This window comes from Salmo salar, chromosome ssa11, assembly GCF_905237065.1.
Source record: "Salmo salar chromosome ssa11, Ssal_v3.1, whole genome shotgun sequence".
Taxonomy (NCBI): Eukaryota; Metazoa; Chordata; class Actinopteri; order Salmoniformes; family Salmonidae; genus Salmo; species Salmo salar.
In genome coordinates this window covers 26,962,501-27,080,071 of record NC_059452.1, presented here as the reverse complement: position 1 = coordinate 27,080,071, position 117,571 = coordinate 26,962,501, and the positions used below count along the sequence as shown (strand labels likewise).

Below are 117,571 nucleotides of genomic sequence, written 5' to 3'. Positions count from 1 at the left end.
TTATTTGAGCTGTTCTTTCCATAACATGAACTTGGTCTTTTACCAAACAGGGCTATCTTCTCTATGCCCCCCTACCTTGTCACAAAACAACTGATTGACTCAAATGCATTAAGAAGTAAATAAATTCCACAAATGAACTTTTAACAAGGCACACCTGTTAATTGAAATGTATTCCTGGTGACTACCTCATGAAGCTGGTTGAGATAATGCCAAAAGTGTGCAAAGCTGTCATCAAGGAAAAGGGTGGCTATTTGAAAAATCTCAAATCTCAAATATATTTTGATTTGTTTAAAACTTTTTTGTTTACTACATGGTTCCATATGTGTTATTTCATAGTTTTGATGTCTTCACTATTATTCTGCAATGTAGAAAATAATAAAAAATAAAGAAACACTCTTGAATGAGTGGGTGTTCTAAAACTTTTGACCGGTAGATATTAGAGGTAGCTGCATCTCAGATTCCAGAACAAATAAATGTTTCATATAAAAATGTCAACACCATCATGCTTCACTGTTGGGATGGTGCCAGGTTTCCTCCAGACGTGACGCATGGCATTCAGGCCAAATAGTTCAATATTGGTTTCATCAGACCAGAGAATTGTGTTTCTCATGTTCTGATGGTACCCTTCTCCAGATCTGTGCCTCGACAGCTCTATGGAGCTCTACGGACAATTCCTTCAACCTCATGGCTTGGTTTTTGCTCTGACATGCACTGTCAACTGTGGGACCTTATATAGACAGGAGTGTGTCTTTCCAAATCATGTCCAATCAATTGAATTTACCACAGGAGGACTCCAATCAAGTTGTAGAAACATCTCAATGTATATATTGTTCTGATGATTAGGTTGAAATTAGACTGATGTAACAATCTGTTAGTTAGTATAAGTCAATGTCTGTAAGATTATGTTTTACCCTAATGTCAATGTTTACAACAATGCTGGTTGAAATGAGATGAAAACAGTACTGGTTGATGACTTTTTTGAAATCCAATGTATTTTCCACGTTGATTCCATGTCACAATACGTTGAGAAATTATATTGAAACAACACTGATTCAACCAGTGTGTGCCAGTGGGTGGTACCCAGGGAATCATTGCTGTTTGGAATAACAGTGCCCTCAGGGAGTTTGAGTCCACATGGTCTCATTAGACTTGATCAAAATGCTGACACATGGACATTTGTTTGAGTAGGGGTCAGGGTAAGATGTTTTTCCATAGTGAGCCTCGCAAACATTAAATTAGTTCTCTCTAATCCATCATCCCCTAAAATGAGGGTTAAAGTTGTATGGTTTTTATATTGCTCACAGCATGTTTATAAATTGTTGGATGCGGAACATCATCCTCAGATTTTGTGTCATTAATCAGAGTCTTCTTTCAGGGCTCATTAATTCCAAATAAAAAGTCACGCTACATGTTTTTCTGCTGTATTTGTTACGGGTGTGAAGCATGATAAAGTAGATCCTTCAACTAAACTCAATAAACACTTCCCTCACTTACTGCTTGATTTCAGCTGTTACATCACTCAGATATACAGTATGTATATCTGTATATTTCCTAAACAAACTTTTATAATATTATGTGGGGTGGTAGATAAAAAAAATAACCACTTACCCAGCTGGTAGCTTGGTTAAATGTTTTACTTTATCACTTTACTTTATCACAGTATAGTGTCAGAGACATTACTGATGTTATTAAAACTAATAGTTCTCCAACTCAGTGGCTGCTTGTTATGTTTTCTTATGTGGTTGTGTATCCTCTGTGAAAATCAATGGTAGTTCTCTACATTTATTAATGTTCTCTATAAACATTATCAAGTCAGGGCCATGTTTCCTGTTTGCAGAGGAGTAATAAACTGTGTTTAGCTCGTTTGAGAGTTGCCATTTAATGTGTTTAGTACCAGGGGAGCCATAGTACCACATCACTGCTTATGAGAGAGACCTTCCTGTCAGCAGTTCAGGACAATAAGAAAACATGAGCTTTTGTTTCTCCCAATTAGATGGTTGATCATCACAGTGATCCTTCATCAATTCTCCTCATCCTTTCTGCTCTCATATAGATTGCTGATAATATATGCCATTTCGATGCTTTTATCCAAAGTGACTTACAATAATGCATGCTTATAATTTTTTTAACGTATGGGTGGTACCAGGAATCAAACCCTCTATACAGACATTGCAAGAGCCATGCTCTACCAACTGAGCTACAGAGGACCTTTGATGCCATTTCCAACATAAAGCTGGGAGTTCTACTAACTTTGGTAACACTCAATGCAACACTTGATACTTCACTTCTGTTGACACTGTGTTAGATATGTAAGGTGGCGATGCATAGCAGTAGTTAAATTATATGATTTTGGTTATTATACACACAGTCATTGTCATCATTTGCAACATAATGTTGTGCCTTGGTATGCCTCCACCATCAGCTAATCCCTTTGTAACATGTAGATGCTGTGAATTCAATCAATGTGGGTCAGTTAGATCAGAAACGGCCACAGAGTTAACTGTCATCATGCTGTATCTCTTACCAACATGCTGCACACGTTCACTTTTTCAATATACTGGGTGTGTCATTCAGTATTAACATACAAATAGCTTTGTCTTAATGAACTGCAGGTCCAACATGTAAGACCCATATTTTGTTGTTTAAACACTTGTTCTCTACAATCTGCATCAATGTTGTGCTATTGGCGTTTCTCTCTAAGCTTGTTGTCATGATTTGGGATGAGTTGATTTTCCTTTTAGACCCAGACAGACAGTAATCGTTCACACAGTGTTCTACTCCTGCAATAGACTGAGACGGGAAAGTGGGCCTGGTAAGTATATTATGTTTCTTCCAGCGTGGACAGAAAACAGATAGTAGGAGTATCTGCCGCAAAGCCTCCTTTGAAGGAATCAGCCAGTACGTTTAATTGGCATCAATTATTCATTAGTGTAATTGTACATTGTTCAGCGAGGTCGACAGAGTTTTATTACCGGCATGCAGTGAATGCTCCTGCATACAGATTGGTTGGTGATTCATTTAATTCTGGAACTAATTCGGTTGACACTGAGATCTTGCTCCTTGCTTGTGAGTTATTAATTCATGGCAGCAACATTATTTTCTGTTTTGTTGGCATTAAATTTTTTTCTTCTGTTCTTTTCATATTTGCAAAATGTCCTCTGTCTGCATATGCACACACACTTTTATCCACAACATAACCAATAAACTCTTGACATCTTCATTAATGTAAGCCAAATAGAAGTGTGGCACTTAACAGTCAACTGTTAATGCTGTTAGCACAGTTGTGATAATATCTGCAAGTTTGGATAGAAGCCTCATTTTAATATAAGAGGCCTTTGGTGTTAATGTCTACATCCAAGAGAATATTAAATACTCTAACTTTTACCCTTAAGCTATACATTCTTAAGATAATCTATATAATGCACAGTGAGCTTGGAAGCATATTCCTGCACGTCTCGAAATCTGTCTTAAAAACTTCACACGCATTTCTGTGGTATTTCTGATTGTAGTTGTGGTTGTGTACCTTGATCAACAACACAACCTTGCGTCTGATATTTCAGACTCCCAGTGAACAACATTCTTCTGCATCCAGTCATTGTGAAATGGTAAGTTGCAACTTGTTTCTGTTTGCTGCACTTTCACTCTCTGAGATTCTGCAGTGTTAACTATGTGATTTGTTTTGTCAAATTGAAGATTGAAACACTTCTGAAATGACAGACATGCTCATTATCTCTGATCAATCAATTAAGGTCTGATTGTTTTACAGAAATTAAATAAAAAAATGGTCCATCAAACTCGAAACTAAGTCAAATCAAAATATTGCTTTCATAAAATACTGAAATGCTGCTTTGATAAAAGATTAAATGAACAATAATGAATCCTTGTTAATTGAAACTTCATAGAGAAGTTGAATCTCTTTGGACCCTCGGTGTAATTCTGGAAAGAGTGGGAGGTTCTGTATTCTGATGTAATAAAGTATAACAGAGTAACTGCATCATTCAACTCTCTTTCAGCTTACATGTTACCTTTCTCACTGATTTGACATAATAATGTTTTGCAGAAGGTAGTTTTCCATCAGAACACATCCATCCTGTTATAGATAATATTTTATATTGGCTACGAAGTTTTCTTTGAAAAAAGTATTTGTGAAAGACGTTCAAGACCTATTTCTGAACTGTTGGGGGTCAATTGAAAAGCTTTCATCTCTCAGACTTCCAGATTCCAGACAATCAGGAGGAGCAGCTGCATTTTGGAGACGTTTAGATTTTTTTTTGCTAAATTTGATCAGTAAAGTAGTTTGAATCTGCAGGCGCCCAGCACCCTTTCATGTTTATTTTCATGGCGTGTTAGATACAGTAGGTTGTGTGTGATCAAAGGCCAGGCAAATTATAAGGAAGAGTTAATGGTCAAGCTATGAAACATCTCCATCCTCAATTTTCCTCTTAAGCTTCACTGCCATTTCAAATGACTTTCTACATCCCATTTGGTGCATGTTATTTTATTCCATATACTGTAGAAAGATCTCAGTCCATACGCCTCTTGATTGCACCCCTTGAACTGTAAAAACGGGTTCCGGTCATTTGTGTCGGTGCTCCTTCTATGAATTTAGATGGCCCAAAACTGAAGCTCTGATTTTAAAGTGTCAGACTTTCTCCCCATTCCCTCTAAAACATGTTATTTTGTAGCCAATGCTTTGATATCTATGCATAGTCACTTTACCCCTACCTAAATGTACAAATTACCTCGACTAACGTCCACCCCTGTACAATGACTCGTTATTGTTATGTAATTTTATTGTGTTACTTTTGGTTGAATTTTTTACTTCAGTTTATTTAGTAAGTATTTTTTTAACTCTATTTCTTGAACTGCTTCTTTGGTTAAGAGCTTGTAAGTACACATTTCACGGTAACCTGTTGTGTTCGGCGCATTTGACAAATACAATTTCATTTGATTTAGCAGTTTTACCAAAATGTCTCTCTGTTGTACAGGAAATTAACCGAAATGACATTTAAATGTCACCATTTTTTATAACCACTATAGTTTAAGTCAATAAAAACATAGTGTTAGTTCTAGAGCATCTTTACTCTCAGACCCACCAGTGAGACAGCAGCTATTGCAGCATCAGCCTCCTGAGGTAATTGTGTCTATGCTGTCAGAACCAGTGCTTTTCCCTGGGCTGTTTATGGCCTCCCAGGCATAGCCCTAAGCCAGCCTTCTCAGCTGTAATAGTCTTCGTGCTTGCCTGGCTGCCCCTGGCATTAGGCTCAGACCTTTACCTCTATAGGAAGACGGTTCATTATGGCTACACTCCTCTCTGCTGCAAACTTTCCATTTCTTTCTCTCCTTACTTATTACCAAAGAGAGTTCAAGGACCTTAATGTCCTGATGAACTGACATTTTCTCAAATTAGCTAAATCACCATTCAGGCACGTTTCCTAGTGGGGAAAGATAAAATCATATTTTTAGGCATGAGAGTTTTGTAACCAGGCCTTTTTGAGGTAATTCATATTTACCAGTATGATGTGTGTTAGTTTGAGGGGTTGATTAAGGACATGAAATGTACAAAAAAAATGCATGAAATGAAATGTATGCATTCACTACTGTAAGTCGCTCTGGATAAGAGCGTCTGCTAAATGACTAAAATGTAAAAAATGAAATGTAACACCCCATTAGAATAGTTCTGTCACAGTACTCTGTAGAATATCCACCCGTAACCATTGGTTACTACTTATTTTCTTATTTGGAACTATTTTTGTAAAGTCTTATTAGTCTACTGTGGCTGTTTCACACTGAGTCATCTGAGGTGGTGACTGCATCTCTAATGTGAAGAGAACCATTAAGACATAAATGGTGGTAGAAACCATAACCAAGAATAGAATCAGAAAAACACCTCACTAACAAGTTGGTAAGAAGCTGATTTCCCTGTGTGCATGTTTGTGTGTGTGTGTGTGTGTGTGTGTGTGTGTGTGTGTGTGTGTGTGTGTGTGTGTGTGTGTGTGTGTGTGTGTGTGTGTGTGTGTGTGTGTGTGTGTGTGTGTGTGTGTGTGTGTGTGTCAGCAGTGAGGAAAGGATGAGTAATGTGAGTGTTAGCTGAATTCATTATACACCTGTTTATTGAAGTTTCACCTCAACATCGACATAGATTTACTTCCAATGCTATGAACAGATGAGCTTTCGTATCACTTTTTCTATCACAGCCCCCCACTCTAACACACACACACACACACACACACACACACACACACACACACACACACACACACACACACACACACACACACACACACACACACACACACACACACACACACAGCTTTGGCTTTCTTGGTGGTACTGCTGCCTCTGGCTGGGTGCTATACTGTAGACCTAGATAATGTGTGTTTGTGCATGATAAAATATAGTAATCTACACCTGGCATGCTAACGTTAAGCAGTTGATCTAATCTAATGAACATAGAGAAGAGGCCCTTGACTCCTTGTTCCTTCTCTTCCTGCAGCCGACTGACTAAGACTGACATGGAGCTGGAGGTTCTGCGATACACTAACCTGATTTCCAGTGAAGCCCATAAAGAAGTAAAATCCTGCAGGACAGACAGATAGACATACCTGCCACAGGGGGAGAAGGAGCTCCAGGTTCTGACTCATCTCATTTTTAAAGGGAGGTATCTGTGCATTTTGGAAATGGGATGTCAGGATCTTCTGAGGTGCAGCATTCAGCCTATGAATATGTTCTAAATGCAGAAGAAAGTTTACAGCCTGCTAGCAATGTAACAGACGTGAACCCACTATAGCGTCTTGATGCTACTCTATACAGATTACATTGATTCTATGTATTAGGACTGTAAACATGAAGTACTGTAAACTACTAAGATAGCCTACATAGCTTATGCATCAATTCCATTTTTTTTTTTTTTTACATTTTAGTCATTTAGCAGACACTCTTATCCAGAGTGACTTACAGTAGTGAATGTATACATTTCATTTCATGCATTGTTTTTTTTTACTGGCCCCCCGTGGGAATCGAACCCACAACCCTGGCGTTGCACACACCATGCTGGCGTTGCAAACACCATGCTCTACCAACTGAGCCACCTTGCAACTACTGGGAACATCAACCACCAGGCACTATAGTGTTGACCTAAAAGGCTTAGCCATCCCATATCCATGCAACATGGCAGGATCATGGTATTATCTCCCATTCTACACAGGCTCGTAGTAATAAAAGCAAACACTACGATGGGGACAATTCATACAGTCCCTCCTGACAGTCAAGCTGGGCCAACCCTGGTCCCATTAAGAAAAAGGTGCCTGAATGGTTGGGGTTCAAAGCTCTACCCTCCATACACTCTCTCCTGTTATCCATACTTAAAAGTCTTGTCTTAAAATGTTTTCTCAGAGAAGAGCAGGGCAGTCAAGGAGCAGAAGTGAAATGTGCCTTTGGAAGCTTTAGAGTAATGGATTAATCCAGATTGATGGTCACATTCTGTAATGGAAATAAAATAATTGCTAGCAGTGAATTAAAATATGAAAGGAAATGCAATATTAATGCACTTGCTGGCTTTTTATTGGCAAAATAAATTACGAATGTGATGACAAATAGATATTGAGTTGGGTTGTCATCTTGGCTCCAAAATAACAAATACAAATTGAGCCTGACGACTCCTCTTGATCAATGGAAAACAATTTGATGTTGAAATCTCTAGGTAGTATTTCCCACAATGGATGAAATACTTGAAGAATATTTCATTAATTATCTCAATTATATCAGAATACAATATCCATAGTATATTCTAAAAATAATAACAAGGGGAAAAAATGCCATATTTAGACAGTTAAAGTTAAAGTTACATTTTCTTCCAGTCTCCATGTCCTAATACATGCTGGATATACCCCAAAAGTATTCCCCTGCACTGCAGGAAATGATTCCACTGCCCCATCACGTGTAGGGGTGTCCTTGACAGACAAGGCCAATCGCTGCTCCAGGTTTGCCCGACCTTGAGCAGCCTGAGGCACTGAACCTGCTTGTGGTCTCATGTTCTGCAATAAAGCCGTTGATGTACGTATATTAACCGACATTGGTCTTCATAAGTGCCAGTATCACGAAGGACTTATAAAGACAAATACCTCTGCTTTTCTGCAGGCCGCTGTTCTCTCCTTTATTGCTGCATATCCTCTGAGAGAGGTACAGGACTCTGGAGGCAACAATGAAGTGAAAACAAATGGATCCTGAATGCAGAAATGAATTTAAAAATCCAATAGTGTTATGGGTTCAATACAGGGGCATGGCATACCGAGCGCCGGTGATATTAGGTTCGTATAATTTCAGCAGAACTGGTCATGCAAGAAAACTGCTCTAGAGAATTAGCACTAAATCCAGCAGGGGAAATCTGAGTGAAACTAAAAACCTGACAGAGCTTTGTTAAGATGCAGCATGTCAATGGGTAAAGGCCAGGTCTTAGGCATTAGTTCATGCAGTCATATTAAGTCATTAACATCATACCTATTGGTCTCTCTCGTTGCATCTTACTTACGTCTTACTTACATACATACATGCATCTTACATACATACAGTTGAAGTCGGAAGTTTACATACACCTTAGCCAAATACATTTAAACTCAGTTTTTCACAATTCCTGACATTTAATCCTAGTAAAAATCCCCTGTCTTAGGTCAGTTAGGATCACCACTTTATTTTAAGAATGTGAAATGTCAGAATAATAGTAGAGAGAATGATTTATTTCAGTTTTTATTTCTTTCATCACATTCCCAGTGGGTCGGAAGTTAACATACACTCAATTAGTGTTTGGTAGCATTGCCTTTAAATTGTTTAACTTGGGTCAAACGTTTAGGGTAGCCTTCCACAAGCTTCCCACAATAAGTTAGGTGAATTTTGGCCCATTCCTCCTGACAGAGCTGGTGTAACTGAGTCAGGTTTGTAGGCCTCCTTGCTCGCACACACTTTTTCAGTTCTGCCCACAAATTTTCTATAGGACTGAGGTCAGGGCTTTGTGATGGCCACTCCAATACCTTGACTTTGTTGTCCTTAAGCCATTTTTCCACAACTTTGGAAGTATGCTTGGGGTCATTGTCCATTTGGAAGACCCATTTACGACCAAGCTTTAACTTCCTGACTGATTTCTTGAGATGTTGCTTCAATATATCCACATCATTTTCCTACCTCATGATATCATCTATTTTGTGAAGTGCACCAGTCCCTCCTGTAGCAACGCACCCCCACAACATGATGCTGCCACCCCCGTGCTTCACGGTTGGGATGGTGTTCTTCGGCTTGCAAGCGTCCCCCTTTTTCCTCCAAACATAATGATGGTCATTGTGACCAAACAGTTCTATTTTTGTTTCACCAGACCAGAGGACATTTCCATCGTACCAGAGTACGATCTTTGTCCCCATATGCAGTTGCAAACCGTAGTCTGGCTTTTTTATGGCGGTTTTGGAGCAGTGGCTTCATCCTTGCTGAGCGGCCTTTCAGGTTATGTCGATAAAGGACTCGTTTTACTGTGGATGTGGATACTTTTGTACCTGTTTCCTCCAGCATCTTCACAAGGTCCTTTGCTGTTGTTCTGGGATTGATTTTCACTTTTCGCACCAAAGTACGTTCATCTCTAGGAGACAGAAAGCGTCTCCTTCCTGAGCGGTATGACGGCTGCGTGGTCCCATGGTGTTTATACTTGCGTACTATTGTTTGTACAGATGAACGTGGTACCTTCAGGCGTTTGGAAATTGCTCCCAAGGATGAACCAGACTTGTGGTTGTCTACAATTTTATTCTGAGGTCTTGGCTGATTTCTTTTGATTTTCCCATGATGTCTAGCAAAGAGGCACTGAGTTTGAAGGTAGGCTTTGAAATACATCCACAGGTACACCTCCAATTGACTCAAGTGATGTAAATTAGCCAATCAGAAGCTTCTAAAGCCATGACATCATTTTCTGGAATTTTCCAAGCTGTTTAAAGGCACAGTCAACTTAGTGTATGTAAACTTCTGACCCACTGGAATTGTGATACAGTGAATTATAAGTGAAATAATCTGTCTGTAAACAATTGTTGGAAAAATTACTTGTGTCATGCACAAAGTAGATGTCCTAACCGTCTTGCCAAAACAATAGTTTGTTAACAAGACATTTGTGGAGTGGTTGAAAAAGGAGTTTTAATGACTCCAACCGAAGTGTATGTATTATACAACTTCTGACTTCAACTGTACATATACACACTTTTTTTAGAATATACCTTTATTATTCTCCGCAAACCCTACCTCCCCTCCCCCAATTGGAGTAAACTAATAAACAATAACACTTAGGCTTCTATCTTCATTTTATGCATATTATACACATTTTACAGACACAATCTATTTTACAATAGTTATATTTTGTTTGTTTTTAGTCCTTCCTCTATTTCTGATGTCCATCCAGTTTGATTTCTATTTGTAACTGTGCTATTTCACAACATTTCTGAACCTACTGTATTACATTTTACAGACCCTGTATGTTTTACATTGGTTATCTTGTTGTTATTAGTCCCACCCTTCAGCTCCATTCAACCCCTCCCATCTATCTCTTAACACCATCCATTTTGGATTTCTATTTGCCATATATTTTTCAACTGTGCTGTGATGCTTCACAAAAGTACTGAACCTTTATATTCTCATAGCTTCTACAGATATTAAATTAAAGATAAACATTTTTGCTAAAATAATTATTATATTATTGATCGATTGACTATGACTTTTCAAATCACCCAGTGTTGCTATCTGCAGCGTTAGTTCTAGGTAAATGTTGCAGTTCTTCAGCCATTCCTGGACCTGTGACCAAAAACCAGCTACATATGGACAATACCAAAATAAATTATCTAATGACTCTGCCTCCTCACAGCAGAATCTGCAGAGCTGGGAAGATTGTATCCCCCATATATATGACATTCTATTGGTTGCAAGAATTTTGTATAATAATTCGAAATAGAAAAATTCAAAGTTTTGAATCCGGCATTGTTTTGCGTATCAGGTCATAATCTATGTGCCATGGAATCGGTACATCGAAAATCTCTTCCCAACTATTTTGCAATTTATATGGCACAGCTGTCAATTGTTTGGTCCTTAAATGAAATTGGTATATGTTTTTATTCATCACAATTTTCTTTAACCATTTATAGTCTTTAATACAGGGCCGACAGACAAGTTCCTTACTTTTTCCTCCTTCTACTTGTCTCTTCCATTTTTGTGGTAATGCTGCAGTTAGTTGGTTGTAATTTTGGATAGAGAAGACATTTCCATATGTCTGTGTTAGCTGCATGTGTGACATAACTCCACCAGTCCTATTAATGACATAATTTCAAAAAATTATACCTTTAAAAAAAAACTAATAGAAAAATATATATTTTTTTTAATCAATTAGTATATTTGAGTTTAACCGCAATATTTGTTAAGTGTGAATCTCTGTGCAGTCAGACCTTTGATTTTGTGCCACCAGGGCCACAATAATATGCCCCCTCTCTGAATTGGTCTCTCTCTCGTTGCATCTTACTTAACTAAATAACCATATTAGAAATGTGTAATATTTCCACTTAATTACTTAGTTAGCCTAAATCTGCCTGTCTGTTTAATTGAACATTAAGTTTCACAGAGAACAAACGCGATAGGGCATTCTGGGTAAACAACTAAATATAACTAACTGGAAGCAGTTAATCAGCTTCCTTGCTGTAATATTCATTTTACTGTTATAGTCTTGGAATGCGATGTGACTTATTGTATACTACTCTTCTAGTCATGAATGTTAAAACAATGTGTAACAGGGCAATATGATTTTTTTAAAGAAGGAAAGTCACAGGTCTTCTTTTACTATTCACATGACATACAGCATTTGGACATTCAGTGTGTCTACCATGCAGGTTATTCAGGTGAAACCAAGATACCACTGTTGAAATTGAACAATGTAACAAAATGCACTGATGTCCCATCTATTGGCCAACAGGGAGGATGTTTTACTCTGGAGCCCCTATATTCTGTCTCCAGCTGAGGGATGAAGATGTGCTCTGTCCCAAGGCCTCCCCAGTCTTATCAATCTGACTAGAGGAGGACTGTGCAGACGTTTGATCCTTGGTCCTGCTTGGGAGAAGGCGGTGTGCAGAAAGATGTTAAAGGCTCTGGGCTGGGGAATACTGACACTGTATTAACTTGATGTAGTGTATTATAACAGGATCCAGATGTGACATTGTCCCACTTCCACTTGGAGCTCTTGCACTAATTCAGTATGGATGGAGCTAGGAGGATTCAGTGACACGTTTGGCTGCAGTGTCCTTCACTGTTGTTTTCCCATTCCACTGCTCGCTCTGATGATGTAATTTGTCATCATAGAAGAAGCTACTACAGCTCAATGATAAGAGCGCTGCCGCATGTCAACATAATTTTCTTTTATAAAAAGTTATAGTTTTCTTTGTATAATCGTCCCTGTCTTTTGTCCTTTTGGACACCTGAAGGCAGCCAAAATGTTTGTGCATAATTAAGCAATAAACTTCCTTCCTTCACTGGCATAACTGTTTAATGAGGCAAATTATTTCCTGGGATGAAAATGTCAAAGTGTGAGTAGAGTGGAAGAAAACACATTTGCATGTACTAGTATGCTGCTCTGCTCTGCCTGCTCTGCCAAGGTGACTGGCTTCAGTTGGACTTGACAGGGTCAGCCTTCCTGAGCACTGTCTTCCTCCTGGGACGTCATTACATTTCTGTTTCCAGCACCTGAGCCTCTTTGACGCCTCCGGTCACGTCCCTCCCGACTCCCTGTTCTATGATGTGATGTCCTCGTTCCGTGGCCCCGGCTCAAATTGAAATCAAAAGTTTCTCCAGAGGCTGGTCCGTCAGTGTTGTGGAGTCTATGGAGAGATCTGGCTGGCTGTGTCAGACAGCCAAATACAACTGGCCCTTTCCAGGTCATTGCAGCGCTTGCCCTAGATTATTATAGTACCATATCACAGATAGGTTGTGTTCAGTAGGCACGAAATGGAAGAAAACGGAGTGAAGCAGGGAGGTACTATATGAAAATGTCTAGTAAGAAACATATTGTAATGACGTGGCTAGATCATAAAGGAACAATTGTCCAGAAAGAGGGTTGAGTTTACGAATTCACGGTTTATTAACCCAACTTCACACAGGCTACTATTTGGCCGTAGCCCACGCCAAATAAATGAAGGATACCCGTATAAAACAACCGTGACCTTCTCTTGTGAAGACCAGACGTAAGAGAGAGAGAACAATGGCTAAACATGGCATTCTGTGGTTGGCAGATAGCAGGTTGACTGGCACGTCGGACCCCGCGAACACTGGGTACTGGTAAGTACAACAAAGCCAACGAACAACAAACAGCATAACACACAGCTGTCTGTGCAGGTCGCTACAATGTGTTATAGTTTTCTTAAGCATGGCCCTGATTACGTGGACTGCAGATTTGTTCTCTTGTTCTATGCATGTGCATGGCAAGTGTTTCTTTCTGCTACCCGGCTGAGGCATTTAGTGAAATGTGTTCCTATTGAACTGAAACACTGTAACCTTTTAGCTGTGTTACACTGCAGACTATAGCAGAGGGGACAACACAGCATTTCAAACTTTCAAATGAAACAAAACAATTGAGCTGATATTGAATTTCGTGTCTACTGAGACTACAAGTACACATCGGTAATTTGTGTTTGTCTTCATTCCTCATGATGTCTTGAGGGCTTGAGTTAGAGTGGCACACATAGTATTGGTCTTGACAGTCTCTACGGTATAGGCCTGTAGCATTTTGTCTAGTCCCTGGCAAATAGAGTATACAGAGTCACATTTATTTCTCCCATTTGGAAGGTAAAATGCCTGAGAACTATCTATACCAGTTGTACAGCAGTACACATTGCACTGCCTCATCATACCAAGTGTTATCTTGACCCATAGTTCTTATTATAACTTGCTATTATCTTGGCTAAGATGCTTACTCCATGAGTTTGAATAAGTGGCTCTTAACTGTTGGAATCGCCTTCAATTGTGAATAATCCCCCTTGTCCCTGAAGCATAATTTTCCTTTCTGTCAGACAGTGAGTTTGTTTGGACTTGAGTAGATGACACTTATCTTATCACATGGACTTAATAGCATGTCATTTGCAGGCTATTGCACCTCATTTTCCAATCCAGAATGAAACACTCCCACAACCGCCCTCACCTCCCACAGTGTAGGATGGATGAATTACAACAGTGATTACAAAATGTGCACGATTAGCCATAAACCACAACAGCAATTACTTTAAAGAGAACAACAAGTAGTTCTCTACAATTTTTCACAAACAGACACAATAAAGTGCTGTTGTCATTTCTCTTCAGATAATGAAGCATGTGAGACGGACAGAAAGAATATGAAATGGAGAGGTGAGAATACATGTTGTCTGTATATGTCACTGTGTGTACAGTACCATGTACTGTGAAATGCAATACTTTAAACACATCTTAGTGTGACAATACACTGTTAAGAAATTCAATTGTTTGACCAGAGAGTTTGGCCTTTGCACTGTACTGTACTGTCTGCCCTCAAAGGTGATGGTAAACCAGTATGTTCCTGATCTATCAAGGGGTGTTCCTCTGGCTGAATTACATTCACAGCACTGCTGATAAGACATCCTACTTCCCTCCCTACTGCCCATCACAACACCAGTTCACTGAAATCTATTTGGCCCCTAAAAACAAACTGAGATAAGCCGTGGTGCTTTGTGTTCCATCTTGATGGGATTCTTCAGACTCTTGACACTGTCAAAGGAAGAGAGATAGAAATGCCAGGTCTGTGTCCAAAATGGCACCCTATTCCCTATATAGTGTTATGGACCCTTGTCAAATGTAGTACACTATATAAGGAACAATGTACCATTTTGGACGCAACCCTGGGTTGAGTTTGAGCTGCTGCAGAACACAAATTGGAATTTATAGTACATAGTTGTATAAGTATCCTATCTGACTGCACTGCTGACCAGACCACTCAGTCTCATCTCACTGCTGTGAGACTGACCTGCTTTTCTTTCTGACATTATTCTTGGAGATTCCAGTCAGTCTAGAGTAAGGAATGCTTGGGCTGTGTGTGTGTGGGTGTGTGTTGTGTGTTGGAGTATGTAAAAATATGATTGTTCCTGTGACCAAATCCCTTTCCTAGCACTATGCCCATCTACCTGTCCACTGTTTGGTCTGGCTGGGGACAGCGACAGCTTCTCCTGAGTACTTTAGCTTGAGGGTCTGTGATGTTTATATGAGACACTGGCTCTGCTGACCGTACTCCTAGCATCCTAGTCCTCTCATCAGTCTCACTCTCAGCCTCCATGACATCATCATATTAGCTTTAGATGGGCGATGCTTCTCTAATGCCTGTGCACTAATCAGTACGGAGAGAGGATCTGACAGAACAGGTGCAGGTAGTGGAGAAGGAGGAGGTATTGTGTCTGAACACATCAAGGCAAGGCTGCTTTGGCTGCAGGGCTGGCAGAGAGGTCACACAAGGCTCTATCACTGAGGAATGCTCAGTGACAGAGGGAAAGAGCCAGTGACCCAACACTCACAGTGTCCACACACCATCACCCACTCTCACATACCTCCGACCCCACCCCATCTGGCCTCCACCTTCTACACGAAAACCTCTGGAGTTGTTGCAGAGTCCACCGCTGTATTCACAGGCTACTGTGACAGAAGTAGCCTCTAGAATCCTCCACAAGGATAATGATTGCAATATTTCTGCATCATTGACAAACAAACAGCACTCTCTGCAATTTTGAAAACCTTTTATATTGAGGCCTAGATACTGTAATCAATTAATTAACAAGATAATAAAGTATTCATTGTAAGTAATGAATGAATATGTTTTAATATAGTTTTTGCATGGTGGGGAGTGGCGGGAGGTGTATTATCCATTGGGATTCAATCTGTCAGGATTAGTGAGCAATTTTATTAATTGAGTTTTGTTGCAGTGAGTGATCACAGCCAGAGGCTCTTAACAGCCAACAACGCTGCAAATGTAATTATTTTGAAAGTAATTATTTATTTCAGTACTGTTATGAAGGATGGTTTTGAATAACTATTACCCCTAAATTGGATTCCCCCCTGTGCAGACAGTGCTGGTGTCTTTGCCTGAAGTTTGAGTTTGATTAGTGACATGTTATCCATCTTCAAATCAAACCCGTCTTTCAGTATCTATGCAGTGGCGTTGTAATGGCTGGAATGGAATTGATGGAATGGTATAAAACACATCAAACATATGGAAACCACATGTTTGACTCAGTGCCATTTATTCTATCCATTACAATGAGTTTGTACTCCTATAGCTCCTCCCACCAGCCTCCTCTGGTGTATTTATCTCTCCACAGAACAGTGATTTAGGAAGAGGTGAATGGCGTGTAGGGGACACAGTAATAGAGCACAGCTCCTCTGTGGTGTGTGTGTGGTGGCAGTAGGGTGATGATGCGTGTCAGGGTCTAGCTCAGGGAGGGATGTCGTGAGGTTGGTGATCACGGTCAGGAGGCAGCCCAGGGGCTTAGGAAGAGATGCATGATGGGAGGTGAAGGGCAGAAGAGCTGGAGCTGAAAGACAATGAAGATAGGATAAGAGTTGAGCACTCTGTCACGACTTCTGCCGAAGTCGATGCCCCTCCTTGTTCGGGTGGTGCTCGGCGGTCGACGTCACCGGTCTTCTAGCCATCACTGATCCATTTTTCATTATCCATTGGTTTTGTCTTGTTTTCACACACACCTGGTTCCAATCCCATTCATTACCTGTTGTGTACCCTCTGTTTCCCCTCATGTCCTTGTCCGAGATTGTTTGTATGTTATTTTGTGGTGTGTATTTTGTAGTAGTGAGCTACGGGTATTGTTTCCCATGTTATTTTATGTACATTTTGGTTTTGGAGTTCGTTGTTTGTTTATTATTTTATTAAAACAACTCCAGTGATACCAAGTTGGTTTCTCCTGCGCCTGACTTCCCTGCCACCAACACACACGACGATGACACACTCTCATTGCAGTACAAACTACGGGGGAAGATTCTGTTGCTTTTTGTCAGCTAGCTAAGCATTTTAGTTTTGTTTTTTACAAAAGATTAGTTAGTGATGTTGTAATTGTGAGGTTGATTAACTTTTAAGATGACTTTATCTACTTTTTTCATTTAATTAATTGTGTCATTCACTGTGTCATTCACTTTTTGTCAGGTACTCACAGTGCTAGCAGATGGTATGCAAAGCCAATAAGACGACTTGATTTACTCAATGTTGGGACTTAGTGTCCATCACAATATTTTCAAACTAAGAAAAGTTTCAGTTATATGTTTTGTATCATAGAACTATACTAACAAATACTGGTATACAGACAAATATCTGGGTTTTAAGCTTAGAGTTGAAAAAACTAATATTTCAGGGTATTGATTCTCTCAGGGGAAAAGAACCCTGCTTTTCTGGGCTTTTATTACTAAAATCTACACTTAATAGATTTTGGTCTTGCTTTCACTGAGAAGCTAAACTGCGGCATAAGTATCCCTGTGCTTATTCATACCAGTGATAAATACTTCTAGAATGAAAGAAAAAGGGGAGAAAGAGGCAGAGCTTTTTTTTAAGTAGAATAGGTCTCTCTCTCATACTGCTGCTGTTAGACCACTTCTGTCTCAAAGAAAGGACAGGTGTCAGATCTCCAGTTAAGGAGGCAGCCATGAGCCTGGAGGTAGAGAGAGAGAGAGGCTAACCTACCATAGAGCTATCCTCTCTACTTTCTCTATGCCTAAAGGTAGAGGCTAACCCACCATAGAGCTATCCTCTCTACTTTCTCCATGCCTAAAGGTAGAGAGGCTAACCCACCATAGAGCTATCCTCTCTACCTTCTCCATGCCTAAAGGTAGAGAGGCTAACCCACCATAGAGCTATCCTCTCTTCTCTTCCCCTCGACTGGACAGCCCAGGTGGCCTTGAAGGGATTTTTGCTCTTATTAAATAAAGGCCTTGTGAATTTAGTGAAAGTTGTCCATTGCTGTTTAGATCACCAGGGAGATGGAAGGACAAAGCGTGTGTACGTTAATGAATAACTCACATTGGTCTCTCCTTCCTAGGCAATAGCTTTTGGAAATGCACTATACAAATAAATATCCATTTGACATTGCATGCTAATTCATTATTAAGGAGGAAAACAGGATGTTTAGTCACACAACCTTGGAAAGCCATTGAAAGGGATTGGAAAGTTATTTTCAGGACATCTTCCTCATGTCCTTCACTCTCAATGGACCATTATGCTCTACCATGTCTTTCTACTAAGCACTCGTATGTGACTCATCTCGTCATAATCTTTTAAGGCGCTCCAAATTGCATTTTAACAAGGTCAAGAGAAAATTTATAAATAATAGGATTCTGATAATCATTTTTAATCCCGCTCTGTTGTAACACAAAACAAATATATACTGTATTTGTTAATTTAGTTTTGATCAATCTCATTGGCTGGAGAATAAATTGTTTTGGTCCCTAAACTCCCCACAGAAGGATTATCACTCCTTCTGCGTTGTGCAAAAATCAGATCAGAACCAAGTCAGAATGAGGCTGTGTGATCTCTTGTGAAGACCAGACGTAAGAGAGAGAACAATGGCTAAACATGGCCTTAAACTTGCGATGCTTCACCCCCATGCCTGACCCCCCCCCCCTTTTTTTTGACAGCACCCCATTCAATTTGAACAAAACCTTTCTACAATGTATGTAATGCTCAGAAAGGGACTTTTTGGACCTGAATGGCATTATATTTAAAAGAGAAAGGTGCTCAGTGTTGACCTGTTCTGCATACTTCACCATACCCTGAGACATCCATGTCTTCAATACTGGAAAACATTAATGGTTGAGATTTATATAATTTAAAGCTTACAAACAGGGTTGTCAAACTATTTTCGAATTTCTTGAAATAAATGTTTTTTTAGTAGAAATTGAAATGTTTTATCCTCAAACGTCAATTATCTAAAAACGTGTTCTCAGATTATTTTCATATTCTCATATGTTATAGTTTAGACCCTGTTCTTCTGAGGTTTTTGTGTTTTGCCCGCCATCGGTTGAGACACAACATGCTCTTGAACATTACAACAAAATAAAAAACACCTTGGTACGTAATCTGTCCATGCGAACTACAAGGTTTAGATAGCTAGTTAACTTACACATGTAGGATCTTAATTTGAGCCAGTTTGCTACAGCAGGAAAATAATCCTGGTGCAACAGGAAATGTGAATTATTATGTGGATAATAACTCATTGACATTTTTGTAGGCATTGGTACATTCAAGTCTGAAATTTCAAAGTGGAAATTACAAACTTCAGAAGCCTTTTTAAACATCAAATACACTACAAGTTTTACATTTCCTGCATCCTGCAACAAGGCGATCAAATTAAGATCCTACATCTGTACTTACCTAGCTAAAAAAAACGTTGTCTGACATAATAGGATAGTTGATCTACAGGAAATTGTATGACAGGTTATTAATAGCTCAAACTCAGGTATTTCAGTGACTGACATAAGAAGAGGAAAACTGCACATGCACTACAAATGTAAACATTTCAAATTGTGCATTCTACTATTATTTTCCCATCCACCCTATAGCCCTGTCGTTTTATTCATCATGCAGAATAAAAACCGTTCTACCGAAGGTTTGTACACGTGATTTCAGCCTCTTGATAACAAATATTACATCTTGTGGAATCCTGCTAAGAGTTTCTCTTGTGTAAAGTATAATTATATTTAAAATGTTTCCTTCCTTCTCGTTGTCTCTTTGACAACGCTGAAGAACGCTCTGTAAACATGTAACAAGGTGAGCTTGTTCCCCCAGGAACAAAAGACACATAGTGACAGGAATTCTCTCAGATTAACTAAGGAATACAGCAGTTGTTATGGTTACAAGTTATAAATAGAGTGGCTGGGAGACGGTGCAGGTGACAGGGGAACTGAGATAGTTTCGGGATGAAAGGCTTTGCTCAGTTCCATACCAGAATTCATTGCTGTAACTCACCAAACTTGTTGGGAAGCATTCAGTCAGCCGTGGTTCTGACATCAGGCAAGTAAAATCACTCTCTTGCATTAATTAGATAGACTACTGTGTGTATAGTGGCCCACCTAGCAGCAGTCCTGAATATTAACTTGAATGGTCTGAAAAGCAATTTATGTAATCCAACCTTCAAGAATCTCCATGAGCTCTATAGCTATGAGATGCCAATTTTTCTAATGAAGGTTGATCATGCACTAAAGATTATCTTGTGAATTTGATTGAAATGTAGCACATTCTATATCTTCTGTGGTCACTGGTCGGTGTGCCCATCTTCATGGTGTTTGGCATTTGTGTCATGCACATTGTTCTCTACCCAGCCAGGCGCCTCCATCGCACTGAGTAATTAGAAGCAGCTCGAGGATTTAATGAAGAGGCGCTCGCTTGATGGCAGCAGCGCTTGAGACATTGCCAGTGGGTCCGACTTCAAAGCTCAGGGAGATATGGCTCCAACAGCAAAGGCCGGGAAAAGCTGCAAGAAGATAACAAGTCGTGGCTTTTCTTTTGATTTGTGGCATGCCACGGCACTTACTGATACAGATGTAGGACCTTAATTTGACCTAGGTGTATATATATATATATATATATATATATATATATATATATATATATATAATCCTGCAGCAACAGGATTTTAAGGTTTAGTCCATAATATAGTTGGTCAGTGGTTAGGCTGTTAGCTGGCCAAAAGTTGGCTACATAAAAAATGCAATACTGTTATTTTTAACTGTGTGTTAGTGTAGGTTTTCAGTGAATTTATGTAAATCACAAAGCAACTAAAGTGATCAAATTAAGATCCTGCATCTGGAGGTCCGCAGGAAAGTAAAATCATGCCAGCCAGCAAGGGCATTCAAAAGGCTGATCAGTGTGGCATTGCGTTGCGCCCTTGGGTGGTGGGTGTCATCAGAAATGGAGCCTCTGTAATGATGGTGAGGGTGGGTGGTGAGATAAGACGGGCCACATGACTTCCCAGTCAGAAGCCATACTACTCCCCTCACCCCTTCCTCCCCCGTTCTCTCGCTTTGAGTCTGCACTGCAGCCTTCCAGAAACAGGCTTGTTTGTGATCAGTGTGTTTCAAAGTGTTTTAGAAGTGTTTAAGTCATGTATTAGATTGCTGTAAACCTGAAAACATGTTTTTACAGGATAAGTTATGCACTCCATGTGCATCCATGCATAGAAGTCACATTTCACTTTTTTATAGGTTACAATGTTCTTCCTTACATGCAGGTATGGACCATCACTAGAGTTGTTGGTTCTTAGAAGTACTTGTCTTGTGGGGTCACATAGAGGGGTCACTAACCCTAACCCTAACCCATAGCGAGCTAAAATCAGTGTGCCAGGCTTTGCCCAGAGGTTATAGGCTCCTATGAGATAGCAAGCTATAGTGTGTGCCTATGTGATGGTAGTGGAAATGTACCGTAAGCTCACGCCACAGCTAGCTTGAAATGTCGTGGATGGAGCCATCCAATTGGTATCTTTTGGGTGGCTCAGCACGTTGGAACGTTGTCAAGGAGGGCGGTCAAATGTGTTGCGAAGCTGGTTCCAGCCTAGTATGGGGCAGTCGGACAGTGGGGGAAGCTTAGCTGTTAGCAGCACACTGATCTCGTTACACCTATACACTGAATACCTGTCATGCAGAGTCACATAGATAGCAATGTGCTGGGCTTCACTAAGAAGTTATCCTTTGAGAACTTGTCATATGGGGCCATATACTGTATTAAATAGCGAGCTGAACGGAGTGTGTTGGGCTTTGATGATTAATGGGAAAGTCTGAGGGTTTCTGTTCTGTTCTGTGCTAGGCTGTAGTACTGAAGGGGTTCCGCCCCCACACTCATTCCACATTAACTACATCTATATTCCTCTGGCTTTACCCCTGAGATAAGATTCTCCCTCTCTTCTGTTCACTTTGAGTTGCCCTCAAATTGTATTTAGCTGATTTATAATTAGTTGTATTACATAAGTTGTATAATAAGATCTATCCATGCTTGGGCTTTACTTTTATGTAATACTGCTGAATGGAAATGGTTATGTAGAAATATTGAGCTCATAAAACAGATTTTTTTTAAAAACAAGATTTGGAAGATAATACTTTTTTAAAACAATATTTGGAAGACAATACTTTTTTAAAAACAATATTTGGAAGACAATACTTTTTTTTTAGCTCTGTGTAAATGATCTATGAAACTGATTATAAGCCTTGTTTCTTAATCTGTAATTGAAAGCAGAAAGAAATGACAGAGTTTCGTATTCTCCTCTGAAGTATAGCTCAAGGAGTACTGGAGATGCACTTTCAAGTTTCAAGTGATTCTATTTCTCATACCCTCATAACTGGTGACTAAAAAGACCATTTTGTGTTTTCCACAAACTTTGAAGTATTTAGTTGTGTGAAATAGATTATACATTCTGAAAATCCTAATCGGCCTCGCAATATCTCCTAATAGGATTAGTTGAGGGATGTGAGGGATTTTCTCTCTCTCTCTCTCTCTCTCTCTCTCTCTCTCTCTCTCTCTCTCTCTCTCTCTCTCTCTCTCTCTCTCTCTCTGTGTGTTCTGTCGCCTCATCATAGATTTTCCTTGGGTTTTATGATATCTACAAGAAGTGTAAGGATTGTATTGTTACAATTCTGACCTTTTCAAAGCGAGTCACCTGTCAAATGACAAAACCTTCATCCATTCTCATCCTGACATTCAGAAGCACCCCACTGATCCTGTATAGAAAAAGTAGATGACATGGTACTACCCAGTGGGCAAAGCTGATGTCATAACAACCAGTTTAATACCGTTGTAATCTGATTGTAATTACATAATTTCCACCAGTCTTGTCCACTGGGTAGCTACATGTGTTCCATGTGGCTTTTCCTAGTGATGTCACATTGATGTAATTACAATTCTGACTGTAGAAATAAGAGGCCCATAGAAAAGCGACAGTTTCAAACATCAGAGCCTGTGAATGGGTTATAAACGAGTTGTTAGCATCATAGGAGCAGCTAGCTATCGATCAGGGAATAAGGCTCACCTAGTAATGATGCCCTCCAGATGAAATAAAAGGCACAATTAGATCTGAGGCTTTAATATAGTACATTCTAAGAAATGCACAGACCTAAGGATGAACTGATCATTATTTTAATATCATAGTGTTATTGGAGCACATTGTAGACACATTGTAGGTATTTACTTCCACATAGCACAGCAGTAACTCCACAACCAGGTACACACACAGCATTTACAGCCAATATCTATTGATGGGCCTTTCTCTGCATTAAAGGCCCTATTAAAACCAAACTTGTTTTTATGGCTGATACGTAGGGTTCTTTATTCACATTAATCTGCCTGTCTAACCTCATTCTCTACATGTTCACCTTATGGTAATTTATGACCCAGCATCACTCTCTAGCCTTCTTGAGTAATCGTTCCAATTTCTTTGGCTGTAAACAATACCTCTGATACTCTCAGCTCAACTTTTCAACCAATTGCTCTCAGTCATTAGAGTAAAAGGAGTGGGTGACCAGCTCCCTTTCTTTTAATCTTCTATCCTTTACTGGGTTTAATTGCTGTGTGTGTGAACATGAGGATGTCTGGTAAAAGGGCCCTTTAGAGTGAATATTTGTGTGTAATTAGAGTTGGGAGCAGGCCTGTGAAATACAGATGAAGGTGCTGGATGGCCTCCGGTTCACTAATTGGAATGATCTCCCTGTGTATTTGCAATGTTCATAAAAAAATAGAGAGAGAGAGAGAGAGAGAGAGAGAGAGAGAGAGAGAGAGAGAGAGAGAGAGAGAGAGAGAGAGAGAGAGAGAGAGAGAGAGACTAGAATAAATATGCACAATTTCCCACCAGTGTGTTTCCACCAAATGGACTTGTTGCAGATAAAAATCAGTGCGTGATAGTGCAGTGCACACTAAATGTACTTTTTCGCTTAAGAGAGCATATTTCTTTCTGAGATTACTGGTCTACATTTTTTGGGGGGGGGATTTAAAGCAATCAATACTGAAACTTTCAGACGTTTGTGAGTTAATTAAACATGTTCAATAGCTTTCATGAGCTTATTTTCTCACTTCCATGAGTTTAAGACAAGGGTCTTGAAATCCAATAACTTTATTTTCAAGAATGTAATTTCTTCTTTAATTAACTATTTTCTTAGGCAGAAACATAGGAAGAAACTTAAAGCTGCAATATGTTACTTTTTGGGCGACCCGACAAAATTCACATAGAAATGTAGTTATAGATCTGTCATGCTCATTGAACGCAAGACTAAGAAGCGGTATATCTGTTCTATGTGCGTAAATTCTATGCTTCCAGTGTTTAAGTTTAGTTTTTGTGTCTTTTACTTTCGGTTCTGTACACCAGCTTCAAACAGCTGAAAAAACAATATTTTTGGTTATGTAAAATATATTTCACAATGGTTTAGATGGTACAATGATTCTCTACACTATATTTCCTTGTTTTGTCACATAAACTGAAATTAGGCGAACTATTAAAATTTTAGCAACCAGGACATGGCGGAGTGTATTGAGGAATAGCAACTTTTCGTAAGTTTCTTTTTAAGTATACAGTTAAGGAAAAAAGGGCACTTAAAATGAATTTCTTCTCAAGAAGGTTTTCTGAATCTGGGACCTGGAGTCCAGTCTGTCTGTCTGGCCCCCTGTGGGTTGGTCCATGGGGTAGATAGTAGACCAGACCAGTCTGCTGGAGATGCACAGAGAAAGCCAAACTAGTCAACTAGAGTGATCTGTTGGATATTTCTGCTCCCAGACAAAGATAAGGTTCCCCCTGCAGCCAAATACCAAGTGATAGAAGATGAGAGGATCCTGAGTTGGTAGTGCTGTAGTTACTTAGACTAACGACGAAATGTGTGATTTCTATAACTGTTACAAAACATTGGAAATAGCAGCAATCCTCTGTAATCGATTTAGATAAAATGTCTCCATGCCAATAGAATTGTGGCTGACACAGTGTCAATGAAAGGCAATACTGTACTGTATTCTTTACCTGCCTGAAGTATTAAATCTGAAGGTCGGTTGAAGGTGTGGTTGTTAATAATGATAGATCTGTCTGAACACTCAGAATACCTCCGTCACAAGCGACCTCTGCTGAGAAGTAGTTGCAGAATAATTGTAATGATTTAGCAGCTAAACTGAGTGGATTTAGCACAATCCATTTTTTTTAACTGACAAGGAATAAATCCAGATGAAATATGAGTGCTTGTCCCATAAACCAAATCCCCTCCGTAATAAACAGCTGTCCCGGGTTATGGATGTGACTGTTGCTTAACCTGACGTTGCAAAGAGGGCTTTGATCAGGATTTCTGCTCTGCCCAGATTGCACTGACTATCTTGATCTTTTTCCAAACCATCTGCCATATTTGCACCACTTTGGCCGGTTTTTCTTTTTTTAAGTACATGTGTGCGTCCAAACAGAGTATTAGAAAATGGACAAACATTTGGTCCCCTCATGTTTCCTTTAGTCACTTTTCAGGGCATAAATTATGTCCATTCTGGTCACCAGATCAGTAGATTAATTGGTTTAGCCTGTATTATATTCCTGGTACTTGTGATGCATACTAATGACTGTATGTGATTCCGAGTGTAATGGATGAAGGTCAAGGTCTTTCTGTAGCATTCCAATGAGTCACGCTGTCACTAAAGACTTCAGAACAGCTTTGGAATGGATAGCATTTACATTCTAGAATCGGAAGCATTCTTATACATGCAGTAGAGATTAATCAGACTTGACCAAAACAATGGAAACGCCACACATGCGTTCCTCGTGGGGGATGGATCAAGAATCTCCTCATTTGGGGTCAAAATCTGAGTATAATGCTGGTACGGATGTCAACCCCAATACATGTTCATATCATCGTCTTTTTCTATGCCCCATGGTCTGTGTTCCATTGATCTCTTTACCACATGTAATGTAGTTTACGAAAGCTCAATGTCAGGGGTCAGTGTGCAGCGGTAGGACGGAGTCAGGCGCAGGACACAGAACTGAGTAAAAGACGTACTTTACGCGAAAAGAAACAACAATAATTTCCACGCAGGGAAAAACACACCAGCGCACAGAAGTCTAGAACACTAAACAAAGAACAAACACGAACAAAACCACGTGGGAACCAGAGGGTTAAATAGGGTATAAATGATAACGTAATGGGAACCAGGTGTGTACAATCAAAACTAAACAAATGGAAAAAGAAACGTAGATCGGTGGTAGCTAGAAAGCCGGGGACGTCGACCGCTGAACGCTGCCTGAACAAGGAGAGGCACCAACTTCGGCAGAAGTCGTGACACTCAATTAGTAAGGCTGGTCTGAATGCTCACTTTAAATAAATACAGGAATTCAAAATTCAAGTTGTGTGTCACTGGACTACACACAATATCCCATCTTGTCAAAGGGTTTAAATTTTTTTACTAATTAATAAAAAATGAAAAGCTGAAATGTCTTGAGTCAATCAATATTTAACCCCTTTATTATGGCAAGCCTAAATACGTTCAGCAGTAAACATGTGTTTAACAAATCACATAATAAGTTGCAGGGACTCACTCTGTGTGCAATAATAGTGCTTAACATGATTTCTGAATGACTACCTCATCTGTGTAACCCACACATGCAATTATCTGTTAGGCCCCTCAGTCGAGCAGTGAATTTCAAACACAGATTCAACCACAAAGATCAGGGAGGTATTCCAATGCATTGCAAAGAAGGGCACCTATTGGTAGATGGGTATAATAAAAAAAGAGCGTGGTGAAGTTATTAATTACACTTTGGATGGTGTATCAATACACCCAGTCACTACAAAGATAAAGGCGTCCTTCCAAACTCAGTTGCTGGAGAGGGAGGGAACCGCTCACGGATTTTACCATGGTGGTGACTTTGGTGACTTTAAAACAGTTACAGAGTAGAATGGCTGTGATAGGAGAAAACTGAGGATGGATCAACAACACTGTAGTTACTCCACAGCAATAAGCTAATAGGCAGAGTGAAAAGAAGGAAGCCTGTACAGAATATAAAATATTCCAAAACATGAATCCTGTTTGCAATAAGGCACTAGTGAAACTGCAAAAAATGTGGAAAAGAAATTAACTTTAAGTCCTGAATACAAAGCGTTACGTTTGGGGCAAATCCAACACAACACATCACTGAGTATCACTGAATCAACCTTACCCATGTTCTAAAAAGTTACAGACACCTCTCCCTCCCCACCAGCTATAATAACCTTAAAAGGCTCGTAACTGGAACTTTTTTCTCCCAGCAGGAGGGTTTTGATGCCAGCAGCCCCGCATCGGGCTACCTGTCATCACACCATCTGGCTCAAAGGATCTTCCCTCGGAGACAAGGCCATTCCCCAACATATTTAATAAACTGTCATATTGTATTCCATCCCCTTGGTCCATTCATTGAATTGAGGGTATTAGCTACTTAATTTAAATTGCGTCCCATTAGGTTACTGAACCTGCTCTAGCAAGGTCAAATGTTTCATTATATTTGCGTCAACGGTATAGTTTGTTACATTCAGCAGGAAAGAATAACACATCATGAATAATACTGAAAGCCTCTGACTGAAATATTGAGAGAGAAATCTGAATAGGCCTATGTTGATATATCCCTATAAATCCCTGTTGTCTGTGTTGACTATACCCATCAATGAAAAGGTGTTATAATACTCTTAGCCACAAAACTGAGTCAGGATCTCCTCCTATAATTTTGTGCAGATTTTCTTAATTTTAGGCTCGAAAGAAGCGAGCTGTCCTTTTACATGCCAATGGCCCCTTTATATTCCGTTATGTTTATTTTCCCAGCTTTTGTGTTTTGGAGTGTCGGTATCCCTGGTAATATTGTGCTGTCACAATGCATATAATATATTCATTTTTGCATAGAGATGCTATTAAATTAGTATTCCAATTCCTAATTCTATGCATTTGTAGGCCAATTTGGAACCTGTAGAATCACTAAATTACCCATCATTCTGTCTGCTTTTATTTCATTATGTGATGTCATGTAAATGCCTCATAATGTATGCATCATAATGCTTTTGGTAAAAACCATAGAGATCCTATTAAATGACAAAATCTTAAGTCTAAGCTAAAAACATTGATGACCAACGTGTATGGATCTCACATATGAACAACTACATATCTCATGGCCTGCTGGCATGTTTTTCCCTACTTTTAAACTAACCCTCAAATCCTTTCAAATAAAGCAAGGTTCATACTGACTCAAATAAGCACTAGGTCTAAAACATAGGCAACAAATGTGAGCTGGTAGATTAGTCAACCCAGACTGGAGAGGATGACATTTGATCTCAACAATTGAATTTCCAAGAGAATGCAAGTGCAATGATCCCACAGGAAATATGGAGTTAGCTGGGTGCTACACACTATAGTAGCCTGGCTCTCTGCGTGGATCTGTAAAAACACCTAGGGGTGTTCAAGTACTATGATCAGTGATTGAACCAGGTAAGATTCCAGGTAATTTTCAAGACATATTTCCCAGAAACTTTCCAGGTAATTTACAAGGATTTTTTTCTAATTGGCACAAATTAACTGCCAGATATCATACATTTAGTTCAAATAAACACATTTCTGAAGTGGGAATTGCATTGAATCAAATGATTAATTTACAATGATTTGCTGCCCGTAAGGACAGGGTGCTGCTAGTAACTATTTGCAGTAGTGGAATTATAAAGTCAATCCAAGCATCCTGGCACTCTCCTGCTAATGGCTTGGAGTAAAGATTGTTCACCGGACGTGCTACCTGTCCCAGACCTGCTGTTTTTAACTCTCTAGAGACAGCAGGAGCGGTAGAGATACTCTCAAAGATCGGCTATGAAAAAGCCAACTGACACTTACTCTTGTGTTGCTGACTTGTTGCACCCTCGACAACAACTATGATTATTATTATTTGACCATGTTGGTCATTTATGAACATTTGAACATCTTGGCCATGTGCTGTTATAATCTCCACCCGGCACAGCCAGAAGAGGACTGGCCACCCCTCATAGCCTGGTTCCTCTCTAGGTTTCATCCTAGGTTCTGGCCTTTCTAGGGAGTTTTTCCTAGCCACCGTGCTTCTACACCTGCATTGCTTGCTGTTTGGGGTTTTAGGCTGGGTTTCTGTACAGCACTTTGAGATATCAGCTGATGTAAGAAGGGCTATATAAATACATTTGATTTGATTTTGATTTGATTGTCACTCTGAAATGGTACTGAAATGGCACTGTCAGTAGTCTCTTTACAAAAGGACATCACTGCTGCCAAAACTATTGATCATGTTCAAGCAGCGGTCGTTATAAAGTGTTTATAACATTCTTTCTTACATTTATACACCTCATCCATCAAATGTTGAGTAGGGAGATGTTGATGTTTTACAAAAGGAACTGCACTGAATGGTAATTATTGATCCAGAATGAGCACAGGCAACACCGGCAAATGGTGACCTATGATCAACAAAGTCAGTCGACGATCCTAGGGCTGGTTTCACGGACACAGATTAAGCCTAGTCCTGGACTGAGAATCTACCATGAACATGCCTTTTAGTCAAAGGCTAAATACGTATCCAGGAAACTGGCCCTCATTGTGCTACATTATGTACTGTAGCCTACAGTAGCGTTGCAGCTGTAGAGACCGCCGAGCAGGACAGTACTGGTCTGGGCATTAATCAGCAGCAGTCTGTCTGATGGCAGATAGTTACCAAGGCAGCCACTGTGCCCAACCCCAGCCCCAGACTCTCTTCAAGAAGATGCAAGGTTATTTCGCTAGCTCCGAAGGTCCCCCTGCCTTCCACAAAGCATGTTTATCTTGTCCAAGTCTCCAGAGCTAGCCCCCAGAGTGCATCTTGGCTCGCCTCGGCCTCTCACAGGGATATTAACAAGACGGAAACAAGCAGAACCGGCTCTGGGTGGAAAATCCATCTCCTAGCCTACCATCTGTGGAAGAGGGAGGAATTGGCACATGGTGTTTGTGCCAACAGCAGAGTGCCCTGGGGGCACCCCAGAGGACAGATGGATCGACTTGGTTTAACTCAACGATGAAAGTGTTGTTTAAAGCAAAGACAGCGTTAAAGAAGAAGTTCACTTTATTTTAACCATATCTGTATTTTGGATGTAAATGGCATGTTATAGAAGAGTCCAGACAATTTTTTACTTGGTTTTGAGAAACTTACCCCAACCAGCGACACACTTCCTCATGATCATTCTCCAGTGCCAGGGCTTAGATAAAACACCAAAATACATCCTGTTAGAAATTGCAACACTCTCAGTATAGTGATGCGGGTCTTTAGATGTTGAAAACATGAATTTGTGTCATTCTGAATTTTATCTGAAATGTTATATTCCATTTTGTGCGACTCGGGCCACACTTTTCCATGTCTATGTACACATAGAAATATCACAGCTGGATAGGGGAATCCGCTCGAGTCGCACAAAATGGAATATAACATTGTTTTTATCTAAGCCCTGGCACTGCAAAACGAGTATGGGGAAGTGTATCGCTGGTTGGGGTAAGTAAAAAAAAAAAAGTGTCTGGACTCTTCTATCACATGCCATTTACATCCAAAATACAGATTTGGTTCAAATAAAGTGAACTTCTTCTTTGAGTTAAGTTTCGTTTTGTGAAGTTCAAGACTTTATTTTCCACCTCAGCCTTTTCCTTTGTGTGCATGTGTGTGTGAACGTGTGTGTCTCTGTGAACATGCATGTACTGTATGTGTACATTTTGTGCCATGTACAATGTGACAGGTGTGCATTATGGTGAATATGACCACAGGATAGCTGACCCATGTATGTCTCAGTGGAACTATTCAAACAGCAGCAATAGGATGGATTCAGAGTGATATTCGTCTCTCTGCCTTCGCCAGAACAGCAATAGCTTTATTCATTACAAGAATGCAGTGGGAGGTATAAGGTAATAATTATTAGCCTCCTAGTCTGCATTATGCATAACTAATCAGACAAACATCGCCTCAAATAGATCTTGTGCTGAGTTACTTCAGTCAGAGCTTTCCTTTCAGTGTGAGAAACTCTGAGTTTGCTAGTAAATGTTTTGACAAGTTTGCAAGCAGGTCGGGACTGCATTATGTTGATCAAACCAAGCGGAGTGGCTCGGATCAGTGTTTTGGATCAGCCCTTTGATGTAGATGATAGGGTTTGTAGAGAACTTTAGTCTTATGATAAAACATGAACATGGGCAATCACTCCAACAACACTAATGACTGTTGTACCCACCCTATTAGCTATGATTGTGTTTGTTTCTTTCACAAACATACTTGTTGGTTCTCATCAATTATGAATCATCTGTGTGATTCTCTGTTGCCACTGTGAGGGGAGACAGCTATGGAGTTTCTCCCCATCGCCTTGGATACCGTTCATTCTGATGTTAATATAGAGCGGATAGAGATGCAGAGCTGTTTGATCTGTCTCCTGGTATGATGATTAGAGGAACACATGAGGACTTCTTAAAACAGCAGGTCTGGAAGAGGACAGAAGTGTTTGAACTGCTGTTTGGAAAACCATTTTGAGCTGACCAGCATTTGTCTGATCTCTGATGAGTTTTTGTTTGAAATGTCCGGACGCCGGCCAACTTTAGTTTGTCATAAAAGTATTCTAGACACATTTTATTCAGATAAAAACACTGTTGGTTGACGCTAGTGAGGTTTGAGGCCAAATAAGAACCAGGCTATCTCACTGAAGGAGGCAGGTGTAGGCCTGATATTTAGTTATTTATTTTATTTCACCTTTATTTAACCAGGTAGGCCAGTTGAGAATAGGTACTCCTTTACGACTGCGACCTGGCCAAGATAAAGCAAAGCAGTGCGACACAAACAACACAGAGTTACACATGGGATAAGCAAACGTACAGTCAATAACACAATAGAAAGGTCTATACACAGTGTGTGCAAAATATTTATATACAGTATATTATAGTAGTACAGTCAGAATGTTTTAAAGTATAGTAAATAGAAAACGGACATTTGTGTTCCGTTTTGGGGTACAAATCATTCTTCTCAAACCACCCACTTATTTCTATGCTTTCTTCCACTGCATCTCCTTGAAAGCTTCTGGTGCTGTGATCATCTGGAGATGTATCACCTGAAGGTGTCGCAGCAGCCGCCACCCACTCAGCAGCATCTATTTCCTGTTTCTCTCTCGCTGGAAGCTTTTTCTGTTTTAATTACATTTTCATCTGGGTGGCTAAATTGTGTAAATAATCTGAGTTATGATAGCAGCGCCGCTCGCCACCCAACTATCTGCCTAATTGACTGCACAGCGTCTCCATGAGCGACGCCTCCCCTGGTTTGCTTTGGGAGGAGAGACTGAGCTTTCTGCCTTTCTTATCTCTCTCCTTTCTCTCACTTTCTCCTCTCCCTCTCTCCTACTGTAGCTGGAGGCGGCTGGCTTTCTGTAGAACTCTCCATGTTGCTCTTAAATGTCCAACAAATTAACACTGCTCTCTGCTGATATTTTTATCAAGCTGGAGAGGAGGAAATCCAACAGCTCAGGTTTACAGTATGATGTACAGGTTACTTCCTAAATAAAGGAAATGCTGACAAAAAGTGTGCAAATAGGGCGTTGGGCCACCACGAGCCTCCAGAACAGCTTCAATGTGCCTTGGCATAGATTCTACAAGTGTCTGAAACTCAATTGGAAAGATGTGCCACCATTCTTCCATGAGAAATTCCATAATTTGGTGTTTTGTTGATGGTGTTGGAAAACGCTGTCTCAGGCGCCGCTCTATTGGGTTGAGATCTGGTGACTGAGACACCCCCTATGCTCCTTTGAGACCCCTCTTTTCAAAGTCACTGAGATGTCTTCTTCTAGCCATGTTAGCCAAAATACTGGGCATACTTATACATGACCCTAAGTATGATGGGATGTTCATGCTTAATTACCACACCTCAAGAATCTGCTTTCAATATACTTTATATCCCTAATTTACTGAAGTGTTTCCTTTATTTTGGCAGATACATTATCTGTAGTTGTTGGCTCAGGTTTAGTTACTGCCGAGACAACAGATGACCTGCTGTGAAAACGTTTACTCTTCTGTTTACATCAACTTGAATTTCAGCCAGTTGATTGGTGAATAATTACTTTTTCAGTCTCAAGATAAAAACATAAATATAGATGAAGATTTTCAAGGTGGGAGGTTTATGTTTTCATCTCCTTTCTAAGAAGATTCTTCTGTTCTGTATGTAAAGGGCTAAAGAGGATAATGTCCTACCAATGGGTTCATTGCTAAATCTGTAGTTGTGTGTGATCCTCACATCAGTACTTTTCTGTTGCAGCCTGTTCCAGCACTACTGCTACTCTAGTGGGGCAATGTGTCACACCTCCTACACCTGTATCTGTGGAACGTAAGGCACTTCCCCCTCACTTCACAGAATTGAATTTATGGTGAACATAATCTATAATTCATGAAATTCATCTTCTTTTACCACTTCAATGGGCCATTGGCAATGGTATTAGCTATGACCAGTATTCCGTTTTGAAGTCGCCTCAGCTTTCTTTACAAAGCGACATCCCAACTAGTGTGTTTTATGTCTTTCTCCATTTTGTTTACTGCAAGGCACAGCATTGCTTTCTTCTAGAACATCCTTCAAGCCACTGTAATGGTCCCAAGCCCTCAGGTTTTCAGTTCAAAGCTCTACAGTTCAACTGTATCATCAGAACATGCAGCTGGCAGTAGAGATAACATTTAGGATGCAGGGGAACTGGCACTGTATGCAGGGACCGGGATGTCTTGACATTTTGGAGCCCAAGCTTTACTGTACTGTTTGTGCTACTGGCAAATACAGTTCCTCTCTGCTAGTCCAGGACTGCTACTGCTGGTGGTGAACAACATCAGTCTATTTTGGATTAAATGTTAAGTAAATATGATGATTACAGTTTGGCTTGTAAACTGTTGTTATAATGTGCTTCTCTTTTTCTTCATTTATGAAAAAAGTATGAGAGCGATTTTGCAATTTTGCACAAATGTGGTTCTATTTTATTATTTGACCCGCATGCCCACTGTTTTGATGATGATAAATGTTTTTATATATATTCAGAGGACACAACTCAGCTCTGTACTATGGTCATCTAGGAGCTCCCAATGACAAGTCTATAGCGGATGATACATGGTGAATCAGCAATCACTGTAAATACTGTACCTCAGTTGTTTCCAACCAGGGGTACTAGAACCACTGGGGGTACTTGGCCTATCCACAGGGGGTACTTGAAAGACTCATGAGACCATAGGCCTACAGGTAAAATGCACGAGGGGGTACTTCAGTGGTACTTTTGGCCCTTCTTTGGACTCTGTGTTAACAAACCTCCAGACGAGCTTTAATGCCATACAACACTGCTTTTAAACGCTAGTAAAACTAAGTGCATGCTCTTCAACCGATTGCTGCCCACACCCGCCCGCCCAACTAGCATCACCACTCTGGATGGTTCTGACTTAGAATATGTGGACAACTACAAATACCTAGGTGTCTGGATAGACTGTAAACTCTCCTTCCAGACTCACATTAAGCATCTCCAGTCCAAAATTAAATCTAGAACCGGCTTCCTATTTCGCAACAAAGCCTCCTTCACTCATGCCGCCAAACATACCCTCGTAAAACTGAAAATCCTACCGATCCTTGACTTTGGCGATGTCATTTACAAAATAGCTTCCAACACTCTACTCAACAAATTGGATGTAGTCTATCACAGTGCTGTCCATTTTGTCACCAAAGCCCCATATACTACCCACCACTGCGACCTGTATGCTCTCGTTGGCTGGCCCTCGCTTCATATTCGGCGCCAAACCCACTGGCTCCAGGTCATCTATAAGTCTTTGTTAGGTAAAGCCCCGCCTTATCTCAGCTCACTGGTCACCATAGCAGCACCTACCTGTAGCACGTGCTCCAGCAGGTATATTTCACTGGTCACCCCCAAAGCCAATTCCTCCCTTGGCTGCCTTTCCTTCCAGTTCTCTGCTGCCAATGACTGGAACGAATTGCAAAAATCACTGAAGCTAGAGACTTATATCTCCCTCACTAACTTTAAGCATCAGCTGTCAGAGCAGCTTACCGATCACTGCACCTGTACACAGCCCATCTGTAAATAGCCCACCCAACTACCTCATCCCCATATTGTTATTTATATTTTGCTCTTTTGCACCCCAGTATATCTACTTGCACATCATCATCTGCACATCTATCACTCCAGTGTTTATGCTAAATTGTAATTATTTTGCCACTATGGCCTATTTATTGCCTTACTACCTTCCTAATGTTACTACATTTGCACACACTGTATATAGATTTTTCTATTGTGTTATTGACTGTAGGCTTGTTTATGTGTAACTCTGTGTTGTTGTTTTTGTCACACTGCTTTTCTTTATCTTGGCCAGGTCGCAGTTGTAAATGAGAACTTGTTCTCAACTGGCCTACCTGGTTAAATAAAGGTGAAATAAAATAATAAAGAGTCAAATTCAGTTGGTGGTACAGTAACAGAAAAAGGTTGGGACCACTGCTGTACCCACAAGGCAATCCAAATATTCTGTGGTTTTCATGTAGTTTAGCTACCTATCAAGAAATACTCTGAGATCCATTGTTTCTTAGTTTTAGATTGGTTACAGTACTGTACAGTCAAAGAGAGGCACACCTCCCCCTGCTGTCCATACTATAGTGGTGTCTTACTGTAGTTTTTTCCCTGTTATTTTAGGAAACATGATGGATGCAATGCTGTCCCTGATGTGATCTTACCCTGGATTCAGTCATCATATAGCCTAACCCTAGAGTGTGATTGAAGCTGTAAGATGTTTCATTATATATTTATTATGAGCTATTATTACATATACAGTATTGGTTTTATGTGGCAAAGTGGCAGCTTTAATACCAGTTGAATGATAGGGCAACATTTAGATTTTTGCCCAAATAGACATACACAAACATAATTATTTTACATAAGATGGCCATAAACAATAACTGGTAATGTTGCATAGTTTTAGAAATGTCTGGAACTCACCTTTATGGTAAAATAGTTATAAATGGCTGAGGTGTACTCACTTTTGAGAACATAAGCTCAAGTACATATATTATGAAAATATGAAAATGTGATTTTATATTGAACAAAAATATAAACCCAACATGTAAGTGTTGGTCCCATATTTCATGAGCTGAAGTAAAGGATCCTAGAAATGGCAGGTGTGGCATATGAAGGAGCTGATTAAACAGCATGATCATTACACAGGTGCATTGGGAGAATAAAAGGCCACTCTAAAATGTGTAGTTCTGTCACACAACACGCAGGAATGCCCACCAGAGCTATTGCCAGATAATGTAATGTTAATTTCTTTATCATAAGCTGCCTCCAACGTAGTTTTAGAGAATTTGGTAATACGTCCAACCGGCCTCACAACCGCAGGCCACGTGTAACCACACCAGCCCAGGACCTCCACATCCGGCTTCTTCACCTGCGGGATCATCTGAGACCAGTCACCCAGACAGTGGACGAAACTGTGGGTTTGCACATCCGAAGGATTTCTGCACAAATTGTCAGAAACCTCAGGTAAGCTCATCTGAGTGCTCACCGTCCTCACCAGGGTCTTGACCTGACTGCAGTTCGGTATCATAACCTACTTCAGTGGTAAAATGCTCACCTTCGATGGCCACTGGCACGATGGAGAAGTGTGCTCTTCACGGATGAATCTCAGTTTCAACTGTACCGGGCAGATGGCAGACAGCGTGTATGGCTTTGCGAGGGTGAGCGGTTTGCTGATGTCAACATTGTGAACAGAGTGTCCCATCATGGCGGTGGGGTTATGGCATGGGCAGGCGTAAGCTACGGACATCGAACACAATTGCATTTTATCAATGGCAATTTGAGTGCACAGATATAAATTGATGAGATCCTGAGGCCCATTGTCGCGCCATCACCTCATGTTTCAGCATGATAATGCACAGCCCCATGTCGCAAGGATCTGTACACAATTCCTGGAAGCTGAAAATGTCTCAGTTCTTCAATGGCCTGCATACTCACCAGACATGTCACCCATTGAGCATGTTTGGGATGCTCTGGATCAACGTGTACGACAATGGGTTCCAGTTCCTGACAATATCCAGCAACTTCGCACAGCCACTGAAGAGGAGTGGGACAACATTCCACAGGCCACAATCAACAGCCTGATCAACTCTATGTGAATGAGATGTGTCTCGCAGCACGAGGGAAATGTTGGTCCCACCAGATACTGACTGATTTTCGTAACCACGCCCCTACCTTTCTTTAAGGTATCTGTGACCAACAGATACATATCTGTATTCCCAGTCATGTGAAATCCATATATTAGAGCCTGATTAATTTATTTCAATTGACTGATTTCCTTATATGAACAGTAACTCTGTAAAATCTTTGAAATTGTTGGATGTTGTGTTTATATTTTTGTTCAGTGTATATGGTTTTATTTTTTCCTATTCAACAAAAGTGGGGCAATAGGACTTGAAATGACTGAAATTCTTTCTACATATGGTACCAATCAAATGATTTAATAGTGAATACTAGATCCAGTCCACAAGTCAGCTCTGATTAGAGAGTGGAAACAGAGAGCAGACAGATGGGGCTTTTTGGCATTATTTGTCAGTCAGAACTGGTCCAGAACCACTGAAAAACTAAACATCTAAGAGGGTATTAAAAAGATGATGGTGTTTGAAAGGGGACCTCTTGGACAGCCTCTTTAACATGCCCACTGGATTCTTCTTGAACATTTGTCTTAGAGGTTGAAAGTTGAGCAGGTTTTAAATATTGATACACAGAAGATGGATCCTTTAGAGTCTTATATCGCTGAGTGGCTCTCCCATGGGTTTACTCATAAACATAGCACAGCTTGACTGTATTTGAACTTGAGGCAGGCTGCTGTGTGTATAGGGATACTGATGGAGATTTAAAGTGGCTGTGTGGAGCGCCCATGGTGACACAACATGAGCACCTTTAAAAGGCAAACCGCCTCTGCTCAAAACTTTTATTCATTCTGATGTGCATGCTGGGAACAATTTATTTTCTGTTTGACATGGGTGGAGAAAGCACTCTATGAGGCTTTGCTGAACTCATCATGGACCATCATGGCTCTCATTAAACCAGGTCATTAAACACATGCACACTTACAAATATGTCTAAATCAAGTGTCAGCTCTCTTCATTCATATATGCTAGTGAGCAAATCAAATGGGCTATGCCTTTAATAGTGAATACTAGATCCAGTCCACAAAACGTGACTGGATGAGTCTTGTGTTTCAGAGGTCAAGTAGACAGAGATGCACCTTCTGGCTGACCGGGTTTGGCAGGAGCTGGTGAAGATTGGGATCCTGCGTGGGAGTGTGGAGTTCATGCTGAATGTCCACATGGGCTCTGTCTTCATGTCCCATGGCCTGGGACACCTGCTGGGCATCGACGTGCATGAAGTGGGCAGCTACCCAGATGTCAGTACTTCCTGAACCATCCAGGGTGACACTGACTGCGGTCCAAATACTTAAGACACACTCTCGTCCACTTACCCTTGCCTTATGCCCTTGGGGGAATCCCCGTCGCCATCTTGGAGGGCGGTCCAAATGATTAGCCAAGCAAGGGAAGTTTGCAACGTAAACCCCTCAACCCTCGTTTTTAGTTGGCTTTGCAAGTGTACAATTATGTTCACTCTGGGGCCTGAAACTCCGCATACAGTGGCTTGCGAAAGTATTCATCCCCCTTCGCATTTTTCTTATTTTGTTGCCTTACAACCTGGAATTAAAATGGATTTTGGGGGGGTTGGTATCATTTGATTTACACAGATGCAAAAAATAAAAATATTTTTTATTGTGAAACAAACAAGAAAAAATACAAAAAAACAGAAAACTTGAGAGTGCATAACTATTCACCCCCCAAAGTCAATACTTTGTAGAGCCACCTTTTGCAGCAATTACAGCTGCAAGTCTCTTGGGGTATGTCTCTATAAGCTTGGCACATCTAGCCACTGGGATTTTTGCCCATTCTTCAAGGCAAAACTGCTCCAGCTCCTTCAAGTTGGATGGGTTCTGTCACGTCCTGACCATAGAGAGCTCGTATTTTTCTATGGTAGAGTAGGTCAGGGCATGACTGGGGGGTTTTGTCTAGTTTATTTATTTCTATGTTTGGTTCTAGGTTCTGTTTTCTATGTTGGGTTTTATGTCTAGTTTACATTTTCTATGTTGTGTTCTAGGTTCTTTTTTCTAGGTTGGAGTTTTCGTATGATTCCTAATTAGAGGCAGCTGGTCATCATTGTCTCTAATTGGGGATCATATTTAAGTTGTTGTTTTTCCCACTAGTGTTTGTGGGAGATTATTTTGAGTTTATGCATGTAGCACCTCTTCGTCACAGTTTGTTGTTTTTGTTTATTGTCTGTCTTGCTTAGTTTCGCATAGAAATAAAGATGTGGAACGATACGCACGCTGCGCCTTGGTCTCTTTCATACGATAGCCTTGACAGGTTCTGCTGGTGTACAGCAGTATTTAAGTCATACCACAGATTATCAATTGGATTGAGGTCTGGGCTTTGACTAGGCCATTCAGAGACATTAAATGTTTCCCCTTAAACCAATCAAGTGTTGCTTTAGCAATATGCTCAGGGTCATTGTCCTGCTGGAAGGTGAACCTCCGCCCCAGTCTCAAATCTCTGGAAGACTGAAACAGGTTTTCCTCAAGAATTTCCCTGTATTTAGCGGCATCCATTATTTCTTCAATTCTGATCAGTTTCGCAGTCCCTGCCGATGAAAAACATCCCCACAGCATGATCCTGCCACCAGCATTCTTCCCTGTGTGGATGGTGTTCTCGGGGTGATGAGAGGTGTTGGGTTTGTGCCAGACATAGCTTTTCCTTGATGGCCAAAAAGCTACATTTTAGTCTCATCTGACCAGAGTACCTTCTTCCATATGTTTGGGGAGTCTCCCACATGCCTTTTGGAAAACACCAAACGTGTTTGCTTATTTTTTTCTTTAAGCAATGGCTTTTTTCTGGCCACTCTTCCGTAAAGTCCAGCTCTGTGGAGTGTATGGGTTAGTGGTCCTATGGACAGATACTCCAATTTCCGCTGTGGAGCTTTGCAGCTCCTTCAGGGTTATTTTTGGTCTCTTTGTTGCCTCTCTGATTAATGCCCTCCTTGCCTGGTCCCTGAGTTTTGGTGGGCGGTCCTCTCTTGGCAGGTTTGTTGTGGTGCCATGTTCTTTCCATTTTTTTTATAATAAATGTAATGGTGCTACGTGGGATGTTCAAAGTTTTGGATATTTTTTATAACCCAACCCTGATCTGTACTTCTCCACAACTTTGTCCCTGACCTGTTTGGAGAGCTCCTTGGTCTTCATGGTGCCTCTTGCTTAGTGGTGTTGCAGACTCTGGGACCTTTCAGAACAGGTGTATATATATACTGAGATCATGTGACACTTACATTGCACACAGGTGGACTTTATTTAACTAATTATGTGACTTCTGAAGGTAATTGGTTGCACCAGATCTTATTTAGGGGCTTCATAGCAAAGGGGGTGAACACATATGCACTCGCCACTTTTTTGTTTTTTATTTTTTATAATTTTTTGAAACAAGTAATTTTTTAATTTCACTTCACCAAGTTGGACTATTTTGTGTATGTCCATTACATGACATTCAAATAAAAATCAATTTAAATTACAGGTTGTAATGCAACAAAATAGGAAAAACGCCAAGGTGGATGAATACTTTTGCAAGGCACTGTAATTCAATTCGCAACGATTGTACATCTGCTAAGAAAAGTTCAATTATGCTACTAATGCCCTTGACGGCACAACCACGTCTCGTAAAAAGTAAATATGTTTTTGTTTGGTTATCTTTTGGAAATTGTAGAAATAAAAAAATGTGCCTTCTTCAGAAGTTCCAGCTAGGCAGGCTAATGTTAGTAAGCAAATTCATTTGTTAGCTATCATACAGCAGGCGTTAATTAATAATTATATATTTAATATAAGTAGACATGCACTCATAATTGACTGTAGCCCATATAAAGCTACCAGTGGCTGAAAACACAATCACCAGGGGATGAACGAGTGACATATTTCCGGCCAAGGGTGGTTCATTTAAAAATCATTCCTTCCTCCCTCGCCCCTTGCCCTGCAAGTGTATACTCCTCAAACGTCATGATGCGTCATCAGAAGTGTCCACTTAATTTGAGGGCTGAGGGGATAGGGTGTGTCTTAAGTGTTTGGACCGCTGGCACTGATTAATTAGAGTCTCAATTAAAGGCGCAGTCTGTCATTTCTCTGTACTCCGTAGCATTCAGGCAGAGTACAAGCACAAGCAACTCATTGATATGTTAATTATATTTCTAAATTATAGCAGTAGTTCTAATGGTGTATGTCTGGTGTTGGTCAGGATGTGGAGCAGGGTCCTTGTCAGGAGAATAATATATGCATTTACACTGGCTAGGAAGTACATGCTGTGCGGAGTACAGTACTGAATTTAGCGGTGGAAAGTACAACTTTACTGCCTGTACTTATCTACCTAGTACACATTAACATGGGTTATTGCATTATAATTACACTGTAATAAGGTCTCTGAAATGGGTTACATTAATCTGTGCAGTTGAGACAAATTCACCCCACTGCCCTCCTAATCCAAGTGGGGCATGTCAGTCATAGTCAATACTGATAGGGCTGGGATGCATTTTCAATTTATGACAGTCAGACAGCCCAATTCAGATCTTTTTGCCATTAATGGGTATTTTGACCAATCAGATCAGATCTTTTGGCAAAGATCAGAATTGGGCTGCCTGTGTAAATGCAGCCTGAGTCACACAGTATCTGCAAATGCTTTCTTGAACCTTGAACTAAGTGTTGAAATAATTGCTGCTTCAGATAAAATAAAGGCCATAATAAGTTACATAACTTGTGTGGGATGGGCACTAGAACAGACTTCTGTAGAAGTTCTCAGTGAGAAAATATGTCAAAAATATTCACTGAAGAGTGACAATAAAATTGAGAATGAAATAACACCTCAAAAGTTGGTTCATAATAAAAACTAAAAGCTGAACACTAGGTATATATCCAACACAAAAATATATTGTGTGATGTTTACTGATTAAAAAAAAAGTGGATTTGAAACTGAAACAACTCCCTGGGGGGGTTCTGAAAGACAGTTATAAAGACCATACTATAATGGCCATACTATTTCAAGCATCATTCAGGTTCGCAGCTTGATATCACATAATGCCGACATACATTTTGAAACATTTTGTTCAGCACTCACTCACTTCAGCCAAAATCAGCTGATCGGCTTCACAAGCGTAGCCAGGTGTCACATGACACCTCCAGTCTTGAGAAACATGGCTGCACGACAGGAGTGAGTATATTCTGTTTTGTATTATTTCTGTGATTTCTCTTTGTGTTAAGCGTACTTGGCCACTGATTCTGAATTGAACAAATTATAATGCCAGAATTGTTAGCTCGCTAGCTATCTGCATAAACCTGATCAATTAAGGTAACTCTCGTTACCGGAGCTAGCTGTCAAGCACAAGAAAATAGCGGCGTACTTTTTGCAGGCTGGCAGTCAGGCATCAATGAGCAAAGTTGCCATTAACTAACTAACTATGCCTGTCTAACTTGACATTTATTCGCATAATAGGGAAAAAAACAGGTGGTTACAGCTCCAGTTTGTGGATAATATTAGCTAGTATCTCTACAGACGGATTGTTTCCGGAATAATTGCCAGGGACCTCACGATACGATATTATCACGATTGGTAGTGGCACATATTCAAACGAGAACTTTGAAGGGCGAAGTGGAGAAGGGTTCAATGTGAACAGCAGTTAAACATGGGTCAGTCGTTCGGAAGGGAGGGTCGGTACCGATCCCGGAGAAGCTGGCGGGAGCCCCGGGGAGAGTTCTCTTTTCTTTGTGAAGGGCAGGGCGCCCTGGGATGGGCTGAGCAGTAAGGGAGTGTGGATAAGAAGTGCGCAGATGCAGAAGGGCCACAATAGTGAAAGGGTCCAGAACATAGAATGGTGATGGGAATACAAGAAAAGGGTAAAGCATTGATTGATAACCAAGATGCACACAACACTGAAATGGGCTGTATATACAGCAGCTGAACATGGGTTAAGGGCATAAAAGATCAAATAAACAAGAAAGATAAAGATAAGATGGAGGCCATGTAATAATGGAGGGCCGTCAAACTACACAGGTCTAAGCCAAGGGACCTTACCTTCTAGTGCACGAGAGGTTAAAGGAGAGCTCAGGATGCAGTTCCTGATTATAGAAAAAAGTTGCCGCCAGTGGGTTGGGTTCAACTGGTGAAATCTTCTAATCTTGACTCGGCACAGCCACAGAGGAGTGGTCACTCCGAGGTGCCCGGTCCTCCCAGGTTTTCTCTATTGGGCACGACTAATAGGGAGTTTTTGTTCCTGGCCGCCGTATACTGACTCAAACGCGGTTAGCTCCAAGGAGTACAAGCTGGGTCAAGGGAAGCATTTGAAGTACAATTGTACCCTTCCGTCCAGCCCCGATATGGAGCGAACCAAATCAAAGTTTTTGTCTCGTCCGCCAAATACAACAGGTGTAGACCTTACAGTGAAATGCTTACTTACAGGCTCTAACCAATAGTGCAAAAAAGGTATTAGGTGAACAATGGGTAAGTAAAGAAATAAAAACAACAGTGAAAAATAACAGTAGCGAGGCTATATACAGTAGCAAGGCTATAAAAGTAGCGAGGCTACATACAGACACCGGTTAGTCGGGCTGATTGAGGTAGTACATGTAGATATGGTTAAAGTGACTATGCATATATGATGAACAGAGAGTAGCAGTAGCGTAAAAGAGGGGTTGGCGGGTGGCGGGACACAATTCAGATAGCCCTGTAAGCCAATGTGCGGGAGCACTAGTTGGTCGGGCCAATTGAGGTAGTATGTACATGAATGTATAGTTAAAGTGATATGATAAACGGAGTAGCAGCAGTGTAAAAAGGGGGGGGGCAGATAGTCCGGGTAGCCATTTGATTACCTGTTCAGGGGTCTTATGGCTTGGGGGTAAAAACTGTTGAAAAGCCTTTTTGTCCTAGACTTGGCACTCTGGTACCACTTGCCATGCGATAGTAGAGAGAACCGTCTATGAGGGCCCATTAGTAAGGAATTCCGCTTGGTTACGTCAAACCACCGCTCGTTCAACTAACACGGAACCCAAACCGGCTGCGTGCGTGCACCATCGTGCATACATTTATTTTGTCCCCCCACACCAAACGCGATCACGACACGCAGGTTAAAATATGAAAACAAACTATGAATCAATTATATTAATTTGGGGACAGGTCGAAAAGCATTAAACATTTATGGCAATTTAACTAGTTAGCTTGCACTTGCTAGCTAATTTGTCCTATTTAGCTAGCTTGCTGTTGCTAGCTAATTTGTCCTGGGATATAAACATTGAGTTGTTATTTTCCCTGAAATGCACAAGGTCCTCTACTCCGCCAATTAATCCACACACAAAACGGTCAACCGAATCGTTTCTAGTCATCTCTCTTCCTTCCAGGCTTTTTCTTCTCTTGACTTTTATATTGCGATTCGCAACTTTCATAAATTAGGTGTATTACCGCCACGTGGGTATAACCAGTGAGGAGATGGCACATGGGTACCTGCTTCTATAAACCAATGAGGAGATGGGAGAGGCAGGACTTGCAGCGCGATCTGCGTCAGAAATAGAACTGATTTCTATTTTAGCCCATGACAACGCAGACGATCGTTGGCGCAATAATTGAATAACATAGATTTCAAAATGTATTTTGCGACGCGAGCGGTGTGGTCAGCCTGTAAGGCTGGGTTAAAGCTAGATAGGAGGAGTGAAAAGAGAACTCCAAACCCCACAAGTGTGTTGCATTGTGGGGAGTAAGTAAGGCCTCAGGTCTGAAGGAATGCAGTTGATGCACAACTAACAACGCAGAATTGTCAAGCTCGTCGGGTTTGGCGCAAGCGGATGTCAAAGTGAAGAAATCCAACCAGCGGAACTCCTATCACGGTGCTGTGCTCCTCATATCAATATGTAAATATCAGCAACACGCATGTTACGGCGAGAGCAACTATGACTCTGTTAAGGTAGCCACTTAGCTAGGTGCCGATACAATATGTACTGCGATTCTATATGTATCACAATTTATCACATTTCGATGTTAAATAAATAGTGCTCACTATATGTCTGCGGCAGAGGGACAGGAGAGAAGCATAATAATAAAAATTCATTTTGATCAGTCAAGTGCTGAAAACATGTTGGCTCACCATTTAAAAGTAAGATTGAAGCTAAATTAATGTTATAGAAAAAAGATACGTTTTTGCGTAGGTACAGCCACTAGCAGGTAAAAATAAAGGGAATCAATACTTGGAGTCATAGAATTGATATATTGTCAAAAATAGTATTGCAATACTCTACTGCAATGGTCACCAACCTTTTCTGAGTCAAGATCACTTTTGCAGTCAAAAAACAAGCGGAGATCTACCACTCAGATTCTTTTAAAAACATGTAAGCCTATTCAACATTAATAAAAACAGTTCTGTAGGAATTAAGTTTGTGCAGTAGGTCAAAAACGTTATCACATCATATTGGCTACAGTATATGTGCTTGGCCTGGCAATATTATTCTTCTAAAACCATATTATATTTAAAAACTCGAGCTTTGATAACAAAATAGATCAGTTGTACCACTTGCGAGGCATAGCTGAGCATAAATTGAAGTAATTTGCTTTTTTATTTTACTGGACTGACAGTACCTGCATCTGATGGTCAGTCTCAGTGGAGGGAGGGAGAGAGCAGCAGAGGGTCCGCCTCTCACTGTCCCTACTCTCTCCTTTCCTCCGGTGAGACTGGCCAGAGAGAGGACACCATCCTACCACTGATGGTCAATACACTTAGCTACTAATTCATTGCAGCTGTGGCACGAGAGGAAGTAGGGAGAAGTGTGTTTTGTAAAAGTGTTGACAGTGCTGCATAAAAACTTAATTAAACAAACTCACTCATGAAAACAGCAGGGCTTTTCTGTATTCTGACAGTTTATCCCTGGTCATGGTTTTAGAAGTTATGAAATCTCACATAGGCTAGTATCAAACTTTGCTGTGGGGTTGTGGAAGCGTTACTAGGCATGGTGATAAAATGTTGAGCTATCTATTTGGCCAGTGCACTTGATTTAACGACAGCTCTTCTGGTCCGCCCGTAGTGGGTTTGAAATTGTTCAGAACACTTTGCCTACCTGGCATGCAGGGCTTCTGAATCAAGTGCACCTTCCGCCAAAAGTGCAAAGTCAAATAAATAAAGGAGCGCAAGCCTTTATCGTTGGCTTTTCTACAGATATGTTTGGTGATCAACTAGGAATGCCTAGAAGACCGACTGGTTGGTGACCACTGCTCTACTGTATCGATTTCCCCCATCCCTACAATATGTCAATGCTCCAATTGTTATTAATTAATATAGAGGATATATGATGCATTATACTCTATCCTCCTATAATAGCTCATGTTTCTTGTTTAAATGTTCTACATCTCTAAAACAGGAAGTGCACATTGAAACCTACTCACATGATCACAGAAGTGTTTAGACATCTTATTGTCGAGTTGACAAAATCTGAGGCAGGTTGGTGATCAACAACTCTACGTTTAGTGACCTTTGATCATGTACATCGGACTTTGTTGTTACTAAATCACCCAAGGAAGGGAGCACTCTCCAGAGATCAAGTGTTATCTTTACCACACACTGGGGATCATTGAAACCAGATCCATTTAGGGCAATGCTGTTCTACAGTTTGTGCAAAATCATCTTTTTTGTTGAGTGTAAAACTCTTGAGTCCTAAAAATGGTCAACGTCTATGTCCTCACCACTTCTGCTAAAGTTTCACTAAAAATGTAACTTTCATAACTGTGTGCAGTATAATGATGAACAATGATTTTTTTTTTACATTGTATATTTACTAAAGGGTTTGTAAGTATTTTTTATTGATTATTGTTTTAGATAGAATCAGTTCGAACTGAAACAAAGGCAGGCAATTGGGTTAGCTAACTGAAAATAGAAAACTACTAGACAGTAATGTACAACATATTAACCCATTTCCCAATGCTGTCTTTCTGTAGACCTGTGTATTGGCTGGGTAAAGACACCCTGAGAGTGTCAGCAGCCCTGTTTGCTGAGAACCGGCGGCGGCTGTGCCAAGGCCTGAAGGCCAAGGATGGGGTGGCCCCCAAGTCTGTAGTCGTGCTGCAGGGAGGGGAGCAGAAGCAGAGATACTGCACCGATACAGACATGCTCTTCAGACAGGTACATGTAAGGATCGGTGTCCCACTAGCGGGACAACTTCCTGTGAAACTGGAGGGCGTGCAATTCAAATAAATAATCATAAATATTATGGATTTTAAACATTTATGTACATATAAGTGTCTTATATTGGCTGAAAGCTTAAATTCTTGTTAATCTAACTGCAATGTCCGATTTACAGTAGCTATTATGGCGAAAACATGCCATGCGATTGTTTGAGGATGGCGCCCCAGATCAAAATATTTTTCCACCGGCACAGGTTTCATAAATTCACATATAACGATTAAATATTCACATAGTTTTTGAAAATCTTCCTCTGATTTGCAATCCCAAGGGTCCCAGCTATAACATGTAGTGTCATTTTGTTAGATAAAATCCTTCTTTATATCCCAAAAAGTCTGTTTAGTTGGCGCCATCGATTTGAGTAATCCACTCGTTCAACTTGCAGAGAAATGAATCTGAAAATCTACCCCTAAACTTTGTTTCAACAAGTCAAAATACATTTCTATTTACTCCTCAGATACCCTAAAATGTAATCAAACTATAATATTTATTTCGGAAAGAAGTATGTTCAATAGGAAACCGATTTTAGCAGGTGCGTAATGTCTCCATGGCGCACGCAAACACGAATTTCCAAGACTGTGTCCCTCTACTATAACTGTTATTTCTTATTCGTTTCTAAAGTTACAAGCCTGAAACCTTGAACATAGACTGCTGACACCCTGTGGAAGCCATAGGAATTGCATGCAGGGAGCTAATTTTCAATATGACCTTTCTCTTGCATTTCTAAGAGGATGTTCTCCAAACAAAAACAAAAAATTCCAGTTGGTTTTTCTTTGGATTTTCTCCTACCATATCTATTGTTATATTCTCCTACATTATTTTAAAATGTTTACACAAACTTCAAAGTGTTTTCTTTCCAATGGTACCAATTATATGCATATCCTGGCTTTAGGGCCTGAGCTACAGGCAGTTTACTTTGGGCACGTGATTCAGGCAGGAAGTGGAGAAAAAAGGGGCCTAGCCCTAACAGTCAGTTACAGATATGCCATTGTTTATCCTAAAGCGACGTACAGTAATAAGTGCATACATTTTCATATTCAGCGACAATTGAATTCACTATCCTTGCGTTGCTCTACCAGCTGAGCAACATAGGATCACACATTGATGAGATGGATGGAGGTGTGACTGAGCGGACCCTGGCTGACTCTTTTGACTCATGTGGTTCTGTTCTGTAGGAGTCCTTCTTCCATTGGGCTTTTGGAGTGACTGAAGCCGACTGCTACGGAGCCATCGATGTGGACACAGGAAAATCCATCCTCTTTGTCCCCAAGCTGCCTGAGAGCTATGCAACCTGGATGGGAGAGTGAGTCAGTGACGTAACTCAAACTATATGTGAAAGTGATCAGCCTCAGGAGACAGCCTACCACTTTCAGCATCATGGACTCACAAAGACACTAAGAATACTCCTTAGGCCTGCTCATTAAAACCGATTGTGTCATTGTCTGTTGACAGGATCCATCCGCGGGAATACTTCAAGGAGAAATACGCAGTCGATGAGGTGCAATACACCTGTGATGTAAGTTAGTGTGTCACGTTTGCATGCACATACTGTACACCTTACCCATCTTTGTAGTGTTGTAGCTTAGCTTGTGATCTTGTAGCTTCACTCGTTTCCCTCTATTTGATAGTGTCAGTTCTCTGATCCCTCAACAATTCTGCCTTTCTGTCTGAACTCTTACAGATTGCTGATGTCTTCTCCAAGATGAAGCTTGGAGCTCTTCTCACTTTGGTATGCTCTTAATATATCATGTTGATGCTATGATAGTGGTTTACAGTAGCAATTCATTAGATAAAGTATAATTTTAAGAGACATGAAAGTGGGCCTGGTAATTGTATTATGTTTCTTCCAGCGTGGACAGAACACAGACAGTGGGAGTATCTGCCGCGAAGCCTCCTTTGAAGGAATCAGTCAGTACGTTTAATTGGCATCAATTAATGTCCATTTGAAAGTTGGTATTTCTAATTTATTTGGTTGAATGTTTTACCTTGATAAATATGATCTTGTGTCTTATATTTCAGATTCCAAGTGAACAACACTCTTCTGCATCCAGTCATTGTGGAATGGTAAGTACTGTATGATACTATATCCAGCTCGTAACCATTGGATGCTGCTTCTTTTCTGTTATGTGGAACTATTTTTGTAAAACCTTATTAGTCTACTGTGGCTGTTTCACACTGAGTCATCTGAGGTGGTGACTGCATCTCTAATGTGAAGAGAACCATTAAGACATAAATGGTGGTAGAAACCATAACCAAGAATAGAATCAGAAAAACACCTCACTAACAAGATGGTAAGAAGCTGATTTTCCTGAAAGATAAAGAGGGGAATGTAAGGCTCCTCCAGCAGTGAGGAATGGATGAGTAATACAGGTATTATTTCTGCATTCATTATGAGATAGCAAATATAAAGCACACACATAAACACAGAGCTTTAGCTTTGATCATCATTCTTTTGTTTCTGGCTTGGTGCTATAAGCCAGGCCTAGTATGTGTTTGTGCATGATAGAATTAAGCAAAAATGCCTGAGGGGGTGCGGTATATGACCAATATACCACGGTTAAGGGCTGTTCTTATGCACGCCACAATGTGGAGTGCCTGAATACAGCCCTCAGCTGTGGTATATTGGCCATACCACAAACCCTGAGGTGCCTTATTACTATTATAAGCTGGTTACCAACATTATTGAACAGTAAAAAGTAATGTTATGTCATACCGGTGGTATACGGTCTGATATACCACGGCTTTCAGCCAATCAGCATTCAGGGCTCGAACCACCCAGTTTATAATATAGAAATATACACCTGGCCTATTGATCTAAGAGGCCCTTGACTCCTTGTTCCTTCTCTTCCTGCAGCCGGCTGACTAAGACTGACATGGAGCTGGAGGTTCTGCGATACACTAACCGGATTTCCAGTGAAGCCCATAAAGAGGTAAAATCCTGCAGGACAGACAGATAGACATACCTGCCACAGGGGGAGAAGGAGCTCCAGGTTCTGACTCATCTCATTTGATCTGTGCATTTTGGATATTAGGGGATCAAAAGTATTGGGACAAATTCACTTATGTGTATTAAAGTAGTCCACAGTTTAGTATTTGGTCCCATATTCCTAGCACGCAATAACTACATCAAGCTTGTGAATCTTCAAACTTGTTGGATGCATTTGCTGTTTGTTTTGGTTGTGTTTCAGATTATTTTGTGCCCAATAGAAATGAATGGTAAATAATGTATTGTGTCATTTTGGAGTCACTTTTATTGTAAATAAGAATAGAATGTTTCTAAACACTATTACATTAATGTGGGTTCTACCATGATTCTGAGTAGTCCTGAATCAATTGTGAATAAAGGTGAGTGAGAAAGTTGGACACACAAATATCATACCCCCAAAAAAGGCTAACCTCCGTTATTATAATGTTGAGAGGTTAGCATGTCTTGGGGGAATGATATAAAAGGCTAACCTCCGTTATTATAATGTTGAGAGGTTAGCATGTCTTGGGGGTATGATATAAAAGGCTAACCTCCGTTATTATAATGTTGAGAGGTTAGCATGTCTTGGGGGTATGATATAAAAGGCTAACCTCCGTTATTATAATGTTGAGAGGTTAGCATGTCTTGGGGGTATGATATAAAAGGCTAATCTCCGTTATTATAATGTTGAGAGGTTAGCATGTCTTGGGGGTATGATATAAAAGGCTAACCTCCGTTATTATAATGTTGAGAGGTTAGCATGTCTTGGGGGTATGATATAAAAGGCTAACCTCCGTTATTATAATGTTGAGAGGTTAGCATGTCTTGGGGGAATGATATAAAAGCCTAACCTCCGTTATTATAATGTTGAGAGGTTAGCATGTCTTGGGGGTATGATATAAAAGGCTAACCTCCGTTATTATAATGTTGAGAGGTTAGCATGTCTTGGGGGTATGATATAAAAGGCTAATCTCCGTTATTATAATGTTGAGAGGTTAGCATGTCTTGGGGGTATGATATTTGTGTGTCTAACTTTCTTACACATCATTATTCACAATTCATTCAGGACTATCTGTAGTCATGGTAGCATCCAGATGAATGTAGAAGTGTTTAGAAACATATTCTGTTCTTATTTACAATAAAAGTGACTCCAAAAGAACACTACTTTACTTACCATTAATTTCTATTGGGCACAAAATAATCTGAAACACAACCAAAACAAACAGCAAATGCATCCAACAAGTTTCTAGAGACACAAGCTTCATGTAATCATTGCATGCTAGGAATATGAGACCAAATACTGAACTTTTGACTTCTTTAGAACACATGTACAGTATATATGACTTCATTTGTCCCAATACGTTTGGTCCCCTAAAATGGGGGGACTATGTACAAAAAGTGCTGTAATTTCTAAACGGTTCACCTGATATGGATGGAAATACCCTCAAATTAAAGCAGGGAGTCTGAACTTTAACCAAAGTGCTGGAGTACAGAGCCAAAACAACCAAAAATGTGTCAATGTCCCAAAACCTTTGGAGATCACCATGTTGTTATATCATGATTAATAAATGAATATAATCAAAGCTAAAAGAATACATCTCAGAGGCATCATTGCCCACTTGCAACCTTGTATATCACAGGTACGGCCAACCTGAAGTGCTGTTGTCTTTCTCCTCAGATCATGAAGCATGTGAGACCTGGACAGAAAGAATATGAAATGGAGAGGTGAGTGGAGCTTTTTATCATGAAGGGTATGCCAGCTATATTGAACTGTTTGTACCATATAAAGGTATATTGTGTGACGAAAGGCTATGTGGTGTACTATGTCCTGTCTGACCATAAAGGTGACGGTAAAACGGTATGTTCCTTATCTATGAAGGTGTGTTCCTCTGGATAAACTACATTCACAGCAAGTATTTGGACAAATTCACTTAGTGTTTTCAAGTAGTCAAAAGTGTAGTATTTGGTCCCATATTCCTTGCATGCAATGACGACATCAAGCTTGTGACTAAAAACGTGTTGGATACATTTATTATAAGTAAGAATAGAAGATGCTTCTGAAAACTTCTATATTCATGTGAATGCTACCATGATAATCGACTATCATGAATGAATCGGGAAAAAGGAAAAGGTTAGAGGCACAAATATCACCCCCCCGCCCTTTTTAACCTGGTTATTGGTAATGGTGAAGGGTTAGCATGTTGTTTTGTAGCCTCTGAACAGCATCTCACTGATCATTATTCATGATTCATTCATGATTTTTCTTAATCATGGCATTATGAGGATTTATTTAGAAGTGTTATTTAGAAGAAATATCTTTATCTACTCACGATGAATGATGACTAATCATTTTCTTTCTGTTACTATTTGGCAAAACATAATCCAAAACAAGCTACAAATGTATCCAATGAATTTGTAGAGTCACAAGTTTGATGTAGTCATTGCATGCAAGGAATATGGGACCAAATACTTAACCTTTGACTACTTTGATACACTATAAGCACATTCGTCCGAATACTTATGACTTCTTCACATGGGGGGGACAATACATGAACTGCTTTCATTTGTAAATGGTTAAACAGATACAATATGCATGGAAATACCCTCAAATAAAAGGTGACATTCTGTACTGTCACCTCATGTGAAACATTTGATCTCAAACCTAAAATGCTGGAGTATAGAGCCAAATGGAAAAAATGGCTTCACTGTCCAAATACGTATGGAGGGGAGTGTATTTTACAATGTAGTAACAGCCACCCACTGAGCTGAATCAATTTCCTGTTTCTAGCTGGCAGCTTTTTGTGTTTTTAATGAAACCTTCATCTGGGTGGCTGAAGAATGTAAATAATCTGAGCTACTATAGCAGCGCCCCTCACCAGCCCACTATCTGACTAATTGACTGCAGAAAGAACGTGCAGCAGAGAATATGTAATCACTGACTCAAGTCTCCAGTGGATAGACCAATAATCAAGTGAAGATGAGTCCAAATGCTTTTATCATACTATCCTCCAGTTAAGTATCAGGCGATGGAGATCTTCAAGGTGGGAGGTTTAGATGACTCCCTTCTTGTATTCTAGGCTAATCAATATCAAAAAGGAGGTTAACCCTTGATTACACTTCGTTGTTAGAGCTGTGGAGCTTCTTGTGTATGGTTGTTCATGTCAGTGCTTTTCTGTTGCAGCCTGTTCCAGCACTACTGCTACTCTCATGGGGGAATGCGTCACACCTCCTACACCTGTATCTGTGGAACGTAAGGCACTTCCCTTTGCTACACAGAAATGGGTTCATTTAATGGAGAACATATCTGAAATGCGTGACATCATCTGTTACATTTTGACGTACAGAATTGAGGTGCTATTGTTCGATCTGACGTGTGTTCAGTGCCTCTATAATGACCTACTCGTATGCTTAAATCTTCAACAGTGGAAACAACGGCTCAGTCCTGCACTACGGCCATGCAGGAGCTCCCAATGACAAGACCATCGATGACGGAGACATGTGGTAAGTCGGCGATCATTTCACATGATGTGAAGTTATTCCACTCCTCAATTGTCCTTTTTGGGTTGTTTGCTTGATTTTATTAGATTCTGTGTTCATTTTGTCTTGGATTTGTATATCAAAAACACTTGCAGTGATCTGTTGTTTTGTTTAATGGAATACTGTACATCTCAGAGAGCTACACCTCCCCTGCTGTCATTAGTATAGTAGGGTGTTGTGTTGTTTAATAGAATACTGTACATCTCAGAGAGCTACACCTCCCCTGCTGTCATTAGTATAGTAGGGTGTTGTTTTGTTTAATGGAATACTGTACATCTGAGAGCTACACCTCCCCTGCTGTCATTAGTATAGTAGGGTGTTGTTTTGTTTAATGGAATACTGTACATCTGAGAGCTACACCTCCCCTGCTGTCATTAGTATAGTAGGGTGATGTTTAATAGAATACTGTACATCTCAGAGAGCTACACCTCCCCTGCTGTCATTAGTATAGTAGGGTGTTGTTTAATGGAATACTGTACATCTCAAAGAGCTACACCTCCCCTGCTGTCATTAGTATAGTAGGGTGTTGTTTAATGGAATACTGTACATCTCAGAGAGCTACACCTCCCCTGCTGTCATTAGTATAGTAGGGTGTTGTTTTGTTTAATGGAATACTGTACATCTCAGAGAGCTACACCTCCCCTGCTGTCATTAGTATAGTAGGGTGTTGTTTAATGGAATACTGTACATCTCAGAGAGCTACACCTCCCCTGCTGTCATTAGTATAGTAGGGTGTTGTTTAATGGAATACTGTACATCTCAGAGAGCTACACCTCCCCTGCTGTCATTAGTATAGTAGGGTGTTGTTTAATGGAATACTGTACATCTCAGAGAGCTACACCTCCCCTGCTGTCATTAGTATAGTAGGGTGTTGTTTTGTTTAATGGAATACTGTACATCTCAGAGAGCTACACCTCCCCTGCTGTCATTAGTATAGTAGGGTGTTGTTTTGTTTAATGGAATACTGTACATCTCAGAGAGCTACACCTCCCCTGCTGTCATTAGTATAGTAGGGTGTTGTTTTGTTTAATGGAATACTGTACATCTCAGAGAGCTACACCTCCCCTGCTGTCATTAGTATAGTAGGGTGTTGTTTTGTTTAATGGAATACTGTACATCTCAGAGAGCTACACCTCCCCTGCTGTCATTAGTATAGTAGGGTGTTGTTTTGTTTAATGGAATACTGTACATCTCAGAGAGCTACACCTCCCCTGCTGTCATTAGTATAGTAGGGTGATGTTTTGTTCTCCCTGTCAGCTGGATCCACTGAGTGGCTCTCCCATGGGTTTACTCAGACAGAGCACAGCTTGGACTGGGTTTGAACATAAGTCAGGCTGTGTGTATAGGGATACTGATGGAGATTTAAAGTGGCTGTGTGGAGCGCCCATGGTGACACAACATGAGCACCTTTGAAAGGCAAAACTTGTATTCATTCTGATGTACATGCTGTGAACAATTTCTCTGATTTATGTTTGGAAATAATGATGCCGGAATGGCTGTAGAGCCCTGTGGGTGAGCAGTAACACTGGTCTAACTGTGACGTGTGGTTTTTCCCTTGCAGTCTGTTTGACATGGGTGGAGAATACTACTGCTACTCCTCTGACATCACCTGCTCCTTCCCAGCCAATGGAAAGTTCACTCCAGACCAGAAGGCCATCTATGAGGCTGTGCTCAAGTCATCACGGGCTGTCATGGCTGCCATTAAACCAGGTATGATCCTACTGTACACAGGCAGGATAGAGGAAGCATTCACTAAACAGTACATACTTAGCTTGGGCACAAGGAAGGATTATACATTTAATAAATTCATTTGTTCCATGGTTTGAGTAATAGTGAGTTGTTGCAGACTGAAGACTACCACAGAACATGCCATATCCTCACCACTAGTCATTATCACCTGCATACTAGGCTGCTTTGAAACTTTTAACCTCTGATTTAAAAACCTGACTGAAGGTGGTCTTGTGTTTCAGAGGTCAAGTGGACAGAGATGCACCGTCTGGCTGACCAGGTTCACCTAGAGGAGCTGGTGAAGATTGGGATCCTGCATGGGAGTGTGGAGGACATGCTGAAGGTCCACATGGGCTCTGTCTTCATGCCCCACGGCCTGGGACACCTGCTGGGCATCGACGTGCACGACGTGGGCGGATACCCAGAGGTCAGTACCAGAGAGATGGATACAGTATTCTATTTATCAATGATCAGTGCTACAGAAAGTTCTAAATACACTTCCAAAAAGACACGTATCTTTCCTTCTAGACAAAGCTAACGTCCGTGTCATGCCGCTTGTTCTTGGTTACACAGGGTATTGAGCGGGTCAACGAGCCCGGTCTGAAGAGCTTGAGGATGGGCCGTCTGGTGCAGGAACGCATGGTCCTGACTGTGGAGCCTGGTATCTACTTCATCAACCACCTGCTTGACCAGGCCTTGGCCAACCCAGCCCAGAGCTGCTTCATCAACAATGAAGTGCTGGCTCGCTTCCGTGGATTTGGAGGGGTACGTTTACCTAGCCACAGACAGTTTGTACTTATTAGTTTATGTGCTGGTTTTACTGTCAATGTCAACCACCCAAAGCTTGCACATAGTAACTCCTTTGTCTCAATCTACTCCATGGCAGCAAATAATATACACATTATGCTGTTCTGTTAAGTCTTCTGCTATAACTGCTTCCCCTGATTTATTATCTGCTGTTGATTATTAACCTTGGCTCTGACCCTCAAATGTGTCTCACTGGATGTTTCCCCCTCTGTCCAGGTGCGTATTGAGGACGACATTGCCGTGACTGCCAGCGGAATGGAGCTGCTCACCTGTGTCCCTCGTACAGTGGAGGAGATTGAGGATTTCATGGCCGACCGTGGAAAATCCTTCTAAATAATTTCACTCACATCCAAGCTGATCTAACCAAATGGTATTTTCACTCCTAAATCTGGAGAATATCTGTCTTCTCATGTAAGGGATGCAGTTTCTCTAATGATATCTTGCCAGTCTACATTATGCCATATATAATCAATAATGGATGCATTAGATGCAGAACTTTTCAATCTTAAAAGGTGTCTGTTTAATCTCAGTGAATGCAGTATCAGTAGCATAACACACTAGTACACAAATGCAGGTTAAACTACCTATACTATTGGAAGCTCTTAGTGATAAAGATGATTATTGTGAAAATGAAGAGAAATGCAGTGAATTAAACTGCTGTGGCCATCTTGCCACGTAAAAACAGTGTTGACGGTTGATAATATTTCAGTGCCTGGTTAATTGCTTTATGACTGTGCGTAATAGAGACTTTATTTTCTTGGACGTTTATACAATTCTCATAAAATACAGTTTAATTGAAGTAAATAAACCCCTCAATTTGCAGTTTTGCGTCCTGTGACATTTGTAGACTGTGCTTCCATTTGTAGATGCCAGGGAACATAAAGTGTCGTGGAACAGAGGGTTGGTTTACTACAACTTTGTAGTAATACTGCCAGTCTTCACTAGATGGGGTCCTTAAGTCATTCTGAAGTTCATGTAGCTCCGGTAAGAGTTGCCTTGTATCGATGCCCTTATTTGTTACAGATTTGATTCACAACACCAGTGAACTGGTGTTCAGATAAATGGAATGACTACAAATATGCACTAAATAAGTATAAACAGACATTTATTTACCTATTCTCTCCAAAACGGTGTCAATCAAACCTTTCCCATTTCAATAATGAAGTAGTGTAGAGTACATTGCAGATGTTTGCATTAGAATTCCAAATACTAAAGTATAGCATTTCAGTCATACACCATGTCTCTGATTTAAAAAAGAGAAAGATGGTGTTAAATCATAAACTTAAATACTTGGCAGTTGGCAAATTCAGTTAATTCCCTTTAACTCAAAGTTGCATTGAATACATTGTATTATCATGTCTTTAGCTATTGAGTCCATCTGAGACGTAGCATCTCATTACACATACAGTACATACAGGATGAGAACACATCAACCATGATAAATATGTCCTCAAAACCTTTTTTTACAGTGAATGTTACTAGGATGGATGCAATCAAAAGGGAACTCCTTGCTCTTGAGGTACAATACAGGATAAAGGACAAAATAATGGGGCATAATACTTTACTGGCGTGATCAATTTATCACCTTTGTTTAGATGTTTACCAGGCCTACGTGAGTAAAAGTTTCAATTTACTCAAATGTACTTTTTTTTAAATGATTTGGGAAAATTGTGGTACATTACTGCAGTTATAAAGTGTCATGAATAATCCAGTATCCTTTTAGTGAATTAATGTTTACATTTTCACATGAGCATAAAAATGTATAATGGTGTAATCTTTTTATCTCACGCAAATGTAGTAGCTCTTTTACCTTCTCTTTAAGAAGTATAGTGTTCTAGAACTTGTAACCATCTGCTTTAACCATCCAGTGGGCTCTGGAATGCCTACATCCTTTTCCTAGGCAGCGATTGGTAGAGAGGTAACAGACGTTTTAACCCTGCAGCCAAAAGGGGCCACTGGTGCCGATAAACCAGCACCCTCCCTGGGGACCCCAACAAATAAATAAAGAGGGCTTTCTGCTCTGTTCAGTCACTGGGAGAATTGCCTTCAGTTCAGCAACTTCACTCAATTATATATATATATATATAAGTACCAGTCAAACGTTTGTACACACCTACTCATTCCAGGGTTTTTCTTTGTTTTTACTATTTTCTACATTGTAGAATAATAGTGAAGACATCAAAACTATGAAATAACACATATCAACTCATGCAGTAACCAGAAAAGTGTTAAACAAATCAAAATATATTTATATTATACAAAGTAGCCACCCTTTGCCTTGACAGATTTGCACACATTTGGCATTCTCTCAAAGAGCTTCATAGCTTCACCTGGAATGCATTTCAATTAACAGGTGTGCCTTGTTAACCTGTGGAATGTCTCTCTTTCTTAATGCGTTTAAGCCAATCAGTTGTGTTGTGACAAGGTACATGTACAGTAGGGGTGGTATACAGAAGATAGCCCTATTTGGTAAAAGACCAAGTCCATATTATTGCAAGAACAGCTCAAATAAGGAAAGAGAAATGACAGTCCATCATTACTTTAAGACACGAAGGTCTGTCAATCTGGAACATATCAAGAACTTTGAAAGTTTCTTCAAGTACATTCGCAAAAACCATCAAGCGCTATGATGAGACTGACTCTCATGAGGACCGCCACAGGAAAGGAAGACCCAGTGTTACCTCTGCTGCAGAGGATAAGTTCATTAGAGTTACCAGCTTCAGAAATTGCAGCCCAAATAAATGCTTCACAGAGTTCAAGTAACAGACACATCTCAACATCAGCTGTTCAGAGGAGACTGCATGAATCAGGCCTTCATGGTCGAATTGCTGCAAAGAAACCACTACTAAAGGACACCAATAGAAGAGACTTGCTTCGGCCAAGAAACACAAGCAATGGACATTAGACCGGTGGAAATCTGTGCTTTGATCTGATGAGTCAATGTGAAACGCAGAGTAGGTGAACGGATGATCTCCGCATGTGTGGTTCCCACCGTGAAGCATGGAGGAGGTGTGATGGTGTGGGGGTGCTTTGCTGGTGACACTGTCTGTGATTTATTTAGAATTCAAGGCACACTTAACCAGCATGGCTACCACAACATTCTGCAGCGATACGCTATCCCATCTGGTTTGCGCTTAATGGAACTATATTTTTTACAACAGGACAATGACCCAACACACCTCCAGGCTGTGTAAGGGCTATTTGACCAAGAAGGAGAGTGATGGAGTGCAGCATCAGATGACCTGGCCTCCACAATCAACCCAATTGAGATAGTTTGGGATGAGTTGGACCGCAGAGTGAAGGAAAAGCAACCAACAAGTGCTCAGCATATGTGGGAACTCCTTCAGGACTGTTGGAAAAGCATTCCAGGTGAAGCTGGTTGAGAGAATGCCAAGAGAAGAGTGTGCAAAGCTGTCATCAAGGCAAAGGGTGGCTACTTTGAAGAATCTAAAATATTTTGATTTGTTTAACCTTTTTTTGGTCACTACAGATTCCTTGTGTTATTTCATAGTTATGATATCTTCCCTATTATTCTACAGTGTGGAAAATAGTAAAAATGAAAAACCCTTGAATGAGTAGGTGTGTCCAAACTTTTGACTGGTTCTGTATATACACAGTACATACACACAGTGATGCAAAATATATGATACACTACAACAACACATGAACATTTTGGAGCTTCATTTGTTAGAGGGTTGCAGTGTAAAACTGGTGAGCTGTCACTTAAAAACACTTTACAACTTAAGTTGTCTTAGCACCATAACTTGGGTCTCTATTCAATCCGTATCGCAGACGTTCAGCGTTACAGCGTGTTTGAAATTTAAAGGCAATGTTCCGTATTAGCGGAGATTGCATCACGGTAAACACCGCATATGTTGGCTCAATCAGAAATTACCTTAACATTTATATTGCGCCATCTGTAACGCTTCACCGGTACAGATAAAATAGAGCCATAGATCTGGACAGATTGAGCAATTACTGTTTGACACGTCCTCCTGTGAAATAGTGAAATCTTTGGTCAACTAAACTGCTATGTAGGAGAGTATTGAATAGAGCCCTCATGATACGTAATTGGGGATGATTTAAGAGCAAGCTTGGGCAACTTAATACTACATGTAGTTAATTAGATCATAAATATTGTGGATTTTAGAGCGTAAAGAAGCTTATTAAAATGTGTACAGTCTATACATTATGCAAAACAAACAATCTTGCTTTCCTTTCATACTGTATCTTCCTCTCCTTTAATGTAATCCAAGAGAGCCATGGTAGTCAAGAGTCTCATCACAGATGCGGTAGCAGTCCTTAGTTATAAGAAAGATAACTCCCTCACACAATATTACCTCTGCACCTTGTTTATTTTGTCAACGTTTCAGCCAAAGACCTTTTTCAAGACCTTAATCCATTCAGGTGAATGGCAGCGGCAAACTGCTTCCCACGAAACACAAAAACCCAGACGGGAACTTTTATTGGAGGGGATTCTGGTTACAGTCCATAAAGTGGTTCCAGATTCTTCGGTTTGGTGTTCTGTCTATCATCTCGCCTCACCAGAGCTCCTCCACTCATAGCCCTGTTAAACGTGTCCTTCACAACCATCCTCCATGAACCATTCAGTTTCCCGTATTGCCCATTGGCAATCTCCTCACAAGCCAAAAACAAGTTGGGCTTTCACTTCCTTTCTTTGCAGTCTTTCAGTTTTTCAGTCTGTATTTTCAGCACTCTATTAGTGTCCAGTCAGTGTTCACCCAGAGTCAGGTTCTAGGCTGTCCTCTCCACTGTGGGTCAGTGTGTTTGGCCCAGGGACTGAGGGCCTGCTCTGGGCACTGTGTCAGGCCCCCTAGAGGTCTGAGGCCTGGGGAGAGGGGGCTAGCTGAGTGCCCTGTGTTGTGACTGTCTGTGGGCCACTCGTGTGCAGGAGGCACAGCAGGTTGTCTTGTAGTAGTCGTACACACAGAGACGTGCCTGGACCACCACATTGCAGTTGAAATACTTGTCTCGACAGTTCTCGTCTGAAAAACAATCATATCGAAAGTCAGTGATGATAAGTTTTAGAAATCTTTAAGTATTTTCACATGTTTTCTGTATGGAATAAGATCTTCATAAATGTTGAACCATTTTAGACTAAAATCCCCTCTAACCCTCATTAAAACTGTCTGACAGTAGTTAGGACCAGACCAGCCATCATTAAACAATCCAACTGTATGACATTCCAGAGTTGGTGCCTTGGCCACAGATCCATGTTTACTATACAGTAGTAACTGACCTATGTGTGGGACGCAGGGCTCTGGGTTGCACTCCTCTCTCTCCACTGGTTTCAGCTCCTCCTTACAGCCTTCACTGGAAAGCATGTCATCAGACAGACAGCGCACCTCCCTCACACGGAAGCCCCCCTCACACGTCTTAGAACACTACAGGGACAGAGAATACAGTGCAAACCTCATTCTCCCTTTCAAGAGAGTATTTCACAACTCCACATAAAAGCGTGTGTGTCTGTTTTCTCATGTGTGAGTGCGTGCATGTGTGGGCATGTGCGTGTATAGTTACTCACAGCACTCCAGTCTGTGTGGTACCACATGGCCCCGCAGGGCTTGAGGTGGCAGCTCTGCTGATTAAGAGGCTTGTCTAGAGAAGAACATTCGTAGGGCGGCATTACATTGAACCCCTCGTCAGACTTCATCAGACACACCACTGCCCTCTGTTGGCTGCCCGAGCCACACTCCGTTGAGCACTGGGGGAAGGAGAAAAGACCATAGGTAATACTACACATGGGCATGACATGAGACATCGGAACTGTTTCAACATGTTGTTTTTTTATTAAGAAAAATAAAGACTTGATTGGCTCAGTTGATTGGCCGACCTGAGTTATAGAAGGTACACCTTACTTACAGGGCCGGCTTCCGGACAGAGATTAAGCCTAGTCTTGAACTAAAAAGCTATTTCAAATGGAAATAATGGACAATGGCTTTGTAACATCTGAGTGTTCCTCTTTACAACACTAACATGAGACATCAGCAAAAATGTAAGTAATGGATAAGAGACATCTGTAAAATCAGCAGCAAATCCTCATCCTAATCTTTCCCCAGATGTGTCCCTACAAGCCCAGTTTGACCCGGCGTTGTCCTGTCTTACCTGACTCCAGGGGGCTGTAAACCACTCGATGCGACTCTCACAGGGGCCGTGATTACAGACCTGAGAGTCAGTGGGGCGCTCATGGCCACACCCCTCCAGAGGCAAGCTGCTGATGTGATTGGTCAGGCACAGTACGCCGCGGGTCCGGATGCCCATCCCACACTCAGCAGAACACTGCAGAGAGCAAAGACATGGTAAGTGACAATACAAACAGTTGACCTATGCCGTGATTCAATCCGATCAGCGGCAGATCCGTGTATAGTGCACTTGACATTCAAAGGTAATTTCCAATTGAGCCGACATATGCAGCGTTTACTGTGAATGTGGAACATTGCCTTTAAAAGGTGCAAAGCTGACAAAATGCTAACTGATTGAATCCCGGCCCTAGTATCACCCCCATTTTTAACAGTAGTATCAAGTCAATTTGTATTCAATTATAATCTTGCATCTACCATACTGTAGTGGATGCAATCCAATCAATGTCAACAATTACTACAGTATTAGGTTAGAAAAGTGTTAGACTGTGATCTTGAGAGCCCATGTCCTCAGTCCTACACATACATGCCTTATTCCCCCACTCAGTGAAGAACCAACTTTTAGCACAGGGCCCCATGTCACAGTTCTCATTGTCACTGGGTCGCAGCTTCATGTTGCACTCCTCGTCCGACACAAAGTCTCCCACGTTGCTGACACAGTGCACCTCCCTGGTCCTCTGGCCCACGCCACAGGGAACAGAGCACTGGGGAAACACAGGATGGACAGTAAAATACTATAGGGGTAGTTTTCAGTTCATCTCAAAGTGTAAACATGGGTCTCTCTGATGAATGTAACCTGTTGTCTGTGAAAACAACTGGGAAAATGCTCCATAGAATACTTGCTTGGGTTTCATTTATGATAAGGAATGCTAGCAACTTTAGAGGAATGATAACATTTATCTAATTGCGGTTCATGTACTTTCTTATACTCCATACTGTATTAGAAGAATGTATGTTAAATCTTGTCTGTGGACTTAGAACTTTTGATTGAGCCTGCCTCAGATGGGTGGGGTAGGTTTACACTTTTAAGACTGTTCCATGCGCAGAGCAAGCGCAAACAAGTGCAGCTAAAGTATTTGAAACAAATACTATTTGAAGCATATTGATTGACAGCTGTCACTCACTGCGCTCCACTCGGTTCGTATCTGCCACTCGCTGCAGATTTTCAGCTGGCAGGTGCTGGTGGTCTCGGGCTGCTCCAGGTGGCGGCAGCGGCTGGTGTGGACGTTGAGGGTCCGGTTGGCATACACCTGCCTGCACAAGACCTGCCGGTGCTGCATACCCAGGCCACATGTCTTACTGCACTCCGACCACTCACCAATATCCCAACTGCACAGTAGGACACACAAGGCCCCATGTTCAGAGGGACACAATAGCTATGTGGTACCAACGTAGCTAATAAAACATGTGGTCAATTGTCCAATTAGATTCTAATTATGATCTAATTATTAGACTATAAAGAGGATGGGTCAGGAACCTTTCATGAAGAATATAGAAATCTGGGTCCTATGACTTCTGCTAAAGCTCTGTGTATGTATTGAACCGGTGTGTGTAGTGTCTAAGAGCCCTGTATGTAATGTACGTGTGGTTGAGACAGAGGGTTCTCTCACAAGGCAGGGCAGGACTGAAGGTTGCAGGGCTCCTCCTGTGAACTGGGCCTGGTGCTGCTGTCACACTGGTTCTCTGGTACATGCTCATGGCTCAGTCTGTGGACACAGCGGAAGATGGTGTACCTGCTACCTGAAAACCAATACACAGGAGAGCGTTAGATGTTCATGCCTCAATACTGCATCGTCACTACTCACTGTGGGAATCTGTTAAACCTAGTTGATCAACTAGTATTAATTAGAGCATCAGAGGTTGAGACCTTTTGGGGCTTCAGTTCAGACAAAGATACATGCCATGTCTTACCTCTGCCACAGGAGGCGCTACATTCTGTTGCCCCAGACAGTTTCCAGTTGTATTCTCTCTGACGTCTGGGTGGCTGGACTGCTGGCACCTGGTTGTTGGGTACCTGAGGAGGGTACTTGCCCCCTCCTGCTGGATCGTACCCATCCTGGTTGGGGTTGCCCCGGTGATCATTCCCACTTTGCCCATGCAGAGTGTTCCCTGGGAGATCGAACATGGTATTTCAGCCAACAAAACCAGGGGAAAACTCAGTCATTGAGATGCTTGTGACCCCCTCCCTTTGTGGACTAATAGTTCATTTAGGCCATACAGTCCCAGTCAGATGCATCAGTAACTATGGGGAGCCTCACCTCCAGGTCTGTGGTCGGGGTGCTGTGGAGGGTTGTCAGAGGGAAGGATGAATTCATAGCTCACTCCTGGGTTGGGCTGCTGGTAGATCACCTGAGGACAAAGCAAAAATTCTTCAGTGAACAAGTTAATTACAACGTAATGTGCCAGTGTAAACTGCCAGAGAAATATGTGCCAATATGAGCTACATTTTACTGTACATACAAGTTGACTGATTACATACATAAACATCCAGGATCTCATTGGTTGGCCCCTCAGCCAGGAAGGACTCCCCGGCAGTGCTGGTGACCTCATTGGGTCGTCGGTAGGTGAACATGGTGCCCACCCCCTCATACTTCCCCGGCCGGTCAATGGCCCAGTTCCCATTGATGATGGAGCGACCTGAGCGGCTTTTCAGAGCTGCAGACAGACCATGAGTTGATGGTTGACCGTTAATAAAACTCCACCCTAAAACTATCTTTTGGTATTTGTTTCATTAGTCCATTGTTGACATGGTCACAAAATGTTTTGCTTGCCAGCACTCAAGTTTTCAAGATATGTAACTTTTCTGTAATGTTTTTCAGATGGCCTGTTGCCCTAACCATGGAATTCTCCAATGTGGCTGTAGAGTTGGGAGATTCAGCTACACGATTAACATAAAGCTTTTCCAGCTCTTTACTAACAGGTTTGCTCATTTACAAAAGACACTGCTTTTTTTTCCCTGAGGATTTCTGTATTTTGAAAGGAGTGAGCTATTTTTCTTTAAATGCTGAACATTAGACAAGTAACATTAAGACTACTGAATATAAGAGTGTTTGGACAATTTAAAGCACATATTAGGCATGCAGAAATAAACTAGAACAGAAGTCTGTTGAGGAGAGTGGGGCAAACATCAGGGGATAATGGTAACGATAAGTAGGTCCATGGAAGAATCCTGTTTATACCCAGGATGTTGCATCACAGCACGCTTTTACCCACTGATATATGAACTCTTCCAACAACAACGCCAAACGACGCAGGAACAGCAGTCACAGAAAGGAGCCATTGTTCACGCATACTCTACATTTCCGGCTTAGGTGCTTACTCACTGAGTAAGTATTGTGTAGGGGTTGAGTGGGGACTCATATTAAAAAAGCAATGCATAACTACTACCCCCAGTTAGTAGTTTTGACTTAGAAAGGTCGTTTCAAAGTAGGTTTCATCGCTGGGCTCAGTCAGTAGTGGTGGTTTTCTAGGCAGCAGTGAAATTCCTCACCTTAATTAAAAAGGATGGGAAGGCTGGAGGATAAGGTCCTCTAATGAAAGCTTGTTTATATACTTTCCCCTGAGGGGAGTGGCCAGGCCAGGGGAAGTGGGGGCCACTCTCTCACTCTCACACTAAAACACTGACATTCCAGAAGTCATTCCTGACAATAGACCCACTTCTGTGTCACACTGTTATGCTCCTATAAAGACAAGATTTTATTAATTAAATAAAAGATTGTAACCAGAAGTGCACTGTGTGGTTACTGACAACATAGAAATGCTCACATCCAAAATTCCGGAAAAATCCCTCCTGCTCTGTATTTGAGCTGCCTTTTAATTAAATGAATCAAATCAATTTAACAAGCAGCTGTTCCCTGCTGCCTGATACCAGGCTCACAGCACGGATGTAGCAAGACATGACCTAAATTATATTGAAAAAAATAGCTACTGCTGTCAGATGTTTTATAACCTGAAGCTTATCTTTAAATGGTGACTTTTTATTAGTACCGTTAATGTAATATAAAACATAATCTAACGTGGTCGAAGGGAAAACCTAAAATTGCTATTGCATGTGTCATAGCTCATGGGCCTGATTCAGGCAGAGATGTATGGAGCCTTAAGGGGCAGCGGATAAAGAGCTGGTAACTCTGTAGTTAAACAGAGGTGGTTTGGAACCATGCTTGTGTGTTGAGTAACCTTGCCTCAGACATGAAGACTTGCCTTCCAAGCTACCCACTGGGCACACACTGGTCGAATCAACGTTGTTTCCTCATCATTTCAATGAAATTACATTGAACCAACGTGGAATAGACGTTGAATTGACGTCTGTACCCAGTGGGTAATGTCTAGGCTTTAGTTCAGCGGGCTAACACATTCTGACCCGGGTTAAAACACTGGTCAGTCACAGTCCTACTCACCCAGGTAATTCCTGCTCTTCACCGTCTCGGTGACGTTGATCTTGGTGGCTCCCTCTGGGATCTCCACTATCTTGTGGTAGCCCACCTTGTTCAGGCTGTGCTGCTGGAAGAGCCCTGACACCAGCTTACAGGCCGTGTTATCCCCGCCACACACCCCACACTTGTCCATCACCTTGCCTGAGCCCAGGTACTCATCGCAGCCCAGACTCTGTCAGAGAGGGAGAAGGAGGTTAAAGGAGGGGACAGAAGACATGTATTGCATCTCACTAATCAATACCGGTACATTACAAACAGTACAGTACGCTTTTTGTTGTAAGCAGAGGATTTTTGAGGTGAAGCAATTTTCAACTGTTGAGCTACTGAGACATCTGTTTTAACAGGCAACTGTTTTACCACTGAAGTGCATGGAAAAGTAAATAACATGAGCAACCTCATTAATCAAGTAAAGAGGGGAGAATGAGAGATAATAAACCAAAGCCTATCCCAGCATATTCATAAACAAACCCATGTTATTTCACCTCTCTAATTCGATGACCTGCTGCACATAATTAACTACCATAACACAACAACCAATTAGCCTGAGCCGGCTTCATTCCAACAACAGGCATATTCTTGGCACGATGCTAGAGTAGTAATGGCTCCCAAAGCAAATCCTCAGGGGTGTTAGCTTTCTCTGTCAAATTGGCACTCATAAATTACAGGAAGCATGGATAAGGTTAGTATAGAACACTCAAATCAGCAGTCGATAAATCCAGCCAATTCTGACATAAAAGTAGCTCGCTGTGTGAACAGGTGCTGCAGGCAGGGGCCTGGTTGGGACTGATCCCAGCAGGCCACCGTATTTCTATAATTGCAGACCCCTGGGCAGTAGAGAGTAGACACTGGTGTGCCAGAATCAGGATACGCCCTCAGGATACGCCCTCCGTCACCACTTGAACCTGAACCGAAGGAACGACCGAGGGAGGGGTCAGCAGGGGACAAAAAAAACTGTTTAGTTTTAATGACACAAAGCTCCTCTGTGATTGGACGGCTGCCAACGTTAGTCTCTAGTCAGTCAGTATCTCTCAGGGAACGTTACGTTCAGCAGTCCAGTCAATAATCCCCCCCGTCCTGCCAAACCAGGACTAATGGGGATCTTGCCTTGCTAAACCGGCATATTTTCTCAGACCAACTGTATATATTTTGTCCCAACATTCATAAAAAATATTACACAACATTTTATGTGTGGTCCTTAAGCATGGGACATAGGCTTACATAGAATAATCACACAAACAAATGAAGAGCAGACTACAGTGGTAATTAAAAAGGGTTTTGCTGTAGATTCATGCTCTCTCAGCGGACTTAGATCTTCCTGGAGCTGCAGTAAGACAGTCAGCTGCAGGCTGGATGCAGGCTGGGACATGGGGCTGGAACAGGGGAGATGGTAGCCAGGCCAGGGCTAGGGGTGGACTGAGGAGATTGGGGTAGGCTCAGGAGACAGAAGCCTGGCTCTCACCCACCCATTGCAGCGAGGTCTGCATTGGGCCAACACTCCACCCAGGCCAAAACAAATACACACCACCTCCTTCTACACAGGAAATAAGCGATGAGAGAGGGAATAGCAAACTAAGAGCCCTGAGAAATGACCAAACAGGGCAAATGTTATATTGGCCAATGTGGAATTATGGATACATACTGTAGCCTATAGGCACTCAAATGTAAGAATGGTACATGATGAAAACCAGATTGTTCCATATGAGTTTACACATTATATTTTAATACATCACATATACAGTATGCAAGGCTATCACAAACAATTGGGATACCAAGTGAGTGGTATCGGCCTTCTCAATTTTCACCATAAAACACCCTGAATTTAAGCAACAACATTATCACAGATATCATTTCAATGTTTAGCCTTAATCCCAGGAGAAAGAAAACGGTTCCTTCCTTCCCCTCATAAACTACAGCTTGACAAGCTTGGCGAGTAATGGCTATCAGTGGCCATTTGCCAGAGAAAAGCTCTGAATCACTGTGTGTTAACGTGTGAATGGAGAGTCACATCATTTATTACCCGTAATCTGAGTAATCCGTCAATGTATAAAATATCATGTGACTAAGAGGCGTCCGTAGTGTTTTTAGAAAAATTGTGCAATAAGGTTTTCCAAGCCTTTTAATATGGTAAAATGACTTAGGGCATGGGACCTATACACGAAGTATTGAAGTGTGTGGGTATTATTTGATATCAAATAGATTCACTGTTAATGTACAGTATATCTTTCAAATCATAAACTGTCAAAACAGACTTTGGAGAACAGATGATAGCCCATGCAAAACAGTGAAGCCAGCAGTCATTTGTCTCCCAAACCTGAAAACAGTCATCCAGGCTGTCCTTGATATATCATATATAAATGGTCCTGCATCACGAATCCATCCAAATGAGGTGTCTCACTGAACCAAGTTTGGAGGGATCCTAGTTTTTCCCTTTCAAGGGGATCCACAGTGTTTAAGTGCTCAATTTATTAAGAGACCACATCATTGCTTTTTTCTAATCTGCTCTCTGTGGGTGGTTTATAATTCTGCTTGGCGCTGGACGACATCCCCTTTCAGGAGAACTATAATGGGCCTTTAAATGTCACTAAAATCCACCTCATCTGGAAATGGTTAGACGTGTCAGGATGGTGGTCAACTACCAGTCAAAGTGAGGAACGTCGGATGAAAACATTAGACTTCCAATAAACCCCAGCAGTACTTTTCCAGATACAATAGATGTAAGGTCTTGTGCTTTTAGGAATTGGCTTGTCATGATAGGGATAATAATCCCTTGTTGAGTTCAATTAAATTGAATTTATGAAATTATACACAACTGAACCAGCAGACTATTGGTATCTTTCCATCATACAAGTAACCACTTTATAACAAATGTTTGAGTTTGCATTTATAAGGTTATTAGATACCCTTAAACTACTGTCTCACTATGATGGCTATCCCAATTCCAAGGCTGTCCTCAGCTGTGCACAGAGGCGCCTCTTCTCAGAAATCAAGGTTTGGGAGCTTTAAAATAAGTGCCTAATGCACTTTAACTGAGTGGGTAAAGAAGGAATGAAAAACCAACATTTATTTCATTACAAACATGCACAAACTGTCAATAAACAGTTGCAAAGACACTCCATGTCACTTGATCCTTTTCCCACAGGCGTAGGTTACACTTGCCTTGCAATAATGTTGCTTTTAACTGTGTGGGGGACTTGGTTTGTGGTTTCCCACAAGGAATGCAAATATGAATATAAAAATGAGTGGTCACAGTGATTTATGCTGGAGTCAACAGGAATGTTGTAAACATTTTACAGTCCTTAAGTCGACCAGCCCCCATCTTTCTTTGACTGTAAAGACTTCGGGCTAGATTCTATTAGATCTGCGCTAGTCAACACCTGCATAGCAATTGTTTTGGCGGTGTTGTTGGTGGAAATACGTTAGAGCTGTCAGATCCACAAGCGGCTCCTTGCATTACCTTATCGTGGCAACGAAATCACCCAATTTTATAATCCGACAAATCCCATGCAGCCACATTACAAGTTCAAACACTCAAATGTGTTATGTTCTATTGTCTACACCTCGATTAGACTGATAAATCCCCCCCATTCAAATTAAAATGAAAACATGCATTAGAAGCGTACACTTTCTATCGCCATTTTGAACTTCTAACGCAGTGGGGATAATAAGGAAGGGAGTGGTTTGTGACACAAGAGCAGCCACTCATCTATTTGTCAGCTCACACCACAGTTAAACCTCCAACACCGCCAAAACATCTGCTATGCGTATGTCTGCCAACGCCGGTTAACACTAGTTCTGACTGAATCGAGGCCTTCATATACCCCATCTTCTGTAAATGAAGTTATAGATGTGGTGAAAAAAGTAGTCAGTGGACTGATTGCTACGGTTTCTCACAGGCGTGGGACTGGGATCCTGGGTTTAAATGGAGAGTGTTTGTGAGTGGATGTTTAGACAGAGGAATCCACTAATGACAACGAGATATAAGCTAACGAGTGATTGACATTAACATGTGCAGACGGCTGTACTGTATAGGCCTACCAGGGAGCACTATGGTGCACAAATACATCCAGATTCATGCAGCTGTTTCAGGAGCCCCATCTACACAAATTATCCATTATCAACCACACACTCTGCATATCACAGACTCCAGACACTTTTAATCAGTCATTGCTGTAACTGATCCTAGACCATAACTCTTCGGATCTCTGATCTCTGCCATGTCCATGGCTTGAGGTCAGAACATACTTGGGTCTTGTCAGAGCTTAGACTAGGGGTTCCCATGATATTATACTCTGGGTGCCATGCCAGACCCACCAGCCTAGAAACCACCAAGGAGTCAGGAAGGTAGATCGATAATGAGTCCCTGAGAGAGCACCAAGACTGCTCACTGTATACATGATCCTAAACTCAGCAACAAAAAGAAACGTCCCTTTTTCAGGACCCTGTCTTTCAAAGATAATTCGTAAAAATCCAAATAACTTCACAGATCTTCATTGTATAGGGTTTAAACACTGTTTCCCATGCTTGTTCAATGAACCATAAACAATTAATGAACCTGCGCCAGTGGAATGGTCATTAAGACACTAACAGCTTACAGATGGTAGGCAAATAAGGTCACAGTTATGAAAGCTTAGGACACTAAAGAGGCCTTTCTACTGACTCTGAAAAACACCAAAAGAAAGATGCCCAGGGTCCCTGCTTATCTGAGTGAACGTGCCTTAGGCATGCTGCAAGGAGGCATGAGGACTGCAGATGTGGCCAGAGCAATGAAATGCTATGTCCATACTGTGAGACGCCTAAGACAGCGCTACAGGGAGACAGGACGGACAGCTGATCATCCTCGCAGTGGCAGACCACGTGTAACAACACCTGCACAGGATCGGTACATCCGAACATCACACCTGCGGGACAGGTGCAGGATGGCAACAACAACTGCCCGAGTTACACCATGAACGCACAAACCCTCCATCAGTGCTCAGACAGTCCGCAATAGGCTGAGAGAGGCTGGACTGAGGGCTTGTAGGCCTGTTGTAAGGCAGGTCCTCACCAGACATCACCGGCAACAACGTCGCCTATGGGCACAAACCCACCATCGCTGGACCAGACAGGACTGGCAAAAAGTGCTCTTCACTGAGGAGTCACGGTTCTGTCTCACCAGGGGTGATGGTCGGATTCGCATTTATCGTCGCAGCAATGAGCATTACACCGAGGCCTGTACTCTGGAGCGGGATAGATTTGGAGGTGGAGGGTCCGTCATGGTCTGGGGTGGTGTGTCACAGCATCATCGGACCGAGCTTGTTGTCATTGCAGGCAATCTCAACGCTGTGCGTTACAGGGAAGACATCCTCCTCCCTCATGTGGTACCCTTCCTGCAGGCTCATCCTGATATGACCCTCCAGCATGACAATGCCACCAGCCATACTGCTCGTTCTGTGCGTGATTTCCTGCAAGACAGGAATGTCAGTGTTCTGCCATGGCCAGCGAAGAGCCCGGATCTCAATCCCAATGAGCACGTCTGGGACCTGTTAGATCAGAGGGTGAGGGCTAGGGCCATTCCCCACAGAAATGTCTGGGAACTTGCAGGTGCCTTGGTGGAAGAGTGGGGTAACATCTCACAGCAAATCTGGTGCAGTCCATGAGGAGGAGATGCACTGCATTACTTAATGAAACTGGTGGCCACAACAGATACTGACTGTTCCTTTTGATTTTGACCCCCCCCCCTTGTTCAGGGACACATTATTCCATTTCTGTTAGTCACATGTCTGTGGAACTTGTTCAGCTTATGTCTCAGTTGTTGAATCTTGTTATGGTCATACAAATATTTACACATGTTGAGTTTGCTGAAAATAAACGCAGTTAACAGTGAGAGGACGTTTCTTTTTTTTCTGAGTTTATAAGGTTTGAATTTGAATATATTAACACACTTGGACACTTAACACTATTACAGGGTACATACATTTTGAGTGCACAAACTTAGATATGCATCCAGCTGTATCTGGTCACCGATACTAAAAAGTTTTGGTTTAATGTTCCAAGGTTGAAATCTTGCATATTATTTAACATGACATCTAATATTTTAACACCTAACATGTTGTCACAACATATTAATCAAATAACAACAAACTAAATGAATGCTGCATTAATGGAATAAATATTAATAACAATAACAGTCTCTAGAATGAAGTGTCAGCTCAATGGTTTGGCCTCGCTTCACCAATGACATTTGATTCAACTTAAATTCTTATGAGAATATCTTCAGATTAAAGGAATTGTCACGTCCTGACCAGTAAAAGGGGTTATTTGTTATAGTAGTTTGGTCAAGGCGTGGCAGGGGGTGTTTGTTTTGTGTGTTTCGATGTGTGTTCAATATTTTCTATTTCTATGTTCATTCTATGTTCCCTATCTATGTTTTGTATTTCTGTGTTTTGGCTTGGTATGGCTCTCAATCAGGGACAGCTGTACATCATTGTCGCTGATTGGGAGCCATACTTAGGTAGCCCTTTTTCCACCTGTCTGGTGTGGGAAGTTGTTTTTGCATTGCTGTGAGTAGCCTGCGAAACTGTTCGTTCGTTGTGTCTTGTTTTGGTTTTTGCTGGTTCACCGTTTATATTAAAGTATGATGAACCCAACCCACGCTGCGTCTTGGTCTCATTCCAACAACAGACGTTACAGGAATTCTCAATTTATTTTCAAATGATAACACTCCACTTTGTTTTATGTCAAACACACACAAACCCTGTCGACCAAATGTACGACCAAAGAGTAACAGAGGTTGTTTTGTGAACATTATGAGAACATTTTCAACTCTTCACTTGCTGTACAGCCAGCAGAGAGTTCTGCTGGAGCGTTGCCATTGCTGTTATCAAGACTTGGCTTGCAATGATACGCCAGCTCATCTGGAAATGTAATATTTACATTACTGGGCTTCCAAGCTGAGAATTCTGGGGCAATGTCATACCTGATAATAATTCATAGCAGAGGTGACCTTACAGCAAGATGACCACCGAATGGAAATGACATTATGCTGAAATCTATAGAAAACTCAATGACTGACAACAATCTCAACATTAAAAAAGATGAGTGGGGATCATTGTCTGTTTTATAAAAAAATGTGACTCATTGCTCTAGAAGAAATTGTAGTCGTAAATAGTAAACTGGGTCATACTGTATATTAGAAGTGCAGGCAATGAGAAATATGTGGGTTCTAAGCATTTAAAATCAAACCGAACGCAAGATATTATGTCTACATAATCCTACATCAGTTGGGCCAACTTAAACTCTTTCAGTTTGACTCCCCAACGTACAAAATAATACTTATATTCAATAAACATAGTTTACTACTGACTGGGTTGGAAAGACAGGTATAGATCTATAGAAATGCCAAAATAACATCCCCTCTGAGACTCATTATGGTTTTCTATCTACCTACCCACTCACTGAGGATGCCTTTACTGTCTGCCTGGTTTGAAATCGCAGAGCACTTTGGCACTGTGGTCAAGGAAATTAACGAGACCTTCCTCTAACCTTCCTTGACTGTGATGTGAACGGCTAGAAGTGCTCTCACCCTGACATCCTGTCAGTCTCCCAAGCTAGACTTGCGATAGTGGTACAGTATCATAAGGGCTTGGTGTAGACTTGAAGTTAGACATGCCATAGTGGTATCATCTGGGGTTGGTGTACGTATGGTACGCCAGCCAGCTACCGCTGAGTCTCCCAGGCAGGCAGCCCTGGGAGTTGGTGTCAGGATGTCAGGAAGCGGTGTGGCTTGGCTTTGGAGCGGGCAGCAAACCTCAGCTATGCGTCAGTCATTCCATTCATTTAATTTAATCTCCATCCATGTATGCTTTCCTTCCTGTCTGTTTTAACACTACAGCACAATGAGGTGGAGGTGCTCTCTGCCACGGCAGGCAGGCAGGCAGGCAGGCAGGCAGGCAGGCAGGCAGGCAGGCAGGCAGGCAGGCAGGCAGGCAGGCAGGCAGGCAGAGGCGAGGCAGGCAGGCAGGCAGGCAGGCAGGCAGAGGCAGGCAGGCAGGCAGGCAGGCAGGCAGGCGAGGCAGGCGAGGCAGGCAGGCAGGCAGGCAGGCAGGCAGGCAGGCAGGCAGGCAGGCAGGCAGGCAGGCAGGCAGGCAGGCAGAGGCAGAGGCAGGCAGGCAGGCAGGCAGGCAGGCAGGCAGGCAGGCAGGCAGGCAGGCAGGCAGGCAGGGAGGGAGGGAGGGAGGGAGGGAGGGAGGGAGGGAGGGAGGGAGGGAGGGATTCAAGACAGAGGCTCACTCTACTATGTTCATTACTGTCTGATGAGCTCAACTTCTGACTAGTGGCTAAAGGTGTTCTAATGGGAAAGGGAAAGGGGGATACCTAGTCAGTTGTACAATGCCTTCAACTTAAATGTGTCTTCCGCATTTAACCAAACCCCTCTATGCTGCTGCTGTTGTTGAATAGTATTCACAATACAGGTATAAAGTAAATGTGATTATTTAGAAAATAACAAAAGGCTAAATTCCATCATCTTTTAAATTGTTACCAAGGCTAGGACTAATGCAAACCCTGTGAACAATGAATATTGGACCTGCTGAGTTGAAACACTGGCCAGCTTTTAGAATAGGACCATACTGGCATCCTGTACATCATTAGAAAATACAGAGCCACATGTCCCATATAATAGTGTCTGTCTGTGTTTTACCACTGATTCCTATTTCATTTCTCACACAGAATCCAGTATAACGTCATAGTATGGCATGACAACCCACCCCCTCCGTTCGTTCGGTCGGTCGGTCCATGTTAAGTGCATGTGGCCGACCGTTGGCAGTGGCGTAGACCACAAGCATCTGTCTCCCACATGGTGAGATGCTGTGTTCCTTTCTACCTTCCCTTTAGAGGCTCCTTTATCAGAACAGTATTTAATGAGGGTGAGGTTGCTAACGACACACACTGCCTTCAACACAGTCAGCACTGGAAACACATCTGCAGCTGTGGTGGAGGTAGGCTACTGTAAGGGGTGCATAACTGGTGGCAGGGAAGTCAGACGCAGGAGAGCAGACCTTGGTAATAGCCGGAGCAGTTTAATAGTAAAACCAACGGCATAAGAAAATACAAAATATGGGCACAATAACCCGACGCGCACCAGTCAAACAAATGTGCACAAGCACTTAAAACAAACAATACCACACAAAGACATGGGGGGAACAGAGGGTTAAATACACAACATGTAATGAGGGAAATGAAAACCAGGTGTGTGGGAAAACAAGACAAAATAAATGGAAAATGAAAAATGGATCGGCGATGGCTAGAAGACCGGCGACGTCGACCGCCGAACACCACCCGAACAAGGAGAGGCATCGACTTCGGCAGAAGTCGTGACAGCTACTGCAGTGCTGGGGACTGCTCAGTGATCACAAGGTGAAAGGTGATTTTCACTTGCATACAGTATAATGAAGTCACTTTGTAAACTACATCCATCAGAAATTCAAGGGCAGCTCCCAATGAATAATGCTAGACCTGTTATGGTACTGTACAACTTCCAATACCAATTGACCTGTTATGGTACTATTCAACTTCCAATACCAATTGACCTGTTATGGTACTGTACAACTTCCAATACCAATTGACATTTCCATATCAGATTGCAGCACTAAAAGGAGATTAGGAAATATGGCCGTTCTGACTGCTATGACAGAAGAGAGGGAAAATTGGCAGCCTTCAACAAAGAACTTGAAAATCTATTTATGTCCTATAAGCTTTAAATGGAAGAATGGAAGACATACTTTCAAGAATCACAGACTTTTCCTCCGATTTCATCTCTGGAATTTGTATCAATAAAATGTATTTATAAAGCCTTTTTACATCAGCCGATGTCCCAAAGTGCTATACAGAAACCCAGCCTAAAACCCCAAATAGCAAGCAATGCAGATTTCTTTATTTTATTTTAACCTTTATTTAACTAGGCAAGTCAGTTAAGAACAAATTCTTATTTACAATGACGGCCTACCGGGGAACAGTGGGTTAACTGCCTTGTTCAGGGGCAGAACGACAGATTTTTATCTTGTCAAGCTCAGGGATTCGATTCAACAACCTTTCGGTTACTGGCCCAATGCTCTAACCACTAGGCTACCTGCCGCCCCAGATGTAGAAGCATGGTGGCTAGGAAAACCTCCCTAGAAAGGCTGGAACCTAGGAAGAAACCTAGAGAGGAACCAGGCTCTGAGGAATGTGTTGGGAAGTCAACCAAGCCAAGGCAATAATCTGAGCTTGTAACCACTAAAAGAAGCACAAACTCTTGGTTTTCTTGGACCAGACAGTGATAACTCATGGGTTCTTTCCCACTACATGGTGTTTCCCAACATCAATCATTACATGTGTCAAACCCCAAGTGGGTATCCAAAACAACCAGGAATAATGACTGAACTGTGGGGATAACTCTTCCCACTGAGAGGAGTAGGGCTATTGGGCTCCTCCATCCATTTTAAAGACACACTCTACAGTAGCACTTCACATCAGCACAGGATACAATGCAGGATAAAGTGGTAATAACATGGTAATAGTATGGTAACAAGCTAAAGTAACTCCAATACTTTTTGTTGCCCGGATAGGAGTGGGGTCCTCAACAATGAAGAGTAGAGTGATATATACTGGTCATGACTGGGGGATGTTTTCTCACGTACCCCACAAACTTGTCAAACCTCTCTCCCAGCCTCAGGCCTCAGGTCAAGGGCACAGCAGCCTCATAAATGCCCACTGCTTGTAAACGTTTCTGAAATAGCACAAACCGTGTTGATTCTACAGTCTTTAAAACACTGAGGATTTCCTCTGTCATCGGTATCTGTTTGTAGAGGTTCTGTGTTGGGAACATAATGAATGGATATTAAAAAAAGTGCCTAAATACAGGGTAAGGGACAACTTAAGGACACACCTACATGTTTACATGTGGAAATGAAAGGTGCCCTATAGTGAGAGTATTATAGAGGGAACACGTAATCCTATACAATCATTCTCTAAGACACCAATCTCAACTCCTGCCAAATGACCAACTGCAGCTTCGCCTGACGTCACACATTTTAGATGTTTAGCAGAAGACAAAGCAAACCGGTCGCATGGACTACATTCACATGTAACATTTTCATGTGGCATATGACCTTGATGAACAGATCAAACCAGGATACTGTACACACAGAACTAGAATGAGCTATTTTATTTCTATGACTGTACATCACCTGTCTGCAGCAGTATCACAGTGATGTCACAGCCATGTAGTCAATCATCTACACACACATGGAGCTGTGCCAATCTATGCCCTATTACAAGCCAGACATCCCCCTTTTGAGTTTCCACAGTTATACTAAGTACAACTTTGAAGGACACTGTCCTTTATTGCTATATAACAGCCTGCCTTGTATGTGCTATAGAGTCAACAGCACAGAGTGCAAAAGCTGCTTAACAGTGAAAACAGTCACACAGTAAATACCTAATCTGATCCCTACTTCCTCCTCATGATCTATAGTCTGCAGTCATAGCCAAGACATGAACTAACTTAGAACTTAACCTATCTATTAGAATCCGACTATCAACTTACAGTTCAGCAGCTCAATAATTACTTAAGAAGAGCACCGGGCTAAACAGGCTAATTACATTCATAATACAGGTTTATACAGTCATTGTCTTAGAGGGAGTCCCTCTTATGTCTGTTTGGGACATGTAAAGGTGCTGGGACTGGGAGCGATGAGTAGCCAGTCCCAGACGGTCAGTCTCAGCCCAACCTGTGGAAAAGCAGAGAGAGGGTCCATAGTAAGACCATGGTATGGTTTAAGACTTACCTGTGACCACGGGTTCCCCTGCGCAGTCACAAACATGTGGAGGAGGCAGACAAGCAGCAGAAGAGCCAGACCTGATAGCATTCTCTCATGTGGCCAAGAACTATTGACCAGCAGCTCTCAGTCATGCATTCAGACAGGTCCAGTAGAAAAAGGTAGCTGCTCCTGGCTGTTTCGCCTTGGCCCTGTAGTGCAGTGAACGCCAAAACCACTACACTGCTGATCTTTATGCACAGCCTTGTAAACTGAGCTGGAGGAGGCGCAGCTGGGGAGGCTGGGGCATTTAAGAGGAAAAGTTAGGGGTGGGAGGGGGGAGGGAGAGAGAGGGAGAGAGAAAGGTATATCTGGGAAGAAAGAAGATTAGTGGGGAGATGTTTAAAAGAAAAAGGAAATATTTGGGAAGGGAAGAGGAAGAGTATTTATTGTTTATATATGGTGGAATATGAAGCCTCCTACTGTGTAGTCAACAATGGACAGGTGTTGGTGAGACAACTCAACTGGATACCTTTGCTAATCATTATTTAGTAGGACTTGATGGCATACCATTGCAATGTAATCTAGACCACTGACAATGGAACACAGCAGACAGCCAAAGAAAAGTAACATAACAGCCCAAAACACTTTGTGGTCAAGTGGACATTCTAACACTGAAATAGACAGACTACGGACTGCATTTCATATTCTTAAACATGGAGAAACCACAAACTCTGCAACAATACGATCCCTTTGCACTCTCTCTTATACAAGCATACTCAAGCACTTAATTGCGAGCCACGTCGCAAGGAAGGCTGGAAGTAAAAAAGCCGGAGCCAAAAAGACTGAACTCATCATATGGTTTTCCTATTGCTGCACCATTGTTTCCACAACATTAAACCCTAATTCATCAGGACACACTGTAGTTAGGAGTGCGCTCTTCATCAGACTATGACAGTTGGTTTTCACATAAGATTATATGACCATAGTGGGTGCATCAGGGCATTGTGGCTGTATTTGATTCGTAGACCAAGAGGACATTTTTGCAGCCATGTTCACTTAACCATGAGATAACGCAATATTTTCCGATTTTAAAGCAGTACAGGGAGACCACAACAGGCACATGCAGCAAACTACTGTATCCACTACAATTCTGTATTTCAGCTGGGCTATGAGGAGCGAGAGAGAGAGAGAGAGAGAGAAAGAAAGAGAGAGAGAGAGAGAGAGAGAGAGAGAGAGATTTCCAGCAGGCTGTTAGTGGACACACCCTCTTCTTTGGGCCACAGGTGCTTACACACCATTAAGAGAAAATAAGCTTTTTTAGCACAGAAAATGGCCTGTCACTGTTAAGCCAAGCCAGCAGTGAGTCACTGCATAATATGAATGAGAGTACTGAGAACACTGAACAGGATAACAAGTCATATCAGCACCTATTGAATGCATCTAATTCCATTACATCTCCAATTGTGTTTAAATCTTTCACAGCGGCAAGCAAAGGCATCATGGACAGACAAAAAGCCAGAAAGTTTAGATAGTGGCGTCTCAACACCTGGACTTGGCTTGGCTTCTGCTGGCACTCTCTTGTCTTTCCCCACTCGCTGGCACTCTCTCTCTCTCTCCCAGAGGCAGACTGACTGACAGCCAGTGACTGAGCAGTGAGCAGCCTCTGCAGCAACACAACAGCTGCACACATGTTTACAGGGAACGTAGTGTATGGGGAAGAGAGCTTTTCAACAGCATATATATCTCTATAATCTCAGACACATCAGCTACTAATGCTCTCCTGATATACTGTATACTAATCTCAACTGATATTGAACAGTACCGCTTAACGCCCAGAGACCGGCTGCTGGATCAGACAGACTGAAAAGTAAAGCATGTCCTGGTTCTGGTTGGAGTTGTGTTTCCTTCAACATATGGGTCAGGTCAGCAGCCTTGGCTCCCAATGTCTGATTCCTGAAGTCTCCTACCCACACACATCCACACACACCAGAGACATGCACTAGCCTACAGCATCAGGTGGTCTTACCATTACTGTAAGGTATTATGATGCATTACAAAGGGATTCATACAATGGGTGTATTCATGTTTGCTTCCCATTTACCGTCATATTTCCATCATGTCTTAAAATACAATGTAAGCATGACCTGGACACATTTTTTCACATCCTGTCAAGTTGAGCAGACATATTCAAAAACAATTTTCTAACCACACACTACTCTGGATTTCAATTCAATCTGTCTTATATTTAAAAATTCTTTCTCCATATTACTATACATTTCAAACCCGAAACCCAAACATGAACTGCTTGTACATTAGAAATACCTATTGGAGTGGACTGTGTCAGGAAGAGCACAGTTTGAAGATCGAGCAGTAGAGCAGAAAGAGAGAAAAAAACAGATTTTTGTGCATCTGGGATACATATTAGCTGCAGCAAGGCCAGGCATGTAGGTCCCTTGATTGTTTCCTTCAAGCAATGTCTTTGACTAAGGAAGGCAGAGAGAGTAGGTTGTTAATGAATAAAACAGGTGAGAGTGTTAGGATAATGAGGGGTGTGGTGGAGGTGAGGTTAGGGATCGGGGAACATAGCCGCAATCACTATTTATTCTTTGGCCTGTTTGGCTCATAAAGCCAGCTGTCTGTGCATAACAGGGTCATCCCTGTGGGGAGGACAGTGGTATGGAGATCCACGGTATGCTACATTATCACTGCAGGTTCTTTGTGGGGCATGGGACTGTGACTGACTGACTGATGACTGACTGACTGACTGACTGACTGATAGAGCGATGCGCCCCAAATGGCACCCTATTCCCTTTATAGTGCACTACTTTTCACCAGAGACCATAGGGATATACAGTTGTGGCCAAAAGTTTTGAGAATGACACAAATATGAATTTTCAAAGTCTGCATCCTCAGTTTGTATGATGCCAATTTGCATATACTCCAGAATGTTATGAAGAGTGATTAGATGAATTGCAATTAATTGCAAAGTCCCTCTTTGCCATGCAAATGAACTGAATCCCCCAAAAACTTTTCCACTGCATTTCAGCCCTGCCACAAAAGGACCAGCTGACATCATGTCAGTGATTCTCTCGTTAACACAGGTGTGAGTGTTGACGAGGACAAGGCTGGAGATCACTCTGTCATGCTGATTGAGTTCGAATAACAGACTGGAAGCTTCAAAAGGAGGGTGGTGCTTGGAATCATTGTTCTTCCTCTGTTAACCATGGTTACCTGCAAGGAAACACGTGCCGTCATCATTGCTTTGGACAAAAAGGGCTTCACAGGCAAGGATATTGCTGCCAGTAAGATTGCATCTAAATCAACCATTTATCGAATCATCAAGAACTTCAAGGAGAGCGGTTCAATTGTTGTGAAGAAGGCTTCAGGGCGCCCAAGAAAGTACAGCAACGCCAGGACTGTCTCCTAAAGTTGATTCAGCTGCGGGATCGGGGCACCACCAGTACAGAGCTTGCTCAGGAATGGCAGCAGGCAGGTGTGAGTGCATCTGCATGCACAGTGAGGCAAAGACTTTTGGAGGATGGCCTGGAGTCAAGAAGGGCAGCAAAGAAGCCACTTCTCTCCAGGAAAAACATCAGGGACAGACTGATATTCTGCAAAAGGTACAGGGATTGGACTGCTGAGGACTGGGGTAAAGTCATTTTCTCTGATGAATCCATTTTACATTTTTTTTAAACATTTTAGTCATTTAGCAGACGCTCTTATCCAGAGCGACTTACAGTAGTGAATGCATAAATTTCATACAATTTCATACATTTTTTTCTGTGCTGGCCCCCCGTGGGAATCGAACCCACAACCCTGGCGTTGCAAACACCATGCTCTTTGGGGCATCCGTAAAAAATCTTGCCCGGAGAAGACAAGGTGAGCGCTACCATCAGTCCTGTGTCATGCCAACAGTAAAGCATTCATGTGTGGGGTTGCTTCTCAGCCAAGGGAGTGGGCTCACTCACAATTTTGCCTAAGAACACAGCCATGAATAAAGAATGGTACCAACACATCCTCCGAGAGCAACTTCTCCCAACCATCCAGGAACAGTTTGGTGACGAACAATGCCTTTTACAGCATGATGGAGCACCTTGCCATAAGGCAAAAGTGATAACTAAGTGGCTCGGGGAACAAAACATCGATATTTTGGGTCCATGGCCAGGAAACTCCCCAGACCTTAATCCCATTGAGAATTTGTGGTCAATCCTCAAGAGAAGGGTGGACAAACAAAACCCCACAAATTCTGACAAACTCCAAGCATTGATTATGCAAGAATGGGCTGCCATCAGTCAGGATGTGGCCCAGAAGTTAATTGACAGCATGCCAGGGCGGATTGCAGAGGTCTTGAAAAAGAAGGGTCAACACTGCAAATATTGACTCTTTGCATCAACTTCATGTAACTGTCAATAAAAGCCTTTGACACTTATGAAATGCTTGTAATTATACTTCAGTATTCTATAGTAACATCTGACAAAAATATCTAAAGACACTGAAGCAGCAACCTTTGTGGAAATTAATATTTGTGTCATTCTCAAAACCTTTTGCCACGACTGTACAGTGCATTCTGAAAGTTTTCAGACCCCTTGACTTTTTCCACATTTTGTTACATTACAGCCTTATTAAAACATTTCCTCATCCATCTACATACAATACTGCAAAATGACAAAGCGAAAAGTTTTTTTGACATTATAGAAAATGTATTAAAAATAAAAAACAGAAATAGCTTATTTACATATTTATTCAGACCCTTTGCTAGGAGACTCGAAATTGAGCTCAGGTGCATCCTGTTTCCATTGATCATCCTTGAGATGTTTCTACAACTTGATTGGAGTCCACCTGTGGTAAATTCAACTGATTGGACATGATTTGGAAAGGCACACACCTGTCTATATAAGGTCCCACAGTTGACAGTGCATGTCAGAGCAAATACTAAACCATGAGGTCGAAGGAATTGTACGTAGAGCTCCAAGACAGGATTGTGTCGAGGCACAGATCTGGGGAAAGTTACCAAAAAATGTCTGCAGCATTGAAGGTCCCCAAGAACACAGTGGCCTCCATCATTCTTAAATGGAAGAGATTGAACTCTTTGGCCTGAATGCCAAGCGTCACGTCTGGAGGAAACCTGGCACCATCCCTATGGTGAAGAATGGTGGTGGCAGCATCATGCTGTGGGGATGTTGTTCAGCGGCAGGGACTGGGAGACTAGTCAGGGTCTAGGGAAAGATGAACACAGCAAAGTACAAAGAGATCCTTGATGAAAACCTGCTCCAGAGCATTCGGGACAAGTCTCTGAATGTCCTTGAGTGGCCCAGCCACAGCCCGGACTTGAACCCAATCGAACATCTCTGGAGAGACCTAAAAATAGCTGTGCAGCGACGCTCCCCATCCAAGCTGACAGAGCTTGAGAGAATCTGCAGAGAAGAATGGGAGAAACTTCCCAAATACATGTGTGCCAAGCTTGTAGCGTCATACGCAAGAAGAGTCGAGGCTGTAATCACTGCCAAAGGTGCTTCAACAAAGTACTGAGTAAAGGGCCTGAATACTTATGTAAATGGGATATTTAAGTTTTAAAATGTGTATACATTTGCAAAAAAATCTAAAAAGCAGGTTTTGCTTTGTCATTATGGGGTATCGTGTGTAGATTGATGAAAATATAAAACAATTTAATCAATTTTAGAATAAGGCTGTAACGTAACAACATGTGGAAAAAGGGAAGGGGTCTGAATACTTTCTGAATGTACTGTATAAGGAATAGGGTGCCATGTGGCATGTAGCTGAGAGACAGACAGGATATAAGCTCTGTGGGAAAACTGTTCCTGTTTGTATGCTGGTGGTATTTTCCTGCTTGACACACCTGCTAATAGCCTGATGGTAATGAAGTCGTTAGGAGACACAGATAAGGTGATTATTTATGACCAGGTTGACCTCTGGGGGCAGCCCACCTGCAGCACTGATGACACATTCACTTAGACACGACAAGTATGTACCAATGCACTTACCCCCTTTTTCACACACACATGCAACGCACACAAACACGTGCACGCTCAAACATGCACTTTCACACTCGTGTGCGCTCACACACACACAAACACACAATGTCTCCCTCTGAATTGACCATAAATTCCTGCCATTCAGCGAACCTTGACCACTCATTGAATGGCCTTCAGATGAAACAAACAAACTATTGAAGCTTCAAATCCATTCAACTAGCTCCTCAATTGACATTGACAACCACCCAGACAACAGCCAATCCAATCACTGTCAACAGCAGTCAGTCAGTGTGTGTGGCTGCTGACTGAATGTAAAGAATAACACTGTATGACCCTATAGGGTCCCCTCATAAATCTGTTCACCTCTCAGGTACGGCTGCACTATGGCCCATAACCACATACTACCAAAACTATAATATTACTTAGGCTATGGTATAGTGAAAAACAATCACCATAGGATACCAAAAACCAATCACTAGAGGAGTTCACCATCCTTGGACAGTCTCCCAGAAAACTAAAACATATTTTTTTCTATTGACTCATAAGAAAGACTGATGAGAGAGTATTAGTATATAACCTGCCCTGTACTGTACTGTTAAAGATACTGTTCCAGTCGAAAGTGACAGTTTAGTACTGGTTTCAACCTGGCAGAGGAAGCAACAGCAGTCAGAGAGTCTTTAACACTACTGTGGCAGTATTCTGTTCTGCTCCACTACCTGTCCCCAGAGGTGTGTACTATAGTTCAGGTCTACAGTATCTTGCGCTCATGTATGGCTTGTTCAAGCTCAGTGGAGCTGACAGCTCCCCTAGTACAAAGGAGACATATATTTCAGCTGAATACCAGGGGCAGGAAATGAGCATGGAGGTCCGGGGGCTGTGAAGGCCATAGAGACCAGGGGATGTTTCACACAGTGGAGAAGCCTGGACAGGCAGCCTGCGTCTCTTTTAGAAAGTCAAGCCAGACCATCAACAGCTGTAACAGACAGTAAGCAGTCAGCAAATGGATGAGTCCAAATGGTTCAGCCCTTTGGTGGAGATACATGTAAATTACCGTATTATTTCAAAATTGAATCATGATGGAAATATTAAATGCACATCGTTTTGTACAGTGTACTGTATTTAGAGTAAATAGTCTATCTCACTTTATCTACCAAACAAAGCATCAAACAGGGAAAACATCTCAGACTTCAGGGACACAGAGCTAAAATGTATTTATTGTATTCAGAGGAAATGAGTCTTCCTAAATGTAAAAGCCAGGAGGTGGAGACCGGAACTAACAGAGTGTTGGAAATGCATCAAGTTTGAGTCTTATTGAAAGCAGACACTTTCTGTTCACAGCGTGAAGGATTTAACGTGCCCCTACTCAGAGGGTCAAAGACTCCCCTGTCTCCAGACACATCCTTTATGAGCTCTGTGCTCAACCCCTGAGAATTGGTCAGCAGAAGTCTGACCCACAGATCCAGCCGGCACATTACAGGCCAGTCACCCAGAATGAAACAGGTGGACCAGGGGCTGAACGGGACCAGGGAGGCTGAGATAAAACACTTAGGGGAGAATCCTAACTTCTGCTTAAATCAAATGTTCACTTAGTCTCCCGTTGACATTAATGCATGACTAAAATGGGATTTAAGTGGAAGTTAGGTTTCGCCCCTTCAACTATCATCTCCTTCTCATCCGGCTGGCCTAAACCATATACTGTACAGTAACACCTCTACTTTAACATGCATGGCATTCTACAGTGAAAGAACAAGCTACCTGCTGTATTTCACTGATTCACACATGTTGTCTGTCCTACTGGAAATTATTTACAGCACGTATACTAAGTCACCCAATCACTGACTGTTGTTGTTTTGGTAATCAGTGACTGTATTGGAGGGGGGAGTGATTTCACCTCTTTTCTGAGTATATAAACCAGCTTCTCAGGCTCCCTCTCAATATGCTTCATTCTATAACTAGAGGACTCCTGATATCTCCAGGAGTGATAAGTATCATTTTTGTCTTTATCTGCTGTTGTCTAGTACTTTCTTTTTCCTAGCTAGGTCCATCTACTTTAAGTGCTGCCTGTCTTCCCAGTAGCCTACTTGGTGTGTGACCTGCTGACTGCTCATAACTTGCAGATGATTGTTGACAGATCAATCAGAATTAAGGGAAATTTGTGACTGTTGTTGTTTGGATAATCAATGGCTATATTGGAGGGGGAGTGGTTTCTCCTTTCCTAGGCAATCAGCAATTAGTACAGAGAGATGTGCTCTTCACCTTTGCAAGGAAATTAGCAATTAGTACTTCAGTCTCCCCTGTTTTCTCAGCGGCAGCTGTTAGCAGCGTGTCAGAGGCCGTCACCGTAACAAAGACGGTTCTGTAGAGTTGTTCTGCCGAGTTATTTGAGAGAGGAAGGATCCACCCCACTAGGCTCACTTGAGTATCTTACATAGTTATTTTCAGATCATCTCCTTTTGCTCTTGCTTTGGCAACTATGTGTGTGTTTTCTATACCTGTTCGCTTCTCTCCCTGTAGGCTTTACAGATGCTCCACACCCCTTGGCTGCAACCCTTCTAATTTACTGTATCCTGCACGCACAACCCATGTGGAATTGCTGGTCTCTGGCTCCGGCTGGAACTGCCGATCTGCGGTCAAGAACGGCAAGTTCATCTCAGCCTATGATGCCCTTCAGTCCCTTGACATTTTGGCCCTGACGGAGACTTGGATCACTCCAGAGAGTGATCTTCATCGGACTACATTTTCTCTCATAGTCCAAGAGCATCTGGCGGTGGTGGCACAGGGCTACTAATTTCTCCTAAATGGAAATTTTCTCTCTCACCTGTTCATCTCCTCACTTGAATTCCATGCTGTCACTGTCACTAGTCCACTCAAGCTCAACATTGTTGTTATCTATCACCCACCAGATACCCTTGGAGAGTTCCTCAATGAGCTTGACACCTTGATAAGCTAATTTCCTGAGGATGGTTCACCGCTCTTTGTACCTGGTGACTTCAACCTTCCGATGTCTGCCTTTCGATGAATTTTTTTCCAACTCTCTTTTCCTCTCCTTGCCTCTTTTGACCTTACCTTTTTCCAGTCGCCTCCCACTCACAAGGCAGGGAATATGCTTGACCTCATCTTTACTAGAGGCTGTTCGCCTACTAATCTCACTGCAACCCCCCTCCAGGTCTCTGATCACTACTTTGTTTCGTTTTCTGTCTGCCTCTCCTCCAACCCTAGCCACTCAGCCCCTATCGAAATGGTAATGTGCCTTCGCAATCTTCACTCTCTCTCTCCCACTATTCTCTCCTCTTCCATTCTATCATCTCTCCCTTCAGCTAAATCCTTCTCCCTCTTGTCTCCTGATTCTGCATATTTGACCGTACTCTCCTCCCTTTCCACATCCTATGACTCGCACTGTCCCCTTTCCTCCCGGCCGGCTCGGTCCTACCCTCCTGCTCCGTGACTCATCGCCAGATTATAGAACAGGGCTGCGGGTAGCTGAGCGAAAATGGAGGACCTATCATCCTTTCACTCCCTCCTTTCTACCTTCTCTTCCTCTGTATCCGTTGCTAAAGACACTTTCTATCATTCTAAATTTCAAGCTTCTGCCTCTAACCCTAGAAAACTCTTTTCCACCTTCTCCTCCCTCCTTAATCCTCCACCACCTCCAGGTTGACGAAATCAGCTCCTCATTCTCTTAGCCTATTGAGTCCACTGGTCCCACACAGAACTAACCTACTCCTTGACATCTTTCTACTCTCTCTCTCCAGATGAAATCCTGCAACTAGTAAGGTCCCGCCGCCCGACAACTTGCCCGCTCGACCCGATCCCCTCCTCCTTTCTCCATCAACTCATCCCTAACAACTGGCTGCGTCTTCTGACTTCAAAATGGTCCGAGTCGCTCCCATCCTAAAGAAACCAACACTCGACTCCTCTGATGTCAAAAACTACAGACCGGTATCCCTTCTTTCTTTTCTTTCCAAAACACTTGGGTGTGCGGTCTCTGACCATCTCTCTCGCTCTCTCAGAACGAGCTTCTTGACCCTAACTAGTCAGGCTTCAAGACGGGTCACTCAACTGAGACTGCTCTTCTCTGTGTCACGGAGGCTCTCCGCACTGCCAAAGCTGACTCTCGCTCCTCTGTTCTTATTCTCTTAGATCTATCCGCTGCCTTCGACACCGTGAACCATCAGATCCTCCTCTCCACCCTCTCAGGGCTGAGCGTCTCAGGCTCTGCACACTCTTGGATTGCATCCTACCTAACAGGTTGTTCCAACCAGGTGACGTGGAGAGAATCTGTGTCTGCACCACGTATTCTCACTACTGGTGTCCCCCAGGGCTTGGTTCTAGACCCCTTCCTCTTCTCTCTGTACATCAAGTCACTTGACTCTGTCATATCCTGACATGGTCTCTCCTATCATTGCTATGTGGATGACACTCAATGACTTTTCTCCTTCCCCACTTGTGACACCCAGGTGGAGACATTCATCTCTGCGTGCCTGGCAGATATCTTAGCTTGGATGTCAGCCCACCACCTCAAGCTCAACCTCAACAAGACAGAGCTGCTCTTCCTCCCGGGGAAGACCTGCCCACTCAAAGACCTCTCCAATACAGTTGACAACGCCACAGTGTCCCCCTCCCAGAGCGCAAAGAACCTTGGCGTGACCCTGGACGACACTGTGTCGTTCTCTGCAAACATCAAAGCAGTGACTAGCACCTGCAGGTTCATGCTCTATAACATTCGCAGAGTACGACCCTACCTCACACAGGAAGCGGCGCAGGTCCTAATCCAGGCCATCTGGACTACTGCAACTCGCTGTTGGTTGGTCTCCCCACTTGTGCCATCAAACCCCTGCAACTTATCCAAAACCCTGTAGCCCGCCTTCCTAAGTTCTCCCATATTACCCCGCTTCTGGCTTCCAGTCAAAGCTCGCATCTACTACAAGACAATGGTACTTGCCTACGGAGCAGCAAGAGGAACTGCCTCTTCCTACCTTCAGGCTATGCTCAAACTCTACAACCCAAGCAATCTGTTCTGCCACCTCTGGTCTCTTGGCCTTCCCTCCCCTACGAGAGGGCACGGCAGCTCCCCCTCAGCCCAGTCCAAGCTCTTCTCTGTCCTGGCTCCCCAATGGTGGAACCAGCCCCCGAAGATAGGACAGCAGAGTCCCTACCCATCTTCCGAAAACATCTGAAACCCTACCTCTTCAAAGAGTATCTTAAAGAATTCCACAGTACTCCACTTGCACCCCTCCTCATTTTTTGTAAATTATATATATTTTTATAAATTAAAAAAGCCTTTTGTGAACTAACACTCGCACTTGACTTTTTCCCCCCCTTACTAGCTCTGACTTTGCTGATAGCTACTTTATTGAAGAAATATGTAGTTACTATGACTGAGATGTGGTTGTCCCACCTAGCTATCTTAAGATGAATGCACAAACTGGATCAAAGCATCTGCTAAATGACTAAAATGTAAATGTAAGACCAGGCTCTTTTGACTAAAGTGCCTCTTCATACCCAGAAAATGGTGGATAACATGCTGGGGCCTTTAGCTGGGGCCTGTCGTGAGAGAGACAGGGTTGTGATCTCTTCACCAGTCTGTACCAGCCGTATTTCAGAACCTCTCATCCCCATTTTAACAAGTCAGTCGCTCCCCGCACGGGGAATGCCTAAAACAGATGCAGCTGTCTGTTGGTCGGTGGAGGAGTTTTGCAGGGAGCGACGAGAGGCTTGGCTGTGTTAGGGTGAGCCTGGCAGAGAGGGATGCAGAGGGATGCAGGCCAGCCACAGCAGCACTGGGGAGGAGTGGGAGCCACTGCAACGGCCAGCCAGCCAGGCAGCCAAGCTCCTGACCCAGGACCCAGGGAAGGACGGACCCATAGACTCACACAGACACACAATCTGGCCTCACACACATAATGAAAGTGAGATATGGAACAGACAGAGCACTGGCAAAGACACCAGTGGAGGACCTGGATCAGCAGAGCTGACTTCGACCGCCAAGACAAGGCTCTGGGGAAGAGACCGCTAAATTAAAGAAGTAGGAGTCTATGGTTTTACCCTGTCAGAACTGGGACCTGTGTTAGCCTACCTGTTGAAACCACACTATTTTCAGCCTTTAAGAGGTCATTTTACCCTTATACTCTTGTTGCTTGAAACCATACGAAACCATATGGTACTATTGAATACATTCACAGAGAAATGTTTCTTTAACTGGTGTGAAGAAAGTTTAAAGGAAGGAACAGGAGGGCCATCTGTTATGTAAATGGTATAGGGCCTAGGCTAGCACTCTACCCTCAGTGTTCAATAAAAACACAGCAAATGTGAAATAAAAAGAGAGGTATAATGCATGTGAAAGTCTTGACCAGAATGACCAACAGTGGATGTTGAGGATTTTAGGGGGGGGGGGTCATTAAGTTACTGCTACGGTGGATGTGGTAAAAGCTTTATCTCCTAATTATCCGCAGAGCACTCAGAACACACCCTCCAGCTATTGAGGTGGATCTTCAGCCCCACCATCACCCGCAAGCAGAAAAGTGTGTGGTCAGAGATTGGCCTTCAAAAATACACACACCCTTCTCAAGTGCCTATCCTTGGCATATAAAGAGAAAGAGCAGCTCAATGGAATTCCAGCCATAAAAGCAGCTTTATTTTAGCATCCATCTGAAATGTGTAACCACTTTCAACATTTTCTATGGCTCAAATCTGGGTTTTCCTTCTTTCAGCATAAAACCTGGATCGTGTATGAGGCGCACCATATTCAGTGACAAGGTCCAAGCCTTTCACATTAAGCTCATGGTTCATAGGTAGGGCTCAGTCTTTCCACTGTTAAGAGACAGAGGGGTATCCTAAAGAGACCTCGTTTAGCCTCTATGCATCGGTCAAACACAGTTTACAGTGCACACTACACTAATACTGTTGTACTCACTCTCATGATGAAGGCTCTTTATGAAGACATAATTCTGTTAACAAGTAGAGATATCCTGACTATAATATAAGTAGGAAAATGTAACAGTCCTCTACAGAGGACAGGCTTTTCCTCTTTGTGTTATACAGAGGGGAGAAACAGCACCTGAAATAACACATTTCTTGGTAGGTAGAGTCAGTAGCACATGCGCTGAGGATCATGACAAGTTCAAACAGTTCTGACCAAATTTTTCTGTTTCGAGGAAAATACAGGAAGCCATATAAGAAGCCACAAAGTTTTTCAGCTGCCATCTTTAGTAGTAATGCTGATCAAAAGAGCAGCTTCCAGCTCATTCTCTCTGTTCTTTGCTTACTCTTTGCTTCCTCATGTCAAAGACCCCAAATAACTCATTTGTCACTTTACAATACCTATAGAGATATTCCTACACCCTATGTAAGATTTTCCTCTACTGTACTGTACGTAGAAATACCACATCAACTCAACCAGAGTAGACAGTAGCATATGGGTACCGTGTCCAGTAACAAAAAGCCATTAGACAAGAAGGGTGGATTTGAGGATGTGTCCCATGGATCTGAGTGAGATGTGTGTGAGCCCTGTGGAATTTAAGGCATCCCATGGAAAGCATCAACTAAAGCACCCGTGTAGAGAGAAGAACTTAGCAGTGTTCTCAGTCTGCTAAAGTAATGTACTGTGGCTCCAAAATTACTGGCACCCCTGACTGGCAATGCACAAACAATACTTTAAACAATATAAACAGTATAATTATAGAGATAAACTCAAAATACCAACATGTGAGAAATACTGTACTTTATTAATGTTTCAATGGAACCAAACAAAATCATACAACTATTTAATACAAAATACATTTCACCAAAATCAAAGTTTCATAATTATTGGCACTCCTCATTTAGTACTCTGGCAAGGATAACAGCATGGAGTCTTTCCAGTAATGTTTGACAAGGTTAAGGAACACATTTGGAGGGATTTTGGACCATTCCTCTATGCAGATCCTTTCAAGATCCTTCACATTCTTGGGTTTGCGCTTATCAACTGCCCTCTTCAACTCAGCCCACAGATTTTTGATTGGATTGAGGTCCGGCGACAGATGGCCATGGCAGAACATTGATTTTGTTGTCACAGAACCATTTCTACATGGATCTTGAGGTATGTTTTGGGTCATTGTCTTGTTGGAAAGTCCACCTACGGCCAAGTCCCAGCCTTCTGGCAGAGGCAACCAGATTGTCAGCCAAAATTGCCTGATACTTGGTGGAATTCCTTATGCCATCAATCTTAACCAGTGTTCCTGGACCTCTGGAATTAAAACAGCCCCAAAACATCACTGACCCAACACCATATTTCACCGTGGGTATGAGGTGCCTCTCCTTGTACGCATCTCTGTTTTGACGCCAAACATGCCGATGCTGTATCTGACCAAAACGTTCAATTTTGGTCTCATCTGACCAGAGCACCTTCTTCCAGTCATAATTTAAATGATGTTTGGCAAACTCCAAGCGCTTGCGTCTGTGTCTTGGGGTCAGAAAGGGCTTTCTTCTGGCAACCCTTCCAAAGAGCCTGTGGTTGTGGAAGTGGCGTCTGATAGTGCTTTTTTAAACCTGGTGATTCCAAGACGCCACCAAGGCCTGCAATTCTTTCACAGTGATTCTTGGGGATTTTGTTGCTTCTCTCACCATCCTCCTCCCTATCCTGGGGGGCAAAATGCATTTGCGTCCTCTACCCGTGAGGTTTTTAACTGTTCCATATCTTTTGAATGTTATAATAATTGCCCTGACAGTGCTCAATGGTATATTCAATCGTTTGTGGATCTTCTTGTAGCCATTACCAGATTTATGAAGGTCTACGACCATCTGTCTCTTTTGAACTGCCAGTTCTTTTGTTTTCTTCAAGGTGTTGGATGACAAAGGGATATTGCATGCGTGTTACCTAATTTTTATACCCTAGTGAAACAGGAAGTGATGTAATGGCTCAATATAGTTCCTTAAGACTTAGATAAACTTAAATAAGTGGAAATTAATTCCTGGTTTAATTTTGGTAGATGTGATTTATAATTATCTTTAAGGGCGCCATTAATTGTGAAACCTTGATTTGGAGGACATAGATTTTTTATTAAATCAATAAATTATTTTGGTGGGTTCCATTGAAACATTAATCAAGTACAGTATTTCTCACATTGGTATTTTGAGTTTATCTCTAAAATAATATTGTTTATATTTTTTTAAGTATTGTTTGTGCATTGCCAGTCAGGGGTGCCAGTAATTTTGGAGCCCACTGTATGTAATACATCTATAGCATTTAGCAAAGCCTTTTATCCAAAGCGTGCATACAATGTTATGTATGGGTGGCCCCGGGAATCAAACCCACCATCCTGGCGCCATGCTCTACCAACTGAGCTAACGGGACTGTAGTAGTAGAATATGGTTTACTACTCTCTCACTGACAGAGATAGATGTCTCTCTAGCTCTGAGAATACCTCCATGCCGGATGGTTCTAGTGCTGCTATGAAACCTGGCACCATTCCGTTAATTTTCTTACGAGCCTTAGGAGATCACAGTGGGCCACATGCCAAGAGTCATTCAACGTCATTCATTTCACCGTTTATGTTGAGCTATCTAATCAAGTGTGTAGTGCAATTCCACAGTTATGTTGAGCTTTTTAACCAAGAGTGCATTGCATATAACCCAGTTCCACAGCCCTGAGGCGGCTCATTGGAGCCAAGGCATCACAGCTGTAGGAAGACCAATCTTAATACAAAACAAGACTCTGAGCACAAAGAGACTACAGAACAGACCAAGTGTTTAGCCAGCTAAGCTCTCTTACATTCAGCATGCAGCCTGCCTGTCTCACAGTAAGCACAGGGACTTAATAGGGACCAATACAAGCAGGCTTTACTGACATTTTTAACCTATGACTACTGGATATCTGCCAAATCCTTTTTTCATACTATCTTGGGCCATTTTGAAGAAAGAAGATGTTCAGTTTTTCTGACATTCTCTAATATTCTGATACTCAACTCACTGCCTGACTAACAGCATGAGCTCTGAGACATGGACCTAAAGGAAATGTCACCGTGTTTACTGAGCTATAAAGTCTGACTGATATATCATCAAAGTGGGTCAGGAACATGAGCAAGAGGCATGCAGGGACACCTTAGGTCAGAGGTCAGATTGAGAGCTAGGTTGTTTATCATATTGATCAGGGATGGACCACACAAAAGGCATGTGTTTAGCCCGACTAATAGAAAGAGTAGGGGATCAATATTTATTTATTCAACCTGTATTTAGCCAGGTAAATCATTGAGAACAAATGATCTACTGCAATAATACAGGGATTGTCACTTAGCCTAATTTAGGTCAAACCTGTCTGTGTCTACAGTGTGTATTTAGGATTGTAGAGCTATAGGGGTGTGAGTGGGCAGGATGCCAAGCTCTCCAGGATCTGCAGTGGGAAACTCTACTTATCTATTGGTGTGTGTGGTACATATAAATAAACACGCATATTCCTGCATTACTCGCTCCAGCACAACCTCTCATCACACTTGAAAATCACCCCCATCCGCACACACACACATACACACTCACACACACCCTGAGCTTATTAAAAACAGCAACACAGAGTTCAGGACAGGTCTGCTTTCTATAGAGCAGGACCACAGGAAACAGACAAGGCAGAAACAGACCTGGACTCTACTCTATGCAACATATCTATAGGCTAAATCTGATTGAGCTCAAAGAGAACGCAGCCATAAGCCTCTGCAGACACCTTGTGAAATAACAGTCAAAGTTTGACCATTCAAAATAAAGAGATGCCTGCTGCAAACTGACTCCAGCTCCACACAGAGGGCAGAATAAACAGAGCCTTGGGTTACAGCTACAGTAGGAGATGTGGTTTTATGGTACGCAAGCAAAAAGGGCCAAGGCAGGAAAAGCAGATGTTTCTGTGTCTATGTCATCAGTCTACTTTGGTCTCCTCAATATAATTTATGACAGCATCTCACTGCTACTATGGGATGTGCCCTGACCTGCTGAATATATTCCCTAGGTGAGTATACACAGAAATCAGGCCTCAATATGTTCCCTAGTAGTGAGAGAACAGAATGGTCCCTGGTTGGTTTAGCTCACAATGTGTTGCAGATGGCGAAGTTACTGTCGGAAATACTAAAGCACTGTCGGAAATGCCTTGGCTTTCTGGGTAAGTGGTGTTGACATTGGCGTCGGTTCAAATCCAGGGTCCGCCTTGGACAGAGATGGACCGTGTTATACACAAGTAAACCTACTGGGCAACTCACTACAGGGTATCAGAGACAGAGAGCCAAAAAGGACCCAGACACATAGAGTAGAGTACAGTACACACTGCAGTTCATACCACACCCACAGACCACAGCAGTATAAGCTACAGTAGAGTACAGTCCAGTACAGTAGAGTACAGTAGAGTCCAGTCCAGTCCAGAAAGTCTAGTCCAGACTACTGTCCATACCACAACAGTATAAGCTTCAGTACAGTCCAGTCCAGTACAGCACAGTACAGTATAGTAGAGTACAGTACAGTGCACTCTGCAGTCCATACCACACCCGCATACCACAGACCAGCTGCATGAATACTGAGTGAGATCCCACCCCGGCCACATAAAAGCAGACCACTCCCTCCATGGGGTCAGCTAGTCCCCACACTGCCCAGAGATCTATCGGCTGGAGGGCTGGAGGTCTGGTGAGAACACTGGCCCCTGTGATAAATCACAATTTCACTGGTATTAAAAGTGGAAATTACTCAAAGCTAATATGAGATCAGAGAGACTCTTTATCTTGATTAAATCTTAATATAGTAAAGATCTCCATGGGGGGAAAAATGTGGTTGAGAGCGCAGCAAATTGGGCTGAAGGGAGACTCAGAGGCAAGCACGAGTTCCTAGAGCGCAACTTGGAAAGGGTTCACTCAGAATTATGGCTTAAAATCATATTGGAAAAGCATCTCTCAGAGTTAAATCCTGATGAAATAAGAAGTAAAACGTATACAGCTGCACACTGGACACATAGCCAGTCAATAGCACAGGTTTACACAGGGACTGTTGTCTTTCCAAGTTCTGGCCACAGGTGTGTTTTAGAGATGCGTATAAAAAATCAAGTCAAAGGAACAAATATGTCCGTCATAATCCTTCATTGAGATCCCAGATCCTGGACTCAGAACCTAGTCAACCCAGTCACCCCAAGCTGACCTCTGTTTCACTCCTTATGGACAGATAACAGTGTTATACTCTGCTGCCCTCTGCTGGTTATGTATAATTGATTAAATGTCTTTAATAAAAAATACTGTATCTTGCATTTGGATGCAGTTGATCTTGAGAACTCTTTTGGGGCTGTGTTTTCACGTGTTTGAAGGTTTGTGTGGAATGATGTCAACCTTTCATCTCAATGAATTAAGCTTTTCTTTCCTCTGATTCCACCCATCCTGTCACTGTTCTGTTCCGTTCTGTTCTGAGTGGTTCGGCAGGAGTCCACAGGCCTGTCCACAGGCCTGGCCAGGCCACTGGTAAATGAGTTAAGTGTCCTACCTGGCACCTCCCTGCCACACAGATGGAAGTCTCGTTCTGGCCGCACGGCGTCCCATCGATGACCCTATCCGACTGACGCACGTAGAAGCGGAAACCGGTCGCACGACAGTTGAGCTCACAACGCTGGTCCCCTGAAACTGTGACAGAGGAGACACAGAAACGAATGATTTGATATGATTTATGAGTACAAAACATTATCTCTCTCTAGTAGGGTGCCTGGCAGGGCTGTAAATGTACATTGTTTAATGTTGGTGGACAAGCTGGGTAGACTGCTGCATTAGAATTGTGATGTAGTGCAGTAATTGGTGAAGAGATGCAGAGTTGTTTTCTTCCATTGAGCCATGCTGCCATCTAGCAACTGATGCGAGGAGTGGACTAGATACTGGCACGTTCTCACAATTATCCTGTGATTACAAGTGATGAGTAAATCAATGTTTGCAGTGTGCCTTCTACAGTAATGCTGTGTGGTGAAAGGTAATGCCAAGCAACAACGAGGGATTCAAGGAAAGCTAACCAAATTCTTAATAAATCCAAGGGATCAAGGGAAGTTAACAGGTTATTTTCTCCTCTCTGATGATCCATTAGTGCTAATTAGAACCACAGATCTCTGGGTGGTGTCTCTTGTGTGGGAGGGTGGCAGATGCCCTCCAGGCCTGGAAACCACTGGGAGTTGGCAGGCAGTGGGGTGAATGTAACGTCAGGTTTGTAATCCACCTGCACTTGGACTTCACTCAGATGTTTTGTGCATTAGCTCATGAGGTTTACAAGGACAGCTATTGCTAAAAGTGTTGTAATTGCATGTTCATGTGTTTGAGATAGGTATCAAGCAAACTTGACTTGTCCTCATCAACTAAAGTGAAGTTATTTGAGCTTTAATCTAGTCATACATCTGCAGTAAATGCCATTCACTCCAACAGAGAGAAGAAAAACATCAAATGTTAATCAGTATCCTAAAAGTAATTGTCTATCCTTGAGGTGTTTTGACTGTTGCTTGGATACTTAAGACACCTAGATCTCTAAACAGCTATCTGGCAGCTCAGGACATTCATCAAAATGGCCGAGACAGGTGACATACTTTGGCGCTTACATCACCTCACACCTTGGATAATATTGTCCAACACCAAGGCAATATGAAAAACATGGCGAGACACACCCATACCTTCATTGAAAGGCTCCCACTCGTACAGTCGACCCATGAAGGGATAGCTGTTGTAGGAAGAACACTGCACCACTCTGATGTGTCTACTGGCTGGAGGACAGGCCTGGACAGACATATAGACAGATAGAAAGAGAGTGAATATGTGTCCCCCGGCCTACTAAGTCCAGACATGGCCACATTCCCCCCCAAGGTAAATTCCAGTCTAGCAAAGTCAACCATCGCAACATCTCCACTATATTTGTCTTATCAGACCTCATCTTTCTTAATAACCTCCATATTTTACCCTTCATGATTGATTTAGCTGTTTAGCTGTGGGTTACAGTGAGGGATTAATTCATAAATGATCATAAGTGATGGCTGAACCGTTCTTACATTGGTGTTGCAAATCTTGTACTGGTTGTGCTCTCCCACACAGGAGGAGGTGGGCAGGGGTTTGTAGGGCCGTCCAAAGGATTGCTGAGCTGCTGAGGCCTGGCTGGATGAGTGCTGCTGCTCCTGCCTAGGTTGGTGCCCTTGGCTGGGCTGGTAGAGTGAGGAGGACCAGGGTGGGTTAGAATTAGGGTTAGACCTGGGCTGGGGGGCTGGGTTGGGGTTAGAGTTAGGGTTAGCCCTGGGCTGGGAGGCTGGATTAGGGCTAGACCTGTGCTTGTGGGCTGGGTTAGGGTTAGGGTTAGAGTTAGGGTTAGCCCTGGGCTGGGAGGCTGGGTTAAGGTTAGAGTTAGGGTTAGCCCTGGGAGGGGAGGCTGGGTTAGGGTTAGACCTGGGCTGGGAGGCTGGGTTAGGGTTAGAGTTAGAGTTAGCCCTGGGCTGGGAGGCTGGGTTAGGGTTAGAGTTAGAGTTAGCCCTGGGAGGGGAGGCTGGGTTAGGGTTAGACCTGGGCTGGGAGGCTGGGTTAGGGTTAGAGTTAGAGTTAGCCCTGGGAGGGGAGGCTGGGTTAGGGTTAGACCTGGGCTGGGAGGCTGGGTTAGGGTTAGAGTTAGAGTTAGGGTTAGACCTGGGCTGGGAGGCTGGGTTAGGGTTAGAGTTAGAGTTAGGGTTAGCCCTGGGAGGGGAGGCTGGGTTAGGGTTAGACCTGGGCTGGGAGGCTGGGTTAGGGTTAGAGTTAGGGTTAGCCCTGGGAGGGGAGGCTGGGTTAGGGTTAGACCTGGGCTGGGAGGCTGGGTTAGGGTTAGAGTTAGAGTTAGCCCTGGGAGGGGAGGCTGGGTTAGGGTTAGAGTTAGAGTTAGGGTTAGACCTGGGCTGGGAGGCTGGGTTAGGGTTAGAGTTAGAGTTAGGGTTAGCCCTGGGAGGGGAGGCTGGGTTAGGGTTAGACCTGGGCTGGGAGGCTGGGTTAGGGTTAGAGTTAGGGTTAGCCCTGGGAGGGGAGGCTGGGTTAGGGTTAGACCTGGGCTGGGAGGCTGGGTTAGGGTTAGAGTTAGCCCGAGCCCTGGGAGGGTTAGCTGGTTAGGGTTAGAGTTTAGGGTTAGCCCTGGGAGGGGAGGCTGGGTTAGGGTTTGACCTGGGCTGGGAGGCTGGGTTAGGGTTAGGGTTAGAGTTAGGGTTAGCCCTGGGAGGGGAGGCTGGGTTAGGGTTTGACCTGGGCTGGGAGGCTGGGTTAGGGTTAGAGTTAGGGTTAGCCCTGGGAGGGGAGGCTGGGGGCTGGTGATGGACTGGGCTGTAGCTGTGGAGATGGGGGTTGTTGTATGGCAGATGGTAGGGGTTTGGACTGTGGCCTCTGTGCCTGGTGGCTGACGGGCTGGGGTCAGAGAGCGGGGAGCGTCTCTGTCTGTGGGAGCGACCAGCCCCGGTCTCTGTCCCAGACGTCTGGCCTGTGTCTGTCTGGAGAGACACAACGTAAGGCATCCTCCCATAGCCATACTTCCCTGGAATGATGGGACTGTCACTGCCCCTCCTGAAAACACACACACACACACACACACACACACACACACACACACACACACACACACACACACACACACACACACACACACACACACACACACACACACACACACACACACGGGTAAAGACAATTGTCTGTGCTAAATAGCCTCCACTTACGGCACTTGTTTACGTTCAAAATGTGTTGACTGGACTATCAAAGACTGTCAAACAAAATGTCAAAGATACACATCACAGGTGCAAATTACTTCTGAGAAGCGGATGGATATTAGTGTCAGCAAACAAGCGCCGAGCGGAGAGCGCTTTTGTCTGGAGGCTTGGATTCCTACGTCAACAACCCCCATTACTCAACTGTCAGCTCTATTTATTTAAAAGCTTTTTAACTCGAGGCCACAAACCCGCCAAGCACAAGCCGAGCCATTGACTCCCTCCATAAAAGAATAGCTTTACACTGGAGGGGAGTCCAATGGACCATGGAGTGAGCTGGAGCTCCACAGAGACACTTTTAGACTGGGCTGCTCAGCATGCAGGGCATTAAACACAGGTCAGACTGAAAGACAGAGACAGGCCCCTGTCTGTATGGTGTGATAGATACTGTACCTGCGTCCAGCATGGGCCTCTCTGTCTCTCTGCTGGTCCCTCAGCTCCCCTCGGCTGGCCAAGCTGGTGTTGCTGTTGGACGGTGGGGGTCTCCCAGAGTTGGTGCGGTGCAGCGGGACAGTGGGTCTTAGGGCAGACACTACATGGCCTGGGTTCTGGTTGGGGTGGTGGCCATCCGGCCTGGAGGGGTAGGCAACAGCACCCATGGAGAGGGTGTGGGAGGGTAGGCAGGGTCGGTTCTGTTCCTGAACCCCTCCCCCACAGGAACGGGAGCAGGAGGACCAAGGCCCCCAGGAGCCCCAGGAGCCTGGGGCCCCACCCTGCACTCCTCCAGCCTCCTGCTGCTGGGGCTCTGCCCTTTGAGGAACCTGTAGGAACATCCTGAGTTAAAGCCCTACACCACCCACGGCATGGATAACATGAAACAGACATGAGAGCAGAGCAGAGTAGAGAAGCAAAAGAATAACATCATTATTCATGAAAGACTTGAAGCCAATGAGACAATGACCTCATGTCATCAACAACGGTTTTCTCTCTCCCTCGCTGTGTATGCAATGAGCTTCTGTTCATGTCGGATAAAGCCCAGATTTGTCTGATTAGAGGTTGTCTGTTACTCTCCCATCCCCTACTGACTACCTGCATATCCCTCTGTTGACTCTAGCCCTCTGTGTAACGCTGCCAGAGACGTATTAGCGCGTTAGTGGCTATCACTGCACTCTCTGTCTCAGGACCCTGCGCCAGCCAACACTGCCCTGCGCCAGCCAGCTTTGCCCGAGGAGCCGCAAAGAAGGAAATCCAGCTCTTTAAGAGCCACTTTGTCTACATTCATCCTGTCCTCTGTGAGCTTACACATGCACATGGTAAAGGCTCAGCCGCCCATTGGCGTTGAGAAGACTGTAAGAGAATACCCAAACGGTAGGGATAGTAGGGAGACTTGGCAGATAGCTATCCTTCTGTCAGTCACCGACATGGGGCTATTCAGAGATCACTCAGACCATGGCCTCCTCCTCGCTGCAGCCTTTGTAACTCTACTCCACTGTCATCTCCAGGGTCAGCCATGGGTCAAACAGCTGGACTCCTGGAAACGCAGAGGGCCAACAGAGACAAACTCTCTCCCAGAGAGGAATGCCCCGTCAGACAGTTAGCATGTCCATCAACACTCTCCACAAAGTACAGTTATAAATATTGGTCCATCATTCATTTGCTCTCTCTCTCTCTCTCTCTCTCTCTCTCTCTCTCTCTCTCTCTCTCTCTCTCTCTCTCTCTCTCTCTCTCTCTCTCTCTCTCTCTCTCTCTCTCTCTCTCTCTCTCTCTCTCTCTCTCTCTCTCTCTCTCTCTCTCTCTCCATTTCTCATAGCACTGAGGTTGAAGGGGATGTATTGCTGACTGCTGGCATGATCCTCTATGTGTTGTATTTAATGGCTTTGTGGTTGAACAATATCATCACGGCAGCAGACACTATAAACTTCCCCTGTACAGTTGAAAGGATATGCATCCTCTGTGAACTGGAGGGTGTTAATTGGCTACGGTTACGATCGGAAGACAAGATCATGCCTTCTTTGGCAGTGATAAATTGATTCTCAGGCTGCAAACACATGAGGGAGGTCTATTGCCCTGGGCTTGGGGATGTCAAACAGACCACACACATGTTAAAACACGGATATCGTTCCCTCCACCCAGCACAACCCCCTCCCTGCTCCCCTTCTCCCCTCTGCTGACCCCCAGTCACTCTACTGACCTTCCTGTGGTCTATAGTGAGTTGGCAATCCAGGGGATATGGCCTGAGCAGCAGCAGAAGCATGGAAACTCTGTGTGTGACAGATAGCATCCTGAGCTATAATACATTTAACAGCATTTTTTACAGAGAAAAAGTATTATAATCTAAAATGGAGACAATTAAAACAAACTTATGAAATTGAGTCATGCATAGTGCATGGTCAGCAGCTGCAGTGTGATACAACAGGTTTAAGATGAGTCTGTTCAGTGTACACCAAAGTGATTGTAAGTGGCAAGTGATATCTCACCTCAGAATCCAGATACAAAGTTCCCTCATATCTCCTAGATTTTGAGGGCTACAGCACCTAAAAAAAATATATGTTGTACTTGCAGACATAATGACATTAATAACACAGCAATAAAGCAGTAATATCATATTTAACACAAAGCTTTCTCCTCAAGACCACATGCAGTGTCAGGTCTGCTCTTTAGTGTCTCAGTTTGTCTGAAGGTCCTGCTTCTACCCACTTGACCATGTGTGTTGACACTTGACCCTAACCCTGGTCCTAATGAGTGGCCACCCACTGAAACAGGACTCCATTTTCAGATGGCTGGACTGCAGTGACGCTTTTATCACTGTGCTTGTAGTAAAAACTCATCTGTGATGCATCTCTCAAAATAAACCACACTTGGTATGATGAATGTGGGGGTTTAAAGATCACTTCAACTTAAACATAGACCTATCTGTTTTGTTGGTGCAATTCCACTCCATGTGAGGTTTGGAAAGTTCCGTTAAATAAAAAATATTCCAATATCTATTTACTTTATTTTCACAATAGCCTAGATTTTAATTGATCCAAAAACATGTAGGCTAAGCCTATTACTTCAAACGTCTTTAAAACGTATTATGAGGCTGGTCTATTACAAATATTATTTCGTTATGGTAAACAACATCACAATTGCAGGCATGTATATATCTGTGCTATCAACAAATAGAAAGCTGGCTGCACCCTGCGCAAAAAGATCGACATTCTGTCAAACCCGACAGGGACGGGACAGGAGGCTCTAGTCCAGGCTGAGGGATTTTGATTTAAAGTGTGAGCGCGCAGTAGTGAGCCAAATTAAATTACACTTTCAAATCTGAAATCCTTTGCGATTTATGAGAAACGTAACATGTAGGCTACCATTTGAATTCTCTTTGAAAGAAATTAGTCGACAAACAAAAACATTATAAGCATATTTATGGATAAATTACTAAAATGTCAATAATGTAATCAATTGCATAATAATGTTTCTAATGTATTATATCATTACGATTAGGCTATTATGATTATTATTAGGCCTATATTATTACACTTTCATAAAACGTAAATGGTCTGTTCCTACCTTGGATGACTGTGCTTGTGTTTGCTACCTTGTTGCTTTCTCCAGTGCAGTATTGCTGCTTCTCAATGGTAAATTGTGGCGCCAGTTATCCTCATAATCCAAACTATCGACAGAGTTCCATCCAGGTGTAAAAAAGTTACTACCACCGAATCAGTTAATCCATTTTAAAACCGCTACAAATATCCAAACGTTCTGTAAACGTGCTGGTCACTGGTCAACATGACATTATTCCGTTCACGTTCTCTCTCTCTCTCTCTCTCTCTCTCTCTCTCTTTCTCTCTCACGCACGCTCTCTCTATCTCTGGCGTCCTGAAACACAATTCTACTCAGAGAGAGAATGAAAGTCATGGGAACGACAGAGAAGAAAACAACTTGTTGCGCCCCCTGCTGCCTCTCTCACTCTCTCTACTGTATAAACTGAGTGTACAAAACACCCTCGCCTCAATTCGTTGGGGCATGGACTCTACAAGGTGTTGAAGGCTTTCCACAGGGATGCTGGCCCATGTTGACTCCAATGCTTCCCACAGTTGGGTCAAGTTGGCTGGATGTCCTTTGGGTGGTGGACCATTCTTGATACACACGGGAAACTATTGAGCATGAAAAACCCAGCAGCATTGCAGTTCTTGACACAAAACGGTGCTCCTGGCACCTACTACCATACCCCATTCAAAGGCACTTAAATATTTTGTCTTGCCCATTCACCCTTTGAATGGCACACATACATAATCCATGTCTCAATTGTCTCAAGGCTTAAAAATCCTTATTTAACCTGTCTACCCCCTTTATCTACACTGATTAAAGTGGATTTTAATTTTTAATTTTTATTTCACCTTTATTTAACCAGGTAGGCTAGTTGAGAACAAGTTCTCATTTGCAACTGCGACCTGGCCAAGATAAAGCATAGCAATTCGACACAAAACAACACCGAGTTACATATGGAATAAAGAAAACATACAGTCAATAATACAATAGAAAAAATAAAACAAAAAGTGAGTGCAAATGAGGTAAGATAAGGGAGTTAAGGCAATAAATAGGCCATGGTGGCAAAGTAATTACAAACTAGCAATTAAACACTGGAATGGTAGATGTGCAGAAGATGAATGTGCAAGTAGAGATACTGGGGTGCAAAGGAGCAAGATAAATAAAAAAATACAGTATGGGGATGAGGTAGATAGATGGGCTGTTTACAGATGGGCTATGTACAGGTGCAGTGATCTGTGAGCTGCTCTGACAGCCGGTGCTTAAAGCTAGTGAGGGAGATATGAGTCTCCAGCTTCAGTGATTTTTGCAGTTCGTTCCAGTCATTGGCAGCAGATGTAACAGTGTAGGTTCCGTCCCTCTCTTTGCCCCAACCTGGGCTCCTTGCACACATCAACAACTGACACCCCACAAAGCATCGTTACCCATCGCGCCACAAAAGCCGCGGCCCTTGCAACGCAAGGGGAAACCCTACTTCAAGTCTCAGAGCGAGTGACGTCACTGATTGAAATGCTATTAGCGCGCACCACCGATAACTAACTAGCCATTTCACATCGGTTACACAGAGAACTGGAAGGAAAGGCGACCAAAGGAGGAATTGGCTTTGGGGTGACCAGTGAGATTGTCACGACTTCCACCGAAGTCGGTCCCTCGCCTTGTTCGGGCGGCATTCGACGTCACCGGTCTTCTAGCCATCCCCGATCCACCTTTCATTTTCCATTTGTTTTGTCTTGTCTTCCCACACACCTGGTTTCAATTCCATCATTACATGTTGTGTATTTAACCCTCTGTTCCCCCCCATGTCCTTGTCCGGAATTGTTTATTGTAGCGCTTGTGCACGTTATGCTGGTGTGCAACGGGTTTTGTTTACCCATTGATTTATTGTTCTGTTTATGGTGGTTTATGTTTATTAAACTGCGCTGTTGTAAATCAGTTTTGCTCTCCTGCGCCTGACTTCTCTGCCGCCAGTACAGAGATACACCTGCTGGAGCGCGTGCTATGAGTGGGTGCTGCTATGGTGACCAGTGAGCTGAGATAAGGCGGGGCTTTACCTAGCAGAGACTTGTAGATAACCTGTAGCCAGTGGGTTTGGCGACAAGTATGAAGCGAGGGCCAACCAACGAGAGCATATAGGCCGCAGTGGTGGGTAGTGTATGGGGCTTTGGTGACAAAACGGATGGCACTGTGATAGACTGCATGCAATTTGTTATAGATGACATCGCCGAAGTCGAGGATCGGTAGGATCGTCAGTTTTACGAGGGTATGATTGGCAGCATGAGTGAAGGATGCTTTGTTGCAATATAGGAAGCCGATTCTAGATTTAATTTTGGATTGGAGATGCTTAATGTGAGTCTGGAAGGAGAGTTTACAGTCTAACCAGACACCTAGGTATTTGTAGTTGTCCACGTATTCTAAGTCAGAGCCGTCCAGAGTAGTGATGCTGGACGGGCGGGCAGGTGCGGGCAGTGATCGATTGAATAGCATGCATTTAGTTTTACTTGCATTTAAGAGCAGTTGGAGGCCACGGAAGGAGAGTTGTATGGCATTGAAGCTCGTCTGGAGGTTAGTTAACACAGTGTCCAAAAAGGGGCCAGAAGTACAGTGAGGGAAAAAAGTATGATCCCCTGCTGATTTTGTACGTTTGCCCACTGACAAAGAAATGATCAGTCTATCATTTTAATGGTAGGATTATTTGAACAGTGAGAGACAGAATAACAACAACAAAAATCCAGAAAAACACATGTCAAAAATGTTATAAATTGATTTGCATTTTAATGAGGGAAATAAGTATTTGACCCCTCTGCAAAACATGACTTAGTACTTGGTGGCAAAACCCTTGTTGGCAATCACAGAGGTCAGACGTTTCTTGTAGTTGGCCACCAGGTTTGCACACATCTCAGGAGAGATTTTGTCCCACTTCTCTTTGCAGATCTTCTCCAAGTCATTAAGGTTTCGAGGCTGACGTTTGGCAACTCGAACCTTCAGACTGGCTAGGCCACTCCAGGACCTTAATGTGCTTCTTCTTGAGCCACTCCTTTGTTGCCTTGGCCATGTGTTTTGGGTCATTGTCATGCTGGAATACCCATCCACGACCCATTTTCAATGCCCTGACTGAGGGAAGGAGGTTCTCACCCAAGATTTGACGGTACATGGCCCCATCCATCGTCCCTTTGATGCAGTGAAGTTGTCCTGTCCACTTATCAGAAAAACACCCCCAAACATAATGTTTCCATCTCCGTGTTTGACGGTGGGGATGGTGTTCTTGGGGTCATAGGCAGCATTCCTCCTCCAAACATGGCGAGTTGAGTTGATGCCAAAGAGCTCCATTTTAGTCTCATCTGACCACAACACTTTCACCCAGTTGTCCTCTGAATCATTCAGCTGTTCATTAGCAAACTTCAGACGGGCATGTATATGTGCTTTCTTGAGCAGGGGGAACTTGCGGGCGCTGCAGGATTTCAGTCCTTCACGGCGTAGTGTGTTACCAATTGTTTTCTTGGTGACTATGGTCCCAGCTGCCTTGAGATCATTGACAAGATCCTCCCGTGTAGTTCTGGGCTGATTCCTCACCGTTCTCATGATCATTGCAACTCCACGAGGTGAGATCTTGCATGGAGTCCCAGGCCGAGGGAGATTGACAGTTCTTTTGTGTTTCTTCCATTTGCGAATAATTGCACCAACTGTTGTCACCTCCTCACCAAGCTGCTTGGCGATGGTCTTGTAGCCCATTCCAGCCTTGTGTAGGTCTACAATCTTGTCCCTGACATCCTTGGAGAGCTTTTTGGTCTTGGCCATGGTGGAGAGTTTGGAATCTGATTGATTGATTGCTTCTGTGGACAGGTGTCTTTTATACAGGTAACAAACTAAGATTAGGACCACTCCCTTTAAGAGTGTGCTCCTAATCGCAGCTCGTTACCTGTATAAAAGACACCTGGGAGCCAGAAATCTTTCTGATTGAGAGGGGGTCAAATACTTATTTCCCTCATTAAAATGAAAATCAATTTATAACATTTTTGACATGCGTTTTTCTGGATTTTTTGTTGTTGTTATTATGTCTCTCACTGTTCAAATAAACCTACCATTAAAATTATAGACTGATCATTTCTTTGTCAGTGGGCAAACGTACAAAATCAGCAGGGGATCAAATACTTTTTTCCCTCACTGTATACAGAATGGTGTCGTCTGCATAGAGGTGGATCAGAGAATCACCAGCAGCAAGAGCGTCATCATTGATGTATACAAAGAGGAGAGTCGGCCCGAGAATTGAACCCTGTGACACCCCCATAGAGACTGCCAGAGGTCCGGACAACAGGCCCTCTGATTTAACAAGTGACCACCTAGATTCACCTGGTCAGTCTATGTCATGGAAATAGCAAGTGTCCTTAATGTTTTGTACACTAAGTGTATATATTTTTCTAAAAGTTTTATTAACTCAGAAATATGTCTTAGTTCCTAAGGTTTGTCAGACTTTCATCATTATCTATAAGATATGTTCTCCTCTTCCTGTATAGTCTCTGAGAGTCTTTCTCTCCTGGGTGGCTACTACCACCCTCTCACTGCTGAAATATGGACCATGACAATTCTCCATGACTACAGAGCCCAGAGTGTAGAGACCAGACTAGGTAAGGGCAATCACTGTCATTACTGCAAGTGCCATAGGCTTGACAACCGCAATCAATTAATTGGTACACAGGATAATAACTTGTCACCCTTTAAGCCAACACAAAGATCAAAGTTATCCAACTGTCCCACTCAGTCATTTGCTGAAAGACCAAATAAAATGTAAAGGGTCAGGGTAAAAAGACAGTGCCTTGCGGTTTTCCTTGGCGGTTTTCCTATTTTGTAACATTACAAACTGTAATTTAAATGTAATTTTATTTGGATTTCATGTAATGGACATACACAAAATAGTTCAAATTGGTGAAGTGAAATGAAAAAAATAACTGGTGGTGCATGCATATGTATTCACCCCCTTTGCTATGAAGCCCCTAAATAAGATCTGGTGCAACCAATTACCTTCAGAAGTCACATAATTAGTTAAATAAAGTCCACCTGTGTGCATTCTAAGTGTCACATGATCTCAGTGTATATATACCTGTTCTGAAAGGCCCCAGAGTCTGCAACACCATTAAGCAAGTGGCACCGCCAAGCAAGCGGCACCTTGAAGACCAAGGAGCTCTCCAAACAGGTCAGGGACAAAGTTGAGGAGAAGTACAGATCAGGGTTGGGTTATAAAAAAATATCAGAAACGTTGAACATCCCACGGAGCACCATTAAATCCATGATTAAAAAATGGAGAGAATATTGAAAGAAGAACCACAACAAACCTGCCAAGAGAGCGCCGCCCACCAAAACTCACGGACCAGGCAGGGAGGGCATTAATCAGAGAGGCAACAAAGAGACCAAAGATAACCCTGAAGGAGCTGCAAAGCTCCACAGCGGAAATTGGAGTATCTGTCCATAGGACCACTTTAAGCTGTACACTCCACAGAGCTGGGCTTTACGGAAGAGCGGACAGAAAAAAGTCATTGCTTAAAGAAAAAAATAAGCAAACACGTTTGGTGTTCGCCAAAAGGCAGGTGGGAGACTCCCGAAACATGTGGAAGATTGTACTCTGGTGAGATGAGACTAAAATGTAGCTTTTATGCCATCAAGGAAAACACTATGTCTGGCGCAAACCCAACACCTCTCATCACCCCTAGAACACCATCCCCACAGTGAAGCATGCTGGTGGCAGCATCATGCTGTGGGGATGTTTTTCCATTGGCAGGAACTGGGAAACTGGTCAGAACTGAAGAAATACAGGGAAATTCTTGAGGGAAACCGGTTTCAGTCTTCCAGAGATTTGAGACTGGGACGTAGGCTCCCCTTCCACCAGGACAATGACCCTAAGCATACTGCTAAAGCAACACTTGAGTGGTTTAAAGGGAAACATTTAAATGTCTTGGAATGGCCTAGTAAAAGCACAGACCTCAATCCAATTGAGAATCTGTGGTATGACTTAAAGATTGCTGTACACCAGCGGAACCCATCCAATTTGAAGGAGCTGGAGAAGTTTTGCCTTGAAGAATGGGCAAAAATCCCAGTGGCTAGATGTGCCAAACTTATAGAGACATACCCCAAGAGACTTGCAGCTGTAATTGCTGCAAAAGGTGGCTCTACAAAGTATTGACTTTGGGGGGTTGAATTGTTATGCACGCTCAATTTCTTTTTGTCTTATTTCTTGTGTGTTTCACAAGAAAAAATATTTTGCATCTTCAAAGTGGTAGGCATGTTGTGTAAATCAAATTTTAATTCCAGGTTGTAAGGCAACAAAATAGGAAAAATGCCAAGGGGTATGAATAACTAAGACCATTGGATTCTACTTGGGGGGCTCCATGTGGGAGTGGTGTGTGTGTGTATGTACTGAAAGTCTCACTATGTAAAATAGCCCGTTTCTTGCTCTATCAAGTAAATAAAATATACTGTCCCATGGCCTTGTTCTCCTTGACTTGCAGAGTTCCCTAATTTGAGTGGATGAATTAAGGTCGTTCTTGGTTGAGCATGCATCCTAAGCTCCATCATTTTCTTACTGGCTTTCCTTGTATATTATATATACTGTGTTACATATGTGTCTCATCATGGCCTTTGTGTCCAAAGGTGCTGGCTATCATAATGGCTTTATTCAATGGTGGGACCATGTTGATGCTGGCTGTGAATTTGCCTTTAACCCCTATGTTTCCAAACCATGGTCACGGGTGACCGCACCCATTTATAGCAACTTAATGAACTACTGTTCTGGTTGACCCATTCAAACTATACAAGGAAACGCGTTCGAAAGGAGAGCTGTTCTACCCTGTCATCGGACAAAAATGTGAATCCCCTGCCATCAGACGTACAGCACAGTCAGCACTGTAACTAACAATAAACAATGTGCTAAGCTCATTCCAGGACCAGGGAAAAGTAATACTCTGTCCTATGAAGTGGAACTAAGTGAAATCCATGTGTCCAGATAATACATTATGAGGAGGTGGTGTCTCAATGGGATGGCTTTACGAGCAGAAACAATAGAACACACTTAAAAGCTAGCTCCTCATCAGCAGCACCTCAGACTCTCAATCCATCGTTTGCTTGAGAAGTAAAACAGTTTTCTATGGGATACTTCTGGTCCATTCACCCATACACAAACACATTGCTATCTTAACTGGTATCAAATGTCTCTATTTGCTGTATGATACCTGTACACCACAGTACAGATACATATTTTGATATACATGAGTGAACTGATAGCAGAGGCTACTATCAGAGCCAACAGAGCTTGTTTGTTTACAGTATACCCAGTATTTAATCCTGTGAAATACATCCTGCATGATAAGTAAATAATACAACACAGGGTTACTGCCAGTTTCTGTCGTCACATACTCTATATGGAGAAGTATCAAGGCTTATAAACAAGCTATTACAGTGGAGACAGATAATACACTCTGATTTGAGGATAAATTGAATGAATAAAAAGTTCATCGTCTGTCATGATAGTCTATTGTTTTGATAACACCCCACACACTGTATGAGTTTCACTTTCATTGGTTGTGCATGCCACCATAATGCATTAAGTTAATACATTTCCCTAATGTCTGAATAAGTTCACAAATTATCCATGAAGAGTAACCTTGCGACTCATCATATCACTCAAAGCTCATGCTCAGTGGGCTTATGCAGTCTAGATTCCCATAGACAACCTGGGTTCTATATGCATGTGACAATCATTCTCGAGGAGTCCAATATTTATTCACTAAAACATATTTTGTTTCTCTCTTACCTGAGGGCTTTTTCCTTTGCTAGTATCAAAGGATTTGAGTGGATTAAGGTGAAGATTCCTCATTGACAGCAACACCTACATGGCAAGATACTGTATTAATTAATATGGCTGTGTTTTGCTTGTCAACAGCAGAGCTCTCCTTGGCCTGCCTCAATTACAGTGTCAAAGGAGGAATCTTGGGCAGGGCATGATAGAAGTATGTGGGGAAAAATTCAGCTGGGAATACATTGCTTTGGAAGAAAACTCTACATATGGTTTGATTTGATACCAGCATCTCTCAAAAATGTTCTCAAGAACTGAGTCTGCAGAAGTTCTATTTTATGACCTTGTTTTGCTCACATCAAGGATTGTTGGTTCTCATGCACCAGTCCAACAGATATCAGAAGGACGTTTTCCAATGATGGATTCCAGTACCACATCTTTCTGTCAGTGTAAAAATAAGCTTCTAAATAAAGAGTATAGACCAATAAGGCTGGTTATTACTCACCGAGTGGTATGTAAATGTCCGGCATGTTGGAGTTGATGTTGAGTTGACCCCTCAGAGCCCTGGGCCTGGGAAGTGCAGCCCTGCCACCGGTTCTCATTTGCTTTCCAACAAAGGATGACTTATTATCTCCCTCTCCTCTTATCTACAGTACCTGTGCTGTCACTTGTCATCAGGTTCTCTGAGGTTCTCCCTAAAGTTTGTTTGTGTGAATCTGACTCAGTTTCGTCTCCATAAACTGACAACTGTTTGAATACGATGTAATTGCATGTTGTGTCAAAGTAAAACTTGCTGAAATGTGTAAAAACTTGTAATATTATTTTGATTACTGTCATTAGCACTCCAAATCATATGAAGTATTATGAAGAAATGAATGCACTGTTTATCTGTCAACAAAAGAAACACAGCACTGATGTTTCTAGCTATCATCATTTAAACATCTAAGTTAGCTCTAAGTGAGGCAGATATCGCCACTCATTCCACAGGTCAATGTTGTAAAGTGTCAGAAAAACACTAATGAGGGATGACTTGATGGTGTCTGACAGCTCTGGTTATTAAAATAATTGTATTTCAAAGATTGTAACAGCCTCTATTCCCCAAAGGGCCACTGTCATGAAAGAATGATTCCTGCAGGATATAAATAAGTGCATCGATGACGTCGTCCCCACAGTGACTGTACGTACATACCCCAACCAGAAGCTATGGATTATAGGCAACATCCGCACTGAGCTAAAGGGTAGAGCTGCCGCTTTCAAGGAGCGGGAATCTAACTCGGAAGCTTCTAATAAATCCCCCTATGCCCTCCGATAAACCATCAAACAGGCAAAGCATCAATACAGGACTAAGATCGAATCGTACTACACCGGCTCCGATGCTCGTCGGATGTGGCAAGGCTTGCAAACTATTACAGACTACAAAGGGAAGCACAGCCGAGAGCTGCCCAGTGACACAAGCCTACCAGACGAGCTAAATTACTTCTATGCTCACTTTGAGGCAAGTAACAATAAAACATGGATGAGCGCATCAGCTGTTCTGGATGACTGTGTGATCACGCTCTCCGCAGCCAATGTGAATAAGACCTTTAAACAGGTCAACATTCACAAGGCCGCAGGGCCAGACAGATTACCAGGACGTGTACTCCGAGCATGCGCTGACCAACTGGCAAGTGTCTTCACTGACATTTTCAAGTGTCTGAGTCTGTAATACCAACATGTTGCAAGAAGACCACCATAGTCCCTGTGCCCAAGAACACTAAGGTAACCTGCCTAAATGACTACAGACCCGTAGCACTCACGTCTGTAACCATGAAGTGCTTTGAAAGGCTGGTTATGGCTCACATCAACACCATTATCCCAGAAACCCTAGACCCATTCCAATTTGCATACCGCCCCAACAGATCCACAGATAATGCAATCTCTATTGCCTTCCACACTGCCCTTACACACCTGGACAAAAGGAACACCTATGTGAGAATGCTATTCACTGACTACAGCTCAGCGTTTAACATCATAGTGCCCTCAAAGCTCATCAGAAAGCTAAGGACCCTGAGACTAAACACCTCCCTCTGCAACTCGATCTTGGACTTCCTGACGGGCCGTCCCCCAGGTGGTAAGCGTAGGTAACAACACATCCGCCGTGCTGATCCTCAACCCGGGGGCCTGTACTCCCTGTTCACTCATGACTGCACGGCCAGGCATGACTCCAACACCATCATTAAGTTTGCCGATAGCACAACAGTGGTAGGCCTGATCACCGACAACAACGAGACAGCCTATAGGGAGGAGGTCAGAGACCTGACCGTGTGGTGCAAGGACAACAACCTCTCCCTCAACGTGATCAAAACAAAGGAGATGATTGTGGACTACAGGAAAAGGAGGACCAGCACGCCCCCATTCTCATCGACGGAGCTGTAGTGGAGCAGTTGAGAGCTTCAAGTTCCTTGTTTGTCCACATCACCAACAAACTAACATGGTCCAAGCACACCAATACAGTCGTGAAGAGGGCAAGACAAAACCTATTCCCCCTCAGGAGACTGAAAAGATTTGGCATAGGTCCTCAGATCATCAAAAGGTTCTACAACTGCACCATCGAGAGCATCCTGACTGGTTGCATCACTGCCTGGTATGGCAACTGCATGGCCTCCGACTGCAAGGCACTACAGAGGGTGCAGAAATTTCCAAGAAACTGAAGATCTCGTACAACGCTGTGGACTACTCCCTTCACAGAACAGTGCAAACTGGCTCTAACCAGAATAGAAAGAGGAGTGGGAGGCCCCGGTGCACAACTGAGCAAGAGGACAAGTACATTAGAGTGTCTAGTTTGAGAAACAGACGCCTCACAAGTCCTCAACTGGCAGCTTCATTAAATAGTACCCGCAAAACACCAAACTTTTGAACGTGTATGTTATCGTTTTCCCCTAAAAGTGCATGAGAAATGTTCTTATTTCTGCAGAACAATGTTTGACTATAATGCATATAAAACCATTACTCTGTCTGAGAGCATTAGGACATTACACTGTCTAAGAGCAGTAGGACATTACACTGTCTAAGAGCAGTAGGACCCTACACTGTCTGAGAGCAGTAGGACAATACACTGTCTGAGAGCAGTAGGACAATTACACTGTCTGAGAGCAGTAGGACATTACACTGTCTGAGAGCAGTAGGACATTACACTGTCTGAGAGCAGTAGGACATTACACTGTCTGAGAGCAGTAGGACAATACACTGTCTGAGAGCAGTAGGACATTACACTGTCTGAGAGCAGTAGGACCCTACACTGTCAGAGCAGTAGGACCCTACACTGTCTGAGAGCAGTAGGACATTACACTGCCTGAGAGCAGTAGGACCTTACACTGTCTGAGAGCAGTAGGACCCTACACTGTCTGAGAGCAGTAGGACCCTACACTGTCTGAGAGCAGTGGGACATTATACTGTCTGAGAGCAGTGGGACCCTACACTGTCTGAGAGCAGTGGGACATTACACTGTCTGAGAGCAGTAGGACCCTACACTGTCTGAGAGCAGTAGGACAATTCACTGTCTGAGAGCAGTAATACATTACACTGTCTGAGAGCAGTAGGACCCTACACTGTCTGAGAGCAGTAGGACCCTACACTGTCTGAGAGCAGTAGGACAATACACTGTCTGAGAGCAGTAGGACAATACACTGTCTGAGAGCAGTAGGACCCTACACTGTCTGAGAGCAGTAGGACCCTACACTGTATGAGAGCAGTGGGACATAACACTGTCTGAGAGCAGTAGGACCCTACACTGTCTGAGAGCAGTAGGACCCTACACTGTCTGAGAGCAGTAGGACCCTACACTGTCTGAGAGCAGTGGGACATTACACTGTCTGAGAGCAGTAGGACCCTACACTGTCTGAGAGCAGTGGGACATTACACTGTCTGAGAGCAGTAGGACAATACACTGTCTGAGAGCAGTAGGACATTACACTGTCTGAGAGCAGTAGGACCCTACACTGTCTGAGAGCAGTAGGACCCTACACTGTCTGAGAGCAGTAGGACCCTACACTGTCTGAGAGCAGTGGGACATTACACTGTCTGAGAGCAGTAGGACCCTATACTGTCTGAGAGCAGTAGGACAATACACTGTCTGAGAGCAGTAGGACCCTACACTGTCTGAGAGCAGTAGGACATTACACTGTCTGAGAGCAGTAGGACCCTACACTGTCTGAGAGCAGTAGGACAATTCACTGTCTGAGAGCAGTAGGACCCTATACTGTCTGAGAGCAGTAGGACATTACACTGTCTGAGAGCAGTAGGACCCTACACTGTCTGAGAGCAGTAGGACCCTACACTGTCTGAGAGCAGTAGGACATTACACTGTCTGAGAGCAGTAGGACCCTACACTGTCTGAGAGCAGTAGGACAATTCACTGTCTGAGAGCAGTAGGACCCTATACTGTCTGAGAGCAGTAGGACATTACACTGTCTGAGAGCAGTAGGACCCTACACTGTCTGAGAGCAGTAGGACATTACACTGTCTGAGAGCAGTAGGACCCTACACTGTCTGAGAGCAGTAGGACCCTACACTGTCTGAGAGCAGTAGGACATTACACTGTCTGAGAGCAGTAGGACCCTACACTGTCTGAGAGCAGTAGGACCCTACACTGTCTGAGAGCAGTAGGACATTACACTGTCTGAGAGCAGTAGGACCCTACACTGTCTGAGAGCAGTAGGACATTACACTGTCTGAGAGCAGTAGGACCCTACACTGTCTGAGAGCAGTAGGACATTACACTGTCTGAGAGCAGTAGGACCCTACACTGTCTGAGAGCAGTAGGACATTACACTGTCTGAGAGCAGTAGGACCCTACACTGTCTGAGAGCAGTAGGACATTACACTGTCTGAGAGCAGTAGGACCCTACACTGTCTGAGAGCAGTAGTACTTACACTTGAACCACAGTTGCCTTTCCCCAAGATGGTTCTGTTTATTCAGTTGCACAACGAACATTCCATTCAGAAAACCATTCCGATACCGTCAATTTGGAACTCTCCCACTCCGGCAGAGCTCCAGTTTCCCTTTTCACCAATCCTGTTTAGTGCCACAGGTGTCTGGTGTTGACTTTGGAAAGCCTTGACTGTAAACCATTGACAGCACAGGCAGCGTGGAGAGCCCAGCCTCTCTACAGAGTAGTTGTAGTGAGTGAGGGGACCAGGAACAGCTGGTAGTAAACCAGTCTGCTCTATCGAAGCCTCCAGGAAAATTCCTTTCTGAGTTCAACAGGAGAGAGGACCCTCTCCATTGCCCCTGGATGTCCCAGTGCAGGGTAGAGCATGCACAGGGAGGGACACTGTGGAACAGCATTAGTACACAGCTCAGTCTAATGTATTAGGAGGTGGCTGGATATAGTGCTGTTCGTCAAAACAATTCAGTTAATAGTCAGAGATCAGAGGAGCCAGAGGTGGTATAATATAGTATAACATACTTAAGGTTTAACGGTCAGAAAAGATAAATATAACAAAACAAAAAAACAACTTTTGATTATATGTTTTTGTGCAAAATCGTCTGAGTCTGATTCAGTCAAAATATTAGCTCTGAGTAATTTGATGATTGATGGATGGAGAATACATTTCCTGCAGCATGGTTTCTTGATCAACAGAGACACTACATGAGCAATAAACACGGAACAGTTAAGTGTTAGGGAATATTTTATTACTAAGTACAATACAGAAAATTAGTGGTCCGAAAAGAAAACTTGTATTTTGTGCCCTTGTCATCACGCCAGGCATAGAGAGAGAGAGTAAACATTAAGAAGAGGATTATCATGACACAATCATTCTAGGCTCAATGAGACACA

At 42.6% G+C, this 117,571-nt stretch overlaps 4 protein-coding genes across 7 annotated transcripts in view; 1 reads left to right on the top strand and 3 right to left on the bottom strand.

Annotated features, from left to right (window-relative positions):
• Nucleotides 1-42,071: 42,071 nt before the first annotated feature.
• Nucleotides 42,072-57,232, top strand: LOC106562343 (xaa-Pro dipeptidase). The gene is made up of 15 exons (XM_014127165.2): nt 42,072-42,371; nt 47,130-47,313; nt 48,549-48,676; nt 48,826-48,889; nt 49,055-49,102; nt 49,224-49,285; nt 49,393-49,437; nt 50,228-50,303; nt 52,017-52,063; nt 53,520-53,588; nt 53,762-53,839; nt 55,437-55,585; nt 55,846-56,030; nt 56,177-56,368; nt 56,627-57,232. The coding sequence occupies exons 1-15, from the start codon at nt 42,331-42,333 to the stop codon at nt 56,741-56,743; spliced, it is 1,485 nt and encodes a 494-aa protein (XP_013982640.2). The 5' UTR covers nt 42,072-42,330; the 3' UTR covers nt 56,744-57,232.
• Nucleotides 57,233-60,746: 3,514 nt separating this feature from the next.
• LOC106562344 (thrombospondin type-1 domain-containing protein 4) lies at nt 60,747-79,053 on the bottom strand. Its single transcript, XM_014127166.2, has 12 exons — nt 78,809-79,053; nt 66,969-67,176; nt 65,051-65,226; nt 64,830-64,920; nt 64,483-64,680; nt 64,182-64,311; nt 63,696-63,900; nt 63,102-63,275; nt 62,537-62,710; nt 61,956-62,135; nt 61,671-61,815; nt 60,747-61,416 (listed from the first exon to the last, which is right to left on the bottom strand). The coding sequence occupies exons 1-12, from the start codon at nt 78,887-78,889 to the stop codon at nt 61,274-61,276; spliced, it is 1,905 nt and encodes a 634-aa protein (XP_013982641.1). The 5' UTR covers nt 78,890-79,053; the 3' UTR covers nt 60,747-61,273.
• Nucleotides 79,054-95,320: 16,267 nt separating this feature from the next.
• LOC106562370 (thrombospondin type-1 domain-containing protein 4) lies at nt 95,321-104,273 on the bottom strand. Its single transcript, XM_045690388.1, has 9 exons — nt 103,994-104,273; nt 102,916-102,972; nt 102,630-102,699; nt 100,892-101,259; nt 99,968-100,298; nt 98,780-98,929; nt 98,408-98,510; nt 97,249-97,385; nt 95,321-95,338 (listed from the first exon to the last, which is right to left on the bottom strand). Exons 2-9 carry the CDS (start codon nt 102,942-102,944, stop codon nt 95,321-95,323), a joined length of 1,206 nt encoding a protein of 401 aa, XP_045546344.1. The 5' UTR covers nt 102,945-102,972; nt 103,994-104,273.
• A 13,136-nt stretch (nt 104,274-117,409) lies between these two features.
• Nucleotides 117,410-117,571, bottom strand: part of LOC106562345 (leucine-rich repeat-containing protein 49) — a 56,987-nt gene continuing 56,825 nt past the window's right edge. For all 4 annotated transcript variants that reach the window (XR_006757539.1, XR_006757540.1, XM_045689289.1 and 1 more), the window contains one exon: nt 117,410-117,571. This exon is cut by the window's right edge. The gene's annotated coding sequence lies outside the window, so the exon portion shown is untranslated.

Coding starts and splice junctions, on each gene's coding strand:
- LOC106562343 (XM_014127165.2), top strand. CDS start 42,331: ATGACACCTCCAGTCTTGAGAAACATGGCTGCACGACAGGA. Junction 42,372..47,129: donor AACATGGCTGCACGACAGGA/GTGAGTATATTC, acceptor GTCTTTCTGTAG/ACCTGTGTATTGGCTGGGTA. Junction 55,586..55,845: donor CATGGCTGCCATTAAACCAG/GTATGATCCTAC, acceptor CTTGTGTTTCAG/AGGTCAAGTGGACAGAGATG.
- LOC106562370 (XM_045690388.1), bottom strand. CDS start 102,944: ATGAGGGAACTTTGTATCTGGATTCTGAG. Junction 102,700..102,915: donor CTTTGTATCTGGATTCTGAG/GTGAGATATCAC, acceptor TGTCACACACAG/AGTTTCCATGCTTCTGCTGC. Junction 101,260..102,629: donor TCACTATAGACCACAGGAAG/GTCAGTAGAGTG, acceptor ATGTTCCTACAG/GTTCCTCAAAGGGCAGAGCC.
- LOC106562344 (XM_014127166.2), bottom strand. CDS start 78,889: ATGCTATCAGGTCTGGCTCTTCTGCTGCTTGTCTGCCTCCTCCACATG. Junction 67,177..78,808: donor AGGGGAACCCGTGGTCACAG/GTAAGTCTTAAA, acceptor CCTCTCTGACAG/AGTCTGGGCTGCGATGAGTA. Junction 62,711..63,101: donor TCACTGAGTGGGGGAATAAG/GCATGTATGTGT, acceptor TGCTCTCTGCAG/TGTTCTGCTGAGTGTGGGAT.